General features: G+C 45.0%; 1 long non-coding RNA gene across 1 annotated transcript; it reads right to left on the reverse strand.

Annotated features, from left to right (window-relative positions):
• Positions 1–40,613: 40,613 nt before the first annotated feature.
• On the reverse strand, positions 40,614–108,857 carry LOC138260846 (uncharacterized). Its single transcript, XR_011199025.1, has 3 exons — positions 108,660–108,857; positions 95,319–95,363; positions 40,614–40,661 (listed from the first exon to the last, which is right to left on the reverse strand). It is a non-coding gene; the product is annotated as an uncharacterized lncRNA (long non-coding RNA).
• Between the last annotated feature and the right edge of the window lie 35,322 nt (positions 108,858–144,179).

Genomic DNA, 144,179 nt, shown 5'->3' on the forward strand with positions numbered 1-144,179 from the left:
TACCATCGCCATCGTCTCCTGGGAGCGGTTGTATGCTCCCATGATGGTGGTGAGGGCCTCGTGGAGAGTGGGTTCCCTGGGCCCGTCCCCCCCCTTTCACACAGCTGCCCTCCGAGTTGCCCTGTTTCCCTGGGCCTCTGCCCCCTGGCCGGTGTGCCCACTACCACTGCCCCCAGGTCCCTGTTGTTGTTGGGGTGGTGGGTTATCCTGGGTGCCCTGTAGTGGTAGACACACCGCAGATTGACGCGCCCTGGAGACAGAGGCATGGGCCCGCTGGGTGGGAGCTGTGCTGGTGTTCCCAGAGGGGTTTGGGTCTGTAGTGGCCTGGGCCTGTGTGAGGGGAACCGACTGTCCAGAGGTCTCCGATGGTCCGGGCTGGTCATTGGTGTCCAGGTCGACAGAGCTGCTGTCATCGCTGACGGCCTCTTGGGTGGGGGGTGTGGAGAATTCTGGGCCCTCCGCGGCGGGGTGTTGACGGTCGGGTCCTGCAGGGGTATAGAGGTATGGTTATAGTTTCAATGTGTGGCATATGGGTGTATCTGTGGGTTCCCGTGTCCCCAAGTGCTGGCATTCGTGTGTGGGGGCTTTGGTGAGGGTGGCTTGTGGGGGGGATGTGTATATGCATTGGGCATGCTTTGGTGATGGGTGTCCATGCTTAGTGGACGCATGCAGGCCTAGGTTTTTGGATGTGTGGGTTGTGATGGTGAGACATTGGCAGGGAATAGGTGTGCTGGGGGTGGGGGTGAGGATGGTGGTGGGGGTGAGGATGGTGGTGGGGGTGAGGGTGGGGGTGAGGATGGGGGTGGGGGTGAGGGTGGGGTTCGAGGATGGGGGTGAGGGTTGGGGTATGATTTGGCATGCAGGTGGGGGGGAAGCAGTATTGAAGCTTCAACTTACCAGTATCCATTCCTCCGCCGACTCCTGCGAGGCCGTCAGGATGCAGGATGTTCAAGACTTCCTCCTCCCATGTTGTAAATTGTGGGGGTTGAGGTGGGGGTCCTCCGCCAGTCTTCTGCACGGCGATGTTGTGCCTGGATACCATGGAACGCACCTTCCCCCATAGGTCGTTCCATCGCTTCCTGATGTCTTCCCGATTTCTGGGGTGCTGTCCCACAGCGTTGACCCTGTCGACAATCCTCTGCCATAGCTCCGTCCTCCGGGCAATGCTGGTGTATTGGATCTGTGTGCCGAACAGCTGGGGCTCTACCTGAACGATTTCCTCCACCATGACCCTGAGTTCTTCGTCTGAGAAGCGGGGGTGTCTTTGGGGTGCCATGGGGTGGTGTGTATGATGTGTGGGGTGGAGTATGTGTAGTTAAGTGTGTTGAGTGTGGTGGTGTGTGTTGTTTTGTGTGTGGATAGTGTGTGGGTGATGGTGTTGAGTGGCTGTGGCTGCTAGTTTGTGGATGGTGGTGTCTCGCTCTGGCCTTCTTTCAGAATTTTTGGTCGTAGGGGTTTGTGGGTGATGTGGGTGTGTGTTTTATATTGTATTGTGTGTGTGGGAGTGGTGTGTGTATGTGTATCAGGTGTGTGGAATTCAAATCGGCCAATGTGGCTGAGTTTTGTTCGTTTGTGTGTATTCTGACCGCGGCGGTGTGTCCCGCCAATGGAATACCGCGTTTGAAAGACCGCCGCGTGGATTCGTGGGTCGTAATGGCATGGGCGTATTTCTGTTGGCGTGACGGTGGAGGTTTTGTCACCTCCACTTTTCCGCCGACCGCTGGTCTGGCGGTCTGTTGTGGCTGTCGGATTTTCGGAGGTTTGCCTTCTGCGGGTCAGAATGACAGTGGCGGGTTTCCGCGACCGCGGCGGGATTATGGAGGATTTCTGACCGGCGGTAGGCGCCTTTTACCGCCGAGGTCAGAATGACCACCAAAGTGTCTTAAGTCTTTAAAAAGCAAACAAAGTCTCTTTCAAGCACAAAGTACCTGGTTTGGAGTGGAAAATCTCTGCAGAGGGCCGCAGAGGAGGAGATGCGTGTAAAAATGGTGTGTGCGTCGTTTTCGCCTCTTCACACACGGACTTGCGTCGTTATTTTCCACGCGGGGAGACGTGCGTTATTCTATGGGAAGAAAAATGGTGTGTGCGTTGGTTTTGGCCCTTCACACACGGACTTGCGTTGTTATTTTTCACTCTGGGAAGACGTGCGTCATTTTCCGGCACGCTGACCGTCTCCTTCTGTGGATCGCAGGATTACCAAATGTCCCAGGGTCTGTGCGTGGATTCCTCAGCTTGTTATCCCGCTGCGCGTCGTTCTGGGGGGCTGTGCGTGGAATTTTCTTTCCCACGGCAGGCATTGCATTGATTTCAACTCTGGAAGTCGGGCGACGTTGTCCATGCGAGGCCGTGCGTCGAAGTTCCGGTCGCCCCGCAGGCGTCGCGTTGAGCGGCGCCTTTTCGGATCGGCATGCGGTGAATTTTTCACTGCGGAAGAAGCTGTGCATCGAACTTTTCGGCGCACACGCGTCCAGTTCAAAAAGAGAAGTCTCTTTGGTCCTGAGACTTCAGGGAACAGGAGGCAAGCTCTATCCAAGCCCTTGGAGAGCACTTTTACAGCCAGACAAGAGTTCAGCAAGGCAGCAGGCCAACAGCAATGCAGCAGTCCTTTGTAGAAAGCAGTCAGGTGAGTCCTTTGAGCAGCCAGGCAGTTCTTCTTGGCAGGATGCAGGTTCTGGTTCAGGTTTCTTCTCCAGCAAGTGTCTGAGGTGGTAGGGCAGAGGTCCTGTTTTATACCCAAATGTGCCTTTGAAGTGGGGGAGACTTCAAAGAGTGGCTTAGAAGTGCACCAGGTCCCCTTTCAGTTCAATCCTGTCTGCCAGGGTCCCAGTAGGGGGTGTGGCAGTCCTTTGTGTTAGAGCAGGCCCTCCACCCTCCCAGCCCAGGAAGACCCATTCAAAATGCAGATGTATGCAAGTGAGGCTGAGTACCCTGTGTTTGGAGTGTGTCTGAGTGAATGCACAAGGAGCTGTCAACTAAACCCAGCCAGACGTGGATTGTAAGGCACAGAAAGATTTAAGTGAAAAAAAATGCTCACTTTCTAAAAGTGGCATTTCTAGAATAGTAATATTAAATCCAACTTCACCAGTCAGCGGGATTTTGTATTACCATTCTGGCCATACTAAATATGCCCTTCCTGCTCCTTTCAGATCAGCAGCTACCACTTCAATAATGTATGAGGGCAGCCCCAGTGTTAGCCTATGAAGGGAGCAGGCCTCACAGTAGTGTAAAAATGAATTTAGGAGTTTTACACTACCAGGACATGTAAACTACACAGGTACATGTCCTGCCTTTTACCCACACAGCACCCTGCTCTAGGGGTAACGTAGGGCACACATTAGAGGTGACTTATGTGTAGAAAAAGGGGAGTTTTAGGCTTGGTAAGTACTTTTAAATACCAAGTCGAATTGGCAGTGAAACTGCACACACAGGCCTTGCAATGGCAGGCCTGGGACAAGGTAAGGGGGCTACTTGAGGGGGTGGCACAACCAGTGCTGCAGGCCCACTAGTAGCATTTGATCTACAGGCCCTAGGCACATACAGTGCACATTACTAGGGACTTATAAGTAGATTAAATAGTCCAATTCGGTATGATCCAAAGTACCATGTTTAAAGGGAGAGAGCATATGCACTTTAGCACTGGTTAGCAGTGGTAAAGTGTGCAGAGTCTAAAAGCCAGCAAAAACAAAGTCCAAAAAGTGGAGGGAGGCAGTCAAAAAGTTAGGGGTGACCACCCTAAGGCATGTCAGGTCTAACACCATGCCATAATTTTGTGCTAGGTTAGCTTCTGTACTGAACCATACACATTACCATACCTGGCCCAATATGGTGGTACATGTGTGCAAAGATCTTTTGTATATGTGTGCCTGCCTCCAAATGGACACTCTGATTTGTTACAATTCCGTGCCACTGTGTAGCAGTGTTGCAGTGTTGCATAGATGCAGTCCTACTCATCTTCATAACTGTGTAAGTTTGTATGGCAACACAAACCCATCGTGGAATGTGAAGGTGCAGGTTAATGGTGCTCCACTTTACTCTGGCCACGGTGCACATACATCAAGCATCTGCCATTTTCATATGTTGTTGTAGTCAGAGCAGTGGTGCGTGGGTTCTTTGAGCAGGGATCTCTACCATTTATGATAGCTAATTTACAGCCTGTGCACACTACCTAGTAGATGTAGATATGCACAAATGTGGTCATGCATGCCTGGATGTTATGATTTCCAATGCAGTACTTGATGTCAGCTTTCCACTCTCAGGTAAAGAGGTCGTGTGCTTGCACATGTAGGACTTGTATACATTTTTGGAGTCCAAAATTGTGTCCATGTTCAGCTTGCTTAGGGGTTGTATAACTGTTGTGACGTCAAGGTTGGACAAATGACATGGTGCTGATGGTGCTGTATGTGACTGTCTCCTGTTCTGGTACCATGCGAAGGCCAAATACCATGGTATGCTAGTGGCAAACATGTCTGAGTCATGTACGAATGTGACCACCCTCTCTGTACATCTGTTAAAGTTTGACATGTAGACATTGTGTCTTACAATGTCAGTTTTGGTGTATGTCTGCTCCTTATCCATTTCTTCAGCTATTACTGGTAAGGTATGTACTGTGTCCTCCATTGCTCCCAGTTTTTTGTCTGCTAGCACTTTGTACACCTTTTCAACAGCAACATTGTTTGGTGATATAGGGACAGGATCCAACATGTGACTTGTGTAATGTGGAGATATTCCCTTCTCCTACAACTGTCAACTTAGTAGTTAATGTCCAATTGGCGGTATTAGTGAGATATATTGAGTGCCAGGCACACAACATTACACATGCCACATCACTTGAGCAGTCTCCAAGTCACATGGCGTGTTGTATTTGCAAGTATCTGTGGGTATCTCAGAGCTTTCCATCCATATCTTCTGTTGAACATAACAATGCAATTCTCCCTGCATGCCACAACCTAGCCGACTTTTACCATGACTGAATGATGTTGAGGTGTGACATCATCTTAGTGCTGTATTTATCCTTTGCCAGATGCTACCGATATGGAGATGTCCACTCCCACTCAGTGTGATGTAGGGTCTCTGACAGTAAAGAACGATGCTGCACATGTTAACGCATGCCACATCTGATGATGATATAGGAGACCAAAACACGTAAGAGCTATTTAGTAACATTTGGTACCATGCAATAGATCTGTGAATGAGTGCTTTGTACTGCTATGTGCTGTGTAATGTTGTTATACAGAGCGTAATGTGTAGACATGCAGACACAGGTCAATCATTGTGGATAATGGCATACCCGTTACTACCTAGAATGGACACCGATACATGTGTCTTCAAATATTTATCAGTATTAGCAGTAGGCATGTGTGAAGATAGCCAATTTGTGTGACAGATGTGCATTCTATGTAGATAGGGAGTGTTACACACTCTGCCTACATTCTAGCCAGACTATCATTTGGCTGATGCATGCTCCCATTATAATTCATAGATCCATGCAATCTGTTATGTGTTTGCATATGGATTCAATACCCCTAGCTGCTTAATTTCTCTGCCAACCCATTGCCCATTCCCCAGCCAATGTGTATGTGCCATACATTAATTACAGTCCACCATGTGTCAGATATGTGTCCAATTGTAATGCTAGAACATATTCACATGGATACACTGTGCGGGCTCAGCTTCCAACATTGATTACAATCCATGGGTCATTACTGAAGGAGCATAGTTAGGTATGACGTCCCCCACTTGACACACATGTACAGTGTGAGCAAAGCTACAAGTAGTGACAGAGGAGTAACAGTGTTCCATTTTAACATTACTTAACCTCCATTTCTTGACAGCCCCTACCTTATGTGTGGTCCCCTTGCATACATCCTGTTAGGCATGGTGTTGTGGTGGTGAATGGGCTATGAAAGTGCACCCTGCCCATGTGATGGCACAATATATGTAGTGGGGCATGGATCTAGGCCTTCAGAAGTCACATGCCAGTGATTTGCATGTCACTGATATGTGAGGTGGAGTCTGTAGAACATCCTACATCACCAAGGAAGTTTGTACCATACATGTAGTTTTTGTGTTTCTGACAAGCTCCCTGAGGTTAGAGTCACATTCCAATGATGTATATATTGGACAATGAGTAGACTAAGGAGAATGTGGTTAAACAATTATTTCTTAGAGGTATTTACAAAGTAATTTTTTTGGTGACTAGGTGTAAAAGTTCTCAACATTGGATAGTCCCCTGTGAACTCCTGCCACTGTGTTTGGTTGTTCCCCCTCAAGGTTCTCAGCCCCATCATCCTCCTCCTCCTCATTGTGGACATCAACTTGGCCATCCCAGGGAACATTGTTTTTAACACAAATGTTGTGCAGGATAGCACATGCCAGTATTATTTTGCAATGCAGTGGGGGGATACAGGAGGCTGCCTCCTGTCAAGTTCAGGCACTCAAACCTGGATTTGAGAAGGCCAAATGTCCTCTTCACCACATTGCGTGTTTTCCTGAGTCCTTCATTGATGCACGCTGTTCATTAGTTGTTTGATTTGCAAATGGTGTCATGACCCACGGCTGAATGCCATAACCTTGAGCAGCTGCAAAGATAAGAGGGTGAAACTGTAGTAATGACTTGAGAGGGATTTGGAATATACCATAGCAGTAGTTGGTTGCAGTTTGAGTGGTGAATCAGAGGTGATTGTTGTATTGTGTATGTTCCTGGTCTTGTAATATGGTTTAATTTGACTGTGGGGATGCACATGACAATCTTGGGTACTGACTCAAGGACCTGTATATGACCACCTGGATTCCAATACTTATGCTCATCATGTATGTAACATGTTTTGTGTAGTCCATATTAGTTGCAGTGTCCTAATGTTAGATGGAGGCTACCACCCACTTGCAGCACAATGGTGTCAGGTGTGGAGCCAGCGTAGTACCCCTACAAAGCCAGACTATTCCATTGATTGATGTTGCCAAATGGCATTACGGATGCAACACTTAGTGGGCCTTAGTGGCAGATGATGGTTGTGTCAGCCATCTTGGCTCTCATTAAAAATCTGGTGGTCTTAAGACTTGCGGAGGTGGTTGGACTGCCACAATATGACCGCGGTAGAGCCGCCACTGTTGGACCACCAGCACTGCCAGGTTCCTGCCAGCTGGCAGCCACAGCGGTCTTAATCCACCATTGGCAGTGCTGCAAGAGGCACTGCCCTCTAGATTACGACTCCCCAATCCGCCAGCCTTTGCATGGCGGTTCCACCGTCATGCAGAGGCTGGCAGAATCGGGGTGTTGGGGTCCCCCATGGACAGCCCTGTCACGCTTTCCACTGCCCGAATTAGAGGCAGTGAAAAGCACAACATGTGCTGCTGCACCCGCCGCAACGCTACATTGCAGCTGCCTCAATTACGAGCCAGCTGCAGTGCTAAGGCCCTCTTCCCAGCTGGGCCGGTGTGGCTCAGCAGTTAACTCCTGATAGGGCCGGTGGTGTTGAGACCGTAATAGCGGTCTAACGGCGGTATAAGATTGCCGGGTGGCCTCCGACGTCCACCAAACTCATAATAAGGGCCCTGGCGTTCAAGGGTGTGTATCACATATTAGTATGATGATCACATTTGGTACAGGTGTATGTCCTAGCTTCTAAAAATTGGATTTTCAGACAGACTTACTACACATGCACAGAAGAGACCTTGGGAGGGGGCTCAGCTGATTTTCTAAAGTGTCACTCAGTACAGTGATGTATGGCCAGTCATGTCCTCCATACTCCTACAGGGGCCTACTCTGGCATGCATGTTCATAACAGTTTAGCAGTGACTCAGCACTATGGTGAACAATTGATAGTCTAAGGAACATGCATGATGGTGTTAGGGGATGCTAAGTGGGGCATGTAAGGTGTCAGTATAGTAGTTGTGGCACCATTTCTCATGATTATGCCCCATAGTCTGTAATGGCAGGTACATTAGTCTTCCTATTTGTGCAATACAATGCATTAGACAGATGTATGTGCAAACTACAGGTATGTCAGGTATGTGTAGATGAGATGTAGTTGTTGTTGGCACCACTGGGGTGGCATTTGATGTAGATTGTTCTGAGTCTCGCACACCATGAATGAGGTGGGCTGTGCCTAGGTGTGAGTTTCTTTACATGGCCATGCCTATGCCATTGACATGGCAGAGCTATTGTTAGTTTGGTCTAATGTGTGTCAGGTATATTTAATAGTCAACCAGTGGACACTTGTGGTGGTTTGTGGTCTTCTTCTGTATGGAAAGAGGACATAGCTCCGTCTGTCCTTCACGTGGTGTGGGTGTCAGTTTGTGGCTTTGTTAGGTACATGTGGGTGTCTGCGGTTGTGATGTCCAATCATTGTGGAGTACTGCCGCATGTTGCATACGTGTTGTTGCCGGTACATCTGTGGTCCCATGCCCATGTGTATTTGTTGTGGTGTATATGTTGTTTGTCCTACAGGGTTGGTGTTTGTGTCTGTTTTGAATGGTTGGTTGACTTACCGACAAGTAGGCCATTACCATATTGTCCATCCTGGAACTACTTGTTGATAGTGGAGTGCCGGAATATGAATGCATCATGGACACTGTTGGTATACTTGGCTGAGATGTTCGTGAAGAGCCCACGGTGTTCCACAATGGCCTGGACATTAATCAAATGGGTGTGCTTGCGGTTCCTGTAGAGATGTTCTGTGTCAGGAGGTGGGACTAGTTGTACATGGGTGCAGTCCATTGCACCCAGCACATGCGGAAACCCAGCAGTTAGAAAGGAACCTAGCTTGGTCTCCTGCTGCAGTTGCTGGGTGTTTGAGAAGCAGATGTGGCAGGGTGTAAGGTGAATGATGGCATCTAGGACCTAAGGCAAAAAGACTGATATTGATGGTTGGGAGATACCAGCCACTAGTGCTCCTGTTGTCCGAAAGGATCCAGATGCCAGCATGTGCAGAACAGTGAGGAGCTTTGTGATAGGTGGTGTGTTATTAGGAGTTTTCAGCCTGGGTGGGATGTCTGGCGCAATCTGGTTCCGGTAGAATGGACTCCTCGTTGAGATGGTAAGTCCTGATGATGTCTTGCTTCCTGAGGCCAAGGAGGGTTGTCTTCTGCCAAAATATCCTTTCCTGCCTTCTGCGTTGCCTTTGTGGATGCTGTAGTGGTGTTTGGGGTTGCTGTAGTGGTAGTGGAGGGAGCTGCTGTCTTTGCCGATGTCTGCGGCATCTACCTAGCTGGAGCAGTATGACTTCCATGTTGTCCTGGAGGTAGCAAATGTTCCTTCTGTGAGTTTTCCTTAAGTAGTGGTGTACGGGCCTCATTTTTAACACCTGGTCAGAACCACGCATTAAAATCTGACGCAAAATGGGGTTAAACAATATTTTTTGGGTCCACCTCCCACACATGCGTCATTTTAGCATGGGGGAATAAATATTGTGCTATGGAGATAGCATCTTTTATTGGATGGAAACGCCTACCTTGCATCTCATTGATGTAAGGTGGGTTCACGCATCCAAAAAAATGACGTTGACTCCTATATTTTGACGCTAGACGGGTCTAACGGGGCTAACGTCAAAATATAAATATGGAGTTAAGTTTGCACCATTTTTGTGTCAAAATAAATGACTCACAAATGGTGCAAACAGAGTATAAATATGCCCCTATGATAAAAAATACAAAATGAATGCATGGTGGGCTTTGAAAATTCACTATTACTGCAGCAATTTGAAAATAGTATGAAGGAAAAATAAACACCACTGTGCTCCCTGCAACCCCTACTGGGTAGATGGAAGGAGGTGCATAGTAATGTACCAGTTAATTGATGTTTGCTGTGCATAATATCGGTGCTCTTTCTTTTACTTCTCATTAATGGGATGTGCTGCATTCTGTTTCCAACGAGAAAACAGATCTACTACTACCTAACATGTATTTTCGTTTATCACCTTGCTAATTTTGCTCTCACTGGTTAAGATGGCGCAGGTGTTCATCCCACATATACCTTCTGAGTTAAGCGTGATTGCTCTGTTGCTGTTAGTAAGTGATGGGAATGTCATTATTGGTCTGTGGCTGCTGTGTGCTTATGTGTGTACCATTCTCAATTGTAGCAGAGGACACGTGTCTTTGGACTTCTACGAATGGAAGTGCATCGTTTTTCAACTAATGGTATGCGGCTCTAAGCGAGATACCTCATCCAACATGGGTCATTTTGGGGGGAAGTCCAGAAAACTGCCCACATGTCGACGCACATACTGAAATAACTTCTATCAAGTTTGTTGTGAATTGTGGTTTCACATGTTTAGCAAATGTTTTGCCCATCTTGCCAGAGATGCTCCCTTGGCAAGTAAAGCAATATTCTGTGACACACAATGCTGTGCATTAACATTGAATAAAGGGGTCAAACAAATTAATTTTCTATGAATTGGATTTAAAGAGTTAGTAAGTATCAAGGGGAATCACTGCTGTAAATGTGCGGTGCTCGAGTGTGATATATTGGCAGTATTGGCTCTGGGTAGGTGGAGCCTCCACTGGGCCTTTGACCTAGAAACCTGTCCACAAAGCGGCAGCTAGTTCAAGTTGATGCTCATCCTGCACTATCGAGGACATGCAGGCATTCACTCACTGTAAAGAATGGCAGATATGGCAGAGACTGGTCCACACTTGCAGGGTCAATACTGCATGAACACAGAGCTATTTGTTTTATGTATTGAGGAAATAATCCTGTACTGGGATCTTATTAACAGAGTGCAAAAACGTTTGCAGAGAGGGTGCTTTAAACACGCGTTCCGCTCAGTAAAAGTTCAGTAATGTGATGGGTCCCTTGCTGGCAGCGATTGCTCAATTTGCACCGATACTTATTTTGGGGGGGGCAGCAATTATTTTCCCCCTGTCAAATATTTAGGCCCGTATTTATACTTTTTTTAGCGCCGCATTTGCGCCGCTTTTTGACGCAAAACGGCGCAAACCTACAAAATACAATGGAATTTTGCAAGTTTGCGCCGTTTTTGCGTCAAAAAACGACGCAAATGCGGCGCAAAAAAAGTATAAATACGGGCCTTACTGAGCGCAAGAGAGGGAGAAACGTGCAGATCCGAAAGTCAGAGGAAGAAAAAGAGAGCAAAACAGTCACAAACAGAAAGCAGGAACATGCACCTGCGAGAAGAAGGGGTATGGGGGTCTGGTAGTGGATTAAAGAATATCATCTCGTGTATTCGTTCCTTTGCTGTGTAATTGCAGCAGCCGCCAGCTTCTGAGCAGAGCTACGGGAACCAGCACTTTTCTTTCCCAAATTAATCACTGCTGGCAGTAGCCTCCTCCACAGCACATAGATCCCCCCTCCGCCTCCCAACTAGTGGTGATCTCTAAACAGAACAGGCAGCCCTCCAGTAGAACGGCGGAGAGCAGGCTTCCTCCACCCTGGTGTATTCAGGGACTGTCTGCCAGCATCTAAATGGCCCTCTTGGAGTATAGGTAGTGTTGCACTCTAAGGCAAATACAAAGGCCCGTATTTATACTTTTTTTGCGCCGCATTTGCGTCGTTTTTTGACGCAAAAACGGCGCAAACTTGCAAAATAGGATTGTATTTTGTGGGTTTGCGCCGTTTTGTGCCAAAAAGCGGCGCAAATGCGGCGCTAAAAAAAGTATAAATACGGGCCAAAGAGTTTTAACTATACGTAAAATACATAGGTGCTCCATGCAAGCAACTAAACAGCTACAACAGAGTTAACCATCTATGGCCGTGGGAACACATCACTGGGGTACAGAATGATTTGTATTGTAATGTTTTTACATATTGGATGGCTGCTTTAGAATGCTAACTTCACTTCCATTTCCGTTCTGATCTTGTACTCTTTACTGCTGCAATCCAGAAGCTTGATTTATAGCCCTGTGCTTTCAGTTCAACCCTTCTTCCTCATTAGATGTAATTACTTATAGGAACTGCTTCTCCTCATTTAATTATCTTTCATTTAGTGTCTGTTTGCGGGAAACAACTGTGTTACTTGATTTGACATCTGTCTTTATTACATTATGAATTAAAGAGCAATTGTTAAAATAATAAGGTAAAGAAATAATTACATGAGGATGAAACGTTGTGAGGGTTATTCCATGCTCAGCACAAACGTAAGCAAAAATAAACAAACGTCGGATCCGTGGCAAACGAGTGACAGTCTGATATTGAGATCTTCCCTGAATTTTGAGCGGAAACCCATGATAGAAGGTGACCCTATCAAGACTGTCAAGCAATATGATTACTTGGGGGTTGTCACAATTTTGCAGTGGAAGAGTCATATCCAGAAAGCAACCACAGTCTTCAGACCGATGGCTGGGCGATCCTGAATTTCATACATAAGGCAGAAGTATTGGGATTATATGGTGGATGTATAAACAAAAGGCAGAAGTATTAGTATTAGACTGCGGATTTATAAACGAAAGCAGCTCTCTATGGGGCTGAGCTCTGGGTGTATACAAACCTCTACCCATTACAAATGACCAAGAACAACTCTATGAGAGCTCTGCTGAGGTTGGGGCTGGGCATCCCTCGTTCGCCCTTTTTGCTGAGCTTAGTTTCACAATTACAGAGATAGCAGCCCTTAGATCAGTTTATATTGGATCAGACTTGTGAGAAATCCAAGGGAAACAGTGTATCTAAGATCTTTGGAAGATGCAGCATCAGAAGGTGGTTCCGGTAGGAAGGCTTGCTCATGCCATGTAAAGAAAATCTTGAATGAGATGCAGTTGGGGTTTCTATCAGCAGACCCAAGCAGAGGAAGGCGGGATACAGCAGTTTTGATTAAGGATTGCTATCATGAGTTCTTTTGGATGAAGCAGTAAAATGTGCTGAAGCCTGAATCCCTATTGGGCATGCATTTTAGCAGCAACTATGATCCTCCCTGTATGTTCTATTTGGATCTGAACTACCCTGAGTTCAAATGAGCATTACGTATAAAATTAAGTTTGGGTACACTGCCAATCAGGGGATATTTTACTAGATGCTTCAGGCTTGCTGTTGGTTCTGACTATTGTAATTGTAAGTTTGGAGGGAAGGACAACCTATGACATTTTTTGCTGTTTGTTCAAAATGTGTTTCCGCACTTAGGGGTGGCTTTTTCCCCTTTTTAAGCTAAAGGTATGATATCTGCATTGTCGCAGTTTCAGGACTAATGATGTGTTTGCCCTTAACTCTGAGGTGTCATATTTCTGGGCTGCTTGGTCACATCTGAAAGATTTGTCCTCTGTTTTAGCTATTAAGTTAAACAGATGACCTATATCGGAGGGGACTTTTCCTTACTGGATCCCTCCTATGTCCTTTTCTTATTTCATCTTATTTTCAATTTACTGCACACAAGATACATAAAAAAATTAAATCAGCATACTACTTCATAAACCATAATCTAAACATTCATTGCACTGTCCCATATATCAAATATATGGTCATAATCAAAATGCTAAGTTCTAGTTACCCATTGTGTAATTGGAGCTCAAATTTCTACCCTGCTCTTTCAGGCCATCCTACCCTTACTAGCATACAATCTAGTCTCCAGGTAATACATCCAAAGTACTCTAACCAACCATTGATAAAAAGTTGGGGGATCATGTTTTAACCAGTCAGCCTCGATACAAATCTGCATTACTCCCACAAATACAAAACTTTAGAATTGTTCCATATCGTCTCCATCCCTCAGCCAAAAAAGCGCAAGTTCAGGTGTTAAGCATATTGAATGAAACAATACGATTTCCAGAAACATAGAGTTCTCAGTTTTCAGGGCTTCAAGCTTGTCGCAGCTAAGTGGATGGGTTATCCCAACACTACACCCCCAATTAGATATCTTGGCAGGAGTATAGTATAGATTGAATAACGTCTTGTACTACTGAGCCTGTAGCCCAGCAGACAGAATTGCTATTGACCCATTTTTAGGGAGGCAAAAAACAATGCTTCATTGGAACCAATCTGTCGGCTCCAATTCTGTGCTTGCTTCACCAAATCATCATGCATAGAGTTCATAAGCAACTGATAAATATTACTAACATTACAGCCTGTAGTGCTCCTGAGCTTCTTCACTGGAGCTCTCTCCCCACAGAGAATCCCCTTTAACTTTGTCATCAAGAAATCTCTAAAGAAATTAGAAAAAAAATCCAGAGAAAAGTCATCTTTCATTCCATCGAAAGATTTCATTTAACTGTCTATAAAAAAATCACCAATCTTATAAACACCTCCCAATTTCAAATGTCTACAATAGTTGTCTCAAAAATACATTTGGTAAAGTTGGAGTGTTCCATAACGGCGTGTAATAATCGAGCTGACCGATTCCTATTTTTTGTTTCACTTACTGCCATACTCTAAAGGCGGCCCTCACTGTTTTGAATTTAACTTTCTTAAAGTAGCTTGGTTTCAGTATTTTTTAAAAAGTGGCTTCTGCTGATCTATCCCAAATCATACTGATTATAGACAGTGCTTTGGCAGGATAGTCTGTTATAATTAATATTTCCGTATATTGTAAGGTGGCAGCACAATAACATTATCTGAAATTAGGCACAGCCCATTCACTCCTCTCTCTTGGCAAGACAACAAATTTGCGAGCCCTACGGGACTAGCACATGACCATATGAAGCTACTAGCCATCTCTTCCATCCGTATAAACCAGATTTGCTCAAATTCCAATGGGCTAGTCTGAAAAAAGTACAACACCCTGGGGAGAAAGAGCATCTTAATAACATTACATCACTCCACTACAGAGAGATATAAGCTATTCATACATTGCAATTCTCTTTTGGTCTTAGCTAATACCAGGGCCAAAGTATTTGCTACTCTATCATCCACATCTGTTGTTATCTCAGTCCCCAAGGATTTAACTCACTCAGTTCTCCGCTCATCCTTTAGGTGTACCAATTCGTTAGCCAAAACTTGACACTTTGCTTTGTTTAAAAGATACCCCTGCGCATTGTCAAATCTTTCAGTCTCCTTCTTGACCTTTCTTAAAAAAGCCCCAGGATCAAGTGTTACCAATGCAATATCATCTACATAAGCTTGTGTCTTAGTGCTCATCCCATTGATTTCTATTGGATCAATTAATGTATTATTTATTAACGACCTTACTAATGGGTATATATACAGAGCAGAAAGTAGAGGAGAGCAGGGGCACCTCTGCCTTGTGCCCCTTAGGATTGGAAAAGTTTCTGATTCCAGTTCCGCAATTTGCAATCTTGCAGTGGGACTCTTATACAAAGTTTGAATAGCCCCACTAAAGTCAGGATCCATATAATTTTTTCTACGTACCACCCATAAGTACACCTAGTTCACTCGATCAAAAGCTTTTCAGCATCCAAGAAGATCAGAGACATGGGGGCTTTAGTCACACCCATTGCGTCAAACAATGCTATTACTCACCTAACATGATCAGTGGCCCCTCTATTGAGAATAAACCCATGCTGCCATAGGGAGACAAATTTACTTAATCTAATCAACCTAATACCGAGAACCTTCACGTAAAGTTTTGCATCACTATTGATTAAAGATATACGCCTGTAAGATCCTGGTTTAATTTGGTCTTTCTCCTTTTTCAGAAAGAAAGCAATATTTGCTGTCAGCCAGGATGCTGGGGCTTGACACTCACACTGAACAGCCTTAAACATGTCACAGAGATTGTCTCTTAACTCATGAAAGAACACCTTAAAAAACTCTAGCAGGATCGTGTCTGGACTTGCGACCTTCCCATTGGCCAATGAGCCAGAGCTACCATGACTTCATCTAACATCATTGGGGCCGTGAGCTAATCCCTTTTGGTTTCATCCAACTGCTCTCCCGGGACGTTGTCCAAATATTGGCTTATACCATAGTCCTCCACAATAGACACCTGCTGGTATAAATCAATGTAAAACTCTCCAAACACCCTAAGGCCCTCATTACAACCCTGGCAGTAAATCCCGCTTACCGCCATGCTGACGGCCGTCAAGATACCGTGGCCGCGGAGGAAATCCGCCACAGGTATTACGACCCACAGCTTGTAATCCGCCACAGTACAGACACTCACACAAGTCCGCCACACCAAAGGTCAGTGATAAACTGGCGATAGCAAATCCTACACCGTCACGCCAACAAGAATACGCCCACACCATCACGACCTACGAATCAACACGGCGGTCATTCAACTGCAGTAATCCATTGGGGTACACACTGCCGCGCTCAAAATACACACACACATACAAAACACAACCACATTGAACAATTCAAAATACACACACCTGATACACATACACACACCACACCCACACACTCACATCACTATAAAACACACACCTACATTACCCACAACATCTTACAATTACATTCTTGGAAGAAGCAGAGAGAGAGGGAGAACAGCAAACACAACACCAACATCCACAGGCACACACCACCATCACTCATACAACATCCACGTACCTCAATCAACACACACCAACACAACACATCACACAGCACAACAAACATCACCTCACACATCACCCTCACCACATAATGGCACCTCAAAGACACCCTAGGTTTTCTGAGGAAGAACTCAGGGTCATGGTGGAGGAAATCATCCGGGTAGAGACACAGCTATTCGGATCACAGTTGCAGCAGACCTCCATTGCAAGGAAGATGGAGCTATGGTGGAGAATTGTTGACAGGGTCAACGCAGTGGGACAGCATCCAAGAGCACAGGATGACATCAGTATGAGGTGGAACGACCTACGGGGAAAGGTGTGTTCCACGGTATCAAGACACCAGGTAGCTGTACAGAGGACTGGAGGTGGACCCCTACCTCCTCCCCCACAACTAACAACATGGGAGGAGCAAGTCTTGGCGATCATGCATCCTGAGGGCCTTGCAGGAGTAGCAGGAGGACTGGACTCTGGTAAGTCAAATCTTTACTACGATATCCCCCCCACCTGCATGCCATCACAAACACCTACCCCTACCCTCACACTCATCACCCCAACTCCCCACAGATACCCCACTACCACAACCCACACATCCCAAAACCAAGCCCTGCATGTAACATCAATGCATGGACACCCATCACCAAAGCATGTCCAGTAGAGAGACTCACCCAGGCCACAAAATCACCAATCACACAAGGGCCAAGGCAATAATGCAAGCACAGGAGCAGAGGGTAACTCACCCGTTGCACAAGATGGCACACACAGATACAATAACAATGCTTTTACACCCCAACAGGACCCCTACCCAATGTCACCGGACAAGAGGTGCCAGCCATATCCAGTCCCCCCACAGAAGAGGCCCACAGTGACGACAGCAGTTCTGCACGCCTGGATCAAGATGACCAGCCCGGCCCATCAGGGACCTCGGGACAGTCGGTTGCCCTGCCACAGTCCCAAACCACCACTGAACCTCCCCCCTCAGGAAACACCACCACAGCACCCACCCAGTGGGCCCATCCCTCTCTCCCCAGGACACGTCAATCAGCAGTGTGTCCACCACTACAGGGACCCCAGGCAATACCACTAACCCAAGACAATCAGGGAGCTGGGGTCAGTGGCAGTGGGCACACGGTTCAGGGGACAGAGGCACAGGACAACAGGGAAACTGGGAGGACTGCTGTCCGACAGGGGGAGGACAGGCCCAGGGAACCCACTCTCCACGTGGCACTCTCCAACATCATGGGAGCATACCACCATTCCCAGGAGACCATGGGCACAGTACTGGCCAAGTTTCAGGAGACCCAGCGGCTGCAGGAGGAACAGTACCTGAGGATTAGGGAGGACTTGAAGTCCATTAACACCACCCTGGTCACTATTGCAAGGGTGCTGGCAGACATGGCCAACAGCATGAGGGAGACAGTGGCACACCAACGGGCCCCTGACACTTGCCTGAACGATGAACAGCCCTCCACATCCGCCGGCGCTAGTGGACAGGAGGTCCCGCCACAGGAACTACAGGCCACCAGCACCCCTCCCCCTGCAGAAGGAGAACCACCCCGCAAACGGTCCCTGAGATCCAGGCACAAGACAGAGAACATTGCCAAGACACCGCCAGGAAATAAGACCCTCCTAATTGTCACCCTTCTGTCCCACTATGTCACCCTGACAACCTTGAACTGCCATTACTCCACCTCCTATGCCCCCTTTGACAATGCACCTGTGATACAAATAGACTTGACTCCACCATGGACATTCCTCCACCATCACCCCAGGCCATTGCACATACCCATCCACTGAATAGCACTTAAATAAGCACCCTTGAATCACAAAACGATCTGGAGTTAGTCTGTACTTTCACAAGTGTGTTATTACAACCTCTCTGATAAATAGCAATGCCAATGCTCATTTTCACATACCAATGTTCGACAGTTGTTGGGCAGCAGTAAACATAGCAGAAGGCAGAAAGTGGTACCCAGACCTGTGAAATGGAAAGCCAAAGTGAACTGTCAGGGTCCATACACAGAGGTAAAAAGGCAGAATTATGCAAAGTCCAACAGTAGTATGATGTGAGAGGAGCAGTGCCAGTCTCTTACCTGTGTCTCAATGGAAGTATTGCATGATGATGTTGTTTCGATTGTCTATATCTTGTTCTTCTGCCTCCTCATCTTCACTGTCCACAGGCTCCACAGCTGCCACAAGACCAACTTCAGGCCCATCCTCCTGCAGAAAAGGCACCTGGCGTCGCAAAGCCAGGTTGTGCAACATACAGCATGCCACGATTATCTGGCACACCTTCTTCAGTGAGTGGTATAGGGAGACATCTGTCAGATGGAGGCACCGGAACCTGGCCTTCAGGAGGCTAAAGGTCCATTCTATTATCCTCCTAGTTCACCCATGTGCCTCATTGTAGCGTTCCTCTGCCCTTGTCCTGGGATTCCTCACTGGGATAAGTAGCCATGACAGGTTGGGGTAACCAGAGTCACCTGCAAATATTGAGGGACAACTGTTAGACACACACCAACCCTTAGGGACTCTCCCATACCCAGACACCTATTCAAACTGTGTGGGGACCTTGGGCTCGCCTATTAGCCACACACAGTGCCTCTGGAGTTGGCCCACCACATAAGGGGTGCTGCTATTCCTCAAAATGTAAGTGTCATGCACTGAGCCAGGATATTTGGCATTCACATAGGAGATGTACTGGCCTGCCAAACACACCATCTGCACATTCATGGAATGGTAGCTTTTGCGGTTCCTGTACACCTGTTCATTCCTGTGGGGTGGGACAAATGCCACATGTGTACCATCAATGGCACCAATGATGTTGGGGATATGTCCCAGGGCATAGAAGTTACCTTTCACTGTTGGTAAATCCTCCACCTGAGGGAAAACGATGTAGCTGCACATGTGTTTCAGCAGGACAGACAACACTCTGGTCAACATGTTAGAGAACATTGGCTGTGACATCCCTGATGCCAAGGCCACTGTTGTTTGAAAGGACCCACTGGCCAGGAAATGGAGTACTGACAGGACCTGCACTAGAGGGGGGATTCCTGTGGGATGGCTGATAGCTGACATAAGGGCTGGCTCCAATTGGGCACACAGTTCCTGGATTGTGGCACAATCAAGTCTGTAGGTAATAATGATGTGTCTGTCTTCCATTGTCGGCAGGTCCACCAGGGGTCTGTATAGTGGAGGATGACGCCATCTCATCATCTGCCCCAGCGGATGTGCCCTATGGAGCAGAAGGGTGAGCAGAGGGTCAGGTACCACCTAGCTTGCACAAGGGTGTTTTGAACTATTATGATGTAATCGGTGTGTCGCGCTGTCTGTCCGTATTCCTGCCCAAAAGTTCTGTGACGCAGATAAGTGGCCTGCCATGTGGCCCCCTGAAATGGCGGCTGCCTGACTTGTCAGGAGGGACAAGTGGAAATGAGGTAACTGCGCTGGTGTTGTGCAGCGTCACGGTAGGCGGACAAAGACCGTGACGCAATTCAGCATTGGTTATCATTGGGCCCTATGGCTTCCAGGAGCCAATGACGATGTACGCCGGCGGTGACGGTACGCACCGCCGCGGACGTAACCGCCATTTTCTATCTGTTCACTAACTTGATACCTGACCTTCAACAGGAGAGGACCTACACAGCTAGCGCTGCTGTTACCTTTATCCGGGAGTGACAATGGCTACAGTGTCTGGGGAAAGGGCCCCTGCCTTCACCGTGGAGGAGTTGGACAACCTGGTGGCTGGGGTTCTCCGCCCAGTACACGCTACTCTACGGTCCTCCAGACAAACAGGTGAGTACACTGTGAGCATAATGGATGGGACATGAATGTATGGAGTGGGGTGGATGGAAGATACATGTGGGGGAGGCTGTGGCCAGCATGTGAGGATGGTCAGTGTATGTGTTTCTGGGCCAGGGTGGGAAGTTGTGGCCAATGAGTAAGAAGAACCGGACGGGGGAGTTAGATCCATTCTTACTTCACTTTTCTTCCCGGTCAGCACCCACCAGAACAAGGGTATTTGGCATGCCAAGGAAGGGCGGACCCTAGGGATCTACAATAGACGGACCACCCACTGCCGCAAACGATGGGAGGACCTGCACCGCTGGAGGAAGAAGACGGTGGAGGCCCAGCTGGGGATGGCCTCCCAACATAGAAGGGGTGCCCGTCGCACCATGACCCACCTGATGTACCCGATCCTGGCGGTGGCATACCCTGAGTTGGTTGGGCGCTTGAGGGCATCACAGCAGCCACAACGGGGTGAGTACAGTCTCATTCAGCTTACTCTGTGCGCTATATGAGATGTCTGGGTGGGGAAAATGGGCTGTGGGTTCCCCTAGGCCAGACTTGCTGGATAGGTCCATTGTTAGGCAAGCTCTGTGGCACTCCTACCCCAAAAGTGATAGTGGCCATCTACACCTAGTCAGGCTCCTGTGGGTTCCAGGTGTGCATCAAATGGGCTTAGGCACTGTCCTCCATGGGCAGGTGATTTCCCCAAGAACAGTTATTGCATGGCCTTGTGCACAGGGCTGCTCCCTGTGTGTCGTGTCTGCCAACGGTGGTGTTGTTGCTGGCATTGACCATGTGTCTCCTCTGTCTTTCCCCCCTTTTTATTTTGTCAACCTGTCCTTGTGTACATTAGCATCATCTGGCGGAGGAGCATTGGCACCGGAGCAGGAGGGAGCTGCAACCCACATGGTCCAGGAGCATGAATGTACGGAGTCTGAAGGCACCAGTGGGACGGAGGGTGAGGGGAGCTCCACGACAGGGACAGGAGGAGACACCAGCGACAGCGACTACTCCTCTGATGGGAGCTCCCTTGTGGTGGTGGGCACCTCTGTGCCCACCGCAACAACAGTTACAGCCGCCACCCCCCTACCAGTACCGCCCTCCCAACAGCCCCTCAGCGTGTTTCCCGTGCCCACTCACCCAGGAGGGTGGGCATCTCCTTCTCCCCAGGCACCTCAGGCCCTGCCCCAGTCAGTCCTGCTGCCCTCAGTGAGGAGGTTATTGACCTCCTGAGATCCCTCACTGTTGGGCAGTCAACCATTCTGAATGCCATCCAGGGTGTCGAGAGGCATTTGCAACAAACAAATGCATACCTGGAGGGCATTCTTTCTGGCGTGGCAGCCCAACAGAGAGCATTTCAGGCTCTGGCCTCAGCACTGATGGCAGCCATTGTCCCTATGTCCAGCCTCCCGCACCAACTTAAACTACCCAGACCCAATCCTCCCTACCCCAGCCTATCCCAAGCACACCATCAGACCAGCATGCACACTCATCAACACACAAAAGTGTCTCTGGCAAACATAAGCACCACACATCCCACAGGCACTCACACAAGCACCATCTTCATGTAGACACAACAACATCCACTGCCTCCACTGTGTCCCCCTCCTCCACGTCCTGCACCTCCCTCCCAGTCTCGTCTCCACTCACACCTGCATGCACTACATACTCAGCCACCACCTCCATCACCAGCACGCCCATCACCACACACCGCTCACGTGCACTCACCACCCCCACTACCAAGCACATGTCCCCTGTGTCCTCTCCCAGTGTGTCTGTGAGCCCTCCTCCCAAAGTATGCAAACGCTGGCACACACCCAATTAACAGCCATCCACCTCACAACAGCCTCCAGCCTATGCACCTTCACCCAAACTCAGCAGACGTACACCTCCTACAACCACTTCCTCTTCCTCCACTCCCAAACCCCCTCCATCTTCCCGTACCAGTGTGTCTAAAAAACTTTTCCTAGCTAGCATTGACCTCTTCCGTACACCTCCTCCCCCGTACTTCCCCTAGGGCCAGGGTGTCCAGATCCCAGCCCAGAACCTCAGCCACAAAATCCTCGAGCACTGTGGTCCCTGCAAGTACAGTGACATTGAAGGCGGCACCCATCAGGGCTGCCAGTGTGCCACCTAGAGAGGCCAAGGATCAACCTATTCAACCACCGGCCAAGGTGAAGAAGGGGCCCACATGCCATAGGGAAAAGCCGCACCAACCACCCAGCAAGGCCTCCTCCAAGACTAAAGAGGACAGTGTTAAGGTCCCAGCAGCGACTTCCAAGGTGGAGAAGGGACACAAGGCCAAAGGGAAATCAGCTCAGGGCGTGGAGCCTCCCGGTGAGGGACTGGTGTCACCCCTTCTGCGAGACAGAATAGCAACCTGTACGGCGGTGGCCGCTGCTGCAACCACCGCCACCTGCACCACCACCTGCACGTCTGCTGTCTCTGCTGCAGTCCCCAGCATCATCCCTAGTGGGCAGCCATCCAAGACTGCAGAAGACGTCCTGGTGTCTCCCTCCACAGGTGCTGACACCTGCACCACTGGCAGCATCTCTGCCGCAGACACCACCGCAGCCACAGCCACCTGCCCTGCGACATGCCCAGCCAGTGCCACCACAGCGGACATCAGCTTCATCCCCAGTGGGCAGCCGTCAGAGGCTGCAGGAGACGTCCTGAAACCTGCACACACTACATGAGGCACATCAACCAGCACTGGCAGTACCAGCAGTTGGCAGGCTAAGTCGCCGCAGGGCGGAGTGTGTCTCTGCCTCAATAGAGTATCATGCTACCTGTTTACAGAAAATCTCGTGGCACCCAGATCAGGGAATGGGAACTGCTGCACCCCAGGTGCAGCACTCTGGGCACCAAGCCCCCTCCAGAACCAGTGGAGAACAGCATCCACTACTCCAGTCCTTGGCAGGATGAAGCACTCTGGGAACCAAGCCCCCTCCAGAACCAGTGGAGAACAGCATCCACTACCCCAGTCCTTGGCAGGATGAAGCTCTCTCTCAGCACAAAGCCCCCTCCAGAACCAGTGGAGAACAGCATCCACTACCCCAGTCCCTTGCAGGATGAAGCACTCTGGGCACCAAGCCCCCTCCAGAACCAGTGGAGAACAGGATCTACTTCCCCAATCCTTGGCAGGATGAAGTACTCTGGGCACGAAGCCCCCTCCCAAACCAGTGGAGAACAGCATCCACTACCTTAGTCCTTGGCAGGATGAAGCACTCTGGGCACAAAGCCCCCTCCAGAACCATTGGAGAACTGCATCCACTCCAGAGACTGTGGCTTTGCACTCCCCAGGACCAAGCAGTGGGCAAACCACCCACTTGAGAGACTGTTTCCTTGCACTCCCCAGGATCAAGCAGTGGGCAAACCACCCACTTGAGAGACTGTGGCCTTGCACTCCCCAGGACCAAGCAGTGGGCAAACCACCAACTTGAGAGACGGTGGCCTTGCACTCCCCAGGACCAAGCTGTGGGCAAACCACCCACTTGAGAGACTACGGCCTTGCACTCCCCAGGAGCACGCAGTGGGCATGGAGCCCCCTCATGGAGCCATGGTGTCGTCCCATCATCCGGTTGAGGTGCCCCCCTCCCCTTCCCCCTGAGGTGCCTGTTTTTTTTTTACCTGATGCCCCAGCAGTGTTCTCTCTGTTTTGAGGCAGGTGTCATGTGTGGGCTTCGCCCATGCTTTTTGGGACCACTTGTCCACGGACAATGAATGGAACAGTATACGGACTTGTGTACTTGCTGTAAGTATTTGTATATACTGATTTTTTAAAGTTATGTTGGCCTATCTGGATTTTCGATGATTACACTTGTTACAATCATTTCATTTGGTCCTTGTGTTCTTCCAGGGGGTTACGGGGAGTAAATGTAATGTTGCTGCATGTGTTTATGTGTGTGTTGTTGGGGGTGGGGGTGCTGCATGTGTGTGTCACTCTTATTTCCTCCCCCCCTCCCCTGTGGTAATCGCCGCCATCTTTGATGTTCCTGGTAGAAGAGGAGGCAAACCAACATTTGTAACACCTGTAACTCGGGCTCCATGGCATCCTGGTTCCTCGTTGGGTGTCGAGAGGTGAGTGGTTTCCCTTCCAATTCCTGTTTTCAATGTGCTTTTGATGGCATTGGTACCGCCCAGGAAAACTGGTGCATTGGTGCCTTGTAATAGTGTGGGCGGTACATTGTCTTCCGCCTGTCTATTGGCTGTTACCACCGCGGTGTTTGTTTCTACCACCGTGGCGGTCGGTGTGTTAAAGTCGCTGTCTGTGTTGGCAGATTCCGCCATGGTCGTAGTTCCATTTCTTTAACCGCTGGCCTGTTGGCGGTATTACCGTCGCTTTATCACCGACTGCCAGGGTTGTAATGAGGGCCTAAGTATTGCTACCTTTCCTTTTACGAGGTGCCCATATTTCCCATGAACTTTTCTTATGTTACTATAGGCCACCTTCTGCTGAGTTCTAAGTGTTAAAAGATTTACAACTTTCTCACTGAATTCATAATTCTCCTGATGACGTGCCAGAAATTTAACTGCTGCCTTAAGATTGGGTAAATCTAGCCTTTATCATAGTTATTTTGTCCAATGTCTCAGACAGAGGTACATTTTCTTCAGCAGCCCTCACTAATTAAGATACCAGCAAGACGAGCTCATCCCCTGCAGTCTCATCAGTTGGGAATGCAACCTCTCCTTATTTAAGCAGAAACTGAAAGTCTCCCTTCTTATCCCTGCTTTAAGGGCATCCCAAATCACATTACTAGAGGCACTCCCTCAATTAACGTCTAGAAAAGATGGTATCTATTTTTTTTCATGTGCTGAATATATCCCTGGTCCTTAGCAGCCCCCGTCAAACGACCATGTCAGTGGATGTTGTTCTTTACTCAGAGGCCTAATTTGTACCACTAAGGCAGGGGTGTTCAAACTGGGAGGGTGAGCCTCCCCTATAGGGGCCTCATGTGATCCAAGGGGGGGAGGTGCCAGGCTCTGGCCAAAAGAAGCATTATACTGATAACAGTGTTTTGTTTTAGAGAGCGGTAGTAAGCCCCTCTGTAATGGGTCATCACTTACATCTTTTGTAATTTAAATCCTGGCTGGCAGAAGGTGTCAAAAGTGAAGGGACTTTAATATTCTTCAAACCCCTCACCTACATTTCTAAAAAATCAAATTGTAGATACTTTTACATGTTAGTAAAGCCAGAATAATCATGTATTTGATTGCAATTTTTAATCAGTAACAGAACTTAACTGCAATGTTTAAATTAGTCTAGACATATTTAAACATTCCCAGTTTAATAAAATAATTGGGGAAGAATTTGAGGGGGGGGTGCTGATTTCTTTTTCCACAGGGAGAGGCACAGCTTTAAATAGCTTGAAGACCACTGCAGTAAGGGGTTATGATCTGACATTATTATAGGATGTTTTTCAACCCCTACTGCCTCACAAAGCTTGGTAGATACAAAGAAGTAGTCTAGCCTAACATGCTTCATGTGGGGGACAGAGAAAAAAGTATAACCCGGTTAAAAAAAAATCAGTTGCTACCATACATCCACCAACCCATGGTTTATTGCCAAAGGCTGCACTCCCCTCACACTGTGTAGGACTCCGAATGGGCCGATCGCTATTAATATGAATATTTGAATCCCCACATAGAATAATGGGCGTTACTCAGGATACTAACTCCAGGATGATAGATTGAACATAGTGTGACCTTGCACCTAACTATTGAGCACTCTAATAACACACACTGACCGAATTTATCAGTGGATTTCTGGATCAGCTCTAACAAACCTTTACAGGCTACTATGGCGACCCCTCCAGTGGTCATCCCCTGTGTGGTATTTGCCAGTAGCTGATAGCCTGGAAATTCTAGCATGTATCTCCTAGAGCTAACATGTGTCTCCTGCATAAATACAGGGCCATATTACGAGTTCAGCGGACAGTTTAGGCCATCTGCTGAACTTCCAACTGGGAGGTTGCTGCCATAGTGGCTACCTCCCCGTCGGGCCCATTAAAAGTTTCTAGCTAGGTCAGGGGTGAAACCTTGGTTTCTGCCCACTGGCCTAGTGGGAAACAGCCTACAGCATTGTCACCGGCTCGTTATTGGGCCAGATGCAATTCTGTAGGATGAACGGTGCAAAGCAGACAGTGAACATTGTGAGGGTGCTGGCTAGGAGTGCCCCTACACTGCCCATGCCAGGTGCGTGGGCAGTGCAGAGGCCTCTCTGGGGCCCACTGCACCTGTTATCTGCCAGCCTTTTCATGGAGGTGCTACCATCCTGAAAAGGCTGGTAGAGAACGAGGTTGAAATCCTCAGGGCAGCGCTGCCCTGACAGATTATGACCGCTGCAACCGCCAGACTACCGGGATCTCTAATCCTGGTGGTGCTGTCGGTCCTACTTTGGCACAACTGCTGTGGTCAAAATATGGCTTTCGGACATCCACATTCGTGGCAGTCTGACAGCCATCTGCGATAAGGCCCACAATGTCTGCTCTAAGTGTTTAGGCCTTCAGAAACCAAATGCCTTTTGTTGCTATTATTCAGTCCACAAATATTTACTGTAGTAACTTGCACACTACAATTTCGTGCCATTTCGGTTCCAAGTTTACCATCAGCCAATCAGCCAATCATGAAAATGTATCTGTTTTGCCCTACTGATCAGAGCATTTTTATCAAGTTATTGCCTTGCTCACTTTTGCACCCCCAACTTTGTCCTATCCCACCCTCTCCAAGTCCTTCACCCCTCTACCCTCACCCTCTCCCTTAGGCCTAACAGAGCCCTTACCTCCCCCTGACCCTCTCTCCAGCCACTTGAGAAAGCCAGACTTCTAAGTCTGTAAGATGGATGGCTTGTTCCCCCTTTCTCCCAGAACATATTAAACCACCTTAGTAGTCCCTGAATCCTGTGCAATTCCTAGATGCCCCTCTGAGTGGCAACCCACTTCTATTAGAAGCATCAAACACCCAATGTTAATTACTCATTGTCCATCATATCCTTAAGAAACTTTTTCCATATACTCCTTGGCCTTGATTTCAGATGTCAATACATACACAATGCCTTTATGCACAATTTGCAATTGGGCTGGGTTCGGTAAATATGCTTCCACCCCTTTCTCCGGCAAGGACAAATCAACTGCCTCAATCTCCACTGTTTCTCTACCATAGTATGGCAATCGGCAGGGTGAGTAAAGAAAGCTACCCCCTCAAAGGTTTGTTTGGAGTCGGCGGGCCTTATCAAACACTGCCTATCGTAGCAGAAACTTACTAAAGTACATACTGATGGCCCTAGGTTGGGCCTGATTATCCTCAGACTCAACTCTTTATTTTTACCTTAAATAGAGCAGAAACTGATAGGCCATCTGTATCTTGCATTCTCAGTCCCAATCCTCTAGCTCAGGAAAGGCTCCCTTTAACAAGTTAATTTTGAAGGTCCTCATGTCCTGGCCCTCTAACCCTTCCTTAACCCCTAGTATCCGCAGATTATTGCAACGTTGTCTATTTTCGAAGTCTTCCAACTTCCACTGCATGTCTATAATCTGTGTTTCCTGCATAGCAGATTGTTTCGCCCGGAGCTTCTTGTTCTCGACCCTGGCCTTCCTGTTATTACATTGAGTCTGCTTTAGGTGCAGCATCCATGTCTCATAAATTCAATCCAGGATCGGAGACTCTGACGACCTATACAGATACGGTGGAGAGCCTGATGCTGGTTTTTCATAGTTCATGTAACTTTGCTGTATCAAAGAGTAATCCCAGTGCTTCCGCTGAGTAGTCGATTTCACAGGTCTTCAATTTTTTTCTGGTTGGCATTTTCCTGACCTTCCCAGACCAGCTTTCTTAGACCTCTTAGCACACGCACTGTCACTCAACCCTCCCCAGCAGATGTGGAACAGCTCTCATCAGAATCCTCCTCTGGAAATGAGCTCGTCTCATCTACATCCCTGACTCAACCTGTCCAGTCTGGCTTAGTCTGGTCCTAATGGCCCCATTAGGACCTTGTGATGGGCCGGCGCTGCCCGACCCATCCGTGGAGGCAGCATGTGCTGATGCGTGTGCCCCGGAAAGGAAGGAAGGAGGAACCAATCCTTTTGGTTTTCCGGGATTAAAGGGGGCGTGTAGAGGAGCGCGGTTTTTGGTGAACGTCAACGAGGAAGAGAGACGGTGAGCAGAGAACGAGGAGAACGCGGAGGATGCCGGAGATTGGAAAGGAGACAACAGACGACAGAACAGGCCCCCAGTGCAGAGCCTAGAGACAAGAGAAGGTGAGGACAGGTCCGAAGCCCTGACCGCGGCGCAGGAGGCGCACAGCGAAGACTCCAGCCATGCTTCTGGAGAAGCGTGGCAACACCAGCTGCGATTCTAAGTGGGTTAAGGGAAAACAAAAGGGGGTGGCAGAGAGGAAGAGTGGGAGGATTACAAGAAGGGGAGCGGGAGGGAAAGAGAGAAAGAGTGGGACAAAACTCAGGAAGGGGAATGGGAAAGGACAAAGAGGGGAAGTAGGAGAGAAAATATAAGAGAACTCTACAAGAGACAAAAGACAACGGGAGAGAAGAAAGAAGGGCCAATAAACAGGACTTAGACACAGGAGAAAATGAAAGCTACAAGAAAAGAGGCAGAGAGAGAGAGAGAGAGAGAAGAGAGAGAGAGAGGGGCAAGAAGCCAAAGGAAGGAACAGAAAGGAACCCCCAAAAGAAGGTTAAGAAAAAGAAAAGAAAAGAGTACAACAGGAGATTGTACACAGGAGAAAAGGCAACGCAGGAGAAAATGACGAGTGTTTGATAAGGGGTAATTAGCTGATAGAAAACAGGAAAGGAACAGAGAGTAAAGAGAGGCAACCACGTCAGACAACCAAGACAGAACTTAGAAAGGAGTATTAAAACAAGGAATAAGAAATAAAGGAAAGGAACTTACCCTTACTTTTTCTTGTTCTTCCCCACATGCGCCTCCTGGGAGCCCTGAAAGAAAAAGAAAAGGAAAAGGAGACTTGAAATCCAGCGAAGGACAGATGAAGAGTGGACAGTAGACCTTATGTAAATATCATGTCACGCCAGAAGTAACCAAATAAATAAAACTCACCTGAACTCCTATCTCACAGCCTTCGTGTCATCACTGACATACCCAGTGACAGACCTCCAGTTAAATTGGGCAAACCTTTAACTTGCTCCTGCCCAGGCAACAAATTATTCTCAACTTCAGGGAGCATGGATTCGACATTCAAAGGCACTGCACATTGGGGGCACAGACTGCCTGTGCTTCTGCAATTCTTGACTCTATGCAGATTTCTAGGCTTGTACCTTGACCACTTTGACCACAAACTGGGTGAGGGAGCGGGGACGTCATTGACACCAAGAACTCCCCACCATGAACAATGTCCGGTGGCTATTTGGGCATATCCTCCAGCTGTCACCTCCTGTCCTGGTTCATCATACAAGGAAGAGCCAGCCCTTTTGCCTCCTTTGTTGATGGCTCAGGTAATCATTGTGTCTTACTTAGTTCTTTAAAAATGTCTGCAGTCCACACTCAGCCCAGCCTCCAGGCAGGCATCCCGATCCTGTAGCAGCCCTTTCTCCTGGGAGGCTCCTCTGGAATGGATCAGCTGGGCCCAACAGCAGCCTGGGGCTGTGGAAGCATCAATCTCCAGTCTGTACTTGTGCCGGCTCTTGTGCCAATTTTCCCTCACAAGCAGCGGGGGACTTTTGGTGCCATTCTGTGATGACAGAATGGTTAGCGGCTGCCTTTTGAGCGATCCGTTACTGCATAAGGTGGTCAATCACAATGCGGCCTCCAACCAGTGCGTGTGCCCGTTATACTGCTGCTGCCACTACTAGCTACAGCTAGTCCAGTGCCTTGGCAATGCTCCAGAGTCCACAAGGGCTCAGGTATGTCTTTCTGCACAACGTGGCCAAGCCAAAAATTAAAGCAGCACACGTACAGGCTCCCATGCTAGGAAAAATGCCATCCATCTTGATACTCTTACTGACGGTCCCATTCTAGGAGAACAGAGTGACTGGATTCACACACAGACACTCACGCGGCCACCATCTTGTCTCTATTTTCTTCTATGTCAACATTCCTCCTATGTCCTTATGTTTATGATGTTTTTTTTTTTTTTCGTTCCATTATCTGATAGATTCCTAGTACATTTGTCATAGAGATCCTTTCTCATGCCATAAATTCTCTTGGGGGAATTATTTTATGTATGGTTTTAACCCATACTGTGAGAAAACAGGGCTGATTACAGAGGCCCCCTAACTTTTTGCCCCCATTTTCCACTTTTTGCTGGTGTTTTCCTGACTCTGATGGTGCCCTGGGTACTGCTAACCAGTCCCAGGGCCTGTGCTGTGTGTAAAATGGATATGCAAATTAGGCTAATTATAATTGGCTAAGTTAACCTACCTATAAGTCCCTAGTATATGGTAGGGCATATAGGTTTAGGGACCACAGCATAGGTAGTGCACCCATAGGTGCACTGCTGAGGTGCCCAGTGTCATTTTAAAGGCAGGCCTTGCTTGGTGGCTGCTTTTAAATTAAAGTTATATGCAAATTCGACTTTGGAATAAAAAGTAGTTCCAAAGTCTTAAACTACCTTGGAAAATCGAGTATGGAGTTCTGGGCATATACAAATATATGAAACCAGCCCCCACTCCATTTGCATTGCACCCAAAACACTGGCCTGACATTTGTGGATGCATTCTGTAGATAGTGCTAGTAGTATAGTACACTACCAATCTAGAAAGTAAAGGCCATTCTTTAAAAGACGGCAGCCATAACAGCTATAATCTGCCACTTTCCTGGTGTTATCCTACAGTGGTTGTTTTTTCATTTTGTTTTCCTAAAAAAGCAATAGATCTAATTCTGCCATAAAACTCTATACCAATTGAGTACCCCCAGAAATTTGCTCTTAATCACTAACTTCATCACTGTGTGAGAACCCTCATTCATTACTCCTCAATTTGTTCTAAAAACAACTCGTTATTTGCACAAAGCCTGAAGGAAACCAACAAGTTATCTAGCCCAAGCTGCAGACTTATCTCTGTTCAGTTTTTTGATTCTTGGTTTGAAATAGCAAACCCTATATATTTGCACTCTTTCAACAGTGTGAATGTGTGGCATGCATGTATACAACATTACCTCAAAAACTGTTTGATACGAGTTGCAATAGTATGGACTCCTTTATATTTTTCAGTAGCTTTTTTTCCATTTTTTAAAAGGCTGACAAATCTATTCCAGATTCTTTGATCACCTGAACCTGAAAAAATGTCATATATTTCTAAGTCATGTATACTGCACAATATTGCCTGAAAAATATAGTGGATAGTAGTCTTCAAGCTGGGATAGGGTCAACAGCCTCTTTTCCTCATTTAATAGTAGAACTGGCATTTGAACCGTAGGGTGTTTTTTGTTTCATATGCATTTCCTAAAAAGAGAATCGTCTTCTAGAAAACATAGATTATTGACTTTAATTGAAATATTAGAAAAAAAAATGAAAATAATAAACATCAACATTTTAATAGCTGAAACCTGGTCAATCGTCGATAATGGAAGCAGGGTCCATCTATTCAATAAATCATTAAGTTTCCTCAACTTGGCCAAGTAATTAAGATGGAACAAATTCACAAAATTATTTAGAACTACTGTACACCCCGCGGTAGTGCACTGGTTGCTGCAAAGCAAACCGGCGCTCTAAATGTTGAGGAAGATTGGTAATTCCTTCATTAACCAATAAAACTTTGTATTTCGAATGGTTGATCTTGTAACCCCCCACTGCAATCAATTCCTGTATTTCATCCAATTCTCTGTTTATTTTTTATTTTTTTTTGGCTTTGAAAGATAAAATAATGTCAACCACGAATAGCTTTATTTCCAACATACCCTGTTATGGGGGGACAATTGCAAGATTGTTGCACAGCTTGGCCGCAAAAGACTTGATTAAAAAAAAGTAAACAAAGCCATCGACTTTTAGCAACTCTATCCGGTGCCCCTTTCAATTGCCACCGAGCCTATCTCCTTCAAGTTGATCACTATTTTTGTCTTAGCAACCTTATAAATATTATGAAGCATAATTAAAAATTGCCTGAGGAAATTATATTTTACGAATTACTAAAACAATGTTTCCCAGGTGACTAAGTCAAAAGCCTTTTAGGCGTTGATCAGCACTATTGCTTTTCTGATTCGAGTACATGAAAAATAGCCTGGAGCAGATAGCTTCTGTTTGCAGTGTGGTATAAAACTATTCTGGTCCTTATGGATGATGTTTTGTGCTATAGTCACCATTGGTGATGCTATTATTTTGGTAAATAATTTGTAATCAGAATGTAAGAGGATAATTGGTTGATGTGAACTAACATTATTGGGTGGCTTGTCCTTTTTAAGAAAGCTGACTACTATTTCTTTAGTGAAAGGGTGGGGAATATCAATTCCCAAGATTATTAGATCCAACAGCTCTGTTATAAATATAGAAATTCCACAGAGAATCGATTTTATTATTCTATTGTAAAACCATAATTCCCACATGCTTTTGCATCTGCCATCAATTGAAGTGTCTTCTCAATCTCAATAATAGTCATCTCTGCTGAGACACCATCCTGTTGGGCTGGTATCAATTTTGGTAGATCAAGTGGGCTGACATACATCCCAGGTTTAGGTGTACGGACTTGGTCTATAGTCTGGTAAAGATCCTTGTAATGTTGGCAAAAAAAAACTCATTCATTTCTTCAGGATTAGTTGTTTGAACCTAAGTAACAGAGTTAAGGATTGTCTGGATCATGTTTTTATTCTTTCTGATCTTGTAGTTTCCCAATCTGTTGGATTGTTTCATAGATTCTATGTTGAAATGTTTTCTCTTTGCATATTCGTTCAGCCACAAACAAGTCACTTAAATGCTGGATGTAAAATGGCAGAGGACTCCATTGCCCATACTGGCCTGCAGCAGTTACATAGGAGGAGGCGAGGTAAAGCCTCGGAGCACTACTTAGTGCCAACAGTTATTTCTCTGCACAGGGCACACCTGGGCACTGCCCAGCAAATGCTGGGCCAAAAATGGGCCCATCTGCATCCGTCAGAGCCCGGATGAGGCTGGGCTAAACCTCTCGGCTCAAGGAAAATGTACAAGAATAGTGCGAGTTACTTCATGAAGGTAGGCTTGTCTTCCCTCCTGTAGCCATAATGGGTGAAAGAAAAGCTAGTAACTCTAAAATTGGGAGTAATTCAATGGTCCTTGTTACTCTTTCTATTACCAACTTACTTTCGTAAGTTATGGGGGCAGTCAGTGTTGAACTTGGACTGGTGGAGGAAAGATTTGATTTGGTGAAGCACCAATCTAAGGATTTGTCCCCTCCTGCAGTGCCTCAGGTGCCCTGTAGAGGGTCTAGTCTACCACATAATGGAGTTACCTCTCTTATGGATAACAGTGACTGAGTGACACTTCATTGTACATGTAGTTCCTTAAAAATGCCATGTGATCTAAATGATTCTCAGGTGCATGTTACAGAGCCTAACACAGTCATCACCAACTCACCTTCACCTAAAAGGTAGGAGTTGCTTACCAAAACTACTGGGAAACCTGAGCGGCTACAAAATAGGGGAATGGCTATTCTTGCTAACTCAGTTAATGAATGCCCTTCGTTTACAGAAATTGGCAGTGCAGGCAGTCTCATGTAATCTGCCATAACAGAGTTAAAAACGAATGTCCATATTTATGAGAAGGGATGCAATAATGTGTTGCATTAGCGTTGCATCAAAAAAACTTGCGCTGTGTAGCACAATGTTCTTGCAAATGTCCGAAAGTGTGTAAAAAATGTTGACGCATCTTAAAACAAAATGACACAGCGTGCCGTAACACAGCTGGCCCCTATGTGGTACAAAGCTGATTTGCATCTCGCAAAGCACTTGTAAATCAGCATTGCATCTCTTAGGATTGTGGTGTGTTGCTAGAAACCTAAAAAAACAATGAATTTTGAAAATCAGAAAAGCAGACCAAAACAGCTGCACAAAATGAAAGGAGCACCATCTATGAGCCTAGAGGGCAACAATCCTAACCCCAGACAGCAGGCCAAGGGAGGTGGAAGAGGAAGGCCAATTTCAGGGAGGATGAAAACCAAATATTAAAAGCAGAGGTGAACAAACTGAACACCTTCTCTTTGTCACCTCCAAATTGCCATTAGGGAAGAAGGAAGCCATTTGGAAATCCATACTGGACAAAATCAACAGTGTAGGGCAAACAAAGAGAACAGGGCTGGAGTAGAAATAAAGGTAGCATTACTAAGTGCAGAACCAAAGAGAAACTGGCCAAGAACCTCAGGGGCAGCCATGAGAACCAGATATCCAGGAGGAGTTCGACCCACTGGAGCAGCAGGTGGCATCACTTACCTAACAGAGTTTGTGGCAGGAGTCAAAGGACAGGAAAGTGCTGCAGGACCAGGAAAAACTACAGGAGACTTTGCAGAGCTGGGCTGCACTGTGTGCATGTGAAAGGACAGGAATGTGTCACATATGTTTTCATGTATCATGCAAGTCTACAACATGATAGACTTGAACAACAAATCCCACAATACAAAGCAAAAAACTGCGACTGAAGCAGCACATCATGCATGGTTATTGGAAACTGTGCAGATTTGTCAGTCTCAGTCTCAATGCAGCTCCCTTGCACCATGTAACAAGTGTGCTTGTCTTGGGCCTACGAAGACAAAAGTGTAATGAATGGGCTCTTTAGTACTGTGCTTTGCTATAGTTCTAATGTCTCATCCAAGAGGGTAGTCAGGCGCAGAGTTTGTGCTGGCTCACCAAGTATGGTCACCTGAAAAGCCAGGTGTACAGCCATTTGAACTAAACCATTTTGCATCCAGCTGTCCTGATGGGCTGCATGAGGTTGTTACAGCTGTTGGCTGCCATGTAAGAGACCACCCTGCACCCTGTCTTGCTTGGATAGAGTTTAGGGGTGGGAGTTAATGCAACTGATGCACAGCAGAGATCCATGATTTTGTTGTGGGACAATAGATGGTGTGTGAGCTAGGTAGGGCCCAGATAGTGTAGTACCTTGTAGGTTTGGTGGAAAAGATTGAACTGGCATTGTCTCTGGATGGGGGCACATAATTATATCTTTAGGAAGCAAGGGATGTTGTGTGCGCAGAAGGTAGGTTGATTAATAGTGAGGTACTGGTGTATATGATAGTTTAACACTTCTGTTGCAGCTTTGCAGGGATGCTGTTGTAGAGGGAATTGATGTTTTATAGGCTGCATGTGATTAGGGCCTGGGGGTTGGTGTCACAGATGGTAGGAGGGAAAAATAAGAAAATAAGTCTAACTATACAACACATGTAAAATCAGGTTGCTTTAAACTGGGATTTGTGAATTGTGAGGGTGATGTAGGTGTCCAGGATGATGTTCAAGTGTCTGGGATGGTTGGAGGGTGAGGGCTTTGGGCCTAGTTGTGTGGGCAAACAGGGTAGGCTAGCAGCCTAACTAAAACTTTCAAAAGTCTCCCCCTAACTAGAAATGTCTATCAGTTTCGATTGGTTCTCCAGGTGGGCTCATCTTGTGCACAAGAAACATCATCCAATGATAGCTGCTGACACCATCAAATTAGTGACTATTCCAAATTTTCTCAGGGAAAAAATTTGGTCATCTCGATGAATTCATACAGTTCTGCCAAAACATTACATTTTCTAGTTGATTGCAACAATTCTCATGAGAAATTAATAAGGCTTCCTGTCTAGGTCCTTTTTAATCATTCAACCTCTTTAATCACCCAGTACTGTGAGGAGTCATGTTGATTTTAACACTTTTGGACTTTTAAACACTCGCATCTTCCCTAATGGCAATTTGTGCCTCCTCATTGAAATTCTCCTCACCTCTACATGCCACATGCCACATCTACCAAATGGACTCTATCTGGACATCCTTTGCTCACAATCAGCGTTGATGTTGTTACCCCAAACACTGCAAAAATGCTCATGGTGACCCACCCACATTTGAAATTAAATTCACTCCTATAAACTAGAGTGTCAAATGTATGTTGCAGAAAGGACTACTTATACCATGGTGGATGAGTATTACCAGAACCCACTTCTTAGCATCTTAAGGAGAATGAGCTCAAATCACTATCACCCACTCTCTTTGGATATGCATCAACAACAAGTACATCCACTGCAATGCCATTATGCAGAATGTCTTGTCTCCCAATGGGACATCAGGGTATGACTATAAGGTTAGTTACCTGGCTGACACATAGTGAAAAGCCCTTACTAAGCACAGAAAAGGCCCACCTGCTATAAATGGGGCCTGTGAGTCATGTGATCTAATGACACTGTTCCACTTACATCTAGCTCAGTAAACATGACAACATGATCAAAAACATATGATAGCCTCAATGCTCACATCCAAGAGATTCTACAGTACATAAATTATTATGTTTGTACTGATAATATGCAGATACTCATGCCCAGACTCCTGAATATGTATCATACCTGTGACACACACAGATGTACGTAGGCATGAACTGCAAGGGATTATTTTTAGGGTACTTTGTCAACTGATAAATGGTGTATAAAGCTACACTGGGATACGTATGGTAAAATGTGTTCCCCAACCCTCGAGGTGCCTCACATGTTTTGAGTGTGAGTATAACCAAACATGACATCAGTTGTTCAATATACACACATACTACTGCATAGGAGCCAGAGCACAGAACCAGGAACAAAGCAACACCTCCCCATGGTTAGAGGAAATAGGAGACCTATGGTTTTCAAACTTTGCAACTAGTTTAACAAAGTTACATTCATGTAGTGCCACACTTAGCAAGTAGTCAATGCCAGTGATGATGGAGATTCTTCAGGCTGATATGAACACATTCATTATTTTTAACCAGCTAACAACAATGGCTCACTTCCACAATGGTGCATGAGTGTGTGAGGTAGTGGCAGGCACCAGTCGGTGTCCCAGCACAGCCATAAATCCATAATCTGCAGTGTCAAAACCATCCCAACTATACATACTGTATCTCTTTCACCCACAGTGCTACAGTAATATGTCTATTTGTGTTGGGATGTGCCTCAAATCACACAAAGATGACCACTTACAGTGCCTAAAGAATGGTTAAGAGCCCTTAAGTGACTCAAATGTGAGGTACTAACTCTTGTTCATGGGCCTCTCACAAAGCAACATATACCTTCAAAGACTACGGGCAATAGCTACATCATGTACTCAACCCATACCTTCTCAGTGATCAAAACTCTTAACGATGTGAGGATTGTGATGTTGTGAAAGTGTTAAAAATGTGAGTACTACAAAATCTTAACAAGCTATAACTACCTATCCTACAATAACTAAATGTAACACTACCTTACACTAACTTAATATATTTTAAAATATCCTAGGCACTAAACACAAATAACATGTTAAACATCAACATCTCAACCCCCTTAACACACATAAATTGGCACAGTACAAATGGCAACTACACCTAAACATAAACTAACTAAACATGTAAAGCTAAACAAATATATTTTTTGGGGTATTTTCTTTTTATATATTTTGTTCCTTTTTTTATTTTTTTTTACAAATACTACACATTAACTCCCCCACCCACTAGAGACCATAAAAGTAAAAAAACTGATTTTAAAACTACTACCAATTCAAATATCTAAAAGCTAAAATCTAACCTATCCTAATCACTAATTTACAGTATGCCTAACTGCTATAAATGCAAACAACAAATGCAAAAAAGGGACAGTAATGTAAAAATAAAGAAACTAAAGAAGTTGGGAAACCTGCACCAGGGCCTCCTCCATGTGCTCTACATATTCACACACACTGGCTTGCTCCTGCCATAATTCACCCAGCCTCTTTTGCTATCTTCTGCAACTTACAAAGGATTCAGTAATGGAAGACAAAGTTGCTCCTCCTTCTGGGACTTCTGGCCTGTGTGGTTGGGGGCTTTGTGGCTGCAGGTATAGTGGCTATGGTTGGGGTGGATGCTGCTGGCTTTGGACACCCTTGGTTTGGTTTGTGGCTGATGTAGTGGCTGCTGTTTTTAATCTGCTATAGATATTTCAGGACCCAATCACTTTTCTCACTCATGAAGTTTGCCCATCTTCCTGACTGTGCTACAAACTTTCCTAATGTGGCGGTAATGGTCCCTGCATATCTCAAACATCTTGGCCTCTTCATCTGTCTTGTTATCTAGGGTGGTAATGTACAAACAGTCTTAGCTCAAGCTGTAAATGAACATGATGTGCGTGAAAATAGGTTGACATTGTAACACAATCAGATGTGCCTGTCCAGGCCAACTCCATAAATTGAGATGGATATATGGACAATATACTGTCACTACAGAGATATCCCCTACTTTGGCAAGGAAAACTGACTTAGGTGATGTCTGTGTAGGTGCACAATATGGAAATATAGTCAGAATAGGATTACAATCCTGTCATACAGAACAATGATTCACACTCATGATGATGTGCTGATTTAAATAGGATACGTGGTCCAGAAAGTGAAACTTTTGGTGTTAGGGTTGCATCATGCAAGTGGGCTGGTTCTTGCTCATCAACATAAGTGAAAGTAGTTAAAGTGATACAGTCTAGTTAGTGTGTCTCTGCGTTGCAAACCCCATCTAGAGACACACAAGGCAGCACACTTTGCTGACTTCACTTACTCAGTGTCAGATTGTCAATACGTGTATAGGGGCTTGTCATTTATCTCCTGCAAAACTTGGCTGGGGTACATTTCAACAACGTACACTCAGACAAATTAACTGAAATGTTTCATACAGCTTCTGGTTCACACTTGCAGTCAAAAACATGTTGAGTCTTACTTAAAAGTTCCCCATGGCTGCATTTGTCTGCACACATTTTAAATTGCACATTGCACCTCTGCAGTGTGGGAATGCATGCTGGTATGCTAATCTGAACAAGAACTATGTGGCATATTATGCAGGGACCCTTGCACCATGATGCAGCTTGACAACATTGGCGCTAACCAGTCTCTCGTATCCCACCAGTATGTGCATTCCTGCATGCCAACTTTTACACACTGCAGCAAAATGTCTGTGTACCTTGCAGTGTATAAATGTCTTACAGAAATGGGACATAAGGGGTATTCAGGGTGTGGATTTGTCATTTAAAGGCCAATCCATGTGCAGACTAGTGTGCTTGTTCAGCTGACCACATCATACAACTTAAATTGAACCCATGAAATAAGGCCTATGGGCACTCCATAGTTTTCACTGCAATTGCAATTACACATTGAAACTTCAAAAATACACATTGCACAGAGTTCAGAAGACTGACATCCAGTTAAGACTTGGAAAACTATATGACCACAACATTTCCAGGTGTACATCCACATTCATATTGTCCATCAGTAGGTAATTCAGGCACTGCTCTAGACAACACCATGGATTCCTAGAGTAGCAGGCCCATATCCCTCCAGCCTCCAGGGCATTAGTGTAAATGTTCCTATGTTATACTATTTCATATGGTGATGACATGGCATACTCTGAGAGAGGCTAGAGTACCCCTAAGGCTGGATTACATCAATATGATTATGTACAAAGACATGTACAGACACACATGTAGCCATGTTTTTGTTGTCAGGATTGGGTCATATCCATCAATTATGAATAATTTGGCCCATCACAACAACATATGCAGCATATATCATAGTCAAAATGTATTAGATTGTGATGGCTACCCTGCTGATACTGTCATACATGTTTTTACAATTTGGCTTTTGGTTTGACACACTGCTACAGGGACAGGTATGTTGTTCACAAACAAATTAAGAATAACACAACAGGTATGTTTGGCCAAGCCTATGGTCAGTCACACTGAAATGGTGTTGCAGGACAACTCAAATGTATGCAGCATGTATGAGCAAAGTATGCTGCATGTTGATGGAACATATGTGGCATATTCACACATTGTATGCGAGTCTGATTCCATCATACCTAGCTGTTCATACTTGGTACCAGTGTCTGTGTGTTAATATTACACATCATCAGTACCTGTGTCATACACAATTTTGGACATATATACCAGAAACCTGTCCAGACATGCATAGTAATATGCATTTTACTTTGCTGTTACACTTGTAGAAACATGATTCATTTGGTTTGTGACATTTGTTATATGACCTAATGTGTTTTTGTTGAACACATACAGATTATGCACCAGATGACGGTTACTGTACCAAAAGCAGCATGACTGTAAATCCTCTAACATTAACACAAATGTAAAGGTGCTTAGATCATGTGGGCCTGTGCACATACACCCTACATTCACAATGAAATTCCTCCTGGTTCATTACAAATGTATCTGTGGGCAGATTGATTCTGACATGTTGCCACATTAACAGTAAAATGGTAGTAGGTGATTGCTACCTCCCAGAACAGATCACAATGTTACAATTCACATAGAACACACACGGACATCAGAATGATATATACATGTACTTATGACACTTACTGATAGCATTGGGGTCCACCTCAGCCCTGATAGATAGGAGATGTACATCTAGAAGACAATAAACTGGACATTGCAGTATAAATAGTGCATTTACATATTGTTGCATTTATATCTTACAAACTGTGTAATCCCAGTATTTCAGATATACCCAACAGCTTTAACACACATCTAAATATTACATTAATATGAGACACAGTTAGTCAGCTTGCAGGCCTGAGCTGGCTGGATGATGAAAGTCAGATGTATCCATCATCACGTGCCTGAAGCAGGCCTCAGCATGTGATGTATTTAGCAATGCTGGCCAGCATCATGTTAGACTCCATTGTATCATGACACATGGGTGACGCCATTGACCCTTGACAGAACTAAGTGGTGCTTTGATGGGAAAGGACAGGCATACACTGTTTCTGACATTGTGAAAGCCATATAAGGGTTTATTGACACTGTTGCACAGAGTGACGACTAGCAGAAAATCTTTGCACCATCCAACTTTGTGCAAGGATACAGACCTTGACAGAGGGTATTATGTTTTCGTATTGCCCTGTAAAACTCACAATTCTGCACATGTATATTTTTAGAAGGCATATTATTCTGTTTACATGAGGAGCACAATGTAGCACAGATGGACGATTTCACATAAATTGAGTTTGGACATCTATCTGGTACTTAGCCTTCAACAGTGGTGCTCTGGCAATTTGGGAGCATCTCCTCATCATTTCCGTTTGTTACATAAGGGAATGCTCATAATCCCATGCATTTTCATTTTAAACAACCATCCACAACCTATTGAATAGCCCCTTTTGCCAGGGTGTGGGAATGAAGCTATTGTCACTGCCCTTGCTTTACACTTGCTTAATGTAGCCACTCTGAGGCACACAAAGTTCCCTTAGTTACCTGAATTTCCTTACATTGAGTTTATTTTATGTACATGTTGCAATGTGAAAATGCAACTACACAAAATGATGTACATTCCATGTTTCTTTTTTGCATTACTGCTATAGCTACATCACTGCATTCAGATGGAACATACATACATACCTACTGGTACTCCGATCTCCAGTCCAAGGGAGTCTATGAGATCAGCCTCCCATGCCACCACATTAGCCCAACGACGTTTACTTTGGATTATTGTCTGATCCAGGTCAAATGTCTTATTGTGATGGTAGCGCACATGCTCCCACTTATCCTTTTTGTGCTTGGGTTGGGAGCCTTGGCTGACCCTACCCCCAGAGGTTAGCATCCTTGGCAGGTAATGGACTACTAGCCATATTATTCCATCTAAATCCCCCTCCCAGACAAAGTAAAACCCAAAATAACACCGCTTACAACCATAAGTACTCGTAAAATTGTAAACACCAAAAAGCAAACTCCTAACAATGCAAAGACAAATATATTGACAAAACAAATATTAAAGAACAAAAAGGTGTTACAAGCACACAAGACAGGGACAAATCACACACTGAGAAGACCAACACCTCCAACATGCAGCACAAACTAACAAAGCGTATGAGAAAGTGAAAGTAACTTCACATTTCCTAATATACAGACTGCCACACCCACTGCATCATTTCTTAGGTGCATCCAGCCCGTTTTGTACAACTGCATCATTGTTTATGATGCATCGCTACTGAAATGGCCATTGCATAATGAACGCACAGAGCATTAACACTTCTGTAGTCACTTCTATGCATTGGCATCAATGCGCGGCTTACGACCAGCCCAACTGGTGCAATGTGACATGCTACAAGGGTAATGCATTCGTTTTGACCCATGCACCTTCCATAATCTGTGGGATCTACTGTAGAGGACTGTGAAATGCAGGTTAACATGCTTTGAGCATACTTCTTTTGATCCTGGATTTATATCTCCCAGGTTTTCAGTGTGCTAGTGAGTGATATTTCCACTTCTTAGGTGTGTCATTTGCCACATTATTTTGAGCAGGATATGTAATTATTGTCATGTAATGAGACTAATTTTTCAAATTTTTGGGGGGGTTTGTAGTAGTCTTGGGTGGACTTAGGTATCTGCGATGATGTGGGGATTTGTCCGAAATGGGTTAGTATGCCCAGTGCTGCATACTTCACGGAGCTGTGGACTGGGGTGGCACAACTTGACAGGTCAGTTTGACAGAGGGCAGTGCCAGGTGAGGAATCTGGGTGATTGTAAGTCTTTCATTCCCCTGTCACTTCTTGACAGGTGGGCGGCATATGGGCCACGGAGCCAGTCTGGGTTCAAGGAATGCATGTGCATTCCTCTACACCCAGCCAGGGGAACAGCAGCCAATATGGCCGCAAGGCAGGGATCATGAGCTGTATGATCACACATCAGTTGTCACAGTTGTTACCAGGGTACACATCTGCGTGCCCCACACAGTCATATGTGCTTGTGAAGATTGTTCTTTGGGTCTATGTCCCACTCTATTGTATTTCCTATTCTGCCCAATCTCTTTATTCATACAATGTGTCAGGCATCCTTCCATATGACCTGCTATGGATGCAACACACACTTAGGGAAGCATAGAGATAGGCTGGCTCACCCACACTACAAGGTATATGTCAGCCAGCATGCAAATTACTGGTGTAATTCCAATTTCGCACATACGATTGTCAGGCAGCCATGTCTTAGGACACAAAGTTAAGCAAGGTCCTCCATGTAATGTTGTGGCAAAGACTTCTGTACTCAAAGTTAAATGTATGACCCAATATGTGTGGTGCCTGGTAATTGGGCAGCACAAATCTATTTGGATATTTGTTGGGTCACTCAATCAATCAATCAGTGATTTGTTAAGCGCACTATTCACCCGGAAGGGACTCAAGGCGCTCAAGGCCATCTTGTGTAGCCCTGAGAAGTGCCATTATTCTGGAGTGACACAATGCATCGTAAATCACTGCATTGTCTTACTCTGCACCTGAAAGAGGCTCCATGACCATTTCATGGGGGTACCCATTCACATCTAATGGTTTTAGACGAAGTCCCAGACTTACCAAACCAGGTAACCCTGGAAATGTGCCAGGAAGTATAACTTTCCCAGCAGCATTACAAGGATTTAGACCTTTAAAACTCCTTGTACTTAATTTTTCAATGTGCGCTGCATTCTGCAGCACACAGTCCTGGTGGAATAAGGCTCACAGGATGTTTTGGTTAGCAGGAAGGCACACCTTCATGCACAAATGCATTCCTGCCTGTGACACAAGCATCCTTGCTCCATGGTGCAAGTGTGCCTAGGCCGCCAAAACAGTGCCAGCACAGGGGAAAAGGCAGGAATGATTTGTATTTAATAATATACAGCACATTACTTTCCATTTGTTTCATACATTGTTGTGTAGTAGGATGCTGCACTGTGTGGCCATGCTCAGTTTCTGCCCCTCTGTTTATAGTCACAGTACATTAGTGGAGCAATGCTGTGATCCACATGTATCGGCCGACCTCAAGCATCATTATGTGCAGGGCACAAGCTCAGGAGCTGTACAATGTTTGGTTCTGTAGTCCCTTTGGATTGTACTAGAGTGTCTGAAGGTGCACACACTCTACCAACACACACATGCTCACCATGTGCACAGTGTTCCACATTGGAACCTCTGTGTTGTGTATGTCTTGCATAGACACATGCGTTCTGCACATGGTTTTATCATGCACACATATTTTGATGCACATGATGTTGGGCAGGAGTGTGTGTAACACACAGAAACAAGCCTTTTGAACACATGAGTGAGCCTGTAGGCCTCACTGCAGTGAACTAGGGACACGTGGTCATGTTCACTACTACTGTTCAATTAACATCATGCCACCAACCCCCTCTAGCTCTGTCTCAGTCCTGTTAAAGGCAGTAGCAGTACATCTACTCTGAGGGCAGGTCTTTGTGTGGCCCTTATTGTACAAGAAGACTGCAATCCATGACACAGGCACACACTCAAATACCATTTTCCCTTTGGGATACTGCAAGATTTGTGATCCCATCAACTATGCCTTTGTACTCTCAGGGCAGGTGTAAACTAATCTTACAATGCAGAGGTGAGTTTATATCCAAAACCTTCCATGGCACCATGTTCAATGAGCTAGTCTATGTAGACATACACTTTGGTGTGACCTTGACCATAGACATTCCACACTTTTGCTATCTCTGTATTCTTCAGTTGTTGTGATGTTGACAAAACACCTCCATTCTCTTACCTCTCTGGGTTTTTCCTCACATTTCAATGTCATCTGTTCATAGTGTTGTGTTATATGACTTTGAGTCTCATCGCATTGCTGTGCAATGTTTAAAAAAATGTGTAGTTTGACAACTGTGGCCTGATGTGGTATATATTACAATCTAGCCAGCATTTGACTTGCATGTGAGGTATACCTGATCTGTGATGGTATGTGCCAATTGATCCTGCAGCGCTGGCATTCTGTGTGCTACCACATTGGTGAGCTACACTGCAATGAGTGTACAACAAAACTGAGGCACTTGTTGATCTAATATCATACTTACATGAGTTTCTTCAATGTCAAAATCCATACACTAATTCATCGTTATAAAACCAAAGAAGGGCGATATTAATGAAATTTCAAACTTAGTAATCCTGACATAACATTTATGTTTTTAACAGAAACTCCTTATTGTGTATCTCCTTATACCAAGAAATCTGTAAAATTGCATGAAATACATTGTTCCCAAAATCTTTTATTCAACCTAAGTTATTTCAAATCTCCTCTCGTGAATACCATGTCTTCCAACACTCCTTAGAAGACCCTTTGTAAGTCCATTCCTTGCGTAAATTAAACCATAATTAATTCCATATTAAGTCCTTAGTCCAGTGTTATTGATTATTGATCAATCGTCCATTCTTCTCATTAATTGATAAAAAATTACTTGTTCATCCTTCACATAGCGACATCACAGCCAACACGTGTTTCGTTATATGACTTCTTCAGGGCTGAGACTTAGTCACTTCGTAATAAACAGGCCTCCCAAACAACAAGGCCATAGAATTAACAATAATCAACACAAGCCAATAAATCATGTTAAATCAGTTGAATCCAAAGCCAGAGACTTGAAAGAGGGAACCCCACTTCATTAACCAGTACCCAGTTCTTATAAACTGATATAAGTGATAAATTATTAGTATAAATATACCCCAATTGTGAATATACTTCAACTGAAATCAAGTGCCACCAATAATAACAAAAACAAATTAACCAATTTCCAAATAGCAAACACATCCATGCGTGTATTAATAAATAAATAAATTAAAAAAAAAAGAAGAAAGAAACAACCAGTTTACTGCCACACTGTGTAAATGAAACACCAAGATAACCTGCCACCCTAAGTCCAAGTAGTATTTACCTAAAATTGAAAATGAATAGATGTAAATCCTGTAATTACTCAGTTAGTCGAAAGGACCTCCTGTGTATCAATGCCAGAATTTATTCCCCGAATATGCTCCAATCGTTGTTATCCACTACAAATCAAAACATAAACAGTGCAAGCAGATTTAAACAGAATCCATCTCGATTAGATGGAGTCATCCGTGTACTGAATTTGAGTCTACAGACTCCGTTCTGCAGGCTCACTACCCGTTTACTAATTGAAACAAAAAATACCTCCTCAAAGCTATCTTGTGGCTACTCCAAGACGCCAACTGCCTAATTCCCAATTTGTCAATGCCTAACCGGACGCGAGTACGCTGAACGCGCTGCACCCGTATGCCTACCATTTAAACCATTAAAGACATGGCAACAGTAAGAGGACTTTTCAGACTTGTCCTTAGTACCGATAACACAACATAGAAAACGGACTTTACAACTTTAGCAGGAGTAACCGATACAAACACCTGATCCTCTCCATATATGCGGACTGCTAAAAATTGCCGCATATTTAAAGATTCCTTGGGTTACCACACCCCATGAAAACCAGGTAATTTGATGTGTGACAGTAAAGGAGTTGCAGTAAGTTATAATAGAACTCAGAATATCACCCCAAATCAAAACAAACAAGTACACCCAGATCAGAGTGAGGGGGGAAACATGGAAATACCCAAAGGTGCACAAGTATAATAATCAAAAAGCCAGCAAATATACTTGGTGCGCCAACTCTCCCTTAGAAATACACCCACACTGCAATGAGTGGTTTGTCTCAGGTATGAACATATTGGGTGATTTGTGTTCCGACACTCACTTAGTATGATATGAAACAGGAGGGAGCTGCTGCTCTATTTAGAATTACTTTGGATACAGACAGGCTGAATCCACACATCCAAGCTAGCAGAGTCTGCTTTCTAAGTTAAGAGGAGATTGTAAAAAAATGGTGCTGCAGAACACAGCAAGACTGTTGGCTATGCAGCACTGCTCTTCTGAAGTGTGTGAGGACAGGAATGTACTATTTGGATGTGGATATGTAGCAAACCTAGTCTGTACCGCATCACATTGCATTTCTGCATTAATTGATTAAATATTTAGAGCCAGGGCCCTGTGTTGCTCAACGGGTCTGACAACATAATGGCTACAAGTTTAGGCCTACTTCTAGCTGAGATGTGAGTGACATAAAAAAGAACACAATGTATGAGTTCAAACATTTTTTCTCATGCTGAACATTTCAGACAATTGCAGCCAATTTGTTCATCAGGTCTGATAATTTACAAAATGAAATTTGCAACAATTTGGTCATGTTGCTTTCGATCATCCATTGTGTGGTGGATCTCATTTACATCCTCCTCCTCCTCCAGTGGCTCAGTGTCTTCAGGCTCCGAGTCCCACAGGGCATAGGTTCTCACACCTTTTTTGTGGAAGATCGCAAATGCAAGTATGATTTTACAAACCATAGGGGGTGAGTATAACAGTCTTCCCGCTGACATGTCCAAGCATCAGACATTGGACTTCAGTACACCAGATGTCAATATTACTGCATTCCTGGTCCTGATAAGTGCCTGGATGTATTGTCTTTCTGGCTCTGTCTGGGGATGAACAATTGGCAGTCATGGCCCATGGCTGCAGACCATATCCTTGGTCCGTTGAAAGTAGCAAAACTTTTTTAATGATCATTGTCAACACCAGAGCAGTACGCGCTCTATTGGTGACAAAAATGCAAAAACCCAGCACTCTCAAAACAACGTAATTTATGCATTGTGCTGATATGTTGTGGTTTAACCTTTTGCATTGCAGAGTTCAATCCTGAAAAACTTATTTTAAATATGCTTACAAATACTGTTCCTTTGCAATGTATTGCTGCAGGTTTTCAGAGTGTGTTAGGGTGTGGCCCCTTTCCAGGGCCTTCCAGAGACTTTCCCTGCAACATGCCTGGGCGTGGTTCTGGGCTGGGTCAAGACTCTATAAAAGAGAGCCAGCCCAACTCCCAGTGCTTACTATTCAGAGGTACCGGTGCAGAGCAGCAGCTTCTTCCTGAGCTCCTGTCAGGCGGCCTATTTGGATCTTCCAGTCTTCTGCCCTTCATCCTTCATTGGTGATCATTGTTCCAGGCGATAAGACGGTGGTTGGACTGTTCCGACACCGTTATTGAGAATTTTCATATTCTTGGTTTAATTCTTAAATGAGTAACAGATTACTTGCGCGCTACCATTTCTTGCCATTTATATGGTAGTTTACAAATAGGCAAGACGCGCGATTTGTTTCATAAAGGTTTAACTTTGTTATTCATTGCGTGCTACCATTTCTTGACATTGGCATGGTGGCTTAAAAATCGGCAAGACGTGCAATTCATTTTATGGTGTTTAAACATTGTTGTCCATTGCACGCTACTATTTCTTGACATTTACATGATGTTTTACGAATTGGCAAGACGCGCAACTCGTTCCATGAGGATTTAACTTTGTTGTTCATTGCGTGCTTCCATTTCTTGACATTTACATGGTGGCTTAAGAATCGGCAAAAGAAGCGCGATTCGTTTCATTGTACTTTGATCTTGTTATTTATTGTGAGCTGTTATTTCTTGACATTTACATCGTGTTTTACGAATCGGCAAGACGCGCAATTGGATTAATGATGATTTGACTTTGATATTTATTGCGTGCTACCATTTCTTGGTATTTTACATGGTGACACTCGAATCGGCAAGACGCACGATTCTCTCCTCGAGTTTATTTCATGTTGTTTATTGTATGCCACTATTCTCAGATATTTATTATGTAATATTCAAGTTGACAAGTTATGTGATTTGTTTCCTGAATCCATATTGTGTTATTCATGGTGCACAATCCTTTTATGGTGTTTACTATATATATATATATATATATATATATCTGCAATATGCGCAATTTGTGTTGAAACATTTTAAGAGTACACAGAAGGCCAGAGTTTCTAGACGCAATATTGTATGGTCCTAGTATACATTCTCAAAACATGATTTATATGACTGGTTTAAAATTTTGTCAGAATGTTTTTTCTGATTCTCGTGTAAAGGAAAGTACTTGAATAAGAAAGTTTTCATTTAATTTATCTTGATTCCCTCACAGGTATCCGGCCATCTTGAAACTTAGTCATTTTAAACTTAACTCTTAGATTGTTCATGTTTTCAGAGTGACTAGGCTTTGAAGCATAGTCTAGTATTGATTTCAGGAGATATAATTTTCATATTGTGTGTTCTAACCTTTTTCTTACTACAGGTCTCCTTCCCAGCTGTTCCCTTCCTAATCCCCTCTTCCCCTCTTGAACTCTCTCAGTTTCTGTGATTTATCTATCAGAGTCTTGGAGCTGTTCAGTGGTGGACGTGTTGGGAACGTGCACAGACCCAGAGGATCTGGTGACTCTGACAATCATGCACATTGTTACAGAGACATAACTGTCTAGGTGTCTTATGTGTACTGACTAACTCATAGACATTTCTTACAGTATTTAACAGTATGTGTTATATATAGTTGATTATTGGTTTAAACATGCATCTTCTATTTCTCTGTGTCATTGCAAACTTTGATCATATCCTGATACTTTTGACACTTCTACGTGCTGCCTTTCATGTTTAGGCAGTAGACTACTGTGGTAGGCAGTTTGAAATGTTCTCGTGCACTCTATGTTATGCGCACTCCTTACATGTGCAAAGTGACATAGTAGTAGTCTGATTTTCTGCCATATATTCATCCCTATGTAGTGTGTGACAGTGCCAACATGTTTCAGACTCACACATACTTATGTCTTTTGGAAACTCTGATGGTGTTGCTTGCCTACATGACATTGACATGCCCTTTAAATTGTTCACTCAATTTAGCATGGGATTTAGCTGCATACCTGTAGTGCATTTCCAACATATGACACAGATAGTTATACAATATGTTGTCAGGCTTCAGCTAAAGTGTTTTGTCAGAAAAGTTGTCATGCTTCACTTAGATTGACACATTTGTGCACTTAGATTGACAAACTGATGTTGCTGCAAGTGGCTTTCTACTACAGATCTGGACACAATACTTCAGGTGTCCACATGCATGTTTATGAATCTAACTTGAAGGTGATTCTGTGCATCTATCCCTTAATTCTGTTATCATTGATGTGGCTAGAGAATGTTGAGATTGGGATCCTGAACACACTGTGATCTCTTGTGCAAGTTGTATTTTATTCGATGTAATTTGCTGATATATGACATGTTTGACAGCATAGTGTTTGATTTGTGGGTTTAACATTGATGGATTTGTATGTAGGAAATTTGGCCAACTTACATCACAGAACTGGTGATCGGTCACATTGGTTACAAATATGTAATTGTAGCTTGATAGCTATGCGTACCTGTGTACCTTGACTGTCAATATGGCTGAGACGTATGTGTGTTTTGTACTGTTGGTATCATAGTGTTCCCCAAAATTTACATTTACACACGAATAAGGCCTACATCGCATGACACAAATAGACTTTACAATCTATTCTGCCAGTGTTGCTCCAGAAACTTTGGCCAACGTGCAAGTATTTTGTCATGTGTGACACATTTACTTTTGAACACAGGATTTGTTTATACACCATTGATTTTGTGGAACTTTAACTAATACCTACACTAGGTATGCCATTGAAGAGACAGCTATTATGTGCCATTTGTACTCATATTGACTTGTCTTGTGCACTACATGATTTTTATCTTGAATCATTCACCAGAGCAGATGATACGGTTTTATCAATTCACACTGTGTGAGATGACTCAATACTACACACATATGTTGTGTTGCTACTGCTCTTGCAGGATTAGTAAGGGAATGACAGAATGGAAAATCATTGTCTACATGATGCAGTAAGTTGTTCCCACTATGTGCACATGACACTAGGGGCCAGATATTTGGCAAAGTACCACAGTGCAGCACAGCAAGTCCCCTTACTGTGCTGCACTGCATCAGTGTGAAAGTGCAGGAATGCACAGTATTTAAACCATATGACACATTCTTGTCCTTTCACCCTCCATTGGCACATAATGGGCTGCCTAGCACAAACACAGGCACCCCTGCAACATGGTGAAAGTGTGTCTGCATTGCATGCAGGATTGTTTTAGTGCAGGAAGGCACACCTTCTTGCATATAAACAATCCTTAGAGACATTTTCCTCTGTCCATGTGTGCCACAGAATGCAGCACACACAGGAAGTGTGAGTGACTTGGGCAATTTATTTCATTTATCCTCATTACGCATCACCTGGGAACGCATATTTATTTTACACATTCTCAGGTTTACCATGTTTGGTATACATGACATGCATCATAAACCTTGGGAGTTGCATGGATGCACCCATGCAACACACATGGAACATCTCCCTTGCACACAGTAATACAACACATCATTTTGCTCCAGAGTTTTGATGCATTCAAAGCCACTCACATTGGCTTTGCATGCCCTTAAATATCTGACTTAGAAGTGTTATCAGATATGCATTGTTCACATCTCTTGTACATATGCCCCAGCTCCATTGACAGACACAAAGATTACTATTTTGTCATACATTTCTATAATTTTGATGGTATGTTGCATACTTCACATTTCCTTACCAACAAGTGGGACATTTCCATATCAGCCATTCTGGAAGTGCTCGTTGATGAGAGTGTGCCGGAAGATGTAGGCATCATGCACACTTCCAGGGTATTTGGAGAGCACATTAGTGAACATCCCCAGATGGTCCATGATGGCCTGGGCATTGATAGAGTAGGCGTAATTCCAGTTCCTATACAGTTGGGATGTTTTGACAGGGGGAATCAATTGCACATGTGCATTCCATGGTACCCAATATATGGTGAAATCCCCAATGGCATAGAAGCCTTACTTGGTGTCCAGCTGTTGTTGCTGGGTCTTAGAAAAGAGGTGGTACTGGGGTGTGAGCATGATGATGACATCCGGAGCACAGGGTAGGAAGGCTAAAATGATGCCTGTGATGTTACTTCCACTCTGGCTGTTGTGACCTAGAAGGAACAAGATGCCTTCATGTGTCAGCAGACAGCACAAGCACTTTAGCACTGGTTAGCAGTGGTAACATGTATAGAATCCTAAGGCCAACAAAAATGAAGTCAGCAAAAAGGGGAGGCTGAATTCAAAAAGTTTGGGGATGACCCTGCAGAATGGGCCAGGTCCAACAGCCCTCAACTCTTTTGAAGAGCTTGATTTCTTTTTGTCATCAGGGAAACTGAGGACCAAATGTGTGACAAGGATATTGGAGGGCACCTATTATTTGGATGAACATTCACAAAAATATGATTTAATAATGAACCCCATTCCATCAGAGGATCCTGTCTTAAGGAGATGGTCTCTCTGTCCTCTCTCCCACAACATAGCTAGCTTGCACACCACACCTTCTTATATAGATTGTTATGCATTTATTAACAAATATAACTTAATATGGCTAAAGGAGACCTGGGTGATGGATTTGTTTGTAATAATGGTTACCAAACTTACTGTAACTTAGCTGTTCCTTCACCAGCTGGAAGGGCAAGAGTGGGGATGGCTGTGTTGGTGTCTGTAAATTTGACTTTCCTGAAGGTTACAGAAATGTGTTGCAACACATGGTTCCAGATTATACATTTGACCTTACCAGGTGCTCTGGATTTGATGCTTCTTAATACTTATTATTACACTATCTTTGACCAAAAGTTTACTGAGGTCATTGACAATCTTGATAACATTTGTATGGTTTTTATATTGAAAATACGGCAAAAGGTATCAATTACTTTGGCTGGAGATTGTAAGGCTACCGTTTGCCAGTTTAGTGGGCAGTTTGTGAACTGGTGAAAACATCTCTAACTTCATGCATACCCTTATGAAAAAGCCTTAAATAGGATTCTAGGTAAAAAATATAGGGCATATTGGGCTCTCTTTTATCTCACTATTCACAACTTATAATGGCAGCATGAAAGGTAATACTATAAATTTTATTTTGATCTCAGAAGATTTGTCTGCGTTCAGTTCAGATTTTTCTGTTAATGTTAACTGTGCGAGTGATCATAATTGTCTCTTCTGGTTCTTGACTTGAATGCATGAACGAGTCAAAAGTCCAATGACATAAAGGATTTAAATTATTCACCTATCAAAATTCTGAGAATCAAATGTAATAACATAAATCCAGACAATTTTACTTAAGAGCTATTTAGGAATAATGAGAATGTTTTTCAGGTCTGTTCATCTCCTGAAGTTGACCCAAGTTCAGTCATAATAGGATATGCTTCGTTATGTTCCAATGTGTTGCAAATGTTAACAGTTAGGAACCCCAAGAAGAGTGTCCCAGTTTGTAGATGTTTGTTTCTGCATTCTCGACCATCCAGCACCACTTTCTGGAGTAGTGGAACTGAAAGATATCCTCAGAGATAAGGAACAAGTTAAATTTGCTGAAAGAGCCCCTTTGCCTCAGGAGGGATCAGATCAAGCGAGAGGCATGGGATGAATTAGATGCAGATGGTAGATTGAAGGACTCTAGAAGATTCTGGGAAGTGATGAACGTTTTTACCAATTATATTGCCCCCAAGATAGATTGTTTAATCCTGGTTGAGACCCTGTTAACCCACTTTTCCAAAGTCTTTGACTCAGATACTCTTTTATGAATTCCAATGAAGAGGGTACAGCAGAAACCAATGATTCAAGAGTAGCCCTAGCCCTGAGCCTTACAATAGATGTTAACAAAGTAAAAACAGCAATTTAAAACAATCCACTAGGAAAGGCTCCAAGTCCAGATGGAATACTTACCGAAGGGCCTGTTCAAAGGACATATAGAATTATGGGTGCCTTCAATTACCAATGTTATGTGAGCAGCAATTGTTGGTCCTATCACAGGGTCTTGGAAGGAAACAATAATAGTACCCATTTTTAAGTAAGGAGAGAAGACTCAAACAAATTGTTACCTATCCATTTCCCTATTGGACTCCACAACTATGATTTTGGGCAGGGTCCTACTTTATCAGTTAGAGGCTTTGGCAGGATCTAATGATGTTCTATTGCCTGCCCAATGTGTTTTTTGTGCTGACATTGGTACTGTTGAGCAATGCCTGAACCTACCGCTCTTAACTTGGAAGTGTGTCAGAGCGAGAAGAGGTGAATTACATTTGGCATTTAAAGACCACTCCTGTGCATTTGGTAATGTAAATCGGTCCACTCAATGGTCCATAATGGAGCCTATGGGTGTAGAAGGAGCCATTGTAACAACTAGACTCATACATTGCAACACTTCAGCTAAGATATGATACAATCCAAATGAGGAGCTTATATTGCCAGACACTTCAAATAGAGGAGTTGGCAAGGGTTGTATTGTAGCTCCATTTGTGTTTCTTTTTTCATATGTAAATGGACAGGATGACTATTTTTTGATTAAAGGGAAAGACATGCTGCAGACTGGAAGATTTCCAGTCCCTTGTCTCCTATATGTGGACAATGCTGTTTTGATGGCCACTGTGGCTAACGGGCTGCAATTGATGTTGGAGTGATTTACTTATTTTCTTCATGTTTTATTTTTCAGAGATAATTACTCCAAATCATTTGCTACGGTTAATTGCCCAAAAATACTGAAGTGCATTGTTACCTGATCGGGGGGGGTCCAACCTGCTAGGGTTATTTTCATTATTTGGGGTTATCTTTTGATTCTGGTTTTACCTGGGGCCATTTACTTAAAATTAGATCCCAACAATTTCAGAGAGCCATAAAGGCAGTTTTTGGTTCTCTTCCAAGTTGGGCTCTAAGCCATAAGATCAAATGTATTCTAGTGGGGGTTTATGATGCCGTTGTTTGGGATTACACCAAGATAGAAAGTCTCCAAATAATAGAAGACAGAATTGTCTGTCACCTATTATCTATCCCTCATTCTGTTTCCTCATTAATTGGCCATGCTGAACTGGGTCTGTCATACTTAGATGAGGGAGTTTGTATTACACCACCTATGCTATGGTTTAAGATCTGGTGCATGCCCAAAGCAGGTTTCTCCCAGCTATTTCTTAAAGATTGTTTAGGTCTGGAGAAAATGGACACAATTCTATAACAAAATTATGCAAAGCAGATGTTTAGAGAACTAGGAATCACTGAATGTTTTTCTAACACAGAATTGATTACTGCAAGTTCTACAGTAAAGAACAAGTGGAAACTTTGTTTAATGAGTATTGATTTAATGCATGGGTGGTGAAGGCACAAGCCCTGAACTCAAGTGCTATCTACTCTTAGTTAAACACCACCTTGGCAATGGAGCTCTACCTTGCACTGATGCATTGCTCACACTATATATTGTACCTGACATGGCTGTGTCTAAATACTGTGCCATTTTTGCTAGCATTTCTCATAAGGGTACTTGGCTCAGGTCTCACACCGGATATCCCTTCAGCAACCTTTATCATCAAAGCACAGTTTACTGCATGCTATTTCTCACTTTAATCAAGTTCTAGATTTCTGTTCCCAGTGTTAAGGGATGACAATATTAGACATTACTTACCTGCTTTGGTCTATTTACAACAGATTGGTTTACCAGAAATTTGTTATGGAGTGCTTAACTACATTACGAGTGCTTCAGCAGTTAGGAAAAGATATGGTGTTGCAATCAATTACCAACTGTGAGTTATTTATTATATTTTAGATGATTCTTGCCACCACATTCTATGATAACATTGTACTGTGATAATGTATATTTTTCAGAAGTGTCTTGGGAAGTGTCTTGCCCATGGGCTGATGGTGGATTGACACAGTGTCAACCTCTCTGAAGAGCTCTAATGAGAGTGAAACATGTGTCAGGGGTTGCTTTACTCATTCCAGGTTGGCTTGGATGGTATTTGACCAGTCCAAAGCTGTAATACTGTTTCTGGAGTGGTCAATGGCTTTTGTCATTTTACAGCTCGGCCAGGATGACACTGTGTCAAACCTATGCTTAAAGATTTTGCTGTACAAATGGCAAAAGACTTTGGGGGTTATTCCAACTTTGGAGGAGGTGGTAATCCGTCCCAAATGTGACGGATTTACCACCAGCCGTATTACGAGTTCCATAGGATATAATGGACTCGTAATACGGCTGGTGGTATATCCGTCACTTTACCGTCACTTTTGGGACGGATTACCACTTCCTCCAAAGTTGGAATAACCCCCTTTGTCATTATCTAGCTCGGTGTGGATAGCACTGTGCTGATCCTATGCTTAAAAACTTTGCTTGTGAAAGCCATCTGATGAATCTGATATGATTTTTAGATGGTTCAGTCTCAGTAAGGAGTAGGTTATCCCTTTTCTTAGATGCAACGCCCAATTTTCTGCTGTAATATGTTTATGTTTATCTTTTTGGGGGATGTTTTTGTTGCTGCATTTTATTCATACAAGTGTTTTATCTCACTGTCTGGTTAAAACCATCATATTGTTTATTTATGTGTCTGCATCCTAATGCTTTTCCATATATCGCGAAAGCAATAGTGTGTCCATCTATTGTGCATACTGTGTTACTCCACAGAACTGTTTGGGGCACATCATTTTCATTATTCTTACCACTACGATAATTTAGCACAAATAATTGAGGCAATACTAATATATAGTGTCCTTGTGATCCAACCAGGCTATGTTTGTTTTGATTTTTCTGCTTGCTTTAGTTTCCTCCACCAGCACCAGTTGTTTACTGTTGTGAATGCTTCCTTAACCCATAGTATTTTTCCCTTAGGTCCCAGTCTCTATTTAGAGTATTTTGTCTGTTTTCTTTGACTATGCTATGCTTGGAACCATCTTGACAATCAGTGAGCTACCTGTGCCCATCCTTATCGCTTGAGATGGATGCGTGGACGCCTACATTTTAGGTCATCCCTTTCAACTGTGCAACCCTGTAGTAATAATTTGCTGTTATAAGCAGTTACGCCCATCAATCCTTTAACATTTTCAGCATCTTATGCAGTTTTTTTAAATGTTCCTCAACTCCTTTGTTATGCCAACATTGAATCCTTTTCAAATAATGGCCTGGTAACAGAGTAGGTTTGTTTACCTCACTCGCTATTGGGTCATCTGGGTTCCACATTCACTCTGGTTGTACTGCATTAACTAATTGATCCATTACTAAACAATTATGTGTTTTGATCTGGCCTCCCCTATTTTTCAGACTCTTCTCCATGGACCATGATCTGTAAGTAAAGCATCTCCCATTAACTATAGTGGATTATCAACCAGCATTCTCAATACGTTTAATTTCTGGTCTTCCTTTTTTGGTTTGCAGAGCTCCGACTCTTGCATTTATAATTATCCATTAGTTGTGTTCCGGTTCTTGGACTTTGAAGCACAGCCTTCCTTGGTGTTGCTGCTGCATGGTGTGCTGCAAAAGTGTTTTCATTTGCAGCAGCATCAGATGTGCCCTAGTAGTGCTGCGCTGATTATGATGTTATGGAAAAAATATGTTTTGTGTGCAAATTTTTATAAGGAGTTAATTATTCTTACATGTTCTATAGTCTATAGAAATGTTCACAGGTGCATACAGTTGTTATGTGGAAGTTATTGGAGTTTTATGTTAATTTATGTGCTCTGCCCCGGTAAAACATAGCCTTGTCATTTATGACTTCCTAATAGCTTCCAAACCGCCCATGCGCATTCCCACCAAAACATAGCTGAGTAACACAGTGACTCCTAGCCTAGATTAGACCATACCTGTGAATTTCCTGTTATTTTAGTGGGAGCAATACATTGGGTGGAGAGATGGCAACTATCTACTATAACTATAATACTATAACACCACCTAAACAATTGTTCTTCTTCCCTCTCCTATATGCTTATCTACAATCTACTGGTCAACCTGACTGTTTCACCAACGTATTAGCAAATGGAGCCACTACCAAGGCAATGAAATATGGTAACTTCACTATCCTAGGGGATTTTAACAAATGTTCTTGATAATCCCAGTGTTAAAACTATGAAAAATTTTCTGGTAGCCATGTGCATCATGAACTAAAGCAAATTAGTGATCACCGTATGCACTAGGCTTGCCATATACTCAACCATAGCTTCTCAAACATATCTCATTTCACTGCTGTCATGAACACTGTGACAGTCCCCATTTCAGTTAGGGTAAGTTATCTTGCTTTTTTCCATTCCTTGTCTACATATATTTAGTCTAATGTGTGTAAGTTATGCTCATTGCTACTGACTTCTTGTTTAATATCAACAAAGAAAGGTGTCACACTTCTAATGTGGCCCCTCACTGTATAGATCTCAAGGTTGTAGTAATGGCCACTTCAAAATCAAAATGTGAATACAGCAGATACATTTTGTGTCTAGAGAGCTTAATCTGTTCAAAACATATCTTGCCTCCAACCCTCATTTTTATTATGTAAATACAAGATCAAATCAGTGGTCAAACCCCATATAAAGTCTAGGATTTGACCACTGATTAGGTGAGGTCATTACACTAAGATTATCACTAGTGGTCACACCAGATTGTTGGATCAGCCACTCTCAGTTGGGTTGGCCTAGTAGCCAGCAGAGGGTGTTCTTTTGCCTACCGCAGATTTCCTCGACTGGCAGAACTCTGATAAAGAACATCTACATTAGCTGTCAACAGGTATGATTGGCGATCATTCTTCAGAAACTCAATAGGAAAGTGTACCATTAAATGCTGTGCCCACAAATATAGTGTAGCTCTTAGAAATAGCTAGAAGGGGCTTGGATACTAAGAACATTCTAAACAGTTTAGAAAGATTAATTTTGTTCTCGCTGCTTATGATATGCATAATTGCTTTCATATTTTCCTGCTGGCTGGTTATTAAGCACATTAAAAATAGTATATTAAGACTTTAAATATAAATGTTTGAAACAAATCGTTGTTGCTTCTAGTACTATATTTGATTATGCTGTTCAAGAGTGAAAGATTGTTTGAATTACCACTGTGAGCCTGAAACTTGAACAGGCATGATCAGTAACCAGACAACACCGCCTGTTCTGGACTGCTTAGTGGGTTAGTGACAAGGCTGCAGTAGAAATGGTGTTTCCTCCTCAGAGTAGTATATCAAACTAAGTCCTTGTTGGCTAGAAATCTTACCCCTGCAGATCTGGGACATCCCAAAATTCACATGCGACAACCCCATACCAGTTCTATGGTCAGATCACCTTGTGATCCATTTTTCCATCAACTTCGACATGCCCCAAAAGTCTCATTTACTCCTTAGTCTACCACTTGGACTGGGTCCTAATTTAATGAAACAAATTTTCTTGACATATTACCTAAAAACAATACAAATATCCACAGAGAACAGGCAATTGAGGCAAATACCTCCAACTTTAATAAGTGGGTTGTAAATGCTGATGATTAACTAGCCCCTCTGTCTTGCATGTCTAGGAGACATCACAAAACAGCTAACCCATAGTTTGTGAAAGAGTTAGAACAGGAACAATTGAGTGCAAAAAGTTATAATGAATCTTGAAATATATGTACTTTCCATAGGTCCAAATTACTTACAAGAACAAAGTAAAAAATTACCCGATACATATTTGCAAAAATTGTGCACCATGTCTTTCTCACAGAATTAATACTCCAATTACTTTGAGAGAAATTGTTGACATTCTTAATAAATTTAAGCAGCTTTAAACAAGATCTGATTCCTTCACTGCCTAGTGTGATCATTTTGCCAACTTGTCTAGAATAAATTAGCTAAAATCTACACTTCTTTTCCAAAGACTCCTTTCCATATTAATGAACCCCAGCAGATAAAACAGGTACTAGACTAAATTCAAGACACTATGGGGGTCATTCTGACCCTGGTGGCCGGTGGCCGCCAGGGCCACCGACCACGGGAGCACCGCCAACAGGCTGGCGGTGCTCCCACGAGCATTCTGACCGCGGCGGTTCAGCCGCGGTCAGAAGCGGCAAGTCGGCGGGCTCCCGCCGACTTACCGCTGCTCGGGGGAATCCTTCATGGCGGCGGAGCGCGCTCCGCCGCCATGAGGATTCTGACCCCCCCTACCGCCATCCTGTTCATGGCGGGAAAGCCGCCATGAACAGGATGGCGGTAGGGGGGGTCGCGGGGCCCCTGGGGGCCCCTGCCGTGCCCATGCCAATGGCATGGGCACGGCAGGGGCGCCCGTAAGAGGGCCCCGCAAAGTATTTCAGTGTCTGCCTTGCAGACACTGAAATACGCGACGGGTGCCACTGCACCCGTCGCACCTTCCCACTCCGCCGGCTCGATTACGAGCCGGCATCCTCGTGGGAAGGGAGTTTTTCCCTGGGCTGGCGGGCGGTCTTTTGGAGACCGCCCGCCAGCCCAGGGAAAAACTCATAATACCCTCCGCGGTCTTCTGACCGCGGAGCGGTATAATGGGGGCCGAATTCTGGCGGGCGGCCTCCGCCGCCTGCCAGAATCAGAATCACCCCCTATGGGCCTGATTCTGACCCAGGCGGTTCCTCCGGGGCCAGGGTCGGCGGGAGCACCGCCAACAGGCTGGCGGTGCCCCGCAGGGCATTCTGACTGCGGCGGTTTTGCCGCGGTCAGAAGTGGAAAACCGGCGGTCTCCCGCCGGTTTTCCTCTGCCCATTAGAATCCTCCATGGCGGCACAGCTCGCTGCGCCGCCATGGATGATTCTGACAACCCATGCCGCCATCCTGTTCCTGGCGGTTCTCCCGCCAGGAACAGGATGGCGGTATGGGTTGTTGTGGGGCCACTGGGGGCCCCTGCAGTGCCCATGCCAATGGCATGGGCACTGCAGGGGCCCCCGTAAGAGGGCCCCACAAAGAATTTCACTGTCTGCATTGCAGACAGTGAAATTCGCGACGGGTGCCACTGCACCCGTCGCACCTTCCCACTCCGCCGGCTCAATTCTGAGCCGGCGTCCTCGTGGGAAGGGAGTTTTACACTGGGCTGGCGGGCGGCCTTTTGGCGGTCGCCCGCCAGCCCAGTGTAAAACTAAGAATAGCCGCAGCGGTCTTCCGACCGCGGTGCGGTATTCTGGAGGGAGGAAGTCTGGCGGGCGGCCTCCGCCGCCCGCCAGACTTAGAATGAGGGCCTATAAATGCTTACTTACTTGTAAATTCACATCTTAAACAAAACCCTGCCTGCCAAATTATGCAATTGGGTAGACAAGCTATTGGACCACCCCTTCGGGGTCTAGAAAATTAATCTCTTAGCACAGGCACTGTACTTAGCCAGCTGGAAATACACCACACTGACTCCTCTATTAAAAAATAGGATGTCGCCATCAAAGGGCCCAATAACTACAGACCTATTTACTTTTGCCTCTACCCAATACAATATTGATGAAACACATTAACAATTGTTTGGTAGATTGTCTAGATATTTAAAATCCAGTTCATTCAGGTTTCAAGTATAGCTACAGCATAGAAATGGCCTTGTTGGCAGTCACTAAAGATGTGGAAGCTCTCCTAGATCAAAAACAGCCAGCAGCTCTGGTTCTTTTGAGTCTGTGAGCTGCTACTGATTCTGTCTTCCACTGCATTCTTCTGCAAAGGCTTCAACAGATGGGCCGCTGCACTCAGTGCTGAAGTAGCTTACATCTTTTTTAAAAGGAAGAACTCTATCAGTTTGTCTTCCCTCTTTCAGTTCTGTACCCAGAGACCATAAGGAGGGCATATCATAAGGTTCTGCCTTAAGCCTTACATTGGTTGCCAATAACATGGCCAACCAGCAACTCCAATTAAACATTGTGGCTTCCATATCATCTCATAATCTCATATGCAGGTGATGCCCACTTGATCATGGCCACATCAAATGATGACGAAGCTAAATGCTCTGCCTTTCAGTAGTGTCTCTAAAAAGTGGTCATTTGGATAAACAATAACTGCCTGAAATTAAATAGTGACAAACTGATATACAATTTTTTCACCTATTATATCAATCTAGTATGCTCAATAGTGGCAGCTAAATTGGGCTATTACCGTACATTGTCGACCAGCACTAGGAACCTGGGCTTTTGGATTCGAACCCTCTGACCATTGAAAACCACATCTTCCGGCGCTCTACATCTTGTTTCTTAATCACTTTCCCTCTCTTCTAGATTCATCACGAAAGATCACAATATATGCCCTGGTAACTTCCAAAGTACACTATGGTAATATGTTCTATTTTGGTCCTAAATAAAGAATGCAATGGCTGCCAAGAAACCAGAATGAGGCAGGCAGTCTCTCTCCATGGGATTCTGTATTCACATATCTGAGACACCTACACTGGCTTCCAGCCCAAAAACTATTCAAAGCAGGCTGCATCATCTTTTGAGTGGTCAATATTATTTGTCCCATGTTAAGGGTGGAAGGTGGCAATCCAATTTGCCTCCAAGAAACCAATGTTCTCCAAATCTTAAACTTCTTTCCATTCCAAGATTCAGACATGAGACAGTGGAGAATTGCTAGAGCAGGTGTTTTAATAAAAATTATTAATAGGTGTTCATGTATTGTGAGTAATGGATTTGTGTAGAAAATATAATAATGTAGAAAAATAAGGCACACATTTGAAAGTGTGTTCAGGACAAGTGGCCGCCAATGCTCACAAAGTGTGCTTATTAATTGTATTAATATGAAATGTTGAGCATATGTTTGACTAATGTAGTATTATGCCATATTAAGGGTTATGCATTATGTATTAGCTTTATTAACTGTAGGCCTTAATTAGCGAGGGCATTGGACTAGTTGCCCAGCCTCACGTTCAGCTGCACTTCTTAACATTTAATAAATGGCTGTCCTACAGAGTTAAACTGTGATTTTCCATTGTATTGTGTAAATGTGCTTGTAGCTGAGAATCTTTTCTCATGAGAACCGAATGCTAGGAGATGCTGATCTTGCTAAATGTAACAATATGTGTATAATGTGTGTAAGACTGACTTTCTCAGGAGGAGAACAATGGAGACACTGACTGGAATAGAAGCTGGATGATGAGGACATTGCGGGAGACAACTAATCAGCTACATGTGAACAGGGTAGTGGTAGAATTCATAAATGTGGAGTTTTAATTTTATTGGACAAAGTGGGAACATGCGATCCCTTGACCAATAGGGATTTGGGAAGTAGTTTTAGGGAATTTAACTTAACTAGACTGCACCAAGAGAAGACACCCCCATTGCCAATTTTCTTGCTGGCTGAAAGGTCAATATTTTCTTGTGCGTCTTGACAAGAGACGTGCTTAACTTTATTGCTTAAAGACTTTGCATTTCTGAACTTTGATGCTGAATCCTGATGCCTTGCTGACTGATCTGATGATGAAGACTATCTTAGCTTGCTGATCCAATTGAGAAGAGGTATTATTGTACCCATACGTATGTTGTGCATATTACTTTTTTTCTAGGTACCAGCCGCACTGCTGGATAGAGCTATAGTTAGATAGTTTCCAAATTTGTGTTACTAAATTTTGCATGAGGTTCAACATGTTGATGCTAATCTGTTGTTAGTTAAGGTTTCTTACTTTGCTATTAGGGAATAATGCTTGATGAATTTCTCTGCTAAATCTAAATGCTTGTGATATCGTTCGCCCAATTGTTCTTGTTATTAATTTGCACTGTAACCTTAGAATGTGTAATAGTTCAAGCTTTGACTAGATTACGTTTCTTCCATAGCTTTAGACAGCCAGTGTTGTTTCTGTACGTATATCATTTGATTTTGAGATTAATTTACAGGACATCAGCATTGTTAATATAGGGAAATAAATATTCTAACTTTAACTAAAAGGTGTGGTTATTCTTAACTGAAAGGTCATGGTGTATGACAGTTACTGACTCCAACTGATTATTCATGTCATTGAATATTGTTGATTATTGATAATTTTATTGATTATTGTTTATTGATCTGCATGTACTGGAATTATGATGGGATCATCTCAATTGTGAGTCCAAAGGTTCATCGACCTATTTGTGTCCCCTTGTAAGATTACTTATTAAGGTCTGACATGCTAACAGTGATGGTAGCAGAGGTGATGGTTTGTCTCCTTCAGAGCTCACCATAGATGTCCGGTACAGAAAAGATAGCAGAGACGGATGGTTCATCTCTCTAAGAGCCTGTTGTAGGTGTTCCCAGAGATGGTGGTAGCTTGATGATTTGGTCCTTTGAGAGGTCATTATTACCGAGATTTGGATTTTATTTTTCAATGATGTTAATTGGAGAGAAAATGTCCCCTAAGCCCAGAGATGACTTTCCCAGAATCTCAGCTCTTGCTAATGGTTGTTTAAGAATGTTCTCAGCGTTCTAGTGGCAGTGTGAATGAAATAGGTTGCATTTGCACAGTTTATGCAAATCACAGGTAAATTGTGATGTTTGTGAGGATTTAGGTAGTTTGCGTGCTCCAAATGAAGTTGTAGAAGGAGTGTGCGTACTCCGCAGTGTGAGAGTAGGACAGTTGTCAAACATCACATGTGTGTGGCACTTTGTACTCAAAATTGTTCATGTCGTTGTTGATGTATGGACACTGTGTGGTCTAAGACTCCGGAGTATATTGAATGGTGTATGAGACACTTGGGTTTATGTTGTAATGTGTCTGGTTTAGTAGGTTGATCAGGTGTGGTCGACAAGTCAGAGTGTGAGTCAAAGTGAGTGAAAGAAAATTTCGACTGAGATCTGGCGAGTCCTTTGTGCACCAGGACAGGCCCACTGATCAATTGAGAATAAAATTTGCGGATCCAAATTCGCTTGTGAATCTGGGAGACTGAGAAAGAAGGAATAGCTGTGAGTGAGGGAAGAGCCGTCAGTGAAAAATCCGTAAAGTTTCAGAAGCAATTGTGTTACCTTTCCTGATTAGTGCTTGCAATTTTGCATTATTTTTGTGTGAATTGGAGTTTGGGAGGACACGCCACAAGACTATGTCAGCTGCAGTACATGTGAGTGTGCCGTCATTGGAGCTGCGCTGGGATGGTTGGTTAGTGAAAAGGGTTGCGCATTGATTGGCAGCCGTCCGTGAGAGGCAATTGGTTGAGAAAGTAGGTGAAGGGAATTCAGGGATTAAAAGTCACTTCCTGATTTGATTTTGAATAACAAAAAGTTTGAAAGATGACGTTTTTCAAAGCTTTAAAGAGTGCTTTAAGGGGACATACGTATATTACAACAAGTATAGGTGAAGCTATACTGCCAGTAGGTACACCAGCTTACATTTTAATGGAAGAGAAGTGTCTCACACCATGTATTTGGCTAAAGTAGTGGCGCAAAGTGACAGAGAAGGATGGGAACTTAGCATTTCCTCCAGTTTGTGATCCCAGCATTGTCCCTGTGCCCTAATACAGCCCAGTGGTCAAGGATTCCTAAGAGACCTAGTAAAGGAGCCCCAGACTTTTCTGGGAAATCTTATTATTTGTTTAAAAGTGTTTTTACTGCTAACAGTGCCTGTTTACTGTAGACTCTCTGTGTTTCAGGCAGCTTGGCCTTTTAAAGTGCTGTTTTTTAGCCCTTGTTTTTGCTTTAAAAAAGCCACATTTCAGAATGTGCGACAAGCAGTGTTTCAGTGTTTTTTTACAATCTCTCCCTTACCTGGAAAGTAGACTCTGCTAGCTTGGAAGTGTGGATTCAGCATGTCTGTATCCAAGGAGATTCTGAATAGAGCAGCAGCTCCCTCCTCCCTTCTTGGCTTAGGGATTAGAGTTGGGATTGTAATTGGATTGTAATTGGTGGTACGGCTGAGATTCTGATTGGTTCCTGGATTTTAGGGTTGGGCTTGTGATTGGTAGTAGGGCTGAGATTCTGTTTGGTTCCTGGTTTTTAGGGTTGGGCTTATGATTGGTAGGAGGGTTGAGATTCTGATTGGTTCCTGGTTTTAGGGTTAGGGTTAGGGTAGTGATTGGTTGTCATGACTAGGGGTATGATTGGTGATTAGGGCTGGGTCTCCCATTGGTTGTTTGATTTAGGGTAACAAATCTGATTGGTTAGGGTTAGGACTAGGTTTCTATTGGCCTGTAGGGCTATTTAAGCCTAGGGCTCAGGGTGTCTCAGCCCAGGAGTCTCTGCCCGGGTGCGTCAGCTAAGGGCAGAAAGGACAAGGGCAGCCTGTTCAGGCCGAGTCAGGCCTAGGGCCAGACATGCTGTCAAATTTCCAGTTTATCAGAAAGGAACTTACTCCCTACACATCCATCAACATGCAAACACATTATCTGCAAAGACATCCAACTCCTCCATCACAAACTGACATCATACAGATTGCAATGTTCCACCATCCAACACGGTACCCCAGATTCAACACCTATACACATATCCACCACAACAGTAAAACACCTTCATTCTCACAGCAAACACTACTCTGTCCACTCCCACTAACACAACCTTCCATCACCCACACAACACAAAACCACATTATACATTCCTTTCAGCCTTCCAGATACACACTCCCTGTTCATACAAACCAACACTATCCTCTATTTGCTCCACACAGACCACCTTTCATCATGACAATTCCTAAACCCAGCCTTCCAACACACTATCTACAAACACCCTTCCCCTCTCTTCACCAATTACACACAACCATATAATCCTCACACGTCACTCCACTGCACATATTACCTCTTCTAGTCATCACAACTAACACAAACTCCCCTGACACACATCCAACCCATCTTACACACCTCATTCATTCATCTCCAAAACACATCAACACCCCCTGTAATACTCTAACTCCACTCACCAGCACTAACTCACATACAAATCCCTCACCGAAAACCACTACATCAAATCCCCTCTCACTATTCCACAAAAACAATACAGACCACACACATCAGCACATCAAATCAATGCAAACTTTCATTATACTTATTATCACACCCACACCCACCTTCATGACTACACAAAGAATACAAATCCTGTCCAATCTTTACCCCTATATTCTCACTCTTCACAAACATCTACCACCATCACCCCAACACAGCAATATTCATTCACCCACCTCTCATCCATTGCACAATTTAGAGTCTTACATCATGATCCACATGCTCCTCCACCACCCCTAACCCATACTCCTTCCACACTAAACAGTCACAAACAAAATAAACAACATGCCACTATTAACAACTTTGAATCCCCTTGTTTATTACATAATAAGGCTGCCCTACAAAAAAAAAGTACACTCTTCATGTCTCTCTCAGCCACCAAGTCCACCTCCAACACACACAGACCCAACAAAATGTCTCCTAAACCTGCTGGAAGAGGAACACTATACTGAAAAACAAGACTATTGTGACCCTCACACAGTTATCACAACTGACAACACACCTGTTACAAGCTCACAATATACTGCTCACTCTTCTCCTAAACAAAACAACACTGCCACTAACACATTTTTTCTAAACTGCCACCTCATAAATGCTCGGTCACTCTAAAAAAACAAGCACCACAACTTCGACTTGCTTACAGACACACAACCTGACTTACTATTCATAAAAGAATCATGGTTGGGAGATGACATGGCCCCAGTGTTGCATGAAGCCCTTTCTCCAGACTATCAAACCATCACAGAAAACCGTATAGGCAAGAAAGAAGGTGGACTCGATATTATATTCAAACAAGCAATAAATCTCAGTAAAACAGACAACATTTCCATACAAGGTTGTGAAGCACTCCTCACCAGATGCAACCCTACTCCAACTTCCTCCTGTAACTTTCTTCTCCTTTACAAACCTCTAACCAACAACTCAACATTCCCAGACACTTTTCTAGATACAGTCACAAACCTTATTACATAATACTCAAACCTTTGCATTATTGGGGGCCTAAACATTTGGTTTGACAAACCCAATATGCCCCATCCAAAATGTCCAAGTGAACCTACATCAGATTGTACACAATCCCACACACATCGCTGGACACATCCTAGTTGTCATTTTTGCTAAGCCTGAACTAGTTACCGTTCATAGCATCACGCCATTCACATGGTCAGACCACCATTTGATAACTTTCCGACATAAAACACCACAGATCAACACACCCCACAACTACTTACACACATGCACCTATCGACCTTGGGGAAAACTCAATTTTGATGACTTAGAAACACAACTAACAGCCAACACAGATCTAGATACAATTAATTCTGTTCCAACCCTGTAGTGGTGGCTACAGGAAGCTTTTGATCTCCTAATACCACTCAGAAAAAACTAAACAGGACAAAAGAAAACCAACACCTTTAAGAAACACAGAACTTAAAAAGATAAAGCAACAAATCAGAAAGTTACAGTGGACCTGGCTCAAAACAAACAACAGTCAAGACAAACTGCAGCTACACAAACTTAGCAGAATATACAAATCATCAATCAAAAAAGCTGAAAAAGCTACTACTCAGACAGAATTCAAAATGCTGAATCTGCAACCAAAGAATTTTATACAATTCTCAATGAATTTCAAAAACATACATGCATGGACGGAAGTCATCCCACTACTCAAGATTTCACAAACAAACTGGCAACTCATTACACAACCAAGGTAGACATATTGGACTCATATTTGAAACAGAAGAAAGCCATCAGCACCAACCTGTTTCCTAAAATACCCTCTAAAAATAAACTAACCCAGCCTCTACAGTCCTTCAAACAAATATCACAAGGTGAATTCATGGATTTGGTTAAAGCAAGCAGACCTTCGGGTTGTACTTCTGACCCTTGCCCACCACACATCTTCAAGAATATTATTTTATCTACTTCTGCTGCCACACCTGTAAGAATAATCATCAACAACTCTTTAACTACAGGAACTTTTCATGTAGACCTGAAAAAGGCATACATACGACCGTTATTAAAGAAAACAAACCTAGACCTGCAAGACCCCAACAACTACAGACCAATCACAAATGGACATTTTCTGGGCAAACTGATAGAAAGAGCAGCATTCACTCAGATGTCAGAATTCATTGAAGACAATTCTATACTTTCAGACTACCAAACTGGATTCAGTGCCCAGGAAGAGGCACTGAATCGGCACTCATAGCAATCTGGGATGATCTTAAAAGTTAAAAACACAGTCGACCACAATTGAGTTGCTGTACTACTTCTCTTGGACCTCTCAGCTGCCTTTGATATGGTTGACCATGACACACTAATTCAAAGACTCCACGAAGCCGGCATAGAAGGGACTGCTCTCAACTAGATTACATCATACATTCAAAAAATGACTAATGTCATCTATTGTCCCCTCTTTTCGTCCAAACCCTACCTCACAAAAGCAGGGGTCCCCCAAGCATCAATCATCTCACCTTTGCCTTTCAACATCTACATGATATCATTACCAGAACTGATCAATGATTTTCATCTCACCTGCTACAACTATGCAGATGACACACAAATACTACTTAAATTAGAATGCCCCAAAAACATTGAAAACTCACTAATCTTCAGTTGCCTCAGAGCCGTTGATCAGTGGATGACTTGGAGCCATCTCAAACTAAAATTCCTCCAAAACAGAAATACTCACATATGGTGACTGGAAAAATGATGACCCACTGTGTGCCTGGCCTGACGATCTCGGACCACCTCCTCAATTATCCAAGGAAGTTAAAAACCTTGGAATCACCATGGACTCTGAGTTAACAATGAATCCCCAATCGGACAAATTAGTACAAACAAGCTTCATCACCTTGAAGACTCAATGACGCATCTTCCCCCACCTCGGATTTCCACACAAGGTTCAGGCTACTATCTTGCTTGTACTATCCAAACTGGATTATGCCAATGGCCTCTAACATGGATCATCTCTATCTATTATGAAAAAACTTCAACGTATTCAGAACTCCGTAGCCAGGCTACTATTAAATGTAAAGCCACAAGCGTACATCTGGTTACTCGTTGCCAGAAGATGCACCTTCAAGCTGCTTTGTATCACCCACTTTTTATCAGAAACAAAATAACCAAATACATTTAACATAGACATCTCCCCTCAAGATTGGCACCCCGCCTTAGAGCACCACCATACAAGAAAAAGACTATAGGTTGAATAGGTATTGGTATCTGATCCAAAGAGATAGTGATACTGGACAGAGAGTGGGTACCCTCCCCTCAATTACATATATGAAAGTGCTATCCTTAAAAGATATGTCAGTGAAAAGCCACTTTGAGACTCCTAAAATTCCTAATTGGTTAGCAGATGGAAATAAGGGCTTTTTTGTTGCAAAAAGTGCAAAGCATGCAAAATTGGTTGCAACAAAAAGGCTATAACAGATTTTAGGGGAAAAGAGATTATGATTAGAGAAAGAATCACATGTGAAAGAACTTTTGTGGTATTTGTTTTAGAATACCGATGTGGTCTTAGATACGTTGGCAGTACTATATGCCCATAAAAAAAGCATATCTTAGAACACATCAGAGCTGTGCAAAATGAGGAAAATACTTATGCTATGACCAAGCATTTGAAAACCCATCCAGAATCAGATTGGTTGTTCATGAAATATTATGGCATTGCTACGACACAAAAACATGAACGGGGAGGTGATAGAGTTCAGAAATTGAGACATTTGGAGTCCAGATATATCATCAGATTAAAAACTAAGATTCCGTTTGGGATTAACTGTGACGAAGAATAATACTCTCATTTATAATTATGGTTGTACAATATGAATGGTGTTATATTATTTATATAAAAAGTAATTGGTCATATTATTTGTAGAAAATTGGATAGTTAAAAGTCCTAGCAGTTGGGGAACTAGACCCTACAATGAGGTAAATGGACATGAGCTGAAATTATGTATGTGGAATTTGGGATTGATATTATATATGATTATATATATTCGTGACATTTGGATTTTGATAATGATGACAGTGTAAATCATGATTAATTGGAGTAATGAGTAGAGTATTGGTTGTCATTCAAATTTTCAGTTATTTTAAAATTTGTTTTTTAGTTTTCTTTGTCATGGGAATTTGGTGGGTGCAAGCAAGTGTATTGGTTTGGTGTTTATAATTGATTGTATTGAACATTTAATTCAGTATATGTATACATTGTGCAGACTACTTATCTCAGAATGCCACATAAGGGCATTTGCTGAGAGGATTAGCATAAATAGGGCACTTAATGTATTGTGCTATCACCGTGATCAAGACCGTGAGGGTCGAAACGCATTGGTGTTGGTTTGTTTGGGATCATTTCACATATTAAATGAAGATTTGTGCAATCCTGTGAGTGCCGCGTCTTTGACATAAATGTCAAGCTGGTGTGACGATTAAACAAGGGAAAGGACCTTCCCTGGTGTAGGCACCGACTTGAAGTAAGCGCACCTTATTTGGACCTTTTGGGACTAATAAGTATATATGCATGTATATATATATATATATATATATGTATGGCTTTTGTCATTTTACAGCTCGGCAAGGTTGACACTGTGTCAAACCTATGCTTAAAGATTTTGCTGTACAAATGGCAAAAGACTTTGTCACTATCTAGCTCGTCGTGGATAGCACTGTGCTGATCCCATGCTTAAAAACTTTGCTAGATAAACAGACATTTGAGGTGAGCAAATCTAGAGTGTCGCTGGTGTTGCAGGGTGCTCCTTACTAGAGCTGCTCTCCACCTAAACTTGGGAACAACCCAGAGTTCTCTATTCTTTTTTGGATAATTTATGCATCACTCTAAACCTGAAAGGGATTTGTTTTGACTTATACTGGGATGCTAACTTGTGTCTGGACAAATCTAAACCTCTCTGATGAGCTCTAATGAGAGCGAAACACGTGTCAGGGGTTGCTTTTACTCATTCCAGGTTGGCTTGGATGGTATTTTACCAGTCCAAAGCTATAATACTGTGCCTGGAGTGGTAAATGGGTTTTATCATTTTACAGCTCAGCAAGGTTGATACTGTGTCAAACCTATGCTTAAAGATTTTGCTGTACAATTGGCAAAATACTTTGTCACTATCTAGCTCGGCGTGGGTAGCATTGTGCTGATCTTATGCTTAAATACTTTGTTAGATAAACACCCATTTGAGGTGAGCAAATCTAGAGTGTTGCTGGTGTTGTAGGGTGCTCTCCTCCTAAACTTGGGAACTACCCAGAGTTCTCTATTCTTTTTTTGCAAAATTTATGTGGCACTCTAACCCTGAAAGGGATTTGTTCTGACTTATACTGGGTGCTTCCTTGTGTCTGGACAAAGCTAAACCTCTCTGATGAGCTCTGAGAGCAAAACACGTGTCAGGGGTTGATTTTACTCATTCCAGGTTGGCTTGGACGGTATTTTACCGGTCCAAAGCTATAATACTGTGCCTGGAGTAGTAAATGGCTTTTGTCACTTTACAGCTCGGCAAGGTTGACACTATGTCAAACCTATGCTTAAAGATTTTGCTGTACAAATGGCAAAAGACTTTGTCACTATCTAGCTCGGCGTGGGTAGCACTGTGCTGATCCTATGCTTAAAAACTTTGCTAGATAAACAGACATTTGAGGTGAGCAAATCTAGAGTGTCTCTGGTGTTGCAGGGTGCTCCTTACTAGAGCTGCTCTCCACCTAAACTTGAGAAACACCCAGAGTTCCCTATTCTTTTTTGCATATATGTATATATATATATATATATATATGTATTTATATATATATATATACAGGGAGTGCAGAATTATTAGGCAAATGAGTATTTTGACCACATCATCCTCTTTATGCATGTTGTCTTACTCCAAGCTGTATAGGCTCGAAAGCCTACTACCAATTAAGCATATTAGGTGATGTGCATCTCTGTAATGAGAAGGGGTGTGGTCTAATGACATCAACACCCTATATCAGGTGTGCATAACTATTAGGCAACTTCCTTTCCTTTGGCAAAATGGGTCAAAAGAAGGACTTGACAGGCTCAGAAAAGTCAAAAATAGTGAGTTATCTTGCAGAGGGATGCAGCACTCTTAAAATTGCAAAGCTTCTGAAGCGTGATCATCGAACAATCAAGCGTTTCATTCAAAATAGTCAACAGGGTCGCAAGAAGCGTGTGGAAAAACCAAGGCGCAAAATAACTGCCCATGAACTGAGAAAAGTCAAGCGTGCAGCTGCCACGATGCCACTTGCCACCAGTTTGGCCATATTTCAGAGCTGCAACATCACTGGAGTGCCCAAAAGCACAAGGTGTGCAATACTCAGAGACATGGCCAAGGTAAGAAAGGCTGAAAGACGACCACCACTGAACAAGACACACGAGCTGAAACGTCAAGACTGGGCCAAGAAATATCTCAAGACTGATTTTTCTAAGGTTTTATGGACTGATGAAAGGAGAGTGAGTCTTGATGGGCCAGATGGATGGGCCCGTGGCTGGATTGGTAAAGGGCAGAGAGCTCCAGTCTGACTCAGACGCCAGCAAGGTGGAGGTGGAGTACTGGTTTGGGCTGGTATCATCAAAGATGAGCTTGTGGGGCCTTTTCGGGTTGAGGATGGAGTCAAGCTCAACTCCCAGTCCTACTGCCAGTTCCTGGAAGACACCTTCTTCAAGCAGTGGTACAGGAAGAAGTCTGCATCCTTCAAGAAAAACATGATTTTCATGCAGGACAATGCTCCATCACACGCGTCCAAGTACTCCACAGCGTGGCTGGCAAGAAAGGGTATAAAAGAAGGAAATCTAATGACATGGCCTCCTTGTTCACCTGATCTGAACCCCATTGAGAACCTGTGGTCCATCATCAAATGTGAGATTTACAAGGAGGGAAAACAGTACACCTCTCTGAACAGTGTCTGGGAGGCTGTGGTTGCTGCTGCACGCAATGTTGATGGTGAACAGATCAAAACACTGACAGAATCCATGGATGGCAGGCTTTTGAGTGTCCTTGCAAAGAAAGGTGGCTATATTGGTCACTGATTTGTTTTTGTTTTGTTTTTGATTGTCAGAAATGTATATTTGTGAATGTTGAGATGTTATATTGGTTTCACTGGTAATAATAAATAATTGAAATGGGTATATATTTTTTTTTGTTAAGTTGCCTAATAATTATGCACAGTAATAGTCACCTGCACACACAGATATCCCCCTAACATAGCTACAACTAAAAACAAACTAAAAACTACTTCCAAAAATATTCAGCTTTGATATTAATGAGTTTTTTGGGTTCATTGAGAACATGGTTGTTGTTCAATAATAAAATTAATCCTCAAAAATACAACTTGCCTAATAATTCTGCACTCCCTGTATATATATATATATATATATATATAGGTCATTGCATAGCTCCTAGATAAGTTGTTATATTAGATACTTATGAATCCATGCTCTCATTTCATATCACACTGATCAAATGTTTATTATCATAGGTATTTGGCTATTAAAAAATTGAGTAAAGATATATAAATGTTAGAAAAGTACACTTATTAATTAACTTCAAATATTACAAATCTTGAAAGTCTGCGTTTCTACAATACTACTTTTCTTCTCGTATTATACCCATTATTATATTTCTTGGACATATATTCCCTTATATGTACTTACATATCTATTTATTAATTACTCTAGTCCTACTATACTAGAGAAAAAATGTAATTAAAATAAAATAAAATCTCTGAATAAAATTCAAATTATGAATAAATCTAAAAAAGAATATCTATATTAATAATAATAAAGAATAAATAAATTAAATAAATATAATGATCAAAATGTATATATATATGTATGTATATATATAAAATTATAAATACAAAATGTTATATTTTTACTCTCTTGAAAGCTTTACTTTGTCTACCCATCACCATATGCATGTCTCTATCTATCTATCCTCTATTACCACTCTGACTCATCCCAAATCCATTCTATTACTTTCATCTCCTAAATAACCCTGCCTAAGCTCTTCCCTGATCTTCCACATCTAACTCACCCAAACCTCAGTTTACTACCATGATCTCCCACACAACCCTACTAAATTCTCCCTAATTTATCTCACCTTTAACTCATCCAAAACCCCTCCTGCTACTATGATCCCCCTAACCCTTTCCACAGACTCTTTCCTCCTCCATCCCCCCTTTACTCATCCCAAGCCTAAATCCTATTACTATAAACTCCCAATTAACACTTCTGGATTCTTCCCTCCTCCACCCCTCTATTATTCTAGTCAATCAAACTAATAAACTCACATTTCCGCGGCTCAAACTAGCTCCTAACAATACTAAAACTGTACTCATATTTCCCTATACTAATCCAGAAGTCCGTCCGAAAATAGGGAAGCTAGAAAGTCTTCAACAGTGGAGGAAGAATCAGATGATGATGAGTTTATTTTCTAGTTATTGAGAAATCGCCCACCATCATATGCAGCACATGAGAGTAGTCCGAGTACCAGTGCTGATCCTTCAGCTCCGACACAGGTTAATGGGATAGTGAGTCTGATGCAGGTTAATGCTAGCCTAACACAGAATGCGATGCAGAGTGGTATTAATGAGGCCTACTACTCCTGTAGTACAAAGCCAGGTGCAACCGCCACAGGTTCAGAGAATTTACCCTGATGAGCCCATTATGGAAACTACTTCGAACTTAGTGGTGCCTATGGAACAGGTTTACCCAAGACCGATGTTGGATCAGGCAGAACCAAATCCACTTTTGCTGCTTTGATTACACAAGTCATGCCCAGATTCACTCCAGTAACAAGGACACAGTCAGATATGTCTTCAATGATGAATCAGAACATGAGAGTTACCCTCCCACAAAGCGTAAGTTCCACACCAACCCCAGATGATATATCGTTACCTATTACTGTTGGCCCAGCCGTACCCCTATTTACACAAAAGAAACCTACTGTAGGTGAACAGGATGCCATGTCCCAGAATATAATGAGGGTAGGACATAATGAGAATGCTTGGGTAGTCTCTCCTGTGGGACAGACTTTTGATGGATTGAGATCATTGTTAGACCTCAGTCCAACTGGAGTACTTCCAGATACTATGGTAGGGTCAAACGTTAGCTGGAGTTTGAAATTGTTGGCACCGCAAACCCCGAATGCAGTTGCACAGCAGGTGCCACCGGTCCAAGCCAGGATTGACTGCTCAGCAGTTGACTGAGTGGTTAGAAAAGCTGAATACCCCACAGAGTGCTCCTAAGGGAGAGGAGTGTTTGTATTATGCTAGGCTAAGCATGAAAGTAGGTGAACTCATTGAGGGAACTATGGGTGTGAACAGGTTAGAATCTTACACAGAGGTAGAATTGAGATATTTGTGTCTGAAGATTATGAGGGAAGTCAGTAATGTGCATCAGAAGCTATCAGACCTGGCAGAGAAGTACGGCATAGAAATAGAGAAAATTAAGCATTTGAAAAGGAGTTACAGATTACATTTTGAGACTAAAGATTTTGAACACATGAGATCTGTCGGAATTAAGGCAAACCTTAAAGAATGGCTTCAAAGTGCCCAGACTTGGGGAGCATTAGATAAGTGGGAAGGCAGATGGGTAAAGAAAAGAGACAAAGGGAAAAGGGATTCTGCTGAGCGGACTACAAATGTACAGCAGGATAATGATCCTTTGAAGATTTTACCAATGAGAGAGGTCCCAGGAGGGAATTTTATTCATGTCCCTTGGAGTAGAAGTGATATTCTATCATTCAAGAATGATTAACCAAAATTGTGAGAGAAGCCAGTAGAGTGTTATCAGTAGACAGACAGGTTTGTGAAACTTGCGAAGTGTCTATGGGAGGATGCGAAGACATTTCTAGAGATAGTGGTTCCAGCTGATCTGTGGGTAGAGTGTAAGAGGAGTGTAGATTGGCAAACAAGCGAACCAGAAGGAGACAAAAATACAGATGCAGCATCTCCTGAGGTAATGAAATATTGGTATAAGGTGACTGAATTTTTGAAAACGAGAATTTCACCCAAGAATATTGATTGGCAAAGGATTGACAGGACAGCTCAGGAAGCAAAGGAACTCCAAAATCGCCTGCAACGCATTCAAAACGCCTCGGCCCGCCTCATCCTCGACATACCCCGCAGCAGCCACATCTCCGCACACCTGAGACACCTGCATTGGCTCCCAGTCAGCAAAAGGATCACCTTCCGACTTCTCACCCACGCTCACAAAGCCCTCCACGACAAGGGACCGGAATACCTCAACAGACGCCTCAGCTTCTACGTCCCCACCCGCCTCCTCCGCTCCTCTGGCCTCGCACTCGCTGCTGTCCCTCGCATCCGCCGCTCCACGGCGGGTGGGAGATCTTTCTCCTTCCTGGCGGCGAAGACCTGGAACTCCCTCCCCACCAGCCTCAGGACCACCCAGGACCACTCCGCTTTCCGGAGACTCCTAAAGACCTGGCTGTTCGAACAGCGATAACCCCCCCTTTTTCCCCTAGCGCCTTGAGACCCGCACGGGTGAGTAGCGCGCTTTATAAATGTTAATGATTTGATTTGATTTGATTTGATACATGCGTATTATGAGAAATTGTTGCAGGCGTTCAAGGATTAGAGTGGTACAGAGACAATTGAGGCGAAAGACATGATTCATTTTGTGTGCAGATTTGTGGAAGGGTTGAGACCTGAAATCAGCCAGATGATTAAGAGTCATTTGATTTGCTGGCAACCAAAGCCGATTGATGAGGTGTTGCAGTATGCAAAGTACTGTAGTGATGAAATTGAGTTGAAGCAAAGGAAGCTGAAAGAAAAGGCGATGGTGATGCAGATTAAAGCTGCACAAACGGGTATGTACGGGAATTTCCAACAACAGTTACCACAGCAGGGAAACATGATGTTTCAGCCCCCAATGAGAGGTAGAGGTCACGGAGGTAATATGAATCGTGGTCCAGACTTGGGTACTGTAGGGGTTCAGATTGATGTGCAGGGAATAAAGAAGTTATTGTTATGTCACGTTAGCGGAGCCTTTGGACATTGGAAACGGGAGTGTCTGATGATGGTGCAGGAAGGCATCGTTCTGCAGAGTAATGACATCAGTTCATTCCAGAACATAGGAGGACCGGGAGTGAGAGGTCCTAATCCAAATTTTCAAAACAATGTGAATCAAGTGCAGAATTTTCAACCCATGCAGCAAGTGCAAATGCCACGTGTACAAATGACACAGTTGTATTCCATGCAGCAGCAGGTTCCCACGGTACCAAGACAGCAAATTCAAATACCTCAAGCGCCAGTGGAATAGCAACAGATGATGCTTTCTCAACAGGTCACAGGTCAAAGGCTTAACCAAAGCAATAACACAGTACACCAATTCCCGTTACACTTTGAGAATGGAATAAATGATGCTTGGATGAGCAACAGTTCAGATGAAGAGCCATGTGTGCTTGCAACTTCCTTAAAACTAGATCAGAGAGGTCCCTAAGTGAAGGAAAAGGGTTTCATTCTTGGTTGACACAGGAGCTACACGCTCTACAGTGAGAAGTGCAGAAATTCCAAACTTGCCCCTTTCATGTAAAACAGTTCAGATTGTAGGAGTGGTGAATCAATATTTGACTAACCTGATTACAGAACCAGTTCAGGTTAAAATTAGCAACTTTCAGGGATTGCACAAATTCGTAGTCTGCGATTCAAGTCCGGTATCCTTATTGGGAAGAGACTAGTTGTGTAAAACAAGATGTTTGATTACTTGTTCAAATGATGGAATTGAGATTCAGATAAATAGTGATGCTGAAGATGACCAAGCCCCAGAGATAGAAGGTGAAGCTACAAATGAGGAGTACCCTCTGATTTAATGTTTCCAGATGTTCACAGTGAAGGAGCTTCATCCTGATTTACAGGGAACAGTTAAGGATAAAGTGTGGGATTTGACAGGAAATGAAATAGGTCTAATAAAGGGAGTTGAGCCAGTTAAAGTTACTGTAAAGCCAAATGCAGTTTTCCCTCAAATTCCCCACTATCACATGCCACAAGATGTCCTTCTAAAGGTCGCCCAAATACTTGCAGACTTTGTAAAGCAAGGGGTTTTGAAGGGAGTATTGAGCAGCCCATGTAATTCACTGATAATGGGTTTGCAAAAGCCCTGTGGAAAAGTTCAAATTATCCAGGATTTGAGAAAAATAAATGAAATTGTGGTCAAATGTTGTCCCGGGGTGCCAAATTCAGCTGTAATAATGTTTCAGATTCCATGTGATGCTGAGTGGTTCACTGTCATTTATTTTTCGTAAGCTTTCTTTTCTGTGCCTCTTCATAAGGACAGCCAATTTCACTTTTGTTTCAAATTTCTGGATTGAGTTTATTGTTGGTGCAGAATTCCCCAAGGGTTTTCAGAGTCACCTTCCATATTCAATCAGATCTTGAAAAAGAATTTGGAGTCATTGGAATTTCCTTTCAAATCGACCTTAGTACAGTACATTGATGATTTTCTGATCGTGTCTAAGACAAAGGACGAGTGCAAGTATGACATGATTGCCCTGTTGAACCATTTGGTAGAAAGGATCAAGATAGATATCCAGAGAAATGATTACAGCCATATTGCAGATAAATCCCCCAACCACACAGAGAGATGTCAGGATGTTTTTAGGGATGGTAGATTACTGTCACCAATGGATTCCACATTTTTCAGTCATTTGAAGACCATTGCAGAAGCTGACTCATAAGAAAGTCACTGATCCCATATTGTTAGACCAGGCTGGAATGAAAGCGTTCACTGAATTGAGAGAAAGTCTGTGCAAGGCTCCAGCTTTGGGTATGCCTGACTACACAAAACTTTTCACATTGTTTTGTCATGAGCGTGATGCATGTTCTTTGTCTGTCTTGACACAGGTCCATGGAGGTGTAAACCGCCCAGTAGCATATTATTCAGCTACTTTGGACCCAGTTGTAGAAGCCTTACTTGGCTGTTTGTGCGCAGTTGCAGTGATTGGTCAAAGCCTTACACAATGTGAAGGCATTCTGATGGGACGTCCCCTGACTATAATGGTCCCTCACTCTATTGAGAGTCTACTCACAAGGACGAAAACCCAATATGTGACTGGTACGAGGTTGACCAGATATGAAACGAGTATTCTTGAGTCACTGAGTGTGTGATTGAGAAGATGTACAGTGCTGAACCTGGCAACCTTGCTCCCAGATGAAAATTTTGATATTGAGAAATTGGAAGACTTTGAGCATGATTGTCTTCAAGTAACTGACTTAAAATCAAGACCTGACATTAGAGATACCTGACTGGAAGAGAATGACCAAATTATCTTTGTTGATTGTTCTTGTGTGCGAGACAATGCAGGGACACTGAGAGCAGGATATGCTGTGTGCACAATTACTGGTATTTTGGAAGCTTCTTGGCTTTAAGGAGTGTATTCTGCCCAAGTAGCAGAAGTGGTAGCCCTTACTAGAGCATGCCATGTTTCTTCTCAGCTGAAAGTTACAATCAATACAGATAGCCAGTATGGATTTGGAATAGTCCATGATTTTGGTCAGTTGTGGTCACAGAGAGGTTTCATGACCTTTTCTGGTTCACCAGTGAGAAATGGTGAGAGAATTAAAGAACTGTTACAGCCTATTCAAATACCTGAAAAGATTGCAGTGGTGAAATGCAGAGCACATCTGAAGTCGCAGGACTTTGTATCATTGGGAAATGGATATACAGATCAAGTTGCAAGGTTTTGCTCATTAAACTGTATACCATTCAAAGATAGGTGGGAAATGTTACCTGAAGAAGAAAAAACATGTCCACATTTTGCAGTGAAGGAAATTGACACCTTGAAGGAAATGAAAATGTTGCAGAATAAAGTTGACTTGGAGGAGAAACATTCATGGAGTAAAATGAAATGTGTGCAAAGACAAGATGAATTGTAGGTTTCAGAAGAGGGTCAATTGGTTTTGCCAAATAATCTGTTGTCTCAAATGGCTAGGTTATTATCATTCTCAAGCACATGTTGGGAGGGATGCCATGATTCGGTTGTTCAAACATGATTGGTTCAACCCAAGGTTTAGGATGGTAGCTGAAGCAGTTTGCCATTGTTGTGTCATTTGAACGTGGGGAAAAGGACAGTGGATAATTTGAGCCACATTGGAAGAGCAGGAGGTCCATTCGGCAGAATGTAGATTTTATTGAGATGCCTGTGTTTGGAGGTTTGAGATATGTGTTGGTGATTGTTTGCATTTTTAGACAATGGATTGAAGCTTACCCTATACATAGAAATGACAGTCTCACAGTAGTGAAATTACTGCTTAGGGAACTGATACCGCATTTCAGGTTCCCGATCTCTTTAGAATCAGATAGGGGAAGACACTTTAACAATTAAGTAATTAAATTAATATGTGCAGAATTGAAAACTGAACAGAAGTTGCATTGTAGTACCTGCCCTGAATCATCAGGACTAGAGGAGCAGATGAATGGTACCTTGAAGTTGAGAGTTGCAAAGATGCCTTTAGTTTTGATGACAATGAGAAACACACCCGACAGGAAGACAGGATTGTCACTGCATGAGATCCTTATGGGCCGAGCCATGAGGTTGCCAACGGTGCCTACAAATGCACTTGTCAACATTATAGATGATATGGTGTTGGACTACTGCAAAGGTCTGGCTGATGTGGTTCGCTTTTTTCTCAGCAGGTGGAGGCTACCACACTGCCACCGATCCATGACCCAGGCCACAACCTGAGAGCCAGAGACTGGGTTGTGGTCCCGAAACACATGAGGAAACCATGTTTGGAGCCTCTTTGTAAAGGACCATTCCAGGTAGCTCTGACGACTTCCACAGCTGTGAAGTGCACTGGTATTATGAACTGGATCCATGACAGTCACACGAAGAAAGTGCCATGTCCACTAGATCATGAAGAAGAGTTGTTGAAAGTACCAACAACAGTAGGACAAGTCTCAGGGCCGTCAGGGCTGTAAAGAGAACAAAGAGGAACAGAGACTGGACCTGAGTCCTTTGAGGAAGGTTCAGTCACTCCTGTAAGAGACGAAGGAGAAAACCTCCAGGAGGGTGATGGAGAGCCTATCTCAAATGAGGCAGCAGGAGAGCCTAGACAGAGGAGGGCTTTTCCAGAAGCAGACGATCTTGAGAGACAAACAGAGCAATTGCAGACCCCGTGGGGAAAGGAGTTGAGGTGGATCAAACCCACTGTGATCTGACTCCTCCTGAACCTGTTGTAGGTCTTTCAAGAGAAAACACTGCAGAACAAGGGGAAGTTTCAAGTTTGACTCTGAAAAGAACACTGACAAAAGGTCCACTGAAAGGAGATAAGTGGCCAGAGTTGCAAGGAAAAGGAAAGGAAGTGGTTGGTGAAACAACAATCGAGGAAGAAGTTAATACATCAAGTGAAGGAGAATTAAATGGCGATCGAAAGTTGAAAAGAAAGAGAATAGCAAGTCGAAGATGCGCAGGTCCTGAATGGGAGTATGCAACTACAAGTGAAAGGCAACAGGAATTTTTGTCTTTTTGTTTTGATAGAGACATTCCGGGTCAGTATTTTGGCACTTGAAGGAAGCTGATGAACTGAACTGTTGAAACAATCTGAGATAAATTTCTTGAGAAGAGACTGTTGAAAGTATCCGGAAGAGACACTGAGAACCTGATTTGGCTTTTGAAACCTGATTTTGACAAGCTGCTTACGGATTTTTGACAAAGGATCCGGGAAGTGGAACTGAGAGCTGTAAATAACTGCTGAAAGGAGAGTTTGTTTGTTTTCAATTTTGCGACAGTTTTCTAAAAATGTTCTTCTCCTTTCTGATTCTTTACAGATCATGAGTAACATTAGCTAGCAGGGTAGGAACGCTAAGGGCCAGATGTAGCAACAGAAAATTTTGCGAGTTGCAAATTGCGAGCCATGCCGACTCGCAATTTGCAACTCACAAAATTGTATGCAGAAAGGTGTCTCAGACACCTCTTGCGACTCGCTATGGGGTCGCAAAGACCCACCTCATGAATATTAATGAGGTGGGTCGCAAATTGAGACCCCATAGCGAGTCCCTGCACTCACAGGGATGGTGGCCTGCTGGCGACAGCAGACCTCCATGTCTGTGACTGCTTTTTTAATAAAGCAGTTTTTTTTTTTTAATTGCAGCCCGTTTTCCTTAAAGGAAAACGAGTTGCAATTCAAAAAAGTAATGAGACCATTTGGTTTCATTTTCTCTGAAAAAATATTTACAGCGACATTCACAAAGGGTAAGGTTTGTGAATGAGTTACCAACCACTTCAAGTGGGTGTTAACTGCGAATTGCGGTGCGAGTCGCAAATAGGAAGGGAACACCCCTTCCTATTTGCGAGTCGGATTCCCATTTCGCGAGTTGGTACCGACTCGCAAACTGTGAATCAGCATCGCGATGGCCGTTTTGCATGTCGCAAACTGCGTTTTTCGCAGTTTGTGACATGCAAACCGGTTCCTACATCTGGCCCTAAGTGCTGTAAATGTATGAGTGTTGGTTTGGCAATTATGTGTGGTATGTTGTTTGTAGTATTGATTGTGGGTATGTCTGTTTTTGATAGGAGTCAAGACAACCATACTTCTGCTTTTGAGGCTTTTGAGGCAACTGCTGCACTAACGGCAATAGAGAGGTTTAGGTTAGATGAGAAGTATTTGCATGAGGGTACTAATGTGCAAGGAGAACTTTCTTCTAATGTCTTCTATTGATTGTTGAGTGAGTATGTTGAGACGATGGATACGAGGAATTGTTATGTGTGTACACAGATTCCTTCATCAGTTGAGGAAAGAGTTACATACCATAGTCTGCCACTAACATATGGAATAAGTTGTAGTCTGCTACTAACAAGATTTTTATCACCAGGAGTACATCAAGTACTTTTACTCGAATTATAATGTGGTGTTCTCGTTTGCCCCTATACTTAGGTATTTGAGTAAAGTAGCTAAGGATAATGACATAGGGGGTCATTATGAACACGGCAGGATTTCCCGCCGTGTTCATGCTGGCGGTCTAATCACAGACCGCCAGCCCGTAAAAGACCCTGCCTCCCAAATAAAGAACATTCCGCTGGGCCTGGACATTGCCGACGGCTCCACATGGAGCCGTCGTCAATCTTGCGCATATCACCGCCCGTAAATCGGGCAGTGACGTGCGCGATGTGGCTGTGCATGGGGGCCCCCAGAGCACCCCTTCCGCCAGCCTTTTCCTGGCAGGGGAACCATCAGGGAAAGGCTGGGGGAACACAGGTTCTTTATCTGGCGGGCAGCATTGCTTGCAGCGCTGCCCTGTTGGATAAGGAACTCTGCCATCGTCATGCTGTCTGGCAGCGGTAGCCTGGCTGTGGCAGAGTTCAGCCTGTGGCAGTCTCCCATGTGAACAATATTTGGCGGTCCAGACCGCCATGCTGATGGTGGTAATTTCCGCCACCGCCGGCATGGCGGTCAGGACCGCTATGTTCATAATGACCCCCATATTATTAGTTAGAGGTTTCTATGAACCTACATTGATGTTTGGCACAGCTTATGCACACCGCAATAATTTAACATGCTTGCCTCCACCTTTGGAGAAAAGATTCTTAGATCACACAGATGACAGGAGAAAGGCATTGAAGGAGAAGTTAGAAAAAGGCTTAGAGAAAAGGACTTACAGGAATGATTATGCTTATAGTGCAATTCGAACGCAAGGAAAATTAGCATTAGATGCGCAACACGTAGGGAAACTTTGTATATATAGGTCTAGATCATGCACTGACACTTTGTTTGTGGGAATGAGTGAATGTAGACATATGTTTTTGATTCAGAGTAAACGGACGTTTATGATGAATGGACAGGACCCAGCTATTCCTGGGATTTATTACATCTCTGGTCTTAATGCTTATTACCATCTTCCAAGGCAGACTCTTTTTCAGCAAACTGAGGATGAGATATACGATAAATACCACCTTAGCAGTGCAGCCATACTAGAATTAATTGATTTACTGAAACCACAGCTAGAACACCAGACTCTGCGTGGCTGCGCCATCCCTACGCATGTGCAAGTGCTATGCTCACTGCACCTCTTGGCCTCAGGGAGCTATCATGGGGTCATTGCTGTGGCAGGTGGGGTATCCCAAAGTTCAGTGTCAAGGTTCCTCAGGGCATTCCTAGATGCCATACTCACACACAGGTCTCACTTCATATACCTACCCAGGAATGAGGCAGAAATTAACAGCACCAAGCTGGACTTTTACCGCTTTGCCCACTTTCCCCATGTCATAGAGTGTGTAGATGGGACACACATTCAAATATGCCCCCCTGCAAATCTGGAACATCTTTTCCGCAACAGAAAGTGTACCCACTCAATGAATATTGAGGTTGTTTGTGACGCCCATTATGTCATCACGGACATTGTAGCTAAGTTTCCAGGCAGAACCCATGACTCATACAGGTTTAGGCATAGTGGGATACATCAACGCCTGGAACGTGGGGAATTTGGAGACGGATACCTCCTAGGTAGAGCTACAGACACCTTGCAGACATACACACAGGTCACTGTGCACAACAATCAGGACTTCCTAACAGTGTACTTTTTGTGCCCAACAGGTGACAGTGCATATGCTCTAAGGCCATGGATAATGACTCCGTTTTTAACACCCAGCAATGAATGTGAGAGGCGATACAACAATGCACATAAGAGGACCAGGAACCTTATCGAGCGCACCTTCGGACTCCTGAAAGCAAGATTCAGATGCCTCCACCGCAGTGGAGGTGCCCTCCAGTATACCCCCACTACAGCATTCAAAATTGTGGTCGCATGCGCCATCCTCCACAACATAGCCACCCGACGTGGGCTACCTCTCTCCCCTGCAGACCCAGATCCTGATGATGAAGAGCAAGAACAACCACATCGCCATCATGGGGATAGGAGTATAGGTAATCAAGGCAGACTGAGATGGGAACACATCGCAACACAATACTTTGGAAGGTACGTGTCAACTCCAACCATACTCACCTATTGACCAAAAACTCCATTTGTTAAGTGGAACAAAAATAACTATTTTATTAGTGCAGAAATGAAACTATTTACAAGTAATGAATGTCCATGGGCATGAAAATGCACACCAGGCATGTGGCACATTGACGTCATGTGCCACTTCTAAAGGTCCAGGGTGATCTCTATGACCTTCTGCCCCTGCTGCCAGCCTGGCTGGTCCCTGGTGCTTCTGTGGTGCTCTGCCTGCTACTCCTGAGCACCCTGCTGTCAGTGACAGAGACACTGCTCACTGTCGAGCCCTCATCACTGTCCTGGGGTGTTTCCCCTGTGCCCCTAGACATATTCCGTGTCTCCATCAAGTCAATGATGTGGGTCAGACGTCCCAGGCCCCTAGCCACATCCCCAGCGAAATGGCCCATTTCCACCTGCAGCCCAACTGTCCTCCTCAACAGGCCTGTGGTGTTCATGGCGAGCCTGCCGATGGATGTGGCCATCCTGTCCAGTCTGTGCAGGAGCTGACGGTCCCTGCACCGCCCACCCTCGGCCTGGGCCAGCAGTCCTCCCGCCAGTTCCCTCATGGCAAGGGCAAGGTCCCCAGTGTTAGTGCAGATCATGTCCATCCTTGAGTTCAGGTGCTGCATGCTGGCATGGTTATTGCGCACGAAGCGGTGCAGCACACCACTAATCCTCCCTAAAATTCGATTTTGTAGGCGCTGACCATGCAGCAGATGTGCCTCACTGGTGCTGGGAGGTAGTTGCCCGGATGCAGACTGCAGCTCTGATGTCCTGGACCTGCGACGCCTGCGCAGCGGTGGCTGCCCTGTGATTTCACCTGTCTCATCCCTGCCTGTTGCTGGGGCAGCCTCTTGGGATACTGTTGCAGCAGGTGTGGCTACTGCAGGGATGCTGTTGACCGTGCAGGTGGGGGTGCTGGCGGGTCCTGAGGTGTCCTCATGGGGCTGGCTGATTGGAGTAGTGGTGGTGTCTTGTTGGAGACCTGTGGGACATGGGGAACAGACTGTCAGTGTCTACTATCTGTTGCACACTTCCTAATAAACATTTGCCTATGAACTGCCTACTTGACTACATTTCCCATAATGCATCATTCTGGCGTTTGCTACCCTGAAATGGAGCTATCTTGGTTGTGCATGCCCCTGTGTACACGGTGGGTGGGAGTATGGCATTGATAGGGGTACAGGCATGTCACATGGTACTCACCGGTTGATGTGCTGGGCTCTGAGGTGTCCAGGTCCCCAAATCCAGAAACTGCCTCCTGCTCCAAGGTTTCCTCCACCCTTTCTTCCAGGGGTGTGGTGTTGTGGCACAGACGATGGTCCCCCTCCTGTGCCTCTCATCTCCCAGAGCCTTTCAGCCACCCTCTCCTTGGTCCGGGAGCGGAGGTCATACCACCTTTTCTTGATGTCATCTATGCTCCTGTGGCTCACCCCCAGGGAATTTATCTTGTCCTGTATGTCCTGCCACAGCTGTTTCTTGGTGGCTTCAGGAACATTGAGGGCTGATTTTCCAAACAAGTCATCATAGTGCTGACAGCATTCGTCTGTCAGCACCTCCAGATCCCTCTCTGAGAATTTCTGCTTCCTCTTCCTTGGTGTTCCTTCCATGGCAGCTGCTGTTTGTCCTGTGTGTAGTTCAGCAGTTTTAAAAGGGTGTGGTCCTCCCTCCTCCCAGGTGTATTAGTAAACTTCCTGGCTGTGATGTCATCATCATGTGCCAGGAAGTGTTTCCAGAGTGTTCTGGAGTGGTTTCTGGAGTGTTCTGCTGCACCTGTAATCAATTAACAAGCTAATCGCAATTTGCGACATCCACTCGCTAATTGCGAGTTCGTTTTTTGCACACTCGCAAAAAGCGACCTCGCAATCGGCAGACTCGCACACTGCGTTGCGAGTCCGGGTGCGAGTCGCAATTTCGGCACTTTTTTTTGCCTGCATTCTAATTTGCGACTCGCATTTTGCGAGTAGCACCAACTCGCAAAATCCGAGTCGCAAATTTTTTGTTTCCTACATATGGCCCTTAATTACTAATCTGACTAATGAAAGTACTGATTTGAAAGAATTGAAATAACCAGGTGTTTGGGAAAAGGTTGGCAAAGGTTTTGCTTCAGTGGGAAATTCTCTCATCAACATTTGGAATGGAATTCTATTGAAAATCTTGCAGGGGATATTAATTATTGTGGTTTGCCTAATTGGAATATGGGTAACGTGTAATTAATGCCAAAGAATTAAGTTGAAGAGGTCAGAGAATGATCAGAGGAGGGAAGAAAAGAAAAGGGAAAAAATGTTCATGGAAAATTCAAAAAGGGAACAAAAGTATGAAGGGATTGAATTGACAGAATTTTAGCTGATGCAAAAATTTGTGGGTGGTAGTTAGTGTGATGACACATTTAGTCATCAGAGGAGGGATTGCTAGCGGAGGTGTTTTAATAAAAATTATTAATAGCTGTTCATGTATTCTGAGTATTAAATTTGTGTAGAAACTATAATAATGTAGAAAAATAATGCTCACGAAGTGTATTTATTAATGTTATTAATTTGAAATGTTGAGCATATGTTTGACTAATGTAGTAATATGCCATATTAAGGGTTATGCATTATGTATTAGCTTTATTAACTGTAGGCCTTCACTTAGCGAGGGCTGTATTTCTTAATATTTAATAAATGGCTGTCCTAGAGAGTTAAACTGTGATTTTCCATTGTATTGTGTAAATGTGCTTGTAGCTGAGAATCTTTTCTCATGAGAACTGACTGCTAGGAGATGCTGTTCTTGCTAAATGTAACAAGATGGGTGTAATGTAAGACTGAATTTCTCAGGAGGAGAACAATGGAGACATTGACTGGACTAGAAGCTGCAACAATATTGTTACCTGATGAGCCGGATGATGAGGAGATTACAGGAGAAAACCAATCAGCGATATGTGAACAGAGTAGTGGTAGAATTCTTGGATTTAGAGTTTTAGTTTTATTGGACAAAGTAGGAACATGCATTCCCTTGACCAAGAGGGATTTGGGAAGTAGTTTTAGGGAATTTAACTTAAGAAGACTGCACTGATAGAAGGCACCCTCATTGCCCATTTTGTTGCTGGCCGAAAGGTCAATATTTTCTTGTGCGTCTTGACAAGAGATGTGCTTAACTTTATTGATGCTGAATCCTGATACCTTGCTGACTGAACTAATTTCCTGATGACGAAGACTATTTTAGCTTGCCATCCAATTGAGGAGAGGTATAATTGCACCCATGCGTATGTTATGCATATTTGTTTTCTTTCTAGGTACCAGCTGCACTGTTTGATAGAGCGTTAGTTAGATGTTTTCCAAATTTGTTTTACTAAATTGTTTTGCATTAAGCCCAACCTCTGATGCTAATTTGGTGTTAGTTAAGGATTCCTACTTTGTTAATAGGGACTAACGCTTGATGAATTTCCCTGCTGAATCTAAATGTATGTGATTTTGTTTGCGCAATTGTTCTTGTTATTAATTTGCACTGTAACCTTAGAATGTGTAATGGTTCATTCTTTGATTAGATTATGTTTCTTCCATCACTTGGGACAGCCAGTGTTGTTTCTGTACGTGTATTATTTGATTTTGAGATTCATTTACATGACGTTCGCATTGTTAATATAGAGAAATAAATATTCTAACTTTTACTAAAAGGTGTGGTTATTCATGACTGAAAGGTCATGGTGTGTGACAATTACTGACCCCTATTGATTATTAATGTCATTGATTATTGGTGATATTGTTTATTGATTATTGGTTATTGATCTGCATGTACTGGAAAATATGGTGGGATCATCTTAATTGCAAGTCCAAAGTTCATCGACCTATTCGCATCCCCTTGTAAGTTTACTTATTAAGGTCTGACGTGCTAACAGAGTCGCTCTTTCTTCCTTTTAACAGTGAACCTTGGAACTCTCTGTCTTACAGTCCTGTTACAGAACAGGAGCTGGACTTCTGTAAGTAGCAAAAAACTTGAATTTTCCAAAACTATGTCTGCTTTCTATTTTTATGTGGAAGGCCTATCATCAGTGCCAAGACAGCCTTTTGGCACTTTGAAAATCCTATTTTGTTCATTCATTCATGTGGTCCAGTGATGACTTCTTATTTTACCCATGTTATAAATTTCACGATGCCCTAATTAGCAGTACTGATATTTATAGCACAATATTCTTATTACATATATTAAAAACCGTTGTTTGATTTTTATCACAAGCAATTCTTACAACATGCAGGTGCATATTTAAGAGCCCCTATCGCCTGATTGGGTCACATTAACATCTTTTTTTAATGCGTTGCACCACTTTTTAAACCCTTGTGCCACATTATGCCTACGCCCGGCATGATGTATGCAACTGGGTCATTCTCCTGTTAGGGGGGCCGAAAAAATGGCGCAAAGAAATCTAAAAGATTTCTTTGCGTCATTTATTTCTGCCATTTATAATGCCTGCTCAGAGCAGGCATTAAAAGGGGGCATGCCATTGTTTTCAGGGGGCCCCTCTATACTGTTGAGGGTTAGTGGCAAACCTTTGGCGCTTCCCCTGAACAGTACATCAATAACGTCAGAAATTGTGATGCTATTGTCTCCTACCCTGCGCCATGGGGCACCATATTTTAAATATGGCGCACATATGGTGGCGGAAGGGGGGGGGCAAGGAGCCAGAAGAAAAGTGGAGCTACATATAATGTAGCACCACTTTTCCTAAATCTGGCCCGCAGTATTTTAATTTGTAATAGCCAAAAAACTGTACGTTAAATACCAATCTGTGCAATACATGGGTTACCTGTTAAACTCGTAATGAGGGCATTAGGGTGTTTATTGGAACGAGTAGCAGGAATTCGTTTCATATGTAAAGGTATTTCAGTAACATTATAGTTCTAACCTTATGGACCTAGTGTTCCCTAGGTTCTGCCTAAAATGTTTTTGTTTGAATGTTGAATGTGTGATTTTTGCTTCCAGCTTGTCTAGTTTCAGGTCTGAGCCCCTTTGTTATGGCTTGGAATACTTATTAGAAAATGTTGTTTCACTTTCAATTTAGATTTTTAAAGACACATTACAGAAAACATACACAAATACATTCATTACATGAGGTTTTACGCTTCACAGGCAGGTCAAAATGGTTGCTCTTGTTAACAAGCTGTGATGAATTAATATCCTATCCACCACCTTGCCTTTATCCATTACACAACTTCCATATTTAAATGCAGGTTGAGATGGATAATATAGAATTCCTTTGCCCGGCTAATTTGAGATGAGTGTGATGGCACTTTATGCCTGCTTTGTTGTTGTTAAAATGAGGATCAGATGTAGTGGATGGGACTCATTTCTGACAAAATTAAAATGGCGGTGCTGGGAAAAAACGAGGTCAGTGGTGGAATGTGATGGCAATCTTTCCATCACGTTACTCAATCCTCTATAAGTGCTTCACAATCAATAACTCTCGCTTTCCACATAGGCGAAAGTGGTTTCTGACTCTTGTTTTTTTTTCATAAAAATGTGCAGAAGAAATTGTATTCAGACTTGCATTAACCCTCTATAATTTAGCTGCCTTCTCTCTTGGTTTACACTATAAAACTAACATATACATACATATATACAGACGAACCTGCCACAGAAAGCTTGCAGTGCTGCCAACGATGGTGGCGAATTAGATTACAACAATGTTCATTATCAAGGAGTCACACAATATCTCAGTCAGCTGTAGCCGATGGACAACATACAGAACCAGATGTTTGGCAAACGTTCCCATAATGCGCACCACGTACACCGGATACAGAAGGTGAGCAAGAATATTTTAAGACCATTAACGCCAAATGGTCCATCTTCTTCATAGCACAACTCCAAAAAGTCTGATTAAGTATCTCTCATGTTGCATTCATGGCCATCGTTTGTGCACTCTTCCGCTGCATGATTCAGCATCCAAAAGCAACATAAAGAAACGTGTTATTACTCTGTGCTGACCCCATACTGTGTGGAATACCCTCTTCCTTCCCCTACATGCTCAACATTAACTTGTCACGTTCTATCGTTTGTTGAAAAGCACTTCTTTTATCTGTACCCAATATAGGAAAATGGATTGAAAATGAATGGGTAGAGCAGTGAGTGAGTTCTCACAACGGTAAAAAATCAGTGCCTATTTAGCAATAGATTTCTGTAAGAAAACCATTGACTAGCCTGGTAGCTTTGGCACAAATGATAGGCTTCTGTCGAAGAATAATTCCCACCTTAGTTAAAATAAGAAAAATGTAAGGCGCACCAAAGATGAAAAGTCAGTTAAGGGATTTAGAAATTATAATGGAGTGATATGGGGAAGGAGATTTGGGCCCTAATTTATGCTTTTTGGTGAAAAACTGCACTAACGCAGTTTTGCACCAAAAAGTTTAGCACCTGCTTGCACCATTTCTGTGCACCAGCCGGTCACCACATTTATGGAATGGTGCAAGCCGGTGCAAAGGGTAGGCTAACGTAAAAAAAAATGACGTTAGTCAGGTGGGGCTGGTGGTATAGAAGAACGGGGTTTTGCACCAAAAAATGACATTAGGCAGGTTAGAGTAAAAAGAAATGACTCTAACCCGCCTAGAGTCATTTTCTAACGCAAAACTATCCCTACCACATGACTCCTGTCTTAAAAAAGACAGGAGTCATGCCCACCACCACAATGGCCATCACAGGGGACCAGGGTCCCCTGGGTATGGCCATTGCACCCAGTGCCATGTAGGGGGGCCCATTTCAGGGCCCCCAATGGCACTTTAAAAAATAAATAAATACTTACCTGTACTTACCTATACTTACCTGGGATGGGGTCCCCCATCCTCCGCTGTCCCTCTGGTGTGGGTGTCCCTGGGACCTGGGGAGGGCACCTTTGGGCTTGTTTCATGGTGTTCCACCATGGCAATAGGCCCACAGGTCCCCTAACGCCTGCCCTGACCCAGGCATTAAAAAATGGTTCAAAGCAAGCTTTGCACCATTTTTTGACCCCTCCTCCCTCCCGTGCGTGATTTTAGCACAGGGGGATAAATATGGCGCTAAGGCCATAGAGTAATTTTTTGCACAGGAATGCCTACTTTGATTCTTATTGATGCAAAGTAGGTTTCCACATCCAAAAAATGACTTTATTTCCATAACTTTGGCTCTAGACAGGTCTAGCGCCAAAGTATAAATATGGAGTTAGTTTTGCCCCTAATTTGCGTCCCAAAAAATGACGCAAATTGAGCGCAAAACAAGTATAAATATGCCCCTTGGTATTACTGTGCTTAATTCTATGGAAAACCTTTTGTGGCCAACACGCAACAGAGCAAGAGTTATTTAAATGTATGTGGTTCATCCTGGTCAAATATGTTGTCTTTGGACCACAATCATTTGCAGAGTTCAAAATCCTGCAAGGTGGAAAGTCTGAATGTTGTAGCCGACTAAGGCTGCAGAAAGATTGATAACTTTAATTGCAGTCCTGCACTAGCCACAAATATTCTACTGAAAGGCTCAAAGTAGAAGAGCAGACAACTTAATGACTGTACTTCACTCCGTTCTGGGCAGCGTTGTGGGCTAGAGGAAATAAAATTACAAACATTAAAAGATCTGGTTGTAGAGACTCAGTTATGCCAGCACAATATTGAAGACAGGAATATCATTATAAAAAAAAATCTACTCCAGAATGTTGACTTTCAATATAATGTCAAGAAAAGTGTATAAGGTTAAGTATAGCTTGGATATTTGTAATTCTACATCTACCTTTTTTTGACGATATTGATTGTATACTTAAATTTCCATTCCTTGAAGGTATGTATATTTAGGGTACATAGATTTTGGAGTAAAGGATATAAATCCAAATTTAACTACCTAAACTTACACTGAAGAAACAGCGGTAGTTGATCTTTTGAAGTCAATATTTATGCAGGTGTACATTAATAAGTTGACAGCATAGTAGAACAACTTAATAAAGCAAAATTAACAACTTATCTAGAAATCATTTTTACCACGTTTGCACTAAAGATCCGAGTTCATCAGTTAGTAAAATGTTGCATGTGCTCTCTTTCACCGCAGAAACAATCTTTACATGTATCACTTCTAAACACTATTCAACTGTGCGGTGTGGTCTTTAGGCACACTTTATTATTTACATATTTAATGGTAGAGGTAGGCTAGGTAGTAGATTCCTTTAAACATCCTTTAGTTTCTGAAATTACGAGGCAGATGTGTGAAACGTTTTTGCAATTGTAAACACTCCAAAACTGAGTTTGTGGATGCAAAAAGTTTTTTTCCATGTTTCAAACCCATTTTAAGAGTCAGAATAGTGTTACAGACTGAATACCAAATTGCAACTTGGAAATGGCTTATGCAAGAAAGTTGGGGTGGTAATTTATCTACAAAAGGGAAAGTATTACCTTTGGATTCCTTCTGTTTTTTAAACTGGGATAAAGTTTCAGGAGGGGTAGGCAGTGGTCCAGGGGGCCACTTCCAGCTCTCACTGAAACTTTAAAAAAGAAAACTTTTTTTTTTCAAAGTAACCCCTAATTCCTTGCAAACCATCACCCCTTATTTGTCATCAACTGGTGTGAGTTGCAATTTACAACCTACCTTATGACTATTAAATGAATAGGTCAAACTGGGACCCACTCCAATTTCGAATGGTGCAAGGATGTCGGCATTGCAGACAAGATTGTTTGTGTGCAGAAAGGGAAACTTTTCGGCACAAAAATAATCCTGAGAGACATTTGCCTCTTCTATGTGTGCTGCAAAATGCAGCACATATAGAAAGCAGAACCTACAATGAGAAATAAATATATTTCTCCTCGTTGCGCCTGCCCTAGGGAGTCATACAGTTTTGACACATTCCCATGTTTACAGATTCTTGTAAATCTGGGAATGCTCGGTATTGCATGGAAAAACCCACCGCAAAGCCAATGGAATGCCCGCTTGATGCAGTGTAAGACAACGCAGTGTCTTGCGCTGCATTGCCTTACACCATATCTACAAGGCCATGAAAAACAATGCAAAGGGGCTTTACATGTCCTTGTAGATATGGACCTGCACTATGAAATGCAGGGGAAAAGGGCAAACGAGGGCACTCCAAAGCCAATAATAAGTCCATGTAAGTCAAGTTGCAGGAGATATTTTAATCCTTTGTAACCGGAGAAACGAAATGGTATTCAACAGGTATAAACGTCCATAAATGAAAAAACTGTAAACAGCCAACACGTGTTTCGTCCTATCGGACTTTTTCAAGGCTGAAAAAAAACAGATGGGAGCTATTTACAAATAATATCCCTGGTTTGCTCTTTTCCCCTGCATTTTGTATTTACAGCACGTGACATAGGTGGTTCCGTGTGGTCCACTTGTGTTCTTGTGTACTTTTAAAACCCTTGGTGGTTGGGTTTTCGCAACAGGTTGGCACCATTTGCATTAATTTACAGATGATACAATACTTCCGAGCGCTTTGTTTCAGATGTGCAACGAGTAGCATCAACCACCACCCTTCTTCTAGTAACGTTGACTGCACTCTGAAATACTGGTGTCTCACAAAAAGTGACTCACCAGCGGTGCATAGGGCTTGTAAAGGAGCCACTTTGAGTTGCATTGAAATATCACTGATTGATCAGCATTTGCTTACACTTTACATATTGATGGCATAGTTGCAGCAGGAAATGTACACAATACAGCACTTCTTTACATTCATATTTATATTTAGTGATGTAGTTGCTTACCTGGAGAGTGAACTACAGAGCTGCGTTTCATGTTGATCTTCAGAACTGAAATTGAATGGATAATAGTCTGTAAAATTAAGTTGGTGTTAATAAGCCTTATGTGCACAGTATTAAGACGGGCATATCTGGACCAAATACTATTTCTATGATGCTCTACTACAACATGGCTCCCTCTGCCCAGCTTATTGAGGGCCTTCAGTGGCACACAATGCTAAGGGGCCACGGAAATTATTGCCTGTCAGGCAGCAGAAGCTTCCAATTGATCAAAACATAAATTGAGAAGCCCAGCTGGGAACCTCAGTGAAACCAACACAACATCTACGGGAAAAAAGAGGATGCTGTGATATTGATGGGAGATCAGTGGGACCGACTCTGGATGTTTGAAAGTGATTTCAAGGAAACAAGTAAAAGGCCAATATAGTTACAGTAGTGACTAGAAATCTATTGTAATGTTAGACTTGATGGTCTGTATAAGAGTATTTTGTAGTGAATATTGTGAACAATATTCATGTTTCCTGCACTTTGTAGAGGACTTTTATAACTTGTAGTGTCAGTCTTAAAATATATGTATAGGATAAACTAAACACAGAGATTTTTGGTATGGTAACTGAGTATATTGCTATTAAATTAAAAGATGCCCTTTGGAAAGCGGAAGACACTAGTCAGTTATTGTGAGAAATTGGGTTGTTGGTTAACAGGGGTGTGAGCCCTGGTCAAGCAACATAAACAATCACTTGCATGGTAAACCACAAAAAGTCACTAATTTTACCTGTGGTTAACCTTGGGAAGCTTGGCACAAAAAGCAGGCAGGCTAAACTTAGAGGGGATGTGTGAAGTATGTATGCAGCACACAAACAGAAATACAGTGAAAACACAATAAAAATCCCAAACCAATTAAGAAAAATACATTACATTTTAATAAATTATTTGACACTAAATTCAGTTAGTAGAACCAGAGGTATGAACTTGTAAATTGTAAGGTTAAAAATAGCACCTAAAACATAAAAGTGCCAACCACAAATATCTAGTCCACAACCAAGGGACCAGGAGTGTATGGAGACCTCTTGTGGGTTCAGGACTCACTCAAGCTGAGTCCAGGTTTTGTTCAAGATGGTGGGAGCCTGTTGTGTTATGTCCCTGTGGTTCTGAACATGAAGCCAGCAAACTAGCCTTTCAAGTCACTTCTTGAAGTCCTGGATGCAGATGAAGATTACAGGGCTCAAAAGCAGAACTAGCCTCTTAGGATTCAAGGTAGGTTCCAGGCAGTAAAACAGTCCTTCCAGGTAGAGCAGCAGTCTGGTGGAGTGCACAGCAGGTTACAGCAGAAGCAGTCCTACGAAATTCCTTCCACAGGTCCAGCAGTGAACTGAAAAAGTATGTCTGGGAGCCCCATATTTATACTCTGGTGCCCTGCTCCTAGAAGGTGGGAGAAGTTTCCTGAAAGGTTCTTTGAGGTTTAAGGAGTTTCCTGCCTCCCTGCCCTGGCTACTAACTGTCTCCACTGACATTCGAGGGTTGGTAAGCCTATTGTGTGGTTGCAGGGTATAGCCTATTCAGGTGCCCCATCCTGCCAGTGGAAAGGCCAATCAAGCTCTGCTGACCCCACTATTGTGTGACTGTTTGGGATGAATTCACAACGCCTCAACTGTCAGCTACACCCAGTCATATGACCTACGCTACGCTGCAGGCATTGAGGGCTAAGGGCAGGGAAATGCCAATTTTTTAAAAATTGCATTTTCAAACTTGCAATGATAAATTCTACTTTAACATTAAAGAGAGGTGAGGGGGCGGATCCAAGATGGCAGACAGATAGGAAAGACTCCCGCACCTCTCCGCATTCCAGCCATGGGTTACCCCAGTCGCTGGCCCCCAGGGGCGAGATTATGTACGGTCCCCTATATCTCCTGATCTGGAGTACACATCAGCCACACGGGGCTGGCCGGCGATGACAGTTGGATGGAGGTAGGTGGCTGGAGCCTGGCACCCCGAGGACCTAGGGCCCAGCAAGATGATGGTACCCATTGGGTGCTAGAGGCCGGCTGCAGCAGAGAGAAGACAGCAGGCAAGAGGGAGGATGCATGGGCCTCCCCCCAGAGTAGAGGTTGTTAGCAGGGCCAGGCAAGAAGTGACCAGCCTCAGGCAGAGGAGATGACCGGGGCTGCCCGGCCGAGAGGAGTCGATCCCTGTTGGCCCTGTGGGACCTTGCCACTCGGCCTGAGTGGGGGGTGGGCACAGCAATGGAGAAGCAGCCCACATCGCGAGTGATGAATGTTGAAGGCAGGGGGTCCCCTGAATGGTGGCTTCAAATTGAACCTGTTGAAGCCTCCTTTTCTATCCGCCCTCAGGAACAAACCAGAGACCAGCCAGCCTTAAGGTACAAGCAGAAATATTTAATAATACGTGCACGGAGACTGTGGCTTGAAAGGCCAAGCAGTCTGAATTGCGGACCTCCAATACAATCTTTTATGCATGAACACAACAAAAGGGTGAAAATACATCATCCAATCAGAACAACTGAAAGATAATTTCTTCATCAAGTACATGGTGTGATGTTGATCAGGAGATGCATGGTATTACACATATATTAGGCATCTATCCAATTACAGTAGAATAACATTTCATGGTGGCAGTGTGATACAAGATGACCACAAGCATGACCTTCACATTTCTCAGACGTTTGGGACTTTCCAAGGTGTCACCAATCCAGCTTCCTCATAACCTCCCCTCAGACCTACGCAGACATCGAGATGTCTGTCTGTTGCTGGGTGAATGAAGCAATGCATGTCGCATGAGCTGTCTCTTTTAGGCAAGCCTTGCATTACAAGCTGCCTGTCAGGGTTAATGTACTAAAGGTCATCCAACCTTCTGCATATGTTTTTCAGGCCTGTACATCATTGAGTATCACAGGATGAGGTCAGGCCTGGGGGGATAATAAATTGGATTCCTTAGCCAGTTTCCACATTCTGTCCTCTGATAATCAATGATGAAATGGTTTTCCCAATCCTCCTGGAACTGTCTCCCACCCATCAGTGTTTAGGTCTAGATATTGTGTCTGGTATGCATGCTGTTGCTATCTTGGGAATCATTACTATTGCTGTCTTTTGTCATCTTTTGTACCTCTTGTATCACTATTTGTGTTTTTTTGTGTAAGCAATGTTGCATGCCTTACCTGCCTGGTGAGGGGAAAGGCGACACGAGGCTGGCAGCGACCGTGAGCGAGAGGCCTTGCAATACCACATGATGGCAGCGCCCAGGCCGTAAGAGCACGGTTTGGGGGCCTGACCCACACTCAGTGGGGGTTGCGCGGTGAGTCAGGCCCTCTTGACCAGCTTGCCCCAGAGGAGCCCGGATGGACTGAGGCAGAGGCCAGCCTTAGCCCTGAGATGGTCAGGGCAGTAATTTTTGCAAGGCTTAGCCTAGGAAGGGCCAGCCGAGGGCCTTTGGCTTGCGAGCAGCGGTGGAGCCCCAGGCTGACCTAGAGCAGGGAGCTGGATTGGGGCAGCAGGATGGCAGACCCCCATAGTTGCTGATCGGCAGACGCCCTTGGCCCTGGTCAGAAACGGGGGGGTCAAGGAAGCCCCTGGTGGTTCCCAGTCGCTCCCAGATTGTGAGAAGATCTATAACACACAGACTATAGTGCATGCCTAAAACGAGTGTGGCTGCCGACAGGGGGGCTGGTCGTGCCCTGGCCTCGATCGGGATTACGACCAACCTGGCAGCGGATCCCTAAGCGGAGAGGCTTAGCAGTGGTCCACGTGAGGTGACCCATTGAGGTTGGGGTTTCAGCTGGTAGACACTGCCCGGGCGGTGGACTGGCACTCTCATAGTAACTGAGCTATCTCCGAGAAGAGGAGATGTGGAGTGGAGTCCGACAGAGCTTGTTGTTGGGAGAGGATGGAGATGGCCATAGCGCCATCCAAGAAGGACAGATCTTTGAAAGAAATGTTGACCAGGCCCACAGTGGGTAAAACAGAGGCAGATCTCTCTACTCCTGCAGAGCCTGGGTGCACAGTGACAGATGAGCTCTATCACACAGACCATCCTGGAGGGCTTATTTACATCAATGAGGGAGGACCTGAAAGCAGTAAAGAGGAATCTGTTGCATGACTTGGAAGAGGTGCACCTGGAGCTGGAGGAGGTTGGGGAGAGGGTGGCCATCCTGGAAGAGCATGAGACCAGCCGAGATGGTGAGATAGTGCTACTCCAGCAGGAAATAATTTGGCTGCAGGAGCAACAGATAGAGCTACAAGCCCACACAGAGGACCTGGAGGACCACTCTAGGCAAAATAATATCCACATCCGTGGGGCACCAACGGGGGCTGAGGAAAAAGATATCATCTTACACATCAGGTCACTCTTCTGCCAGATACTGGGGGATGACTCTGACAAAGACATACAGATAGACAGAACGCACAGGATGGGCCCGCCGAGGCCCTCCCATGTGTCCCCTGCGAATATTTTGGTCTGCATTAATGATTTTCCCCTCAAAGAAAGCATACTTGAGCTGGCAAGAGAGCAACACCCACTGAAGTTCTGTGGCCACTCATTGCTCCTGTACCAGGACTAGGCGGCAATCACCCTGCAAAAGAGGAGAGACTTCCACCCAGTTACTTCTCGCTTCAGAGACAACGGGATCTTCTATTCTTAGGGCCACACCTTCTGTCTAATCCTGCGATGGTAGAGCAAAAAACACCAACTGTGCTCCTTGAAGGAGGCCTACAGCCTGTTGCAGCTGGGGGAGCCCCTGGAGGAGTGCCCACATTTGCTGAGGCACAACAAATGGTGCTGGAGGCACACGTGTTGGCAGACTGTCCCGCCGGGGAGCTCCAAGCCGGTCCTATAGACTGTAGCATGTGAAAGAAGGGCTGTGCTGGAGTAATTATGTGGGGACAGAAATAAGTTTGACCAGAAGTGAGAGCTGGTAAGGCTGTTAGGTTTTACTTTGTTCACTGTTGGGGTAAGGTGCACAGTGTTTTCATATATGTATGCACACTTAGGTGATAGGAATAATTCCCCCCTTATCACTCATTTAGCTGGGAGAGGGGAGCCCAGCCACATAGAGGCATTAACTGCCCATAGATACCTTACTTGCCCTCCCTAAAACAATCCTTAAGATAGTCACCCTTAAAGTTAAGGGGTTGAACAACCCAAACAAGAGTAGAGGCTGTCATCGCCTTTCTAGAAAACACGCAGGCTGATCTGTGCCTCCTACAAGAGACTCACTTACTTCTCACGGATCTCATAGGATCCGCTCAAGATCCTTTCCAGTACAGTATTTTTCCTCATTGGATGCCAAGGTGGCAGAGATGCCACTCCTAGCTTCATGTTCCTTCTGCGGGAGAGTGGAGGACAAGATAGCTGAAATAAAGGGTTGCCTGCTAGCATTCAGGATCCACTTAGGAAACTTTCAGTTCGTGGTGGGGTCAGTATACATGTCCAATGAGGGCCAGGAAGCATTCCTACATCAAGCACTGGCCGAGGTCATGACCACGCAAGACAGACAGGTGCTCGTAGGGGGTGACTTTAACAATGACTTAGACAGGTCGGTTTTCCAGATTTGGTGGGACGGGTGTTCTGTCTCCAGTGGAAACTGGGTGGTTGGAGGAGTTGGGTCTAAGGGACTTATGGAGGGAAAGGTACCCTACAACTAGAGATTATACCTTTTACTCTAATGCACACAAGACTTATGCTCACCTTGATCTTTTCTTAGGTTCTAAGGTGATCGAACAGACTCTAGGGTAGATAGACATAGAGCCTTGTGCACTATCAGACCATGCAGCAGTCTCACTAGTATTAAATGTCCCTCCCCAGCCCAAGGGCCATAGCCCTTGGAGGTTAAGAACTACTCTTCAACAGAGGTCAGAAGTGGTCGCACAGATAACGAAAGCCATTGCTACCTTTCTTGAGATTAATGACATGGCAGGCACATCTATTTCCCTACTGTGGAAAATGCTGAAAGTTGTAATTAGAGGTGATTTTTTTGCCAATCTGCGGTGGATAACAAAATTTGGCAGGAATAAGGGTCCAACTGCAGTAACAGGTGTTGGAATTCGAGATGATACATAAGAGAACCTGGCCCCTAAGAGTTTAGAGACAGCTTGGGGCAGCCAGGGCATAGCATGAGGGCCTTGAAATTGACAGGGCGGAATATGCAGCACTTTGACTGCGCCACTCCTTTTATGTAGGTGGCAACAAATGTGGACGCCCCTTGGCTTATAGGCTCCGCGTTCAGAGGCAGACAACAGCGGTGGAAGCACTCAAGGTTCAAGATGGGACAGAGGTGGTGAGTGATGCCCAAATTGCTTCTGTCTTCCGCGGGTTTTATCTCTACTCTCCCCAGCAATCCAGCTCGGACGCGTCTCGACAGTGCCTCAATCAGCCCCACACAACTAAACTGTTGGCTGTAGAGCTGGCCCAGCTTGATGCCCTAATCAGGATAGATGAGGTAATCTCTGCAATAGCCAGACTGGAAGCCTCGAAATCTCCAGGAACAGACTGCTTCCCAGGCCTGTTCTATAAAACATTTTGTAATAGCCTTGACCGATTCTGACCCACCTCTTTAGCACTATCACGGGACCGGGCCCAATACTGCCCTGCATCTTGGAGGTGTCCATTGTGGTAATGCCTAAGCCCGTAAAGGCCCCACACACTGCGGGCCTTACAGACAAATTCCCCTACTCAACGTGCATATCAAATTGCTCATGGGTATCCTCCCTTCCCGTCTGAACCCACTGATGCCTGCATTGGTGGATCCAGACCAGGCTAGCTTCATTCCACACTGCCAGTGTGCAGACAATACCAAGCGGATTATGCATATTCTAGACAAGGGGCAGCAATCAGGACAGGACCTAAAACTGCTGAACATTGACGCTGAGAAGGCGTTTGACCGAGTCCACTGATCGCACCTCCATTCTACGTTGGAGCATTTTGGTTTCAGACCTTGGTTCTGAGCCTGGACAGCCACCCGAAGGCCTCAGTTGGAGTCAATGGAGTGAACTCCACCTCATTTCCTATTGGTCGCAGAACCCATCAGGGGTGCCCACTATCACCCTTGCAATTTTCTCTCTATAAGGAGCCCTTTGCACAGTGGGTAAGGGACAGCCCAGAGATTATGGGTGCTGGCTTTGGCAGAGAAGAGTATATTATTGCACTTTATGTGGACAATGTGGTGGTTGCGCTGGATGACCCTCTGAGGGCCCTCCCTGCCTTCTTGAGAGAGGAGGAGGCCTTCAGGAAGGTGTTGAGCTTCCAGATAAACCTTTAGACGTCTCAGGCTCTCAGCCTTACACTTCCGCCGAAGACGGTGGCCTCGATGGCTCAGCAGTATCCGTTCCAGTGGGAGACACAATCTATCCCATACTTTGGCATCCAGATAGCTATGACAGTCTCAGAAACATCAAAGAGAAACTATAAGATCCTTCTTCAGAATGATAAAAAAGATTTGACCCAATGGAGACTCTACCCTATTTTATGATGGGGCAGAATAGCCCCCACAAAAATGTCAGTTTTTCCCAGGGTCCTTTTCTTGTTTCAGGCGCTGCCAGTGGAGCCCCCACCTGGTATTATCCAGGCGCTGCAAGGTGAAATTAACTGCTTCATGTGGGTGAGAAGGAAGACTAGGGTGGCCAGGATCTTGACTTACCAACCTTCGTCCAGGGGGGATTGGGTATTCCAGATATCCAGCAGTACTACAGAGCAATCCAACTTTGGTGGAATAGCCCCAAACAGAATCAGATAAGCACTGGCTATTAATGGACCACGCAATCGCTGGTATCTCCCTCTGGAAGATCCCCTTCCTGCTGCCCTGCCACCGACCATGGGGGCTGTACTCTTCCCCTGTCACCAGAACAACTTTGTAGGTATGGGACCAAGTAGCACGAATTAGGGGCTTGACCTCCTTCCCCTCCCCTTTGATGCCCATTGTGGGGAACTCAGAATTCACACGGGGTTTGGACCAGAAAGCCTTTCACCCTTGGACGTCCCCAGCATGCTGCTCCATCGGACACCTGTTTGATGAAGAGGGATTACTGCCCTTCGAGAGACAGTGAGGATGCATTACACCCAGATTCGTCACTAGGTGATGCACCCTTTGATTCGAGAGAAGGCATGCAGACCCCTTACAAATTACGAGAAATGATTGCTCATAAAGACAACGGATAAACATATCATTTCTGACCTCTATGACCTGCTTCAGCAAGCGGTTCTGTTATCCAGAGTACAGAGTCAGGCACATTGGGAGGCTGAGTTGGGTAGATCATTGTCACTCCAGGAGTGGGAGGCGATTTATTACAGAGCATGCCACAAAGCCTGCATACTACTAGAGTGGGGACTGCACTGAAGATTGCTACCTATTGTTTTCCCGCCCCGGTTCGGCTTCATAAGAGTGACCATTCATGCCCCCTCTGTTTTGGAAATGTTGCAGCACTTCTGGAATGCTGGTACATTTCCTGTGGGATTGCCTGAAGCTCGCCTTTTACTGGGAAGGAATTTTAAATGACATGGACTGTCATTTTAACACCCAACTCCTGCGGCACGTGGCTTAAATCATACTGGGCCCACCAAACTCGTTGACGTTTCCTCTTAAGCGCCTCCGGAGCCGTCAGATCGGTCTAGCCTTGTGGATGGCTCTACAAAACATATTGACTCATTGGGGAACCACTCATGTCCCTACGCAGCTGGGATGGTTACACAGATTATGGCACATTCTGGGGATGGAAAGGTTTACACTTACCCTCAAGGCACAAGGGTAGTCATACAGAGAGCTATGACATCCCTTTATGTCCCTACTTTTCAGGGACTTCAGAGAGCTGACTTGCCCCAAATATGTACGACTCCTACACCTCCTAGACAGGGACGACACCTAGGGACTTGACCCAGGGATGAGGGCCATTTCATAAGGTCTGTGCTCTCTCCTCATGGCCTGATCACATAATTGTGCACCTTGGGGGGAAAGGTGTTAGGGGTTGCTTTGGTCAATTGTTCTTCTTTAAGACTGGCGGGTGCTGCGGCACCCTTAATTTCTCACATTGAAAATTAAATTAAGAAATTTGAACCATAACATTAAAGAGAGTTTATGTTTATCATTACAAGTTCATAGATGACAAACATGACATTTCGACCTCATCTAGTTTAGGAATTACAACATATTAAATGTAATAAGAAATCCCCAATGCTATCCTATGAGAGGGGTAGGCCCCACAGTAATGAGCAACACATTTGGGAGTTTTTCACTACTAGGACATATAACATTTGAAAAAACGTTCCCTACCTTCTAATTACACAGCACCTTTTCCTTTTGCCTACCTGGGGCCTGCCTTAGGGGTAACATATGTATTAAAAGGGGAGTATAAGGCTTGGCAATGGGCTTTAAAATGCCAAGGCGACATGACAGTGGGACAGTGCATTCAGGCTGCAATGGCAGGCCTGGGACATGTTTTAAAGTGCTACTTAAGTGGGTGGTGCAATAAATGTTGCAGGTGCACTGGTAACATTTAACTTACAGGCCCTTGGTATATGGCATTCCACTCTACAAGAGACTTACATGTAAATTAAATATGTCAATCAGGTGTATGCCAATCAAACCTTGCTTAGGGGAGTGGGCACATGCACTTTAGCACTGGATGGTAAATTAAAATGATGAACTCCTGCTCATTTAGTATTCAGTATCCCAGCTTCGTTTAAAGCAGGACCATGCTCCCCACCTGGAAAGATGGTGACCAAAAATCAAGAAAGATGATTGATGGCAATTGGAAGACGGAGAGCTGATAATCAAGTGAGATGTGGCTGACAGGGCAGGGAATGAAAGAGGTGATAGAATAAGGATACTAGTGAAGTTGGGAGAATAAGGACAGGGGTTGAAGGAGCCAGTAAAAGCAAATAGGACAGGACAGTGGTGGAGGGAGAAAAATCGTTATCTAGCTTGTATTTTAGAATTGCCAATGGTTGTTTACTAATAATGGATTTCAATAAACACTGGCAAAGCCAAACATGCACAAGCAGGTGCCAGATAGTTTGCAACACAAAAGGATGATGGACGGAGTGCTGAACAATGCAAACACTCACCCCCAGTCACAGATCTGGGTTTAATCCATCGTTCTTTTGCTCACCATGCCACCCCAGTTTGGACCAAGCCATATGCAAATCAGTCTTGACCCTGTGCCTCATGGGAACAGTCCAGCCCGAACTGCCAAGCCAGGTCCACACAGGACCGGAAACAAGCATCCTGGGACCGGATTCAGGGTTTTACCCTTCATCAGCCAGGCTAGCTTGAATCCAGTGGCACAGTGAGCAAGGGACCCACGTCTGGGCATACCCTTCCCACTTGGAGCAAATTTAGCAACACAAAAGGATGATGGACGGAGTGCTGAACAATGCAAACACTCACCCCCAGTCACAGATAGTTTGCAGCAGCAGGAGGTGCCGGGGGAGTGAGCATATAAGGGTATTGATGGTTAAAGCCAGTTTCTCCAGAGTAGCCAAAGGCTGACAAGGGCTATCCATAAGAACTTTCTGTATGTACGAGGATGTGTTTGTATATGTTGTGTGTTTAGTGTGTGTGAGTGCTTGTTGTTTGATGTGTGGTGTATGCTGTGTGATAACATGAACTCTTGTCATACAACCAAATCTGACTGTAAGTATGACCATAAAGGTGAGGGATAATATTGCAATAAAGAGATATTTAACAACTCTAAAACTTTCAGCTTTATATATATTTACTTAATAAAGGTGGTCCCAGGATTGGCTTCAGAGGACTGTCATGTCTAATATTCAGGTATTTTAAAGATACTCAATTTGTATTGCACTTTGTTTTTTCAAATGGAGTCCATGTACATGCATATTTTCTTAACAATGTTGTTATGTGTGCTATGTTGTACATTATATATTGATTTGTGTGCTTGATGTAATGCCCTAAGTGGCCACAGGTATGCCATATGTGGGTCCATTGCTTGCTGTGTCACAAGATGTAAACAATAGTACACTGACAAATGATCTGGGAATGTTTGTGTTCCATCCTAGGGATGCCTCATCTGGCAGCTCATGATGGACTGTTTCCACAAGGAGCAGAGTCAGTACTGATTCGCATAAGATGGGCCTCTGTCTAGAGTGGTGCAATGGGTGAAAATCAATGGACCAGAGAGCAATTGGCAGTGGTAGGACTATTTGCAAGATTTCCATCCCACCAACATTTGTGTTCTTGATATAGTGCCTTAAGTGGCCAAGGACATGCCCAGCCATAGGTCCCATGATCTCTTTGTTGCATGCTCCATGAAATATTTCACAGACAAGGCTGTAATAGGCTGAAACCAGTCAAGCGTTGCTTACATTCCCTTCTAAAGGCTGCCTCACCTGGCAGTTCAAGATGGACTTTGTCCATGAGAAGCAAGGTCTTTTTCAGTGGGCAGAAAGCACTGTTTCTTTGTGCTACCCTGAGGGATGGCTAGTGGGTAGCTTATTTGCAAGCACTACTCATATCACCTTCAGTGTGCATGCTATCTCTCCAGCAGCCAACTGCCAGAGTCAGCACAGTTCAAATGCAACCACTAAAACTTGGCAGACCTCCTTCCCCAGAGATGTTTCTGGGAAGGGTACCCCTTGCTTTCCTCCGAGAATGTTCTTTGGTAGTCATTGCCTGCATGCAGATGGCCACATACAACATACCTGGGCTTCATTTTTACAAATCAATGTGTTGTTGGCAGGAGCAAATCCTGCAAAGAAACTAATAGAGAAAGAAAATAGGATGAAAGCATGTTCTTCTCATTTTCTGTAGGCTGCAGCCAAACAATAAACACAAATGGGTACCCATTTGCTCCAAGCTACTGCACCTAAAGTCAGTTGAGAAGGCCAGAAAGTTTCACCTCTGGATGCAGGAACTGCACCCTAAAAGCTAGAATGCTGACACCAGTCAGAGCCTGTGCAAATGCGTGTAATTAGACAGGGCTAGCTTTTGCGCTCGTCGCACCCATGGCATCAATCTTTGTTGGCGCCTGCACCAATAAAACCTCCTTCTCTGCGAATGTCCTCACTTCCATGCTCCACCAGTGCCCCTCATCTCTTCGTATCTTCTCTCCCACATGCATTTCATTTTTTATAGCACTACTTGTACCACCGAAGAGTGTCAGAGCAGTTTACAATACACACACATTATACAGAGTCTATTAATTAAATGTCTGTAAATCAGTCGATAGGAAATGTTACATAAGACAATGAGAATTACAATTTGTAGGAGTCACAAGTCACCAGTAGTAGCATATTTTAAGGATGTTTGGTCTGGAGAAGCAGAAATTCAAGATTTTAAACATACCACAATGGTTGGCTTTTATTAATAAGAATGTATCTACCAAACTGAATCATTTTTAGTAACATTATGATAATGAACGACTGTGAAAAAAGCATCACATTTTAACCAATACCATGCAGTTTGCATACAGCTCTTTGATGACAGTTCATTACTCACGGTGCAATATTAGGTTTGTGACTTAAGAACGGCCAATAACAAAAGGATCTCAAAAGGATCCCTGTGACAAAAGTAGTAACCTACTGATGGAGTCACATAAAATAGTTTGGTGATTTGCATAGTACATGTTCTTTGCAGCAGGCATATTAACCCTCTCGCTACTTTATAATGAGTGGAAACTGCTATTAGACAAAACTCCATGTGTCTCCAACAAGAACATTAAGCACAAGGAACTCCTCATCAGGTGATTTTTAACTTCATGTAGTTTCTAAATAAGGCACTCCCGCCCACCGGCGCCAGGTGCAGCTGCGCCAGTCGCACCACTCTAGAGCTGGCCCTGAAGGTAGAGGCAATGCAGAGAGAGCAATGGATGGCCTCTCAAATTCAGAGCAGGTAAATCTGCAGTTTGAGACTTATTAGGATCCGGGATCCCTCAAACTATTGCTCAAAAGCAAAATGCAGTGAAAGCTCAGGGCAATCACTATATAAAATAAGTTAGTGTAATAGTTGACATTTCTGAAACCCTTTTAACTTCTAATAAAGAAGTTACCTTTTTGAGGTTTTCCATATGTTGAAGCATTTACCTAGCATTCCATAAAAGCTTTCAGGAAAAACAGAAAGAGCAAAATTAAAGTGCACTCTTGAAATATTCAGTTAACTTTCCCTCAATTTGACTGTACGATGAGGAGAGGAGAAACTAACATGTCCACAGGGTTTAAGAGGAAGCACACCTCTGCAAATAGAAAACAACATTAGAGGTACGTTTACTCAATACAACGAGCTTCTACCTGATCTGCACTTCGCTATAGCAAAAAAAGAGTTCTGTTAGCAGCAGCCTTTCAAAATAAACTATCATTTGGTGCTTTTCCCGTGTGCTTCAGACTTACTTTCTGCTTTCTTTCGTGCTCACATGAACTACTTTCGTGTAGCCACGTGTCCTGCGCCAATGTTTTTCTTGGCCGTTCCCATCTTTTGTCTCCGTGGGTTTCCTTTCGAAGGGCATCTGATATATTTCAAAGTCGTCTTCTTCACCAAAGATGGTCTGGAAATGTCATTTCGAAAGTAGCCTTTTGATTTTGACCCTTGCTCTTTCAGTCGCCCCTTCACACTTTTCTTCCACGGCACACTCTAATTGTAAAACGTGCCTTATTACTTTTCATTCAATTTGCGTTGGCCTTTTCACTAAGGCTTTCAACCTTGCAGTTCTTTTTTCCATCACTGTATTGTATCTGTGTTAGTCATGAATCCTGCTCATGACGTGTCATTTGCAGGTGTGGTACCGCGCGTTTGTTTGGCGTTCTATTGGCTAGGACAGTGCAAACACAAAATGCGCCTGTGGGAAATACATAGCAGATGGGAGAGTTATGGGAAGCAGCTGGATCCAATTACTATAAATTGAACCATGTGCTTTTATGAAACAAACGTGTCATCTGCCTTCTTTCTAATTGCTTGAAACAGACATCGATTTGGTAACATAATCGACTTTTCGTCAGAGTCCTCTTTGTTAAACATAATAGCTGCTGTTTACCATATGCGTGGTATATTTCAAGGGCCTCGAAACATTTGGAAGGATTGTATGAAATTTCACCTAATGATAAAGCATCCTTTATTCAGCCTTCATGTATTTATGGTGAGTATAATGCATACCCACAAATAACACAGCAACATTTTCAGTGAGATCGCAATGCAAGGCAATGAACTTACCACGTCACAGCTCACACTATTGTTGCCTCAAGTTACCTCGCCCAATATTCGACCAATCACGTTCCTAAACAGAAACGTCACCACAAAAGCTTTCATCCCTAAGCTGTGTTCGAGAGCGTTCCCCTTTCCCCACAAGTACATACCTATCAATAACTAGACTGCTTTAAATTTCATTGGCGATATTTATTGCAACTTCTTCATCAGAGACCCCCTACCATCACCCACATAAATCAAATCAAATCATTAACATTTATAAAGCGCGCTACTCACCCGTGCGGGTCTCAAGGCGCTAGGGGAAAGGGGGGGTTACTGCTGCTCGAATAGCCAGGTTTTTAGGAGTATCCGGAAAGCGGAGTGGTCCTGGGTGGTCCTGAGGTTGGTGGGGAGGGAGTTCCAGGTCTTGGCCGCCAGGAAGGAGAAAGATCTCCCACCCGCCGTGGAGCGGCGGATGCGAGGGACGGCAGCGAGTGCGAGACCAGAGGAACGGAGGAGGCGGGTGGGGACGTAGAAGCTGAGGCGTCGGTTGAGGTATTCCGGTCCCTTGTTGTGGAGGGCTTTGTGTGCGTGGGTGAGAAGTCGAAAGGTGATCCTTTTGCTGACTGGGAGCCAATGCAGGTGTCTCAGGTGTGCGGAGATGTGGCTGTTGCGGGGTACGTCGAGGATGAGGCGTGCCGATGCGTTTTGAATGCGTTGCAGGCGATTTTGGAGTTTGGCTGTGGTCCCGGCGTAGAGGGTGTTGCCGTAGTCCAGGCGCTCGTGACGAGGGCGTGGGTCACGGTTTTTCTAGTGTCGGCGGGGATCCAGCGGAAGATCTTGCGGAGCATGCGGAGGGTGAGGAAGCAGGCGGAGGACATGGCGTTGACTTGCTTGGTCATGGTGAGAATAGGGTCCAAGATGAAGCCGAGGTTGCGGGCGTGGTCTGTGGGGGTCGGTGCGGTGCCGAGGGCCGTGGGCCACCAGGAGTCATCCCAGGCGGACGGGGTGTTGCCGAGGATGAGGACTTCCGTTTTTTCAGAGTTCAGCTTTAGGCGGCTGAGCCTCATCCAATCTGCAACGTCCTTCATACCCTCTTGTAGGTTGGTCTTGGCGCTGGCGGGGTCCTTGGTGTGGGAGAGTATAAGTTGGGTTTCGTCGGCGTAGGAGGTGATGATGATGTCGTGCTTGCGAACGATGTTGGCGAGGGGGCTCATGTAGACATTGAAGAGTGTCGGGCTGAGCTATGAGCCTTGAGGTACGCCGCAGATGATCTCGGTGGGTTCTGAGCGAAACGGAGGGAGGTAAACTCTTTGGGAACGGTTTGAGAGGAAGGAGGCGATCCAGTCCAGGGCCTGGCCTTGGATCCCGGTGGAGCGGAGGCGGGTGATTAGGGTGCGGTGACAGACGGTGTCGAAGGCAGCAGAGAGGTCGAGGAGAATGAGGGCGACTGTTTCACCGTTGTTCATCAGGGTTCTGATGTCGTCAGTGACTGAGATGAGCACGGTTTCCGTGCTGTGGTTGGTTCGGAATCCGGTTTGTGAAGGGTCGAGCAGGTTGTTGTTTTCCAGGAAGGTGGTCAGCTGTTTGTTGACGGTCTTCTCTATTACCTTGGCTGGGAAAGGCAGAAGAGAGATGGGGCGGAAGTTTTTCAGGTCGCTTGGGTCAGCCGTAGGTTTCTTTAGTAGGGCGTTGACTTCGGCGTGTTTCCAGCATTCGGGAAGGTAACAGAAGAAAAAGAAGAGTTGATGACGGTCTGGAGGTGCGGGGCGATGATGTCGTTGGCTTTGTTAAAGATGAAGTGAGGGCAGGGGTCCGAAGGGGCGCCGGAGTGGATAGAGTTCATGATGGATTTGGTTTCTTCAGTGTTGATGTGGGTCCAGTTGTTGAGGATAATGGCCGGGGGTGCGGGTTCGGTGGTGTTATGTTGGGTCTGGTGTCCGAAGCTGTTGTGGAGGTCGCTGATCTTGCGATGGAAGAAAGTGGCGAGGGATTCGCACAAATCCTGTGAGGGCATGACGGCGTTGGCGTTGGGCTTTGGAGAACTCCTTGACGATGCTGAAGAGTTCTTTGCTGTTGTGGCTGTTTTTGTCCAGTCTGTCGGTGAAAAAGGTCTTTTTAGCAGCGCGGATCAGGCGGTGGCGTTCGCGGGTAGCGTTCTTGAGGGCGGTCATGTTGTCAGCGGTGTGGTCCTTGCGCCAGGCCTTCTCGAGGCCGCGACAAGTTTTCTTTGATTCTTTGAGGGTGTCAGATAACCAGAGAGGTTTTTTGGTGTTGGTCTGTCGATGCGTGCGTTTGAGGGGAGAAAGGTTGTCTGCGCAGTTGGAGATCCAGTTTGTGAGGCTGAGGGCTGCGTCGTTGGGGTTGGTGGTGAGGGTGGGTTGGTTGGCGGCGAGTGCTGAGAAGAGTTGCTCTTCGGGGATCTTGTTCCACTGTCGACGAGGGATGAGTGCGGAGGTGGCGGGTCTCGCGTCGGAATGTGAATTGGACACAGCTGTGGTCGGTCCAGTGTAGAGCGGAGGTGTGGCTGAAGAAGACGTGTTTGCTGGCAGAGAAGATAGGGTCAAGCGTGTGTCCGGCGATGTGGGTGGCGGTGTTCACCCGTTGTTTGAGGCCGAGGTTGGTGAGGTTGTCGAGCAGGGTGGCGGTGTTGGGGTCGTTGTTTTGTTCCAGATGGAAGTTGAGGTCGCGTAGGAGGATGTAGTCCGGTGAGGTGAGGGCGTGCGGGGAGATGAAGTCGGCGATGGCGTCGCTGAAGGGGGCGCGCGGTCCGGGAGGACGGTAGACGAGGGATCCTCTGAGGGTGGTCCTCGGGTCGGTGAGAATCTGAAAATGCAGGTGTTCAGCGGCGAGGGGGGTGTCTTCGGTGGAGGTGGTGATGCTGATGGAGTCTTTGAAGACGATGGCGATACCTCCTCCTACTTGGTTGGTCTTTTCTGGAGATCTTGTAGCCTTCGGGGATGGCGGTGGCGATGTCTGGAGCAGAGGAGGCGTTCATCCAGGTCTCCGTGATGAAGGCGACGTCCGGTGCTGTGGAGTCCAGGAGGTCCCAGAGTTCAACGGCGTGCTTGTGGACGGATCGAGCGTTGACCAGGATGCACTTGAGGTGGTTGATGGCGCGTGGGCTTGTGGTTGTGGTTGTTGCGTGGTGGAAGATGCGTTTGCAGGAGTTGCAGGCGAAGGGTCCATGGGTGTGTTTGGGGTGAGCTTGGAAGCAGGTGTTGGAGCTTCCCGGGTTGAGGGCGAGGAGGGTCGTGGGGTCGTAGCGGATCAGCGGGGTTTGGGAGAGCTGGGGACCAGGGGTCGTGGCGCTTGGTGCGGGCCAGGCGCAGACGGGCTTGCCTCTGGCGCGCCAGCGGCGCGCCAGCGGCGCGCCCGCTGCGCGTTCGCATAGCGCCCGCCATATGAGGTAGGAGGGGGGGAGGGGTCAGCTGGGGGCGAATGGGAGCTGGGGGGGCTGGGGGGGGTGGGGGCGAGCAGGAGGTCGCGGCGGGAAAGCGCGAGGGAGGGGGGACAGGTAGAGTGAGAAGAGCTGGGGGAGGGGGGTTTAAGGGTGGAGGGGGGAGAGTGTTAGGAGGATTGGGAGATTAGGAAGAGAGATAGGAGTTGGGTTTTGAAGATAGGGGAGGGGGGTTGTAGAGGTGGGTGAGGGTGAGAGGTAGAGTGAGAGGATAGGAAGAATAGGTAATAGAGGGGGTGGCGGGAAGGGGGGGAGAGATAGAGAAATAGATAGAGAAAATGGATAGATAGAGAAATCGATAGATAGAGAAATAGATAGAGAGATAGGTGGATAGGAGGAGGTGGGGAGTGAGGGAGTTAGATAGTGAGATAGAGAGATAGAGAGATAGGTGGATAGGAGGAGAGAGGGAGGTAGATAGCGAATGGGTTAGATAGGGGTGATAGAGAGGGGGAGGCGAGTGAGGGAGGGGGATGAGGCAGGAGCAGGAGGGCAGGCGCGGGGAGAAGAAGACGGAGGGGGCAGAGGAGCCAAAGACAGATGATAGAAGACAGAAGAACAGAAGACAGAAGAACAGAACACAGAAGAACAGAAGACCGGAAGAGCAGAAGAACAGAAGAACAGAAGACCTGAAGAACAGAAGACAGAAAAACAGAAGACAGAAGAACAGAAGACCGGAAGAGCAGAAGAACAGAAGAACAGAAGACCGGAAGAACAGAAGAACAGAAGAACAGAAGAACAGAAGAACAGGAGAACAGGAGAACCGAAGAACAGGAGTCCAGAAGAACTCAGAAGAGCGGAAGTTCACAGAAGAGCAGAAGATCACAGATGAAGATACGAAGAACAGAAGGCAGAAGACAGGCAGAAGACCTCAGAAGAAGATGAAGAAGAAGAGAGGCGACAGGAGAGGCAGAGAAGCACACAGAAGAAGAGAGAAGACGGGGAGAAGAAGAGTACAGAAGAAGATTACAGGCGAGGAGCGAGGAGGAAGAACAGAGAAGAAGAAAAGAAGAAAAGAAGCAGGAGCAGGAGAGAGGGTGAGTAGCGCGGGGCAGGGCGAGGGGCAGGGAGGTGGGGGGTACTTACTGTGAGGTGGGTCTCAGGAACTCAGGAACCTGGAGGAGCTGGAGGAGCTGCAGCGGCAGGGGGAGCGACCTACCCTTGGGTCAAGGGTCGCTACCACTGTCGCGCAGTGGCTGCCATATGAGGTAGGAGGGGGGGAGGGGTCAGCTGGGGGCGAACGGGAGCTGGGGGGGCGGGGGCGAGCAGGAGGTCGCGGTGGGAAAGCACGAAGGAGGGTGGGACAGGTAGAGTGAGAAGAGCTGGGGGAGGGGGGTTTAAGGGTGGAGGGGGGAGAGTGTTAGGAGGATTGGGAGATTAGGAAGAGAGATAGAAGTTGGGTTTTGAAGATAGGGGAGGGGGGTTGTAGAGGTGGGTGAGGGTGAGAGGTAGAGTGAGAGGATAGGAAGAATAGGTAATAGAGGGGGTGGCGGGAAGGGGGGGAGAGATAGAGAAATAGATAGAGAAAATGGATAGATAGAGAAATCTATAGATAGAGAAATAGATAGATAGAGAGATAGGTGGATAGGAGGAGGTGGGGAGTGAGGGAGTTAGATAGTGAGATAGAGAGATAGGTGGATAGGAGGAGAGAGGGAGGTAGATAGCGAATGGGTTAGATAGGGGTGATAGAGAGGGGGAGGCGAGTGAGGGAGGGGTATGAGGCAGGAGCAGGAGGGCAGGCGCGGGGAGAAGAAGACGGAGGGGGCAGAGGAGCCGAAGACAGAAGATAGAAGACAGAAGAACAGAAGACAGAAGAACAGAACACAGAAGAACAGATGACCGGAAGAGCAGAAGAACAGAAGAACAGAAGACCGGAAGAACAGAAGACAGAAGAACAGAAGACAGAAGAACAGAAGACCGGAAGAGCAGAAGAACAGAAGAACAGAAGAACAGAAGACCGGAAGAACAGAAGAACAGACATTCACACAAGCACGCACCATTCACTGCCACTGCAATGCACTGAGCATGGTTAGGTCATATAACATGTGTTTAAGTCATCTTTTCCCAATCTTTGAGCTATGGTAGATGAAGCAAATACACTACGTAATCAAGAAGGGGTTTTAGCTATGCATATGCTTTCGGTTGTGGAGAAAATTGTGAGAAATCAAAATGTATCATCTCATGTATGCCAGGATGATGAATTGGAGAACCGAAAAAGGATGGACGCAGTTGTCACGAGACTGAGGAACACAGTGAGAAGACCTTCAGTTGTAGAAAAAGCCCATGGTATCTAGGGTCACGAGGGAGGATACGAAAAGTGATTAGCATTTAATGGAAATTGGGAAATCTCGACTTGGATGCAACCAGACACACAAACGAGGCAGGATAGCAGGCAAAAGAGGGACATTGTACACGGTACAGTTAGGTCATCTAGTGGTGTATTGCACTGTATATAATTGATGCATTATTTATTTATTTAAATGTTTTGCAAAGCACCGGCGTCCAAGGTGAGTACATTGGAGATGGGGAATAATTACTACAAAATGAGTGGGGTTAAGGGACATGGAAGTAGAGGTTTGTGGAGCGTACATGATAATGCAAGTCACACACCCACATATTAGTAAAACAATTGTGATTCTCAAAATAGACATGTTAATCTACTACAGTAGAACTACTGACAAAACATGCTCAAAGGTAGTCCAGCCCAGCCTTGACCAACAACCAGTACTGCAATATGTTCTCACAGAAATCAATGAAGGCATGTCACAGCTCTAACATTTATGGAAATATATAAATCTAAACTAAATTAAATAACAGTTTAACATCAATCTCATTTAAATTATGTTGACGTTTATTTCTAAATACTTTTGCAAGATAAAACATTATTAAATAATGTGACTATTGAAATTTTTATAAAATATGTTGTAAGTAAGTGGTTCCCAACCTGTGGTCTGGGGATCGTTGGGGGTCCTCGAAGCTTCCTCAGAGGGTCCACAACTGCTTGGAAAATTAAATAATATCAAAAGGTCAATAAAATATATATAAGTAAAGTGGCTAAATTGAAAATTTTAAAACGTACCGTAAAAGTGAAGGAATTTAAAATTAGAGGCTAATAATTAAATGAGTATCCTCGGATTGATTCGTGGGAGCAGTGCAGGCGCATCAATCAGAGTACAGTATGGACGATGTGTGGCCTCAATTGAATTTAAAAACGCTCCAGCCTTTCTGTTAAAATTTTTATTTTTTAAATTTGAATTGTTTGCAAATGAAATAAAAAGTGTTATCATTTGTTTATGTGTTTGAGGGAGTGATTGTGTCTGCATTTTTTGTGTAATGTTTTGTGGTTAAAATCATCAATAATGTTGGGTCCCCTGCTTCCAGTAATGAGTCAGTGGTGGGCCTCCGTATTCTAATAATGATTTAGTGGGGCTTCCCCGGTTCCAGTAATGATAAAATTGGGGTCAACAGAAATCAAAAGGTTGAGGACCACTGTTTATTTATGATAAATTGTAAAAAATGAAATCACATATACATTAAAACACAACTTTCAGCAAGGAATATGACATATTCAACACAAATGATAGTGCAAGCGGTGGGGAGGGAAAAGTAATTTCATTTTATTTCATTTGAGTAAAATATTAATTTAAAAACATTAATTCAGGTACAATTTTATAACATATTAAGGCCCATATTTATACTTTTTTAGCGCCGCATTTGCGTAGTTTTTTGACGCAAAATCGGCGCAAACTTACAAAATACCATTGTATTTTCTAAGTTTGCGCCGATTTTGCGTCAATAAACGACGCAAATGCAGCGCTAAAAAAGTATAAATATGGTCCTAAGTTTTAATGAAGGTATATTGCCCTTTGTTACTCTGGTAGTTACTGTAATAGTCCTGGTGAAAAGGAGCTAAGGAAATGTAATTTAATATTATTACATTTTTGTTCATAAACTCAGTCATTGGAGTGTCCAGACCCTTAAATGAGATGCTGGAGTCTAATTTGCGTGTAAATCTGCATATGGAAATGGTGAATTCCATCCTTAAGGAGATTAACTCCTATGTGTTAGTGTAGATTTTCATGTGATTTACATGTGAGGAGATCTTCAAATTCAAAATGCCTTTTGTGAGTAGGGTTCACAAAATATAATGTATATATAATTAACCTGCAGCTGCTCATATAATATAGGATATCTTAAATTAGAAGCCTTGCCTGCGAACAAAATATTTTGATTCACAGGTTGAACCTGCTATATCTGTACAGTTGAAGAAAACCTGCAAAAATGGTTTCAATATGAAAGCAGTGAGGGTTCGAAGTTTTTATTTGTATAATTAGGTGGAATTTAAATAAAATTCTGAAAAATAAGCATAATTATGTGAATCCCTGGTGCTTCATGAAAAATAATGCAGGCGACGCATTGTATGTCCAAACAATAGAGAGAACAGCAATCCGCATTGCATAAATTTACAGTCATATTGTTTACTCCAGTCTGCTCCAGCCTCGTTATGCCTCATGTCCCTAGCTCATAAGGTCCCATCCATCTCCATCAATCCCAGTCTGGCCCACCTCTCCCCTTTTTAAGCTTTATTTTTACTTGCTCTTCCATTTTTTAAACTTTATTTTCACTTTAATTTCACTTTTTGTTACTTTTTGGGTGACCCCACTGTGTTTGTTTTTCATATTTTGTTCTCCGTCCTTAATTCATTTATTTATTTGCCCACTCCTTTGCAGCAAAGACAGTGTATATGCACAGTCCTGCTGATGGAAAAAAGTAAATTTATTACTGTGAGTGGCACCTGAGTTGCTCCATGTTCACAACAGACAGGGCTCTTTTCGGAACTGTAACACCTCTATGCCACTCACATAAATAAATGCACTTTTTGCTCTGTCCACAGTCTTTGTTGCAAAGGAATGTGCAAATATATGCATGGTACATTAGGATTTCTACATCCACTTTTTAAGTGGGGAGTGCTTGTGGTTCACTTCTGAATAGTGGGCATGTCAGTCTGGCAGGGAAGGAGTAAGACTGGAGGATTGGGAGGGGAGTAGAGTGGAGTAGGTGAATTGTGTGTCAGTAAATCATTCTGCCCGTATTCTCTTGCATGGTGTGCTAGGTAGTCTTATGCTGATGTGTGGAATGTCAGGAGCATAATCTAAGATACAGGATGTTGGCAGTACCCCAGTACTGTTATTCTGTCACCAGTACAGTTTCATAGTTATGAGGTGCAGTACCTGAAGGAAGACTGACTTCGCCCATAGCGTTCAGAGCAACAAAATAGCAAAAATGCATGAATCCAGTGGAGGAGCAATATCAGTTATAGGGATCAACGTGTAGGATAAGGAACTATTTTATTTTTAGGGTGGAGATGAGAGGAGGAAATGACTGGTTAATCAGACAGTAGATTGTTTGCCTGAGAAATTAACTACAAAGTCCTAATCAGTGTCTTCTTTATCTTTCCTCCCTTCAAAGAAAAGCAAGAAGGGAAAGATGACCACCATGCCCTAGAGCGACGGCAATGCAACAGCCTCTACACCAACCATTCGTGCTGGTGAGTCATATTTATTATTTCGTACTTTTAACAATGAGTATGTGTAACTCACCACTCTAGTCAAGCAAGCAAGTTACATACCAAAGATAACCTGTGATTACCCGCTGGTAGCTTGGTGCAGAGCAGTCAGGTTTATCCCAAGAGGCCATGTGCAAAGCATTTGTGCAACACACTCACATCATTTACACAATAAATACACCACAAAAGAGACTTCACACAGGGTTATATAAAAATGTATAGTATATTGTATATAACATAGACTAAAATGTCATAGATTTTTTGTATTATGCATATTTTGCAATTGTTGTCATACTACTCACTATCCTGATCTTGTAGGTATCTAGAATGGCATATAACACATTATCAGGACATAGACCGCACATCAGCTTCATAGCGGTTCATATTTGTTCTCATAAGTACATAAGTCCTTGCAGAGCCCTCCCCAGGGAGGCCTTGGGCACAAAATACAGTAGTTTGGTTAGGAACATGAACTCGTAAATAAGGAATGAGTATTATAAGTACATATCCCCATGAAATGATAGGGCACAGTGCACCTGTACTCCTACTAACTATGGTACATTGTAGGCTGCAGGAACCCCTGCATGCCTACTACGTGTGTTAAGGTAAACTGTCCCTTGATGATCCAGTCCACAGAGGGGGCCTCTGATGCGGGCTCAGCCCACAAGACCCCCATCGGTAGGGGCCCATGCCCCCAGGTATTGCCCAGTGGGGGGCAATGGGGGACCACCCCCACTGTAGACAAGGGTGGGGAGGCCCTCCTGGGTCCCAAGCAGTATGATGGTGAATGAGCAGCTGTCCCTGAAGGCGCGGTGCCGCTGCTAAAAGTGGCCAGCACTTGGGAGCCGCTGCAAGGATGTGACGTACCTGCAGCTCAGCAGTACCTCACAAAAGGTGTTTGTCCTTACTAGGCACCCATCACTTCAGGGCGTCTCCTGCTGGGATATCTGCAGCCTCGGTAACAGGGCCCACTGCCTCAGCTTCAAGGTGGGTGTAGCTGTAGTTGTGACGACTAGTGTCCAGTGGCTGGGCCCCTCCCACTCCTGTCTTCAGCGGAGTCTCCACACGGTTGGGCCTTGCCCTGGCAGAACGAGTCAGAGGCTTCCGCAGACTCTCCGATGAGCTCCTCCATCTTGAAAAAGGTGGAGCTGGTGCGATGGTGTGAGCATCTGACAAACACGGAGAAATTACCACGTCCCACACACAGCGCTCTAGGCCACATGCAGCACTCTGCATACACCGAGCAGAATGACGCTGGTTCAAAGTTCCTATAATTGCTGGACTCGTAGTACCACGGCAATAAGGCTGGCCAAGAGGATTTGAGGGAGCAAGGGCCAACCAGCAATCCCCTGAAGAACACTCGGGACACAGAGCAGAGAGCAGACAGCAGACCAGCACCTACAGACAAGTAATGGTGGTTCCTCCTGGCAGTCCAGCAGCGCCTGGTGGTACCAAAGTCAGGGAGCAGCTGGCAGCAGGGCAGCAGCAGAAGAGCAGTCCGGTGTCCCGCGCAGCAGTCCTTCTGACAAAGGTTGAGTCTCAGCTCCAAATGTACTCTAAAAACATGGGGTCAGAGACCCTGTACAAAAAAAAGTCTTTGTTCAGGTGGTGACTTCAAAGGAACCCTTTCAAGTGTAACACAACCACTTTCAGTCCAGCTCTGGCTCCAGACATCAGTAGGGGGTAAATCAGCCCTTTGTGTGAGGGCAGGACACAACCTATTGACATATAAGGTGTAAATGACCCCTCCCTCTCCCAGCCTAAGAAGACTGTCAGTATGCAGATGTATGAAGATGCCTCTCCTACCACACCCAGCCCCTCCTTTATTGTGACTGTCTGGAAAGTATGCAGAAAATGTAACTGTCACTCAGCCCTAGGCATGGATTAGAGTCAGGCTTTGAAACGCTAGAGTTTCTAAAAGTGGTATTTCTAAAATAGTAATGTAAACTCCAACTACACCAGCAAGCAGGATTTCTCACAAGCATTCCAAACATGTCAACGCTATTCCTTTCAGATCAGAATTTACCACTTACAAATATATAAGGGATTTCCCAATGCTAGCCTATGATAGGAGAAGCCCTCACACAAGTGAAAAACAAACAGGCCGTTTGTCACTACTAGGACATGCTAAACATAAGAGTACATGTCTTACTTTTTATGTATACAGCACCCTGACCATAGTGCTACCTAGGGCCTACCTTAGTGGTGTGTTAGGTGTAGTAAAAACGGAGTTTAGGCCTTGTCAAGTAGTTTGAAATGGCAAGTCAATGTGGCAGTAAACTTTGCACATAGGCTCTGTAGTGGCAGGCCATAGACAGGTGTAAAAGTCTATTTCTGAGGGTGGTGCAAACAGTGATGCAGGCCCACTAATAGCATTTAATGTACGTGCCCTGGGTTTATGATATACCACTCTACAAGGGACTTACAGGTAAATTAAGGCCCTTATTTATACTTTTTTAGCGCCGCATTTGGGTCGTTTTTTGACGCAAAATCGGCGCAAACTTTCTAAATACAATGGTATTTTGTAAGTTTGTGCCGATTTTGCATCAAAAAACGACGCAAATGCGGCGCTAAAAAAGTATAAATATGGGCTTAAATATGCCAAACAGGTGTAAGCAAATCATACTGGCCCTCATTATGACCCTGGCAGTCGGCGGTAATTTGGAGAAAGGTACAGCCAACAGGCTGGTGGAACCTTTTCCCAAATTATGACATTGGTGGTTTGGCTCAAGCCAAACCACCAATGTACCACTCCGACCGCCAGGGTGGTAACGTCCGCTGGGCTGGAGACTTCGGTCTCCAGACGGGCGCCCGTCACTATTCCCATTCCCACCCTTGGGATTATGACCCAGCCTACCGCCATGGCACTGATAGGGATCTCCCCCCCTACCCAGAATCCTCCCTCCCCCTCCCTCTCCCTCTCCTGCCCCCGCACATTTACACACCCACACGTGCACACATATACGCACGTACACACACGCATACCCACATCCATGCACCCATGCACACATACATAGCCACACACCGCAACACACACCAACATACTTTGTCACACGCACACATTCACAACACAAAACATACACTCACATTCAGTCATTCACACACTCATTCAACGTGACTCACACCCGCATGCACGCATACAAAAACAGACACACACAACACCCCCTACCCCACTCTCCTGTCGGAGAAACTGACTTACCTGCTTGCAGGAGATTCTCCAGCTGGAGATGGGATGCTGCGCTGCTGTCAGCAGCAGCGTCCGCCAGCAAAACACCGCCAGGCTGTATCATTGCTCATGATACGGTAAGCCGTGTTTTGCTGGCGTGGCGCAGCTACTGACAGCAGCGTCACCTTACCGCCGTCCGCCGCCATGACCGTCATAATGCGGGTTGGTGGCTGATAGCCAAGGTGACGGTATGTTGGCAGCTGTCGCTGTGGCGGTAGGCGGCAGTAACCACCAAAGTTGAAATGAGGACCACTATGTTTTTAGGGGAGAGAGCACATAAACTTTATGTTAGACGTGGCATTCTTGGCGTGGTCTCCCCTAAATTTTTGCCTCTGTTCCCTAGGTTGCTGTTTTTGTTACTCTGGGCACTTTACCGCTGCTATCCATTGCTAAGGTGCAAGTGCTCCTATATAACCTATAGGTGTAATTGGATTCCCATGCTTGGCATATTTGATTTACTGGTAAGCCTCTAGTACAGTGCACTAGAGGTGCCCAGGGCCTGTAAATCAAATGCTACTAGTGGGCCTGCAGCACTGTTAGTGCCACGCACATTAGCAGCCCTGTAACCATGCCTCAGAGCTGCCACTGCAGTGTCTGTGCGTGCAGTTTTTAAACTACCAATTTGACTTGCCATGCCTAAACCTTCCCTTTTCTTACATGTAAGACACCCCCAAGGTAGGCCATAGGGAGCCCTATGGGCAGGGTGCAGTGTATGTTTAAGATAAGACATATACTAATGTCTTTTATATGTCCTGACAGTGAAATACTGCCAAATTCAGTTTTCACTGTTGCAAGACCTATCTCCCTCATAGGTTAACATGGGGGCTACCTTTAAATTTGATTAAAGCGTAGATTCCCTTTGGGAGCAGATAGACATGTGGAGTTTAGGGTCTCTGAGCTCACAATTTTGAAATACATCTTTTAGTTGGTTTTGAGATTGTGTGTTTGAAAATGCCACTTTTAGAGAGTGGGCATTTTCTTGCTTAAACCATTCTGTGACTCTGCCTGTTTGTGGATTCCCTTTCTCGGTTAGTTTGACAGTTGGGCTGTTTGCACCTCTCTCTAGACAGTGACAAAAAGGGAGCTGGGGTGTAGCCTGCATATCCTGATGAGCAATCTGTGCAAAGAGGGAGGGTAGGGGAGGAGTGGTCACTTACACCTGAAAGGACTGTGTCTGTCCTCACACAATGCAGTCTCCAACCCCCTGGTGTGTTTCTGGGGCCTGGGCTGGGCATGGCAGGATCTCCCAAACAAGAGAGACTTTCCTTTGAAGTAGGCCTACTTCAAAGGCCAAAATGGGCATTAGAAGAGCGAGCACCCAAACCCCTGAAAATTAGATCACTTCTGAAAATCAAGAGGAACCTTTGCATGAGAAGTGCTGAAGAGCTGAGGAGAAGTGCTGCCCTGCCTGTGACTGTGCTTTGTGGAGCTATCCTGCAGTTGCTGCTTCTGCCTGTGAAAGGGGACAAAGACTGGACTTTGTTATGCATTCATGCTTGTGGGGAAATCTCAAAGGGCTTGTCCTGAGCTTGCCTCCTGTTGAATGAAGTCTCAGGGCCAACAAAGACTTCCCATGCCAGTACCTGGACTCTCTGCTGAGACTCCTGCCTGCCAAGTGGTGCCCCATCCAGTTCCTGGGGCCTTGAAAGGTGAAGCTGGCAGACCAAGACTGAAAATCCACGTACGGACCACCGTGCGGGGAAATTTTTGACGCACCTTCCGAGATGCGGCTGAGAAATGACACGCCGCTGGCTTCGCGACTGAAATCTATGCTCCACCTGCATCGCGGCTGGAAGATCGATGTATGTGACTCGAAAAACGATGCGCAACACCCACTGATGGAGGCTGATATCGTCGCAACCCACAGAGCGCGGTTTTGCTGATACCATCTAGCAGAATTTTCAACGCAAACCTCGCTGGGCGTGGAAAAACAATGCAAACCCTGCCCGGACCGGGGGTGCCTGTCTGGATTGACGCATCGCTTTCCTGCAGAGAGGAAAAACAACGCACGCTGACCCGACCGGAGGAGGAATGACTTACGGTCTCACTTGTGAGTGACAAATCAACACATCGCTGGCCTTTTCTGATGCACACTCGTCCGTGCGGTGTTATTTTGACGCAACCCAGGTACTTTTTCAAGCTAACACCGTTAGCACTCTTTTCTAAGGGTTTAAGACTCTTTTTGCTTTTTAATTCATAACTTGACTTGTGTATGGTGGATTTTGGTCGTTCTGGTCTTGTTTTGTATAGAGAAATATTACCTATGTTTCCAAACCTGTGTTGTGTCATTTTGTAATTTTTCACTGAGTTACTGTGTGTGTTGGTACAAATACTTTACACCTAGACTCTGAAGTTAAGTCTGCCTGCTTGTGCCAAGCTACCAAGGAGGAGAGCGGGGGTTAACTGAGGGCGATTCTCCTTTACGCTGACTAGAGTGAGGGTCCTTGCTGTTGACTGCCAACCAAGGACCCCATTTCTAACACTTTAGCACTGGGTAGGAGACTCCTAAGGCCAACAAAATGAAAGTCAGAAAAATAGGAGGAGGAAGGCAAAAAGTTTTGGGATAAACCTGCAGACACTGCCATTTCCAACAGTATGCCTTCTGGTCTTCTGTATTTTACCATTGTTTCCAATTTCCCCATATCTATTGTAGTACCAGCATTAACCCTGCATACCTCCTTGTATTTTCTTTTTCAATCCCACTATTTTTGTTACTGTGACTGGGACCTATCCCTCCCCCCTTTTAACATATCTTGTAATGACATAAAATCGTTGGAAAAGTGAACAGGAACCCAAGCTCCCAAAATGTAGGTTGACAGAAGGCTCTATTGAGTAAACAGCCAAAATTACAGGGACATAGATGGTCATCGATCCCTACAACCTGTTGTAAAATGCTCACTCTGACCCTGAATCTCACAATACTGACTCTGTGGAACCCCTCCATCACACAAGAGTCCATGATTTCATGTAAAAGCAGGCAGAATGGCAGGATAATAGTACCATTTACATTCCCTCCTGAACCTTTCACTGTTGTTTTTCAGATCCTTTCGTAGACTAATCCATCAAGTATTATTTTTGTTACTACACTGAATTGTGGACTACTTGATTTTTAGTATGTCAAGTAAACCTTCCAAAGTCATATGTTAAACAACTAAAACTTCACATTAGTTAGGTATTGTTTTTTAACTTTTACATAGTACTGTGATTGGAATTGGTGTCCTTAATAAAAAACGTTATATTTTGTCTAGCCTCTGAACTCCCTCTGAGTTCTGTTGAAGGAGATGTAGTGGATACTGGGAATGAGTGGTAAGTCATTTTCCTGTCTCAGTGACAACTGCTGTATTAGACCTGACAGCCTTAGTGTGGTATTCCCCCCAACTTTTTGCCTGCCTCCCTCCATTTTATGACCTTGGCTTGGCTGGTTTGGGATTCTGTGCACTTTACCACTGCTAACCAGTACTAAAGTGCTTGTGCTCTCTCTCCTAATTCATTGTAACATTGGGTTAACCCCAATTGGCATATTTATTTCATGTATAAGACCCTAGCAAAGTGCACTACTGGTGCCCAGGGCCTGTAAATCAGATGCTATTTGTTGGCCTGCAGCACTGATTGTGCTGCCCAATTAAGTATCTCCCCAACCATGGCTCAGGCCTGCCATTGCAGACCCTCGGTGTGCACTTTTACTGTCACCTGAAGTTGGCATTTAAAACCCTTTATCAAGCATTAAACTGTCCTTTCATTACACATATGTGATCCCTAAGGCAGGCCCTAGGTAGCCCGTAGAGCATGGTGCTATGTAAAGAAAAAGGTACGGCATGTACTTTTAAGTTCTGCATCTCCTGGTAGTTAAAAAACTCTGAAATCCATTTTCTGCTAATGTGAGGCCTACAACTCTCATAGGTTAACACTGGGAATCCCTTATTTCACTTTTAAGCTGTAATTCCTGAGTAATTCCTAGTTGTAATAGTAATGATAAATCCTCTTTAGTGGGAAAGTTGGATTTCACATTACTATTTTAGAAATGCCACATATGTCTCTGGTCTCACAGCTTTGTGTGCACTTAGACTGTCCCCAATACACATATGGAGTGGGTGACAGTTACATGTTGTGCATTTCCTCCAGACAGCTACAAACATAGGAAGGTTAGGTGTGTCTGAGCTCTCATTTGCATTCTGATGGTTCTTCCTGGGCAGGAAGGGAAAGGGGGACTGACATTTACACCTAACTAAGCAGTGCCGGGCCCCACACAAAGGGCTGATTACCACATACTGATAGGCTGGAGCCAGGGCTGAGAAGTAAGGACCTCTGTGCACTATAAAGACCCTTCTTTGAAGTCTCCCCCACTTCAAAGGCACAATTGGTTATCAGTACTGGGTCTCTGGCCCCACAAAATCAGTACACTTGTGGACCTGTTCAGACTCTTCCAGGAAGAATGACTGCTGTACTGCTTGAAGGACTGCTACTCTGCTGGATCCCTGCCTTGTGGGACTATTGCCTTGCTGAGCTGTCCTGCTGCCTGCTGTTCACCTGCATGGGTGAGATGTGGATCTGCATCACTTGAACCCAGAGTGACTCCAAAGGCTTGTTGGCTTGCCTCCTGTTTTTCGATGTCCCAGGGACACAAATGACTTCCAACAATCCTGCTACAGCCTGTGGACTCTGCCAACTGTAAGTCATGCTAACTGCCTGCCATGTGGTGCCAACCTAGTCCTGGGCCTTTTGAAGTGGCTTTCTCTGGCTGCTCCTGCAAAGAACTGAGTACCAACCTGAACTGATACATCACTTTCGACGGTGATGCTTCACTACCGTATTGCTGCTGAAGTGAGGATTGAAGACACTGCATAGCCGTTGACACCACACTGCTGCTGTGGGAATCAAAGTTACGCATTGCGAAGTGCATGAAGCTTCATCCCTATGCGTGGCGCAGAATCAATGCATCACCTTCATCCTACGGATAAATGCCAATGCATCGCTTCACTGCTTTCTTTGGTGTGGGCCCAGAATTGATGCATTGACATCGTTGCACCGATCGTAACCAACTCATCTCAAGGACCAACATACTTTTGCTCACCGGGTACTGATAGGGTCTTGCACCCAGCCTGCGTGTTTGACTTTGGCCCAGTCTATCATGCCCAGACAGCCCTGGTTGGCACTTTCTGCTTCTAAGCACTACAGTTTCATTTATTCTTAAAACATTTACATACCAACTTCTACTTTTTTGTTGTTTTGGTCTTGTTTTTTCTATTATATTAAGCTCTGTTTGTCTAACCTGGTGTGGATTATTTTTGTGTGGTGTTTTCACTGTGTTACTGTTTGAAGTGTTGCACAAACACTTTGCACATTGCCTCTTAGGTTAAGCCTGACTGCTTGTGCCAAGCTACTTGAGGGTGAGCATGGGTTAACTTTTAATTTGCATCTGACTTACCCTGACTAAGGTTGTGGTTCCTGCTCGGACAGGGTGCATACCTCTGCCAAACAGAAACCCAATTTCAATTATGCTGCATTTGTTACGGTATTCCTTCCTTGCTCCCAAGGGTTACCAGTCCTTTTATAAATTATTCAGCCTCCTTTGTTCTGTCTTCACTTTTTTTATAAAGCAGAGTATATGGCAAAAGAAAAGGTGTGTTGCCCAGTGCCCTTTTATACTTAGCACTGATGTTTCATTAGAACTTACTTTACCCACCATACAATTGCTCCGTAGCCCAGACATAAAATAGCTATTGCATAGCATAATAAATACATTTGGAGTGGAGGGGGCATAGTGGGACTCAGCCTAGACTTAGGCATGGCCCACGAGAGAGCATGTTAAGACCAGGGAATTTATGACACGCCATTACTTGTCCAAAAAAGACATGCTGCCCCACCACACTGGTCAATTAATTTTGCATTGTATATACATAGTCAAATAAATTGCATAGCATACATTTAATGTGCCATATTTTTTCAATGTCAACAGATACGTACATTTTGTAGCTCATTCATCTTTAAATCACAAAGTGTGGGTGAAAGTGTCACTACATGAATTTATTTGAACTTTGTACCAATTTTGGAAAACAAAATCTACTTTTGATTGTGGTGGAAGTCATGGATTAAATCATATCACATACTGCATTATGTGAGTTATTCATGCGAAAATGCCTAGTGACAAAGCATCACATAAAAAAATTCCAGAGGTTCAAGTAGATCAGTAATGTTACTTGATGACAATATAAACAAGTGATTGTGTTGAGTAGCTACAATTCACATTCTTTTCTTCTTCTTGTGAATCATCAAGCTGCACCCGATTCTCAATCCAGAGGTGGTAGAATAGCATCACTGTTAATTAAATAGGAAGCCTCACCAATGTAGTGATGATGGAGGCTGAATCCTGCTCTGGGCTCACCAAAAGCATGCAAAGTCATTGTCCGATTGTGTCAGTCTCCTTCTTCTCTCTTAAACCTCTTCATACATGAGCTCCCTTGCCACACTGTTATTAGGTTACTACAAATTAAGTAGAAATGTGTATCATGTCAACATAAACTTCAGGATATAGGGATTCAGTCTGCCTATACTATCAGTTAATGTTGACACAATTCCTATCTAGCTAACAGTGCCCCATCTGAACCCCTAAAGTTATCAGGGTACCAGATGGTATTTGTAACCTCAAACACGACTACTCAGATTCCAGAGGAAATCGTGGAAACAGCTCTACCCTTTCATTTTTATTCTGCCTATCCAAGATGGGACACAAGAAAAAAAAAAAAAATTCAAACATTTATTGCAAACATTTATTGCAACAATTATATTCTTGCATATAAAGCATGAACTGAGAATATTAAGCAAATCAAATAAAGCATGGTAAAATATAAATGGTTTAACCATGGTAATGTTATTGTGTTGGTACACTCCTATCCATTACTATCTACACTACAAAGGACATGGTGGGAGTACCCTCTTCCAGATCAATTGATATAGCCTAACCCTCCATACCTTGGTAAGATGTACCAGGAAGCTATGAAGTCAGTCTGGTATAGTGCAGGCTATTGTCCCTTGCAGGATAGAGATCAGAGTCAGCAGGGCTGCATCTCGGTCACAGTGCACAGCATTCCAGGATAATCCCAGCAGAAGTACCCCTCTGCTGAAAGTAGCAAAGAGGTAGTTTTTATAATAAAAGCACAATTCATTTTGCATTGTGTCAGAGGTGCAGAGCTGATGCGATGATATATCTGCTAATAAGGAGAGTCTCCAATGGACAATCATAACACAAAGCCATCATGTTCTGTGTGCCTAACCTTGGACAGAGTGTACGAACTTCATGGCAGCAATGCTTACAAGGAGTAGGCTGCATATACAGTGCTTTCACAGTACATTATCACATGAGTGAAAAACAAGTAAAAAGTCACCATCAGAAAGGATGAGTCAAAATGTGCAGTCTAAAAGGAAGGCTCTATGCTGGCCCTGCAGTGCTTTACCACAACACTAGGTAGGATACTTACATTACCTCCTCCAGTAAACCCCCTGCAATTATTCTTTGAAAACTGGGCTTGACCAAACCCATCCCCACACCCTTTAATCTCTTGATCAGACTGCGAAGGAACAGTTGGATACCAGCTGCTCTTGCCCTACCCTCTGTTTGACCATTAACACAAACAATCCCTACTTCCCCTTCTTAGTACTTCTTTTCTTACCTGAGTGGCAATAGTAATGTTTGCTTCCTCCCCCAATCAGACCATACCTTAATGCAAGGTTTTCCAAAGGGCCGTCTTAATGCCAGTATTGGCTAGCCTAGCACTATTGGGGAAGACATCTCAAGACAAACTAGGGGCCAGACTTACAAGGTCCTAGCGCAGTGGCGGCTCTCCGCTTGGGCAGAGGAGCGTCAACCCCCCCACCCCCCCCAGCAGCAGAAGCTGCAAACGTTTCAAAAGGAATGGGCAATACACTATGTTTATTGTCCCTTCCTTGTGAAAAGGGCGGGGCTATAGGGTGACAAGCTGTGAGGGGAGTGCACTGTGCACTCCCCTCACTGCACATGTATGTTTGGCCATCCGTCTCCGGCCGGCCAAACACACATGCGCAGTAGGCTGTCTCCAGCCCGGTGACACTGTTGCTGGGTTGGAGAGAGCCTGCACAGGCTCCCAGTCTGCCTGAGAGAGCCCTCGCTGGACGCTCCCAGCCAATCCTGACCCTGCTCTGAGCAGCGTCAGGATCGGCCGCAGGGCAGGCTGGGAGCCTGTGCCTGTGTGAAGACTCGACACGGGAGAGGTGCAGCGAGGAGCGGCGCGGAGGTAAGTTTATTTTTTATTTTTTATTAAAATTCCTTTACCCCCACCCTCCACCCCTGCAGGCCACCCTGCTCCACCCCCTGCAAACCTAGAGAGCAGCGACTGCCCTAGCACCTCTTTGCGTCACATTAGCATCATTTTGCGCTAATGTGGCTCAACCAGGCAAAAAACACTGCACCATATTTACAAAGTGGTGCAACGCATGCCTTGTGCCACTTGAGACTTCTTGTGCCACATTATGGCCCTCATTACAACCCTGGCGGTCGGTGTTAAAGCAGCGGTAATACTGCCAACAGGCCGGCAGTAAAAAAATGGGATCACGACCACGGCGGAAACCGCCATCATAGACAGCCACTTTAACACTCTGATCGCCATGGCGGTAGCAACCAACACCGCAGCGGTCACCGCCAACAGACAGGCGAAAGACAATGTACCGCCCACCCCATTACAACCCGCCAATCCACCACCTTTTCGGGGCAGTACCAACGCCATCAAAAGCACGGCAGAAACAGTGTTTGGAAGGGAAACCACTCACCTCTCGACACTCAACGAAGAACCAGGATGCCATGGAGCCCGAGTTACAGGTCCTCCCCATGCTGGTGTACCTCCTCATACACAAGGAATGTCAAAGACAGTGGCGACGACCACGGTGAGTACTGCAACTAGCACACAGGGGAGGGGGGAGAAAAAAGAGAGTGACACACACACACGCAACACACAACACCCCTACCCTCACCCACAACACCATACACACAAACACATGCAGCAACATTACATTTACACCCGGTAACCCCCTGGAAGAATGCAAGGACAAAAGGAATTGAGTTAAACAGTGATATTTTAGAAATAGTCAGATATACGTAGCAATTAAAAAAACAGAATTCACAAAAATATACAATATGTACATAAGGTCGTACATTGTCCTTTGCAAATGTCCGTGGCCCACTGGGCCAAAAATCATGGGCGAAGCCCACACTTGACTCCTGCCTCAATAGGGAGAGAACACTGCAGGGGCATCAGGTCGAAAACACACTGGCACCCAGCGGGATGGGGAAGGGGGGGCACCTCAGCCAGAGGATGGAATAACGCCACTGCTCCTCGAGGGGGCTCCAAGCCCACTGCATGGTCCTGGGGAGTGCAAAGCCACAGTCTCTCAAGTGTGTGGGTTGCCCACTGCTTGGTTTTGGAGAGTGCAAGGCCACAGTCTCTCAAGTGGATGTCTGACTTCAAAGGTTCTGGAGGGGGCTTGATGCCCAGTCTGCTTCATCCTGCCAAGGATTGGGTGAGTGGATGCCTTTCTCCACTGGGTCTGGAGGGGGCATTGTGCCCAGTCTGCTTCATCCTGCCAAGGATTGGGTGAGTGGATGCCTGTCTTCACAGGTTCTAGAGGGGGCTTGGTGCCCAGTCTGCTTCATCCCGCCAAGGACTGGGTGAGTGGATGCCTGTCTTCACAGGTTCTGGAGGGGGCTTGGTGCCCAGTCTGCTTCATCCTGCCAAGGATTGGGTGAGTGGATGCCTTTCTCCACTGGGTCTGGAGAGGGCATAGTGCCCAGTCTGCTTCATCCTGCCAAGGATTGGGTGAGTGGATGCCTGTCTTCACAGGTTCTGGAGGGGGCTTGGTGCCCAGTCTGCTTCATCCTGCCAAGGACTGGGTGAGTGGAATCCTGTCTTCACAGGTTCTGGAGGGGGCTTGGTGCCCAGTCTGCTTCATCCTGCCAAGGATTGGGTGAGTGGATGCCTTTCTCCTCTGGGCCTGGAGGGGGCATTGTGGCCAGTCTGCTTCATCCTGCCAAGGATTGGGTGAGTGGATGCTTTTCTCCACTGGGTCTTGAGGGGGCTTGATGCCCAGTGATGCAGCACATGGGGTGTGGCAGTTCACATTCCCTCACTTGGGTGTCTGAGGCACGAGATTTGCGGGGGACAGGTAGCAGGAAAGTCCATGGAGGCAGGGCCAGACTCCATCCTGTGGCGACTAAGGCTGCAAACTGGTGGTTGTTGCGGTGCTGGTGGGGGTGCTGCCAGTGGTGGTAGAAGGCTTCAGCCGGTCTCCTGCAGCCCCGAACGGACGCACGCTGGGGCTGCTGCTGCTGGTAGTGTCCTACTGTCAGCGGGGCAGGTGGCGGTGCTTGCGGCGGTGCTTGCGGTGGGGATGCTTGCAGTGCTGGCTGTGGTGCATGTGCTGGTGCTGCCAGTGGTTGAGGGAGGCACCAGCCCTTCTCCTGCAGCCTCTGACGGCTGGCCACTGGGGATGCTGCTGCTGACAGTAGTGATGGCAGCGGCGGTGCAGGTGGCGGTGCAGGTGGCGGTGCTTGCGGCGGGGATGCTGGCGGTACTGCCCGCGGTGCAGGTGGCAGAGCTGTCGGTCCTGATGGTGGCCACCAGGCCCCCACCTGCAGGCTCCGACGCCTGAGGTGCCTTGCCTTGGCTTTTTTGCCCCTTCTTCACCTTGGCAGCTGCTGTTGTGATCTTGGCTCTGGCAGCTGCAGTTTTGGAGGAGGCCTTGCTGGGTGGGCCGTGCTCCTTGCCCTTGGTGCATGCTGTCCTCTTCTTCACCTTAGCAGGTGTGGTATGGTATGGTCCTTTGCAGGGGTCAATGGCACACTGGCTGGCCTGATGGGCGCCCTGTTGAAGCCCCTGGGATTTGCAGGTACCATAGCAGATGCCGACTTGGTGGCTGAGGTGCTGGCCTAGGTTCTGGACACCCTTGCCCGAGGGGAAGGACGGGGGGAGGGGTAGGGAACAGGTCAATGTTTGCTTTTAGACACACTGGAGCGGGAAGATGGAGAGGGTTTGGGAGTGGAGGAAGAGGGAGTGGTTGTAGGAGTGTCTTTCTGCTGAGTTTGGGTTAAGGTGCATGGGCTGGATGCTGTTGTGAGGTGAATGGCTGTTGGGTAGGTGGGTGCTTGCATTTGTGTACTTTGGGAGGAGGGGTCACAGACACACTGGGAGAAGACACAGGGGACGTGAGCATGGATGTGGGGTTGGTGACTGCCAGTGAGGGGTGTGTAGTGATGGGCGTGCTGGTGATGGAGGTAGTGGATGAGGATGTAGTGCATGCAGGTGTGAGTGGAGATTATACTGGGAGGGAGATGGACGAAGAGGAGGATGGGGACACAGTGGAGGCAGTGGATGTTGGTGTGCCTGCATGGGGATGGTGCTTGTGTGAGTACCTGTGAGATGAAGTGTGGTGCTTATGTTTGCCCGAGCCACCTTTGTGTGTTGATTTGGGTGAATGCTGGTCTGAAGTATGCCTGGGAAAGACTGGGGTTGAGGGGATTGGGTCTGGGTAGAGGAAGTTGGAGGGGGGAGGCTAGACACAGGGACAAGGGCTGCCATCAGTGCTGAGGCCAGAGCCTGAAATGCTCTCTGTTGGGCTGCCACGCCAGAGTGAATGCCCTCCAGGTATGCATTTGTTTGTTGCAAATGCCCTGCTACACCCTGGATGGCATTCAGTATGGTTGACTGCCGAACAGGGAGGGATCTCAGGAGGTCAATAGCCTCCTCACTGATGGCACAAGGACAGGCTAACAAAACAAAAAGTGGGGGGGAGACAGAGGATACACTTGGTCAATGCCAGCAACACCACTACCGTCGGCGTACACAACACACAGGGAGCAGCCCTATGCACTAGGCCATGCCCAACCATTTACTAAGACAGTTACCAGCCCATGGGGTTCAATGCCTAACGCCATTAGCTGCACACCTGAAACCCACAGGACCCTTCCCAGGAGTAGATGGCCACCAACACTATTGGGGTAGGAGTGATACTGAGCCTGCCCAACAAGGGACCTACCCTGTCATGTTCGCCCTGGCCTAGGGGCACCCACAGCCCACATCCCCCACCCAGGTACCTCCTAATGCGTGCAAAGTCATGTTTCAGATTCTATACTCACCCCCTTGTGGCTGCTTTAATGCCCTCAAGCGCCCATCTAACCCCGGATATACCACCGCCAGGATGTGGAACATCAGGGGGGTCATGGTGTGACAGGCACCACTTCCTCGTTGGGAGGCCAGCCCCAGCTGGGTCTCCGCCATCTTCTTTGCCCAGCAGCGCAGGTCCTCCCATCTCTTTCGGCAGTGGGTGCTCTGCCTGTCAAGGACCCCCAGGGTCTGCACCTCCTTGGCGATGGCACGCAAAATATCCTTTTTCTGGTGGGCGCTGACCTGAAGGGAAAAGACAGCAGAAAAGGGAATTATTCACCAGTTCGGACCGTCATACTCATTGCCCACCCGATCCCACACATCCAGTGATGCACATACATTGACCACCTTACATGCTGCACTTTGGCCAGGACCCCTCTGCCCCTATACATGTGGCTTACACACACAGCACTCCATACATTCATGGCACACGCATCATGCTCAGAGTTTGAACTCACCTGTTTGTCTGGAGGACCATAGAGTAAAGTGTACTGGGGTAGGACCCCAAACACCAGTTTCTCCAACTCCTCCGCAGTGAAGGCAGGGGCCCTTTCCCCAGACACTGGAGCCATTGTCACTTCCAGACACAGGTCACAGCAGCACTTGCAGTGAAGGTCCTCTCCTGTTGAAGGCCAGGTAGCAAGTGAGTGATTAGATAGAAAATGGCGGAGACGTCCGCGGCGGTGTGTACCGTCACCACCTGCGTACATCGCCATTGGCTCCTAGAACCCATAGGGCCCAATGATAACCAATGCAAATTTGCACAGCGGTCATCGACTGCATACCACAATGGCGCACAACGCAAAGCAATTACCTCATTTCCACTTGTCCCTCCTCACAGGTTAGGCAGCCGCCATTTCATGGGGGCACAGGGCATGGCACCTAACTGCGTCACAGCAGACATTGGCACATCAACGGCCTATCGAGTTCACATACTGTTTCTGTTAAGTCAACAATTCATCATTAGTGCAATATAAGTGTGAATATGACCCTCTGCTCACTGTTTTCTTCCATATTCTTCAACCGCTGAGGCAGGTTATGAGATGGCGGCATCCTCCGGTGTACACACCCCTGGTGGACCTAGTGACAATGGAGGACAGACACATTATCATCACCTACAGACTTGATCGTGCCACAATCCAAGAACTGTGTGCCCAATTGGAGCCAGACCTGATGTCTGCTATCCGCCAACCCACAGGTATCCCCCCTCTAGTGCAGGTCCTGTCAGTGCTCCATTTCCTGGCAAGTGGTACCCTCCAAACAACAGTGGCCATTGCATCAGGGATGTCTCAGCCAATGTTTTCTAACGTGTTGACCAGAGTGTTGTCTGCCCTGCTGAAACACATGCGCATCTACATCGTGTTCCCCCAGGTGGAGGATTTGGCCACAGTGAAAGCTTACTTTTATGCACTGGGACATATCCCTAACATCATTTGTGCCATTGAAGGTACACATGTGGCATTTGTTCCCCCCCAGAGAAATGAACATGTTTACAGGAATCGAAAAAGCTATCACTCAATGAATGTGCAGATGGTGTGGTTGGTGGACCAGTACATCTCCCATGTGAATGCCAAATTTCCTGACTCTGTGCATGACGCCTATATCTTGAGGAATAGCAGCATCCCATATGTGATGGGCCAGCTCCAGAGGCACCTGGTGTGGCTAATAGGGGAGCCAAAGGTCCCCACACACTATGAGTAGGTGTCTTGCTATGGGGCTATGGGGTTGTCCCTAAGGGTTAGTGTGTGTCTAACAGTTGTACCTCGATATTTGCAGGTGACTCTGGGTACCCCAACCTCTCATGGCTACTGCCCCTGTAAGGAATGGGACAAGGGCAGAGGACCGTTACAATGAGGCACATGGGCGTACAAGAAAGATTATAGAAAGAACCTTTGGCCTCCTGAAGGCCAGGTTCCGGTGCTTACATCTGACAGGTGGATCCCTGTACTACTCACCCAAGAAGGTATGCCAGATCATCGTGGCATGTTGCACAGCCTGGCCTTCAGATGCCAGGTGCCTTTTCAGCAGGAGGATGAGCCTGGAGATGGTCTTGTGGCAGCGGTGGAGCCTGTGGACAGTGAGGAAGCCTCGGAGGAAGAAGAACAGAACCAATATTATTCGGCAGTACTTCCTGTGACACACAGGTAAGACACTGTAACTTCACTTCACATTTCAGTTATCTGTTGGACATTGTACAAGGCAGCCTGTTTCCCTATGTCTATGGCCACTGACTGTACCCTTTTGCATCTCCATTTTCAGATCTCTGTGCCCCACTCTGGCTCATGCTATGTGTATTGCTGCCCACCAGAGGTCATCCTAAAGTATATTTCACTGTACTTTTGATTTGCAATGCTTTGATAATGTTGTACTTAAACATATTTGAATCATTTGACAGACTCCAGATTGGGATTTGTTCCAACGGTGTTTATTTAGGTGCTCATAAGTAGAGGGGGGGTGCAAGGGGCTGGGCTGATGGTGGAAGGAAGTTCAGGGTAGAGCCCAGTCTCTTGGTATCACAGGTGAATTGTCCAATGGGGCATAGGAAGGGGAGTAATGGCAGCCCAAGGTGGACAGGGTGACAGTGTGGGACAGAAGGGTGACAATCAGGAGAGTCTTATTTCCTGGCGGGGGTCTTGGCAATGTTCTCTGTCTTCTGCCTGGATCGCAGGTACCGTTTGCGGGGTGGTTCTCCTTCTGCAGGGGGTGGGGTGCTGGTGGCCTGTTGTTCCAGTGGCGGGGCCTCCGGTCCACTAGCGCCGGCGGAGATAGAAGGCTGTTCCTCAGTTTGGCTAGCGTCAGGCACCCGTTGTTGTGCCACAGCCTCCCTCATGGTCTTGCCCATGTCTGCCAGCACCCCTGCAAGCGTGACGAGGATAGTGTATATTTTTGTTAGGTCATCCCTGATCCCCAGGTACTGTCCCTCCTGCAGCCGCTGGGTCTGGCCCATCGTCTCCTGGGAATGGTGGTATGCTCCCAGGATGTTGGAGAGTGCCTCTTGGAGAGTGGGTTCCCTGGGCGTGTCCTCCCACTGTCTCACAGCAGTCCTCCCAGCTTCCCTGTTGTCCTGTGCCTCTGTCTCCTGAACTGTGTACCCACTGCCACTGACCACAGGTCCATGGTCATCCTGGGTTTGTGGGGTTGCCTGGGGTCCCTGTAGTGGTGGACACACTGCTGATAGATGTGTCCTGGGGACAGTGGCATGGGCCCGCTGGGTGGGTGCTGTGCTGGTGTTTCCTGAGGGGGGAGGCTCTGTGGTGGGTTGGCACTGTGACTGGGTACCCGACTATCCAGAGGTCCTGGATGGGCCAGGTTGGTCATCGAGATCCAGACGTGCAGAGCTGCTGTCGTCACTGTGGGCCTCTTCTGGGGGGGAACTGGATGTAGCCGGAACCTCCTCTCCGGTGACATTGACTATAGGTCCTGTGGGGATGCAAATGCAGTGTTAGTGTATCTGCATAGGCCATATTGTGCATGGGTGTGTTTCCCTCTATGATTGTGATTTCCCTGTCAGCTTGGCCTTGTGTGAGTGGTGATTTACTGGGCATGCTGTGGTGATGGGTGTCCATGCAGCTCTGTGATGGGGGTCCATGCATTGGTGTTGCATGCAGGGCTTGGTATTGGGATGAGTAGGTTGTGATGGTGGGGTATATGTGAGGTGATGGAGTGATGTGAGTGAGGGTAAGGGTGGGGGTATGTGATGGCATGCAGGTAGGGTGGGGATATAATAGTAAAGATATGACTTACCAGAGTCTATTCCTCCTGCAACTCCTGCGAGGTCCTCAGGATGCATGATTGCCAAGACTTGCTCCTCTCATGTTGTTAGTTGTGGTGGAGGAGGTGGGGGTCCACCTCCAGTCCTCTGTATGGATACCTGGTGTCTTGTAACCATGGAACGCACCTTTCCCCGGAGGTCGTTCCACCTCACTTGTTCTGGGGTGCTGTCCCACAGAGTTGACCCTGTCCACTCTTCTCCGCCATAGCTCCATTTTCCCAGCTATGGACGTCTGCTGCACCTGTGATCCGAAAAGCTGTGGCTCTACCCGGATGATTTCCTCCACCATGACCCTTAGCTCCTCCTCTGTGTACCTTGGGTGTCTTTGGGGTTCCATGGATGTGGTGTGCGTGAAATGTGTGAGAATGTGTGGGGTGATGTGTTATGGTGTATGCTGAGATGTGCGTGGATGGTGCATGGGTGATGGTGTTCTGTGCATCTGATTGAGTGGGTGCTGCTGCCTTGTCTCTCTCTGTGTGCTATTGTCTTTTTTGCTGTAAAGGGTTGTGGGTAATGTGGGTGCGTGTTTTATAGTGGTCTGAGTGTGTGATGTGTGTATGTGTGTCAGGTGTGTGCAGTTTGAATTGTCCAATGTGGTGGTGTTTTGTTAATGTGTGTGTATTTTGAGCGCGGCGATGTGTACCGCCAATGGTTTACTGCGTTTGAAAGACCGCCGTGGTGATTCGTGAGTCGTGATACTGTGGGCGTATTCCTGTTGACGTGACAATGTGGGTTTTACTATCACCAATTTATCACTGACCTTTGGTCTGGCGGACTTGTGTGGGTGTCTGTATTGTGGAGGATTTCTCAGTGTGGGTCCTAATACCCGTAGCGGAATGCCGCCGCGGTCACGGTATGTCGGCGGCTGTCAGCACGGCGGTAGGCAGCATTTACCGCCAGGGTTGTAATGAGGGTCTATGTCTGCAGCAGGCATAATGTATGCTCAAAGTAGGCGTTAAAAGTAGGCACCCATTGAAATCAATGGGCCTCCTTGCACTTTGCTTCACTAGGGTCAAAATGTATGACGCTGGTGCAGCAAAGCGCCACAATAACGTTAAAAAGTTTGATGCTATTGGCCTAACGTGCCATGGTGTGCCATATTTACAATACAGTGCACCCATGTTGTCGTTAGGTGGGAGCCGCAAGAAATTCTTGTAAATCTGGGACTAGGTTCTTCCATTTATGGATGATCTTGATGAACCAGACACAATATTCTCATTATGCATCACTAGACTAGACTAAAAGGAAATGCAGAATGAGCGTAAAGTCCAAGATGAGACCATCATGATAAACCAACACCTACCAGCATAGTTTAGATTTATTTACAAAACTAAGCAAGGTAAATTAATTATGCCATCAATTCTAAGGGCTGGGGAGAAGGTTTCTTCAGAAAAATCCATGGGGCATAGATTGTGGCAAAAACTAAGGACCTGATTCACAAAGGTAAACTTACACTTTTATGTAAGTTTACAATTTCTTTGGTATTCACTGGTACGAATGTCACTTTACTAAAGTAGTTTTAGAACTGTGGAGCCTCTGCACTACTGACAGAGACTCCAAAAATAAAAAATAGGCCTGCTAATAAATTGAGTGGTCTCAGAAGAACCTAGAGGTGATGGACTTATGACAAATATAATCAAGTAAATGAGAAACTCAGGGGAGCATCCGGAGCCACTTGTGATGTCAGACCAACTAACCCCATCCACAGTTGTCTCTTCAGGAGCATTTGTTGGTGTGTAAGTGTTTGTTCATATGCTCCTTCTGTATCAAATGAGGATGTGCCCTGAGTATGTTCACTAAACCGCTTGGTATTTTGTATGCAAATACTCATTGGATTTATTTTGTCCTGTATTTTAACAATGTATGTCTAGGATGTTGCCCTACCATGACATTTGTTGTGTTATTGTTTAAATGGATGATGGAGAAAACAAAAAAAAAGTGTTTGTTCATTTGGATGATAGTCAATCTGTCTAAAGAGACTGGTTTATCTGGCTATGACAACTCGCTCAGCTGCACTCAACACATGCACCAAATACACACTGACAAATAGACATGCTGGATACTTCACTGCTAGCTGGCTGAGTTCTGGCCACTGTTCCATCTTCCCAATTCCAGTAGGTCAATGGGCCTTGATTCCTGTACATTTCTGTTGGGTCATCCAGACTGTCTTGGACCATCTCTCAATTGTCATTGGTGCTGCTGCTTGTTGTTTCTGTGTGGACTGATTTACGTCATGTCGAATGAATCCAACCCTTTGCAGAATTTGGCAGTTAACATGAAGCTACTCTTGCTGTGGGTTTAGTAGTAACCAACAATAGTAGTATCTGGTGATGGTGTTAGTTGCTTCTGCAGAGACTGATAGCCAACAGCACCACCCTTTCTGCAGGTTGAAGGCTACACCCTGGCCTCAAATTTGCTATTGTTCTTCTTCTAGCTCACCCTCCCTCCTGGTAACCCAATTCTGAGAGAAGAATAAAGCACTTCTTTCTATTGTGGAACGAGATTTGTGGCACAGATGTATTCTTTAGAGACACTGGGGGTGATTCCAACTCTGGCGGGTGGCTACCGCCGCCCGCCAGGCGGAAACCGCCATTTGGCCGCCATGCGGCCAAAATTCCATGGCCCCCATTCTGACATTCCCGCTGGGCCGGCGGGCGCTAACCAAGTTAGCGCCCGCCGGCCCAGCAGGAATGAGGGCGCAACACAGGAGCCGGCTCCGAATGGAGCCGGCGGTGTTGCGGCGGTGCGACGGGTGCAGTTGCACCCGTCGCGCTTTTCACTGTCTGCCATGCAGACAGTGAAAAGCAGGCCGGGGCCCTGTTAGGGGGCCCCTGCACTGCCCATGCCAGTGGCCACGCGGCCAAAATTCTATGGCCCCCATTCTGACATTCCCGCTGGGCCGGCGGGCGCTAACCAAGTTAGCGCCCGCCGGCCCAGCAGGAATGAGGCCGCAACACAGGAGCCGGCTCCGAATGGAGCCGGCGGTGTTGCGGCGGTGCGATGGGTGCAGTTGCACCCGTCGCGCTTTTCACTGTCTGCCATGCAGACAGTGAAAAGCAGGCCGGGGCCCTGTTAGGGGGCCCCTGCACTGCCCATGCCAGTGGCATGGGCAGTGCAGGGGCCCCCAGGGGCCCCAGGACACCCGTTACCGCCAGCCTCTTCCTGGCGGTGAAAACCGCCAGAAACAGGCTGGCGGTACGGGGGTCAGAATCCCCTGGCGGATTCTCCCAGCCGGGGTAAAAACGGCAGATGACTGCCGGCCCCGGCAATCCGACCGCAGCTTTACCGCCGCAGTCGGAATGGGGATTGAAGCACCGCCAGCCTGTTGGCGGTGCTTCCGTCATTCGTTGCCCTGGCGGTCCAAGACCGCCAGGGTCAGAATGACCCCCACTATCTCTTTCTGCAGCCTTTGATTTTTGTTCAAGTGAATGATTAAGCAGTGACCATAGCAGCTGTTTTTTTATTGACATTGCTAAATATCTGTTAAATCTATTCCTGCAGCAGGTGCTACAACGGGATCATTTGGCTCATTTTACTCTTCTCCTTACTGACTTCCAATGTCATAATCTCAACAGGGAGTAGAATTTGAATGAGGAACTCCATTAAGCTCCATTTGGCACAGTGAACATGGGAGCCACCACTGCTATCCATGGTAAGGATACAGTCCTAGACACCAGGGATATTGTTTGAGGGGGGGTCAGCCCATGTGTAAGTCACGGGGGCATCATTTATTTAAAAAAAAACACAGTGGTTTCCCCTGGGGGCGTTTGCGTTCCGCCCCTGGGAATAAAAATATTTTTTTTAAACAAAAATCAAAATCAAAATGGCGGTATTGGCCTTCATTAAACAAAAAGAATGGTTTCCGCTTGGGGTGATCACGTCCCCCCAGTGGATATTTAAAAAATACAAATAATTGAAAATGTTGGGGTCGGCCCTACTGATATGGGCCTATCCCCCATGAGGGCATATTTTTTTTATACATTTGTGGTTTGCCTTGGGGTCGCGATCGGCCCCAGGGAAAGCACACGTTTAAAAAAAAAAAAAGTGATATAGAGAGAGACTCTCTCTCCTCTCTCTCTCTCCATATATACATATTGTAACTAATCTTTATGATAATAGCCATCTAAAATTGTCAAGTAGATTCAATCCTCCATTACCCAGTGGAAATCTGATAGATACATTTCACAAACTAGTGATTAATGACATTGACAAATTTCGCAGAAAAAGTTCATCGAAGACACCGAGAATGATGAATAGATCTAATTTTACTCAACAAGATTGTAAAGACTTAAATATGTTGAGATCCAACTCCTCTATTGTCATCAAACCCTCAGATAAGGGTGGTAATATCTTTATTATGGACACAAATGATTACACTAAAGAAGCATACCGACAACTGATGAACACAGACCACTATGATAAATTGTCGACCAATCCTGTAACTCAATATCAAGCGATATATCATGAGATGCTCAAAGAGTGGTATACCAAGCAACTGATGGATTATGATGAGTTTATGTACTTGAAAATTGACCATCCCAAAATCCCATGTATCTATTTTTTGCCTAAAATTCACAAGAACAAAACACATCCCCCAGGTAGACCAATAGTTAGCATGAATCAGTCGCTGCTTGAAAACACCTCGCGGTATTTAGACCTGTTCCTGTGTACTTTTGTCACTGAACTACCCTCGTATCTACGTGACACCAATGATTTTCTGGCCAAAATACACGACATCCCATGGCATAAAGACTACTTGTTGGTCACCATGGATGTGGCATCTTTATATACTTCCATTAAACACCAGTATGGGTTACAGGCATGCAGGTATTTTTTTACAGACACGACCTATTGAATTTCTCGAGCATACTAATATGCTCTTATCCATGTTACAATTTTGCTTAACTCATAATCTGTTCCTTTTTTACAATGAATGTTTTCTACAAAAACAAGGGACAGCTATGGGGGCATCCTTCGCTCCCACATACGCCAATTTATATATGGGCTGGTGGGAGAAGGAGGTGGCATGGTCCGAGAACAACAACATCTACATGGATAGAGTGGTACTGTGGGTGCGCTATATCGATGATCTGTTCATTATCTGGGATGGTACAGAACAACTATTGTTGGAATACATCAATGTACTAAATAACAACCAATTTAACATCTATTTGGAAGCCACCTTCAGCAGAGACACCAGTGCATTTTTAGATGTTCTACTGAAAGTGGAAAATGATCATCTAGAGACGACCATATATCGCAAACCCACGGCCTGCAACTCCATATTACATGTCAATAGTGGGCATCCCATGACATTAAAATGGAGTATACCCTATAGCCAGTTACTGCGGGCTAGCAGAATATGTTCGGATGAGAACAGATATGATTTGGAAGCCAGGGCAATGGTGGAAAGATTCTTAAGTAGAGGTTATCCTCTTAAAATTTTGATGGATACACAGCACAGGGTCAAAAACAAAAGTAGAGATGAGTTACTCTTTAACAACACAGTAACTAGCAGTGAGCTTAAACAATCATCACCTAGAATATTCTTTCAGTATAATCAACAACATGATTCATTAACCCCTTTGGTGCGGGTGTCGGCCACTGGCCGACGCCCACACACCCTCCCTGGTGCGGGTCACGACCAGTGGCCGACACCAGGGAGGGGGTTAAAAATCCTCCGGTGCGATGCACCGGAGGATTTTTTTTATTTTTTTTTACCGTAGGAGACGCGGAAGAGCTTCTGCGTCTCCATCCCACCCCCCTCCCGCCCGCTTATGACGTCAGCGTGCCGCGAGGCGCGCTGACGTCACAGTTTTTCCCCACCGGAGAAGGAGAGAAGCAGGTAAGCGTTCTCTCTTTCTCCGGTGGGGAAAAAAAGGCCAAAACGGCCTCCCCAGATGCCAGGGAGGCATCGATGAAAAGGGGAGGCTCTCCCCTTTCCATCGATGCCTCCCTGGCACCGTTTCCTGGCCGTGGATCGCAGCGCGGCTGCGATCCACGGCCAGGAAACGCCCCTAGGCACCAGGGATCTTCTTTGGGGGGGTCGGCCCCCTCGTAAACGGGCCGCCCCCCCCCGGGGGCAATATTTAATATTTTACACAGTTTTGGGGGGCGATCGCGCCCCCCACAATTAAAAAAAAAACGAAAAAAAAAAATAAAATAAAAAATGGCGGGGTCGGCCCTTGGAACACGGGCCGACCCCAGGGGGGAAAAAAAAACATGTAGTTTTGCCTGGGGGGGCCGATCGCCCCCCCAGGGTAAAAAAGAAAGAAAAAAATAAATTGTTGGTGGTCAGCCCTTAGGGTGACCATCAATGGGGCCATTTTGTTTTTTATACATGTGTGCTTTGCCAAGGGCAAGCACACATGTATAAAAAAATAAAGATTTGTGACTTCAGTGTCTTGTTTTCTTTCTCTCTCTCTCTCTCTCTCTCATATATATGTGTATATATGTATACACATATATATATATATATAGACATATATATATATATATATAGATATATATATATATAGACATAT

Source organism: Pleurodeles waltl, chromosome 10 (assembly GCF_031143425.1).
Source record: "Pleurodeles waltl isolate 20211129_DDA chromosome 10, aPleWal1.hap1.20221129, whole genome shotgun sequence".
Taxonomy (NCBI): domain Eukaryota; kingdom Metazoa; phylum Chordata; class Amphibia; order Caudata; family Salamandridae; genus Pleurodeles; species Pleurodeles waltl.